Source organism: Carex rostrata, chromosome 21, assembly GCF_964058835.1.
Source record: "Carex rostrata chromosome 21, lpCarRost1.2, whole genome shotgun sequence".
In the NCBI taxonomy this organism is placed as follows: domain Eukaryota; kingdom Viridiplantae; phylum Streptophyta; class Magnoliopsida; order Poales; family Cyperaceae; genus Carex; species Carex rostrata.
This window is the reverse complement of record NC_135938.1, coordinates 4,598,557-4,740,869: the sequence shown is the minus strand read 5'-3', so window position 1 is coordinate 4,740,869 and position 142,313 is coordinate 4,598,557. Positions and strand designations below refer to the sequence as shown.

Sequence of the window (142,313 nt, the reverse complement as noted above, 5' to 3'; positions counted from 1 at the left end):
TTATCTGTTGTGGTTGGTGTTTGGCAAAATGCATGTAATAAATACAGGTCGAGTTGTATATATTTTCTATCGAGGATCAAATTGGGGCACAAATTATATTAATGCATGTTTGATTGAGGAATAAGTGACCGATTTAATGGATTTAGTCAAAGAAAAAATAATTATATTGATCTACGATAGTATAAGTCTAATTTTAGGTTGGTTTTATTTAAACCATATATTTAGACGGTTTAAATTATTCTCCGTGTGACATTTATTGTCAATGAAATATATCTTCTTTATTCTTTTTGAAAAGAAATATGTCTTTTTCTCTTTAATTTCCGCTTAACTTTCTTTCTCATGCAATTCTTTTTAACCGATTTCAATGCTCCAACTCGACAAGTCGATCACATTTCAAGCTGCGTTACTGGACCCATGACCAATGATGTTCACGCACATCGCCCGCCTTAATAAGCTCGTGTCGTCGACCCGAAACAAAACTAACAATGTCGTTCAAGAAACTCGTCAGAAAACTGCCAAGGTGCATATGTAGTTTAGTTGTTTAAATAAAAGAGAATTAAGGATGAATTTAAAACATACATATGCTGGTTTGTACGTAAGTATGAATATATATTTGAATTGAAAAAATGATCTCCTTTTCTAATCCGAATAAATTGGATTAATTTCACACTTAAATATATCATATTTTTAACTGTTGATGTTAATCTATTATTCAGTTGGTCTTGATCTCAATCTATTTTAAAATGTTGTGTACTTATTAAATTACATATAGTTTTATCAATATGGAAATGTTTTGTTTCAACTTTTATAAATATCAACAAATTGAAAAAACACTCTTAAGAAGAATGTACCAAAATATGAAGAAGCAGAAGCAGAAGCAGAAGCAGAAGCAAGATGTTCTTAAGTTCACCAAGTTTTTAATTTTGTGAACTCAACTCTAATATTTACCGGATTAGTTAACATTCACAAATTCAAACTGTAGAAATTCATCTACTTTAATTACAAGTGATGCATCTAGCTACATGAAAAAAAAATTTAAAATTTTTGAACTAATCTTGTATGAAATCAAGATGTAAAAAATTGTTGAAAGAAAAAATGCATTAAAATTAATTTATAAAATTTTTAATTTTGACTAGAAAGAATTTTTTGTACCATATTTCTGTATTATAATGATAATTTAGTTTAAATTTATTTTTTATTGTGTTTCCAATGGATTTGTAAAATGTGAGATAGTATTAATTTTTTATTTTGATTTACTCCTTCCGAAATGGAGATATCCTTTTTTATTTCCAAACGGGGAGATCTCTTGAGAAAAAGAAATTTCTTGTTTCTTCCCCCTTCTTTACTTCCCACTCTCACTCTCCTGGTGTCATATCTTCTCCTTCCTCCTACCGCGCACTGCTCGAATGGCAGTGGTGCGAGCATCATCGTCTGAGCCCACTCGAGCGTCACCATTAGAAAGAAATGCACCATCGTCTGAGACCACTCGAGCGTCAGCACCGATCGATTTGAAAGGAAAGGCATCATCCGAGCGCCCTTTGTCTGCTCGAATGGAAACGATGCGAGCATCATCGTCTGAGTCCCTTGTGCCTCGAGCGTCAGCACAGATAGATTTGGAAAGGAATGTGTCATCCGAGCGCCCTTTGTCTCTCCTTGCTCGATTAGCAGAGATGCTAGCATCATCGCTTAAGCCCCCTGTGCCTCGATTCCTTCCAACGTCAGGAACAAGTTCTAGTACAGACCCCCTGACTACCCCCGCTGAGCAGCTCAAAACAACGTCAACACCCATCCGTTTTAGTACAGACCGCCTGGCAGCTGGCTCCTCTGGGTCTTGGTCCCCTCCAACGTTAGTATTTTTTCCTTGCTTGTTTTTCTTTTGGTGTTGATTGATTGTATTAGCAAACAATGTTAGCTCGGTTGTTTGGGTGGCTGATTTCAACACTTTGTGTTTTCTGGTACTGATATTATGGAGTTATTGATTAATTCTTTGTATAAGCTAACAATGTTAGTCGGTTGTCCTAATCGGTTCTTTGGGTGACTGATTTCAGCACTTTGAGTTTTCTGATACTGGTATTATTGAGCTATTGGCTTGCTTGTTGTGTTAGTTGGCTTGTTTAGAGGGATTCATACATGTTGATTTTATGAACTGAGGAGAAAATATATTTCTATTGTATTTTTTTATTTCTCAACAGTGTTAGCCTCTGCATCAACATGATTGATGTCAACAACCCTGATACCATACTACCTACCACTCCTTACGAAAACAATTGCCTTCACATAGCTGCAATGCTTGGCCATCGTGAGTTTGCACAAAAAGTCTGGTCCAGAGACCCTTCTCTCTTCTCTGGTACTAACATTGATGGCGAGACCCCACTAATAGCAGCTTTGATGGCGGCTAACCCTTCGTTGGCTTCTGACTACATCACTGCTGCAGAACAGCATATGCAGCATGCTGATTTGAAGGAAGGGAGGCCCTTCAACCGCATGCTGTTGATGGTTGATACGCAAAGAGAAAATGCATTACACCATGCTATACGCAATGGCTTTCAAAGTTTGGCATTGGAGCTCTTGGATAAAGAACCACGATTATCCGAGCAAGTTAGCAACACAATTGAGTCACCAATGTATATGGTCGCACGCAGAGGATATTCTAGAGTTGTGGATCGATTGCTAGAAATTCCGTCTTCCGTAGAATATGGCCCAGAAAATGGATCCGCAATGCATGCTGCAGTGAAATTCAACCATACAGGTCCATTACTTATAATCTCAATTCTGTGCATGTAATTATATTTCATATTAATTACACAGTTCTTAAGCAAGTTGTAGAGTGATTCCTACAAATTGTACTGTCAGGTGTAGTTGCTAGAACCTGTACAAAGTAATAGTGGAATTCTAACAATAACAAATACACATTTACCTAAAACTAGTTAATTTGGAATATTGACCATATAATTGACAATATAAAATACAAAATTCATTTTACATATAATGCTAATATTGGATTAAAAATTACTAAATTTATTTTATTGAATAATGTACTGTCAGGTGTAGTTGAGCAATTGTTGCAAAGACGGCTGGAACTAGCATCATGTCGAAAGAAAAATGGGAATACTCCGTTGATGGAAGCTGTAATTCTCAACATACTCGAGCTGGTTAAGATGTTCTTAAAATACAATTCTGATTTAGGGTATATTCCTAATGAAACAACAAAAGATACCCCATTTATCGTGACAGCATGAACAGGACACGTATTGATTGCCAAAGCGATCGTGAGCTCTTGCCCCGACACCGTTTATACACCCAACAGAGATGGGTACAGTGCACTTCATGTAGCTATTATGTGTGTAGCTATTATGTGTGAGCAATATGATTTTGTTGATTAAAATACACATATATATTACATGAAGATACAGAGACATATAAACTAAATTTGTTACTGCTCATTCTGTGAATATAGTTTTGTACCATAATGTTAATTGAATCTTTGTTATATTTTATTAAATGTGAGCTCCAAAGTTTGTTTCCTGATATTATGAATTTTTATATTATCATGAATAATATTTTTTTTTTAGTTTTCACCAATATCTCAGAAAAATAAATTTGTACAAAAATTTTATATGTAAAATATATATACCAAAACAAATAACACCAACTTAAAATTGAACTTCTAATGATTTTTTTTTCTATATATATTAGTTGAAGTTTCACATAAAATTAAAGTATTTTCCCCAATAGTAAATCATATCATTTAAATGACATGAGCATGCATATTGAAAGAGTGTTAGCACCTAACAAATGACTATGTGCAAAATATTTTTTCATTCTTTAAATTCACTTTTAAAAATCTCTTGCATGCAATATGAAACCAAACAAGCTAGCACGCATGCAATGCCCACACCTAACATGTGATCCCATACAAAATATTATTCACTATTTTGATTCACATTAATTTCATTATCATCTTCCATGCGCAATGAAATTAATTTCTAAGACTAATTTTCTCTTATAAGAAATATATTAACTGAGACGATATAAAATGTTTGTGAATATGTTAAAAAAATATATATAAGGGACTTAGAATGACATCTACTAGACCACATATTTTTTTTTAGGAAAGAGAGGGGCCACGCCCCTATTTCTACTAGCTAGCTACCACACATTAGTTAGGTTATATATTAGCTTACCACACACATGATATTTAAAGTAGAAGTTGAAGAGTATTATATTTCATTAATTAAGTAAAAATACACAAGTTATAAATAATTAGTGGTACATGTACACAAGGCAACGTCCTTCATTAATTATTTATATACGCTTGTGTTTTGTATATATTTATATAGCTTGTGTTTATAAGTCAGGTGTACGTATATATGTACGCTTGTGTTTGTAAGACACATGCTAGTGTGTACCAGTAAAGCTTTAAAGCACATAAGAGGAAATCCTATGATAAAGGACGTTGCCTTGATGACCTATAAATTCGGGTAGATAATCAAAAGGAACTCATCAGATAACTGTTGTTAGGCAAAGGAATACCGAACAAACACGAGAAGTTCTGCTCATTATAAATTTCGTAATTTGGTGAAAAAGTTGCGAAAGAATTTGCAATATTCACTCCAAAACTCAAGCAACACTGCTAGTAGAATTACATAATGGTGCTATTTGTTCTTCAATTATTTTGCTCAGTTTTCTTTTGATTTGTATGTTCTGTTTGCATATCTACTGAGCAATTTCCCCTATTTGTAAAACATGTATTACTTCAAAATCTGAACTCCTTCCATCTTTAATTAATATAACAAATGAGGACTCGGATCCTCATTTTTCTTCAAAAGAAAAAAAAAAACATATCGGATCCATTAACTAGCCTATCAAACCGTGATTGGATAACCCAATCAAGGAATCATTTTTTTTTTTTTAGTAAAGGTTGGAGGTCAAGCCACCAAAACTATTTAATATCCACAAATGATATAACCCATTTCGAGTTTCGAACCTGTGACCTCCCACACGAAGAGTATTGGATTTGTCACTAGACCAAAGACTAGTTCTCAATCAAGGAATCAGTTTTAATAACTAAATTCTTTTTTAGCAATAATAAGGATCAAGCTATTTATATATTGATTTGATAAATTTTAATTTAACTAAATTTTTTGCTTCTTTTTTTGACCATACAATAAAGTCACCTTTCACTTTTAGACATGTTATTTTTATCATTTTACTTTATATAAAGCAGTATTGTCAACATCTATATTTAAAGCTTCCTTCTGCTTTGTATTTTCATACCATCCTGTCCCATACAAATCATTATTTGGTTTATGCTCCCAATCGCTGATAGAAGCTCTTCCCCTTTGTTTCGTCAATTAATTCAGGTGTGCACTTGTCTCATATATCTGTTTCGGAATTCCAATCTCCTATTTGCAATATGTTAGTAATTTGTTTGATACAAATTCAGGTGTGCATGTCTAAAGTCTACTTGGGCCATATCTTTTTTTGTTTTAATTTTTCTTCCTTTACGAATTCAGATTGGCAGATAAATTATGACAGCAAAACTATTTAAGTATTTAACAACCATGCCAATCGGTAAAATATGATTATCAACATCAAAGTTAAGATTGCAGGTACATTTGCTATGATTGAATTACGTACTTTTGTATCAAATTTAAATTGTACTAATTTCGATAAATGATCTGTCTAATGTGAAATATTTCTCCAATTTCAATTTTTGGATGAATTTTTTTGACAATCGTCTTTCATGTCCTACAAAACTTTATTTGTCGTTAGACGTTCAATTTCCAAAAGTTGACAATACTATCTGAAATCCACTAAAACAGACTTATACAATTTTACACTCATTGTATGCTGTTTATAAACAAGGAAATTAGAAATGACTGTTACCGTCTCTGAGATAAGACTTATTAAGGAGGAAGAAGGAAGAAGCACTAAAAAAAGAAAAGAAGAAATATCAGCAACAGTAGAAGCTGCAGCGACGGCGGCGACAGAAGAAGAAGAAGAAGATCATGACCATGGTAATGATAAATTTGATGGCTACCATGATGATGATGAAAAGCGACCATGGCCAGAACTATTGCCTGATGATATTGTATTCTCCATAATAAAAAAACTTCCTTTTCTAGACCAACGGAATGTTAAGTTTGCATTTCCTGGATGGAGTTCCACAATCAATGCGGATCCTTATGGGCCATTCCACTTGATGACTAGGTATGTGGGTCCTGTTCAGATGATAAGGGTTCTTGATCCAATAGATAGATATAGTTATGTTCTCACGCACATTGGTCTGACTCATATAATGTTAATCTGCTCAACAAAACATGGCTGGCTATTACTAAGCCGTCAATTTTGGAGTTCGTTTTTCTTTTACAACCCTTTCTCCCAGGCTCTAATTGAACTCCCTAATAATGAACAATTTTTCGGGACCATCTGCTTCTCAACCGTACCAACATCTTCTCAATGCATTGTCTTGGTGGAAGAATTCAAGAAAGACCATGTTAAAATCATCTTTTGCTGTCGCGGAGACAGTAAATGGAAGGAGCTATGCTTTCCACTAGAAAACAATCATAGTTTCAGTGCTGAGAATGGGAATTCAGTATTTTACCAAGGAAAGGCCTACCAGATGGCAGAAAACGGGAAGCTCGGTGTTTTTGATCCAACCACAAAATCATGGTTTGTTCATAACAATCCAAATGCAGGGGTCTCTGAACCTCAGGATGGGATCAATTTTCTTGTGGAGTCAGGCAATGATCTCTTTAGGGTATGGATTGATGAGCTTCTTCTATATTCTGTTTGTGTATACAAACTAGACCATGCTGGACACAAGTGGAAGGAAACCAGGAGCTTAGGTGGCCGATGCTTCTTTGTTTCATTCAATCCTCTTTGCATTGAGACTACTGAGCAATTTAGAGGAGAACGAGACAAGATATATTTTTCTGGACAAACAATATTGGAAGGGAGTTTTATATACTATGATGTATGTCAGGCACGTATGAGTTATCCACTAGGTGCCATTGTTGAGGGTAGTTTCTATGAAAATACTTGCTGGATACTGCCAAATTGGGATCGTCCTTCACCTGAGGAGCAACGTTGGTTCTAATTTATAATATCACATTTCTTGAATGTCTTATATTTTGACACTTTTATAAAAGACATCAATAAATGTATATACACATCTGAAACAGAGTTTCTTGTATTAAAATTGGATCGTCCGGTCTAGTGTTACAGGTTTAGATTATACACGTAAATATATACGGAGAGAAAATGATATGATATTCTGCTCTCTTATTTATCAAGAGTACATGTCGAGTTGTCGACTGGTCAACCTTTCTACTAAATCATTCATAAATATTATTATTATTTTTATTTTTATCATATGCATAAATATTATCACAATAATATTTATCACATAGAGACCAACGTATTCGTCCAAATTGCAATAACATACGTAGCAATGCATGATACAAATAATATCTTCTCCCAAGTAATCAATACAACACAATACTTTCATCACCATAATCATGTATATATATAGCGAGCGAGCGAGAGAGAGAGAGAGATCTGGTCATGCGAAATCAAATTGCATTATGAGCCTAACCGATGACAACAGATCTCCCTTTTGGTCACAGAGACGAACAGCCCGAATGCCACTCCGTAGTTCCCAGACTGGCAAGCATACTTGACCGCCAAAATCATCTTTGTCAGACATGTCGTACTCGTGCACTTCAATTCGGAGTACTGCCAACTCAGGAACCCTGAGTTTAAATTCAAACTCTTTGTCCCACATGGGAGTCCAATTGTCTTCTATTGGTTGTGTGTTCTCCATTTTAGAATCAGCCGGCACTCCCGCAATCCCCACCTGTTAAAGGAGAAGAAAGAATGAGGAAGCATTACCCAAGTTTCCTGAAATGTTAAAATTCAACGTGTTTTGATTGATCAAATTTACTCTTGTATAGAAGTCCGGCGGCGAATATTGATCAAAATGATGTTTGGTGAAGTCAAATCGCCATCCATCTCCCATGTACACCTTCACCTTCACACATCAAGATTTTCACAGTTACTACTTAAATATATGCTGAAATTAACCTAGAGAACTTAACTAAAAGAACTAATTTTGTTATGTTTTTACTTTCAAGGTTGTCTTCACGGGTAATTCAGCTTTAGGGTCGAATATATGATCTTCTCTTGTATCCAGAAGAAAATCTGGTTTTTTAACATAACCACAGCCTCCATTCGCACGAAACATGCCATGCATTACCCAGAGTGATCTAGCATAGCCCTAAACAAAAAAATATGTTACTTATAAATGTTCTAATTGAATTAAACTTGCAGATAGTTGCATAGAGATAATTACTTGCATGTTAAGTGCAACCATTTGGGCTCCATACATCCAACCATGCATTGGGTTGTAATTAGAGGATTGAAAGCGGGTCCCTCTTGGGTAAATTCTCAGCAGGTTCTTCTGAGTAAACCTAGAGAATCACACAATATTTCACTGATGCAATTCAAATGTTTTATTTCATCGAATTGGGCACTAATTTTGAAATTACCTGATGATTTCACTTCCATGATGAACCGTTGATTTCTCGAATACTTGCTCACTCAAGCTTAGACGCCCGACTTGATTCGAGTCAGATTGCAAGGTATCTTTCAATTTACCTTTTTTCTTTCTAGCTGGAATGGATATGAGATGCATATAATCAGGTGCCTCATGGGGCCTTTGCTCAGCCTCATCATCATGCTCTTCTTCATCTGGATAGTGCTCGCTATGCTCATGCTCAAGAACCTAAAATAATGGCAAAGTAAATCTGTTCATGGATTGTATTTATTCCTAACTACTTTTAACTAAGAAGCTATATACATTTAATCGACATGGTCTATATATACAAAGCAATATGCTTGAAATAAATGAGTATGGTTCTCAAAGGTTCCTACAAAACAAAAGTTTACTTTTTCCTATATTGTACTTTTTGTTCACTTAAACAATTAACATATATACAATTATTTAATACTTTAGAATTAACAATAATTTTTGGATTATTGATTGTTAATGCCCGTAGGTTCACAAAAGTTAAAATTTGTTCTGCAAATAAGTAACAAAGTATTATTTGTTAGTATAGAAAAAATAAGTCAAATGAATCTTTGACTGTACTTTATCGTCAGCCGCTTGAGGTTTTTGTTGTAAGATCTCTGCACCCCAAGTTTCATCTTCATTATGGCCTTGTGGTTCATTCTCTTTACCTTTAGGGATCTTAGTCTCATCAAGGTACTCCATCGGTGGTTTTGTTGAAATGAGTATTTTCATTTTTAAATCTTCAGGTGAAGGAAAAATTTCAATGTGCTCTCTATTTGGAACATATAGCAAGTCTCCAAAAATCTCATTCATCATCTGCATTATCAGAGCAAATTATTCATGTTCTTTAGTGACATTTTGGTACCCTTTTAAGTTGAAAAATTGATGGAAAGATGACGAACCGAAGTTAGTTTTGCACGAAGAGCAGTGTTCAGGTGGTCTTCGAGGGTGATGATGACTGGATATTGAGAAGAAGCAAAAGCATATTCCCCAATAGTTCTCAAACAATCTATTAGTTTTACTGGTGTGGTCAATGTCCTGATCATAGGTAATTAGGCACAAACTAGCTTGAGTTGTAAGCATATGTGGTTTCCATTTGGAAAAATAAAAGAACAAAAGAAAAGTTGGTCTAAGTCTAGCTTTCCCATTACTCTATCACAAATGTGTTGCAGTTAAGATTCCTCCAGTGGAGTTCAAAGTACCGGTACTTAAAAAAGAAAGAAGAAAGAAGGAAAGAAACTTAAAGTACCAGTCAGGTCAGTATTGATTCTGCTAAATCTCCTTCCAGAGGTTGTACTTGTACCACAAGCAAAATTTTTGGATAAATTAATTATTACCCCAATAAAACTACTGAAGTAATAAACATGTTGAAATATTTAGTAATCATGTGCTCACATCAGTTTGACTGGGTCTCTACTTAAATATATCAGTGACAAAACTTGTGCCTTATACTGCAGTATCAGAAACATAAGAGTAACAGCTGATAAACTTGAGTTATTTATCTACCTCCCATGCAAGACATTTATGTCATCATTGTTGCTGTTTGGCCAGACATCAAGCTCTATTCCTCTCACTCCTTTTAGCAGAGCTTTTCTTATTGGCTCGTCACTGCAGTCACTCGTAAGTTGATTCCCGGTAAGGTACGAGTTGTGACCAGTAAATATGAAGTAGTGTGATAATGGTGCCGTCATGTCTTGGTTAACCTGATAAATGGGTGCCCTAGCGTTATTTAATTTTGTGCAAATGCAAAAAACAAAACAGAATGGAAAGACGATTAGATTGACAAAAATGCAGTAGTTAGTTTCTTCCTACTTTACCGAAAGTAAAACTTGTTGAGGAGGGTTCAAATGCCTTCATGTTTTTGTGTCTCCATCATGCCTCCATCTCTCTCCATCATGCCTCCATGCTTGGAGACCAAATTTTATATTTTTAGAAATTTTTTTACTATTTTTGTAGATAGGTACAAAAATACTGTTTTTAGATGGTTTAGAATTACTGATTTTGTATCTATCTAAAAAAATAGTAAAAAAATTCCTAAAAATATAAAATTTGGTCTCCAAACATATTTTTAGTATGGAGGTTAGGTTGAGCGGTTCGGATCGACTGTTTGAACTTTGAAAATGATAGAGAGAGATGAAGACATGATGGAGGCACAAAAACATGGAGGCATTTGAACCCTCCTCAAACTTGTTTTATTATAACTTGTTTTAATTCTCCTGGAACTTAGTCTATTTCTTTAGTTAATTATAACTTGTTTTAATTCTCCCGGAACTTGTCTTAATTTGTCATAAAATTAGAAACAATGTAAATTCGTGGTAGAAAAAATGGTAGAAAAAAGAGGGGATATTTCCAAACTTACCGGTAGTAAAGGGGAGTTTTCATTACTTGATAGGTACCGAAAGAAGGCGTCAAGTGAGATGCCCTTCCTTTTGATCAATCTAAAATCTCTTGATTTATCTAATACCGCTTGTGCCACCTCCACTGCATTCTCTTCTCCTTGAACTTCTTTCATAAATTTTTGCAATTGCTCCAACCCCATCAACCCATCCTCACCGGCATAATACTTAAAAACTTTCTTTAAACCCTCAGATGGGTCGTTTGAGGCCGGCCTATACCGGAGCCTGATACAACAACATATACTATAAGTGTACATTGGTGCTTACTCTGTATCAAAGTAATGCTGAAATAAAGAAAAGTGTGGCTTTGAATGGCTTTTTATACAAAGATCAGGGGAATCAGAGAATAGAGTGGGTTGGGGTTTATTTTTAAGCTGATACTTTCCCCCAATTTTGTCTGACAAGGAATGATCGCATTCTTTTGCTTTTTGTTTATGCATCCAATTGTTCCAATTATTATTGACATGTGTATATAAGGGTATTTTGTACGTATATATATATTATTTTTTGGACGCACAAGTAGTCAATAGTGATAGGTCACATTTTAACAATTGAAAATACCTATACCAGATAAAATAGTTTGCCTGCTCTTAACTTCCGATAATTAGTTATATATTAGGGACTTGTCATCTGAAGCGATGAAAAGTTCACAGAGGCCACATTGTATTTGGTTTTGGTTCGAAAACAGAACTTAATTTTGTTAAAAAAAAAGCAAGTGTCAGTTTTTTTTTTTTTTTTTTTATTCTTTTGGGGTTGAGAACAAAAAAGACTATACCGGATGACAGAGGCGGACTTAGGATTTTCGTTAGGGGGTCAAAAAAATATAGAATCGAATTTAAATAGCTTATCGGATTTAAATCCATTAACTAATTGGGTACTCGATAAAAAAACAATATTTTGACTTATATTTTTCAATGCTCTTACTTATAATTTCTGATCATTTAACTTATAATTCTAATTACCAATCATAATTCAAGAAATTTATTTTGATTTTAACACTAAATTTAACATGAATTACAAATCAAATATTTAGAGAGGGGCAAAAAAAATTTCAGAGAGAGGCAGAGTCGATCGGTACCGATAGATCACCACTAAAAATTGAAATCCAGGAAACGGGGGGGGGGGGGGCGGCTGTCCCCTGGGTTACTCTGGGTTCGCCCCTGCGGGATGAAAAATGTTTTTTTACTCTAAATGACAAAGGTATATGTACGGAGTGAAAAAATATATTATTTATTGACAAACAAATGATATTTTGTCGATGTATGGCCCTTTAATTAAATTAAGTAACAGAGAAGATAGAAATGCAAACATGCTGTAAAATATCATATTCAAGGTAATTAGTAGAAAATTTTTCCTATTTTGCATTTTTATTGTTCTCTGCCGCGAATCTTTTGCATGCAATTTCAATGTGTGCTCCAACAAGCTTATATAGCCCATCATTTTTTTTTTTTTTTTGCGAAAAAAGATGCTAGTATATATTTTTTTGAGAAAACTAAATACTAATGGATACATGTACAAATAAAAAATAATAATAGTTGCCTCAATATTGCTAACAGGCTGAGTGTGACAAAATGAGAAATGAATATAAAATTTAGAAATATAACAGAGTTATTTTGGGCCTGAAGGAGTTCTTATGAAGAATTGTCTCAGACACAATTAATTTGAAGTTAATTTTTTAAGCAAATCACTCATCTACCATCCAATTAACCAAAATACCATTTGTTGTCATTCCTATATTACTACAAGTTAGAATTATATACAAGTTTTGATAAGACAATTCTATTATTTATTGTTTTTCTTAGGATTTCCTCTAATTCCTCAGGATAGTATCTAAATATGCTCTTTTGTTCCATAAAATGCTCATGTAGCATTTATCGAAATTGATTAGGATATCAAAATTAATTGTATTTGTATCAGTATATAAGCCTTAAGTACCTAAATCCCTGTATAAATTAAAATCCCTCTCATGATCCTGCAAGTGTGAACTTTGATAATGTTATAGAATTCTTGAGGATTGACCCAAATTACCTTGAATGCCTAGAGAATGATGTCAAATTTATACAGGAGTCCCTCATGCCATATCAGCATTAAACCCAACAAGTGGTCACGCCAAAAATAATTTCACAATAATAATGTCATGTTCACTTCATGCATTTTAGCTGACTAGAGTGTAGGGCTGCACAAAAAATTTGTAGTTCGTGATTCGCTTCAAGTTTGATTTGAAAAAGTTCGTAAAAAAATCGATTGGAAATAGTTCGAAATTAATTCAAATCAAATTCAAACTGGATCTGGTTCGTTCGAAATTCAAAGTAACGTGAACCGTTGATTTCCGCTGTTGACTTATGTTCGTTGATGACTTAAGAATTAAAACATAAAACTGTCCAGCCATAAGTCATTACATTAACACAGAAAATAATGTTTAATTAAACCCAGCCCAAACAAAAAACCCATTAATGCTCAACCAAAGAACACAGACCCGCAACCAAACAAAAATTCAACAAGCTCTGTAGTCCTCTAGCCCAAACCTAAGTTGCCATGTTCTAACTACAAAAAATTTGTGGTCCGGATTGACTTCAAACGGACGGAACAAATATGCAAAATTGCGAATTCATATTATCTGATAAGGTAACAGATCCGCATCGTTCAATCAGAATCTTCACCAATAATAAAAAAGTTCTCACTACTACAAAAAAAACATTTTTACCATCGCCCTTTTACCATCGGATGTACTTCCGCACAGATGATATACATCACGAGTGGCAGTGTTGCAATTATTTTAAACTTTTTACCGTCTGTTCGGAAAAAAAACCAATGGCGTTGATAGACCCCCTTCTTTATCATCGGTTAAATTTAATGAACAGTTAGTACTGGGCGACTCTTCTACATCTGTTTGGTTAAACGGAAAACGGCACTGAGGGGATTACTTTTACCATCTGGTCTGTTACATGATCCGTTGGTGTTGGATTGATCAACACTGACTGATATCCTTATTGGAATGATGGAGATATTTTTTAGTGGCAATGGTGGTAAATAATTATAACCTAGGTCATGTATGTACATTAGTTTAACCAATGGTGTTTCTCTAGAAATAAAAAGGGCGAGTCCTGGGTAATTTTATCTCACAGCCGTCTAGCTAGCTCCCTGTGAGCGAATTTAAAGCGAGCAGCAAATTTAAGGCGATATATATATCCGACCATCGATGATCAGCATGCCACATTAATTTCTCAGTCATTTGAATTTAAGGCGCCACTCCCCTTCACATTAATTATTCTCTCAAAGTTAAATATTATTTATTTTTATGTTATTTTAATTTGTGTTATTAATTTAATTTTATGTCTATAATTAGTTTGACCAGATTATTAATTATATTGTATATGAGGAAGGTTACAATTAATACCTCATGTCTTTCATTCCTCATCGTACCTCATATTGTATATCTTTGTTTTCAAAGTCCAAATTGTCGATCCGAACCATTCAACATCATTTCCATACTAAAATATGCTTGAAAAATAAAATTTTATAATTTTTGCAAATTTTTTACTATTTTTTAAGATAGATACAAAATCACTATATTTGGACCGTTCAAAAGCAGTGATTTTCTATCTGTCTAAAAAATAGTAAAAATTTTACAAAAATTACAAAATTTCATCGTTAAGCATATTTTTGTATGAATATCATACTAAGCGGTTCGAATCAACATATATTCATACTAAGCGGTTCGGATCGACATATTAGACTTTAAAAATAAAGATACAAAATATGAGATATGATGCCATTGAAACCTATGTTACTCGGATATTTCATATATAGCTCCATACCCATATCGGACACGCGTACGATACCTCATATATAGCTCCGTACCCAAATATAGATCCGTACCCAATATCGGACACATATTCGATCAATACCACATTGTATATCAGACACATATCTGATACCGACATACGTATCGGATATGCCACTCTCAGAACAAGCAATACGGTCCGGTCTCCCACATGACGTACGATACCGGTCCTAATACATATCGGATATGCCACTCTCAGAACAAGCAATACGGTCCGGTCTCCCACATGGAGAGATAAGGCCCGTTGGGATCAGCCTGGGGATACGTTTCCGATGCGTGAAGTATTTTTTTGAACTCCGCTAAAAATTCGAAACCTCCAAAATTTTCCTCTCCACTATCCAACTTCATCAATTTGGTATTATACGGAAGGCTTTATATACCGCTCCCTCTAACGTTTTCTATCGAATGTGGGACTAAGAACAAGAACAGCTCAGACATCCCGGGAATTTAAAAATTAAGTTTAATATTTTTAAATGAGGAGGGTTCAAATGCCTCCATGTTTTTGTGCCTCCATCATGCCTCCATCTCTCTTCATCATTTTCAAAGTTCAAACAGTCGATCCGAACCGCTCAACCTAGCCTCCATACTAAAATATGTTTGGAGACCAAATTTTATATTTTTAGAAATTTTTTTACTATTTTTTTAGATAGGTACAAAAATACTGTTTTTAGATGGTTCAGATTTACTGATTTTGTACCTATATAAAAAAATAGTAAAAAAATTCCTAAAAATATAAAATTTGGTCTCCAGACATATTTTAGTATGGAGGTTAGGTTGAACGGTTCGGATCGACTGTTTGAACTTTGAAAATGATGGAAAGAGATGGAGGCACAAAAACATGGAGGCATTTGAACCCTCCTCTTTTTAAATTTATATCTGCTATCCAACATCTAAGAACAAGTGGTCTAGTGGTAGATGATTTTGGTTGATATTCATTGGCTCAAGTATTCTCTTCCTTTTATTTTTTATGATTTTTAAAGTCTGCAATTTATGTTTTATTTTCTTAATAGCTCAAGTAATGATCGCGATTTAATATGAAAACTTATAAAAAAATGGAAAATAAATCCTGTATCCTAGATTTGTATACCTTGTAATGGTATTAATTTTTTTTTCTTAATAGCGCAAGTAGTGATCACAGTTTCACTATAATTAAAAATAATATGTATAATAGGCGTATTGTATCTTTGACTTTTAAAAATAGCCGTATCGCCATACCCGTATCCATGCAACAGAGGTTGGCTACACTCTACCTCCATAAGCATATGAGGGCATATGCTTATAAGTCATTTTTGCGTTTTCGATATCCAAATGATTGATCTGAAGCACTCAACATGTTCTCCATATTAATGTGTTTGGAGACTAAATTTTACATTTTTTGAAATTTTTTTACTATTTTTTCAGAATTTTTTAAAACAGGGTTTTTCATATTTTTTTTATTACTATTTTTAATATTTTTTATGATTCTTTTGAAAAATTCTAAAAAAATAGTAAAAAAATTCCAAAAAATATAAAATTTGGTCTCCAAACACATTAATATAGAGAACATGTTGAGCGCTTAAGATTAACTATTTGGACATCAAAAACACAAAAATGACTTATAAGCATATGCCCTCATATGCTTATGGAAGTAGAGTAGCCAGGGCATATGCTTATAAGTTATTTTTTCGTTTTCAAAATCCAAAAAGTCGATCTGAACCGTTAGATGTGATCTCTATATTGAAATGTTCTTGGAGACTAAATTTTACATTTTTCTGAATTTTTTTTACTATTTATTAAGCCACTTTGAAAATCGCTGATCCAACGGTGGCTTCTGACTTTACTGTTTTGTTAAGCCACCGTTGGATCAACGATTTTCAAAGTGGCTTAATAAATAGTAAAAAAAATAAAAAAAAATGTAAAATTTGGTCTCCAAGCACATTTCAATATAGAGATCACATCTAACGGTTCAGATCGACTTTTTAAATTTTGAAAACAAAAAAAATAACTTATAAGCATATACCCTCATATACTTATGTAAGTAGAGTAGCCAACCTCTCTCTCTCTCTCTATATATATATATAGGACAAGGCTACGGTGTTATGGGTAGCTAAGAGGCCTCCCGTGCTACGGCTCAATATTTGACTTTTCAAAATCCTAACGGTCGATCCGAACCGTTCATCTTTTTCTCCATATTAATATGTGCTTGGAGACCAAATTTTACATTTTTTGAAAATTGTTTACTATTTTTTTAGATTTATTGAAAATCGCTGTTTTTCAGACAAATCTGGACCATAAAAAACAGCGATATTCAATAAATCTAAAAAAATAGTAAAAAATTTCCAAAAAATGTAAAATTTGGTCTCCAAACACATATTAATATGGAGAACAAGATGAACGGTTTGGATCGACCGTTATAATTTTGAAAAATTGAATATTGAGCCGTAGCACGGGAGGCCTCTTAGCTACCCATAACATATTAGCCAAATCCTATATATATATATATATATATGGCTACATTGCTACCGGTAGTACTTCGACCTAAGTGCTTATGGGATCAAATTTTAGTATTTGTTGTTCAAACAACAAATCAAAATCGTTAGATGTTCAATCTATATTAAAATGTGCTTGGAGACCAAATTTTACATTTTTTGGAATTTTTTTACTATTTATTAAGCTGGTTTGAAAACTGTTGTTTTTCAATGCTGCAGAAATTTAATAAAAACAGTGGTTTTCAAACCAGCTTAATAAATAGTAAAAAAATTTCAAAAATGTAAAATTTGATCTCCAAGCACATTTTAATATAGATTGAACATCTAACGGTTTGGATTTGTTGTTTGAACATCAAATACTAAAATTTGACTCCGTAAGCACTTAGGTCGAAGTGCTACCGGTAGCAATTTAGCCATACTCATATATATATATATATAGAGATAGGCTAATGTGCTTCCATAAGCACTTGGCCCGAAGTGCTGCCACCCCATTTTCGAATTTTCAAAATCCAAACAGTCGATCCGAACCGTTCATCTTGTTCTCCATATTAATATCTGCTTGGAGACCAAATTTTACATTTTTTGAAATTTTTTTGCTATTTATTAAGCCACTTTGAAAATCGCTGATCCAACGGTGAACCCCTGATTTTACTGTTTGGCAAGCCACCATTGGATCAGCGATTTTCAAAGTGGCTTAATAAATAGCAAAAAAATTCCAAAAAATGTAAAATTTGGTCTCCAAGCAGATATTAATATGGAGAACAAGATGAACGGTTCGGATCGACTGTTTGGATTTTGAAAAATCGAAAATGGGGTGGCAGCACTTCGGGCCAAGTGCTTATGGAAGCACATTAGCCTATCTCTCTCTCTCTCTCTCTCTCTATATATATATATATAGAGAGAGAGAGAGAGAGAGAGAGGGGTTGGCTATTCTACTTCCATAAGCATATGTGGGCATATGCTTATAACTCATTTTTTACGTTTCCAATGTCCAAATAGTTGATCTGAAGTGCTCAACATGTTCTCCATACTAATATGTGCTTGGAGACCAAATTTTATATTTTTTTGAAATTTTTTTACTATTTTTTCAGAATTTTTCAATACAGCCATAAAAAATATTAAAAATAAAAAAAATATGAAAAACCTTGTTTTGAAAAATTTTGAAAAAAATGTAAAAGTTGGTCTCCAAACACATATTAATATGGAGAACATGTTGAGCACTTCAGATCGACCATTTGAACATTGAAAACACAAAAACGAGTTATAAGCATATGCTCTCATATGCTTATGAAAGTAGAATAGCCAACCTCTCTCTCTCTCTCTCTCTCTCTATATATATATATATATATATATATATATTGTATGGTGATTCATATTGTCCAGAACATCATGAATTAGGTTGCCTTATAGGTTGATGCCCATTCAAAATGAATCCGATAGGGATTAATTTTGAATAGTCTACGTTTTGAGACTGCTCTTTGAATGTTGTTGTCTCATCTAGGATGTGAACTAATTAATGTAAGCAAATTTAACATTTAAGAAAGATTCGGTTGCATTTCTCCTTATTGTTCTCACAAGTACGTATTGTTCATTTTTGTGTCTAAACGGCCGGAGATGGTTCTTACGTGTACTTGGGGAGCATAGGGAAAATGCTGCTGAATTTTTCTTACATGGTAAATCTGCTTACATTTGTTCACTAATGAGACGTATAGCATTCAAAGAGTGGCTTAGGATTGTACACCAACCCTATATATAAGCCATGAATGGAAATGCTGCAAGACATTAATTAATCTTGTTATTGTTTTATATCTTTAATTACATATATGGATCCCGAGATAGAAAGAATTCCACGGGAAATTTGAATGTACGACCGAGAGCATAATAGTCCTGAGTTTAGGCATCATCAAAAATAAAATTTGATACCGAAATGTGGAGATATATACCAATAACCTTTATATCACAGGAGAACCTCAACCATCAGACTCTTGATCTTTGAATAACCAACAATTTTATAATTTTCCCTCTAACCAACTGTACTGCCTTCTATTTCACTAAAGAAACTCTTTTGGAGGACCAAACTTGACTAAAGCATTTGGTTTTGCCATGTTTACTACATCCTTTTAAATCATATTAGCCCAAAGAAATAAAATATTATAAGAGTGAGGTAATGTATCTTTTAATGATCAAATAGACATATACTATGCAGTTATAATTTTGATTCTATGATAAGACAGTCAGAACATAAAACGACTTTCGGAGCATCAAATTTATAATTTGGATTAGTAATTCTGTATAGAAATTTTTAGTTATGAGTGGGTACTGCATGTAGGGGTGTAAACGGATTGGATATTATCCGAATTTATTCGGATCCGAAACTGAAAAATAATGAATTCGGATATTCGGATCCAGATGATTTTTTGACGGATACGGATGCGGATACAGTTTTGTCTTTGACGTCGGATACGGATTCAGATACGGATAGTATCCGACAATTCACTCAAACCAGATTATCCAAATAGAACCCACAAAATTAGAACCCGCTCTGCTAGTAATTGGGCTTTGGGCCGGCTGAAGACAAAGTTTAGTTGTGCTTCTGACAAGCTTTTACTATATACATATCTCACTATTATCAATGATTCCCTCGTGAGACTATCTGAAATACAGAGATCTTTTTTGTTTTTTTATATCCGGTCTTTTTTATTATTGGTTCGCTATCCAGCACACAGAACCTGACAACCATTAGATTTATATTTCTTCCATCCCATATCAAGCCATCACCCGTCTAACTAATTTGAAGTTGCGTGACGAGACAACGCGCTGAACACTCTGGAAATTAACGTACCACCTAAAAGAACAAAAACCTTCAATAATATCAATGCATTTTGCTACTGTTGTAAATTAAAGTACCAACATATATATCTGTCATAAAATAAAAAAATCAACATTATTTATCCGACCGATATTTTCATTTTCATGAAACAATTTAAATTATCAATATTGTTTTTAATTATCCGAATTATATCCATATCTGTATCCGTATCCGTCCGATATCCGATCCGTATCCGGTATCCGTTTAATATCCGAGACTATCCGTATTTGTATCCGTATCCAAAAAAATTATAACGGATAAGGATATGGTATGATCACTATTTATTTTCAAAATTTATGTATGTATTGTGATTTTTTGTATAATTTAGATCAAAATGTTATGAATATCATCAAATTGACCATCATTTATAGTATAAAAATTATATATGATTGATTTTTATTCACGTTTGACACCATAGTTCATAGATCTGGCTCCGCCCCTGTCTGGAAGCAATTACTCTTTAAAAAAATATAATAAATAAAATAATAAAACGTGGCACTGTATTATGAAGATAAAATTATAGAATGATGTCCGGGCTCCACGTATTTTTTCCTGACATTTTTCTGGGTGTTGTTTTAAATTTCTTTCACATGTTCTATATATGAAGGTGTGGCCGTGGCCCGTGGGGATGGCATGCGCTGGCAGTGTACACAAATGTTGCATGCCATTACTTTGGAATTCACATCCTCTCAATTATCTCACAAGGGAATCTTTTATAATTACTATATCCGGACCGTTCTTTTAAACTTGGCATGAATCTTAAAACCCAATAATACTGCCCCTGCACTAGTTCGAATCCTAGACCGATTTGAGATCAGTACTAGGGAGGATAAGAATTCATTGCTTTGTGGGACTTCTTCTTAGTGCTTTCTTGCGCTTAATTAGACTTCGAGTAAAAGTATTATATATGGAAGTGGGGTGCGATCGATGGACATCAAACGCAAATTGATTCAATGCTCATTCAAAACTATTTGATTGATATCAGACTCAAATCGATTCAATGCTCATTCAAAATTATTTGATTGGTTTCATATTCAATTGAAAAAGAAACTAAGAAAGATGATCGTAATCTTTGCTACAGAAGTGGTATTCACAAAGATTAAATGACTAAATTTTTTTAATAAAAAAAAATAATAAGGAGGCTTATCCTGACACCCATCCAGTGACTAAAAGCAATATTAATTTGTGGATAAGGCTACGATGCTATGGGTTGCATAGAGGACTACGTTGCTACGGCTCAATATTCAAGTTTTCAAAATTCTAACGGTCGATCCAAATCGTTCATCTTGTTCTCCATATTTAATATGTGTTTGGAGACCAAATTTTACATTTTTTTGAAAATATTTTACTATTTTTTTAGATAGATAGAAAAACAAATATCTGAATGGTGCAGAATTTTTTAGATCAACTGATTTTCTACCTATCTAAAAAAATAGTAATTTTTTTTTCAAAAAGTATAAAATTTGGTCTCCAAACACATATTAATATGGAGAACAAGATGAACGATTCGGATCGACCGTTAGAATTTTAAAAACTCGAATATTGAGCCGTAGCACCGTAGACTTCTATACAATCCATAGCACTGTAGCCTTACCCTTAGGGCCTGTTCGGACGAATCACTGTTTATGTGGAAAAAAAAAATTCAATTCAAATAAATTTTTTTTTCTCACGAAAACAATGTTTTTCAGTTCAATTTCCGTGCCCATACCCATTCCCATTTGTCGGCCGAACAGACCCTTAATTTGTTGGGACATGTAGAGATGGGAATCGTGAAATATTGGGTCCAACCCACTCTCCGATGTCTCTGTTTCAAAGAACGATAAGGCCAGATGGGTCCCACTCTGATTGAAACTAAAAAGTATCAAAATAATGATTTTAATAGGAACCAATTAGAATTGAAATTTTAATATTTTCACTGACATGATTTTATTTGATGAAACAAAAAAAAGGACAGCTAATTCTCATAATTTACTATCTATGCCATTTGATTTTTTCGTTTTAGCAAAAATAACAAAATATAAATTAAAGAAAAGTCATTAAAGGCGCGCTAAGATGTCCTTATATGAGTTAATGCAGAGGATACGAATTCGGATTGGTCATCGGCTTCTCTCCACCTCTCGTTCTTCTACTAGAAGTTTATTCATTTTTCACCAGAACGAGGAGAAATAATCTAGTCGATTGTCGGAGTTTTACGTAAAACGATGGAAAGGCACTAGAGAAGAAGAAAAGGAGAAGCGGTGAAGAAGAGGACTTTTCAGTCCTATCACTTTCATCCGTGCAATTCTTGTTAAATCTCATCGTTTTGAGAAGAAATCAGGGGCGGAAGGCAGTGCTTAGCTAAGTAAACTCCAAGGCTTTCAATTTTTGTTGACAGGTAAAATGAAATTTTACGAAAATTGTTATTTTATATATACTTGCAATCCCTGTAATAATACAAAAAAATTTAAGGACATGTATGAAAGTAACATATCTTTTCTTTTGCTTTGGTTTGGTTTACCAATTTATAAAATCACGTGAACAACTGACTTGAAAAGATGTTAAATATAGAAAGAGTTTGTCTATGGTACTATGCATATTCTGATTTGACACCATGCTACGGCTCTATATTTGAGTTTTCAAATCCTAACGGTTGATCCGAACCGTTCATCTTGTTCTCCATATTAATATGTGTTTGGAGACCAAATTTTACATTTTTTGAAATTTTTTTACTATTTTTTTAGATTAATTGAAAATCACTGTTTTTAGATGGTCCAGAATTTTCAGATCAAGTGATTTTCTAAATATCTAAAAAAATAGTAAAAAAATTTCAAAAAAAGTAAAATTTGGTTTCCAAACACATATTAATATGGAGAACAAGATGAACGGTTCGGATCGATCGTTAGGATTTGAAAACTCGAATATAGAGCCGTAGCACGGTAACAACCCGTGATATGCATAGTACCATAGACTCACTCATATAGAAATGTACCAAATAAATTAAAAAAATAATAGCGGTGTGCTTACCTAATAGAAGTAAATTAAAGTTATTGAAATTTTGGATGCACGGTTAGAGAAAATAAATTTTTTTTTTCCAATTATACTCTTCAGCTTCCTTTTTTAAAGAAGAAACTTCTAAATTTAAAATAAAGAAAGAAAAAAAAAAAGCTAAAAAACACTCTTTTCTTTTGCTATTGAAAATTTAGAAATTTAAAATAAGGAAGTCACAGATTCTCTTACCGTGCATTCTAAATTTATGAAAAGAAAATCTTTTCTTTGCTTTCTAATAACCGTGCATTCTAAATTTGAAAAAACTTTTTTTTTCTGTTAACTTTTTAAGTTTAGAAATTTAAAGCAGAGAAAAGAAAAGGGAAGCCACAGATTAAAAAATAGAAATAGAGAACTATAGAAAAAATTAAAATAAGTAAGGTATATGAATATGTTACGGGTTTATTTTTTTTTATAAACATGTCATTTTTTATATGAATATGTTTGGTTCAATATGGTAATGTCAATTAATACTGCAACTTTTATAAAATCAAATAGTGAAAAATCATATTTATCTCGTGTTATATAGATTTTGATTTTTATATAATGTTTTTTAAATATATAATGTCTAGCCAGTTAGCTCTCCCTATACTCAAAGTCAAGTTCCGCCCATGAAAAAAATTTTCAGCGCGATTTGGCCTCTCTGAAATCCCATAGACTGAAATCATTAATTTCTCGTAGCTTCTCCGGTTCCGATCAGTGGTACGACACGAATTCCATTTCCAATTCTTATTTCTTTGTTTCTTCACGCGTTCCAATCAGATATGAGTGTTGTTTTTTACTGTTGTAAATTGTAATGTGGATTTATTATGGCTGACAAATTTGAAGACTAGTCGATAATATAAATAAAATTTTGTGAAAAATAAATGAACTTTTTCAACAATTCTTATCCAAAAACATTAAAAAGAAGGTATATTACAAAAATTTACCCTCAGCATTCAATCTTATAACGTATAGTTTGACAGATTCAGTACGGAATAAAAAAATTACTTCATCTTTGACTCCACAATCAAATATGACCATAAACGATGTGCCTAGATATAAACTATGTCTGGAGAATTAACTTTTAATCAGCTGGTGGCAAAGACATATGACTCTTATGTGGGAGGTTATGAATTCGAAACTCATAAATTAAAAAAATCCTCTATAATATAAAATAGAGGTTAAAAAAAAAACTTAGTATATATGTTGGCAAAAAATTATGAGGTCAACAAAAAACAAATTTAATTCATATATAAACTTTAGGCATTCTTATTTTGTGAAGGCAACATATTCTGTATAGGATTCTGTCTGGAGGCTTAAAATAATATTTTATTAATTCAACTTTCACTGTAACGAATCCATCCTGTAAATGGCTTATATGACAGTGTATATATGCATATATTATATACAGCCAGAGTAGTATATAAACAATGCTTACTAGAGTTCAGAACAGCTAGCTAGCCTCCCAATGAACTTTATTTTTTTTTAATTCTCCGCAAAAAAAAAGGACTATATATACCCTTGATCTATTGTACGAAGAGACCTCTTAACTACTAAGGTTAGGCGTATTAACTTAATATAAGATCTTTCATTTATTGCTTAAAGTAAATATTTGTTGGGTGTTTAATTGCTCAAGATATTTAGTACCTTGGAAAGCAACTGCCATTAGAGGAGAGGGAGATTCACTGCCAAAGGCTATATATATAGCAAGTGTCAATTCAATTGGTTGTTCTCTTTTCTTCTTCTTCTTTTTTTTCTGCAACCAATTCAATTGGTTAAATAACAATAAAACTTGTGACCATTTTTTATACTTTATAAAAAACAAAACTAATTGGTTCATTATTTCTATAAATAAAATATACACACTTTTGTGTCACCGAAAAGTATTAATTTATCATATCAAGTTTATTTTATATATAAATTTTGCAAAGATGGTCCTTGGTGCAGATTAGGTACCAAATGTGGAAGCTTAAAATTGGAGAAGGTGGGCCCTGGGTGAAAACTGGTAACGGATATCTCGGAAGAGAAACATGGGTGTTCGATGAACGGCTAGGATCAAGTGAAGATCGAGCTGCCGTAGAAAGAGCACGAAAAGAATTTTACTTGAATAGGCATAACCAGAAGCAAAACTCTGATCTACTTGTGAGGATGCAGGTTAGATTTAATATATCATTGGCACACAAATCAAAATTACATACATTTTAGTTACCTTGCGTATATATTGGATAACAAATTATTTTGATAATATTGACAAATGTTCATAATCAAATAAAAAATAATTTTAACGAATTGTTCGCATACAATACTACTAAAAAAAACACGACTATACATTATCTGAAAAAAAAAGTTAATGACACAGTTCCACGAGCGTCGTGTATGAAAATTTCGAGACATTGTACACATTTGTAGAACCATGTTTATATAGTATTAACATATGTGGTTCCTACAAGTGAATCATGTTAGATCTACAAAAAAAAAAAAAAAAAAAAAACGATGCCAAAATTGGTGATTAATACACGGTTCCTACAATGTAACCGTTTATGAGTTTTGGAAACCATAGATGGTCAGTAAATACAAACAGTGTATATTATTCTTTGTGCTTGATTTTTTAAAGAACAGTGTATATTAATATCTCATTTTTTAATGATCTATTTATAATTAGTTAGAATCTATATTTGTTAGTCATTAAACTACAATATTAAACATCCATAATTCAAGAAATATTTACAACATACAACAAACAACATTTCAATATTTCAACAAATAGAAAACAACATTCAAGTAACAACTAGCAAAACTGACACAAAGACTTGTATACATTGAAACTAGTACAACGGTAAATTAAGTCTTAACGTTGAACTAATTTCTAAAATTTGTACAATGATAGTCTAGACCTATAAATAGTTTAACATCATAACTCTCGTCCTTGAACTTGTAAAAAACTGACGACTTAAACCCTTGATGGACAAACCAAATTGTACTATTTTTTTTTTTAATTCCCATGTACCAAGCATAAAAAATGTACCAATCGCCAAATTGTACTATTTCTTTTTTTAATTCCCATGTACCAAGGCATCAAAGAATGTACCAATCGTTATACCTTGGGATCATACCTCCAAAACTTGAACTCAACCATCTGAGTTTTCTTCTTAGAGATGTTGAGGAAGGGTATTATTGAGTTCTAGAAGATGAAATTTTAAATTTTCTAACCTACACAAAAACAGAGCCGGATTATTCGACGGATATCCGCTCCGAATCAGGAAATTATCCGAATCCGAATTAAACGGATCCAGATAATTCCGGATACGGATTCAAATAATTTTTAAAAAGTTGCAACAGTATTCGAATACGGATACGAATTTGAATAAAAATATATAAACGTCTCGGATATCCGCATGTATCCGAATCAGTTTTTTTAAAATTGGGAACCCAATACACTCATCCGGATATACATCCAGTCAAGTGAAATCTTCTCTACACCATGCGACTTGTTTTATAGGCTTCAAAAAAAATTCTTTCTTTTGATTTTAAGTGTTGGGACTAAAGAGAAGCACAGAACCGGACGGACTCCAAGGGATTCACGTGATTGCAGCTAGCTTTTATATTAGTTTATTATTAAACTTCACGTGAATAGCTCTAGCAGACTAGCACTCACATGCTATTATGGGCTATTATGGGCTATGGCCCATTACTCTCTGTTGGTGCCTATTCGAGATAGCACAGGAGACCAATATTATTTGTGTTTTGAGACCCGTGCCGAGTTAGAAGGCTGAAAATAAATGTTCTCCAAAAATAAACTAAAACTTTACATCTGTTCTAATCTACTTTAAAACAATTATAATTTTTGTTTTAGTTAGTTTTTTTCATAGATTTAAATTCTAAACTTAAATAAATTAATATACATTATTTATTTTCATATTAAAATTTTGTTAATTAGTATTTGTATTTTAAAGTTCAATTATCTGATTATTATTTGTTTTATATCTGTATTCGAATCCGTATCTGTGAACTATTCGTTCCGTATCCGTTTAAGGCGGATTTGATTTTGAATTTTGATATCCGTTTACTATCCGTATCCGTATTCGAATCCGTATCCGTGAACTATCCGTTCCGTATCCGTTTAAGGCGGATTTGATTTTGAATTTTGATATTCGTTTACTATCCGTATCCGTATTCGTATCCGCTCATTATCCGACAGATGCAGATATGGTATCAGCATTATCCGCTCCGTTTTCACCCCTAGGAATGAGGGATGAGAGAAAAGAGACATAAGAAAAAGCTTATAAAGTGAGGGAGCCTCATCTAGTATGAATTTACCATTCTATTTTTCTAATGGATGCATGAGATGAGCCATTAAAAAACTATTATCGTAATAGAACACTTCATTGGTCCAATGAACCAATGGTGTATACAAATAAGCTCATATGCCATCGCATTGACCAAGTCAACTAACTCATTCCTCAAGAAAAATTTTGTCAACGAACTCCCTCCTCACAATCTGTTGACCACTCAACATTTAGTCCCACTTCAACCCATCCACATTTCACTTTTGTTGACCATAGTCAACACTCTTAATTTTGGCCATAAAATCTAACCTTAAGTCTGATTTTATGCGTTCCACATATCCATATGACCATTGATTCAAGCTCTATCCACTGGTTTAATGATATTAACCAGAAATAGGTATAATCAACACCTTAATCATATTAAACATTTTCTCAATTAATTTGAATATCACATGTAATAAATTAATTCGGCCAATGATCACCAATTTTTGTGTTGATTAAATGCCCTATGCGATGTCTAATATCATTTGATACATTCTTGAATTTGACCTTGTGTTATCATATATTACACAATGTAGTATCATCTCTCTATATGACATCTCAATCAGGGACCTTTTAGTTATGACCATTTCGAATCTATATTTATGTTGGCAATGGAATTATATTCCATTGATCATAAGTGACACCTAGTATAATGCATTATGATTATCAAATTCATACATATAATATGTCGCATACAGTATCATTAATTCAAATATAGACAATATCATATACTGTCACATAGTGTCCAATATCGCATGATATCTTTAATGACAAGCATCAGTTAAGAACATGTCATCTTACTTGCTTATCCATTACTCAAAAGTAGCAAGCATAATAAAATTTCATCAAGATTTACTTTCAAGGACTTCAATGAGCTGCAATCGAGTTGAATTCACCCATATACGTTCTCATTGATATGTCATTCTTCATTTTGAAGATAAATAACATCTTCGTAGCATTTATCTTGTTTACACCCGACGGTTGCTCATACGAATCCTCCAATGTACTCCAAATCTCACAAAACAGTCTTACATTAGTAGATATCAAACAAAATCATTGGTGAAACATATGTTGCGCACTTCCACCAATTAATGGTAAATACAACTCCTTCACCACCAATTAGTCCTCCATCAGTATTTTCAAATTGCCCAATTGCTACCATTCAAATTCTCAAATTTCATCACATTCTCCATTCTATATCACACGTGTATGATCAATGAACACAACCTCAAATTAAACCAATTCAAGCTTCAATCACAACTATGTCATTGTCCACCGTGCTTTGATAACAGTTGCTCGTGAAAGTGTTGAAGGAGTAATTTTGGACATACACCAATACCGACAAAATGGAGAAATATGAAAAGTCACACAGGAAGACAATATAACATGCAATCAAGAACGAAGAAAATAAAAAAGAGACACAAGATTTCATAGAGAAACCATTTCGGAAAAAAACCACAGGAGTACATGGTGCAAAATAACTATCACAATGAGTCTTTGTAATGCAAGGAGATAATCAATATTAAACACTCTCATTATTTTCATACACTAACTAATATATGAGATTATAAGTGTATTCGCTTGTTTTGAACAAAATAGCAAAACCCTAGAGCAATGCTTGGAGCTTCTATTCTAAGACACTCTAAGAACAGGTCACAGTATGACTCTTTATAAAACAGCAAGGACAGTGGTGGTTTTAAAGAGGAATGCGCTACTAAAGCCAATAACAGTGGCGGTTTTTGCTTTGGAATCAGCCACTAAAACTGTCATGGTCTGCAGCTCATTATATTTTGACTTCATATTGTAACAATTTTGCCATGATTCAATTTTTTTCCCTTTCTATTTTTTATCTTGAAGCCGATCGATGATAATCAATCAAAATATATGGTGGATTAAACATATCTATAATTAACAAATTCAGTGAAATTAACAAAGCTAATTGAACATTTAAATATAAAAATGTATACTTTCGACTGTTAATATAACACACTATGGTATTTAAACATAATATTCAAGTGAAAATAATTTCCTCTATTTATTCCACCTGCAGCTAGCAAAAGACAATAACTTTGATTATTTCAAAAAAACATGTCCTGAAGAAAAAACAGCTTCAGCAGCTGTGCAGAGAGCAATATGTTATTTCTCAGGGATTCAGGCAAAGGATGGGCATTGGCCTGGAGATTTTGATGGACCGTTGTTCACCACACCACTTCTGGTACTTATTTATTAGTTTCTAGTTTCTAATTTTATCACGTATTGTATAGTTCATTGTAGTAAATTAATTCATATTAATTAATCTCAGCCATTTCTTAACAAAAAATTATAAATCTCTGCCAATAATTAATTTTGTACTTTCCGTCTTTCTCATATTTTTTTTTTTCTAATTTACTACCTGATTTACTTCCGATTACCAAATCTCCATGGGAAATGTTTGCTGCTCCATATATCATATATGATATATGACAATTTCTTGACGAGAAAAGGCGGTATTACTAATGATAGAGAAAACATGAATTGCTTAATTACTAATGATTGTTTTTGACATATTAGCTAACCAATTAATTTCTTGTTTAATTAGCTTTGAACATATATTTTTCCTACTTTATCAGATTATTGTCCTCTACGCAATGGAAATGTTACAAATACTATCGTGTGAGCATAAAAAGGAATTACGACGATACATGTACAACCATCAAGTAAGAACAGTACATATATATTGCACTTTTTTTTGGCTAATCCATAAATTGCTCCATACAAGACTTCATATTAGAGATCTTATTTGAGACAAACATATATAGTTTTATCAAACAAAAAGAGAACCACCCTTTATCTAGTGGTTAAGATATTGCTCTTCATAAATGAGAGATTTTAGGTCTGAAATATAAATAGAAAATCCTGGTAGATACCCTTAGTCTTTCTCAAATTTTTCGGCCAATAATAGCGAGCTGGGTATGGATCTGTCCAAAAAAAAAAAAAATCTTACTCTTGGGACGGGACAATTTATACCGTCCCCTTTTCTTTTCTTTTTTTGTTGTCGGACTAGAGGTGAAAACGGAGCGGATAATGCTGATACCATATCTGCATCCGTCGGATAATGAGCGGATACGAATACGGATACGGATAGCAAACGCGGATATCAAAATTCAAAATCAAATCCGCCTTAAATGGATACGGATACGGAACGGATAATATACGAGTACGGATTCGAATACGGATATGAAACGGATAATTATTGGATAATTGAGTTATATAAACTTTTAGATACAAATTAACAAAAATTAAAAGGTTTAAAAATCATTAAAATATATGTTGTAGTTTAGTAAAAAGAAATGTCTTGTATGAATAAAATTTATTGGACTTTTAGGAAACTATATGATATATTTGTAAAGAAAGAAAAGTATTAAGATTTAGGAAACTGCTCAGGGCCTCAGGCCCATTGCTTTGCTTTGGCCCAATTCATATTCAAATACCATAAAGATTGGTATCCGGAATTCGGATGAAATGGGAAAAGTTTTAGTCCCACGAGTGACACAGATAAATAATGAAGTAATTTATAACTACTTAAGTTGCTTTCTCAAGTATTTGAAGACAGCGCAGAGGAAAGAAAAGAGAACAGCACTAAGAATTACTGGGTCCTAAATAAATTGAATTCGGATATTCAATCCGTTTACACCCTCAGAAAACGAATCCGAATCCGGACATTATTCAAATTGCTCCATAAGTATCCGAATTTGGAAATTATCCGCTCTGGATTAATCGGATTCGGATTATAATCGAATACTTAGCGGATAATTCGGATCCGTTTTCACCCCCTCTTTCTTCTTCAGTAAGTATTTTTTATAATGACCTATATATCTGTGTATTGCACTATTTAAATGTTTATTTGCATGGGTGGATATTAATGGGCCTATAATGTATTCGTTGGCCTCTCTGCAATCATATACAAAATGACAGAATGAAGACGGAGGTTGGGGTTTACATACTGAGACGCCTAGTTGCATGATTTGCACTGCTCTAAACTACACTGCTTTAAGACTACTCGGAGAAGAGGCCTTTAGTGAAGAAGATGAGGCAATGAGTCTGGGACGGAAATGGATCCATGACCATGGCGGAGTTACTATGATGCCATCATGGGGAAAGCTTATTCTCTCGGTAAGAAAATATGGGGGAATTTCATGTATATATCCTTCAAAAACCTTGAATTACGTATTTCACACTCTAGAATTCATTATATCATATTTATCCTTCTAAATTTTAAAAACTCACCAATTTTTCCTAATTTATTGACTTTTCTATTGAATTCATTTTAAATTGATGAAGTAACATTTTCCCCTTTATTAAAAATAAAAATATATGTAGTCTATATAAGAAAAATGTTTTGTCTGCTACTGATCGGTATCCGAGGACTATTTGCTCTTAAAACTAACCAATTAGAAGATTAATATTTCTCTTAAACATGGTATATATTTTATTTTATTTTAATAAAGGGAAAATGGTTCTTTATAAATGTAAAAATATTTTTATAGAAAATTCAATAAATTTGGTAAATTTTTTAATTTTTTTAATTTTTTAATTTTTAAAAATTAAAAAAAAAATTAATTTAAAATGATTAATATGATTTCATAAATTTTAAAGGGGAATATATGTAATTTGGAGGTTTTTCAAGGGTACAAATTAAACTGCCCCGAAAAATAATATCTTCATTTGTTTCACTAGATGCTGGAACCAAAACTTGTATTATTTACTATGCTAAAATAAAAAAATATATAATTTTTAAATACTACAATTTCTTACAGATCCTTGGAGTATATGAATGGTCGGGTGTAAACCCAGTGCCACCGGAGCTTTTTCTTCTGCCTTCCTGTTTACCTATTCATCCAAGTAATCTTTATTACATGTTGTATATATATATGTACTACCTAGTGTTTTAAGGCGATTTGTTTTTAATCTGACATTAGATTGAAATTCAGGCAAATTTTGGTGCTTTTTAAGATTGACATTTTTGTCAATGTCATATATATATGGAAAGAGGTTCGTTGGTCCGATTACAAAAACGATTATATCGTTAAGACAGGAGTTGCACATTCAACAGTACAATACAATCAATTGGAATGAAGCACGCACAACATGCTCCGAGGTACCGTACGTAGTTTATTTTTATCAAATGTAGTGATGGTAAATTTAACAACAGCTGTCCAAAAAAAAAAAATTGGACGTATTGGTGCATTTTTGTTACACTTAAATTACAAAATTGGATCAATGTAGGAAGATTGTCGAACTAGCAACTCAAGATTTCGCAAATTATTGAAGGATTGCCTATATAAATTTGAATATCCACTTACAATTTGGCCAATTTCATTATTGAGAAAAAGAGCACTAGATACAGTGGAGAAGCATATGAAATATGAAGATACAAGCTCGAGATACATACTTCTGGGAGCAATTGAAAAGGCAAGTATATATTGCTTTAAGTCTTGTACTAATATCTTAATTAGTTAATTTGAAGTAATTAAGCGGACTTGTAAAATTCAGCAATTCAATATTCCTCTTATGTGATCTTATTTGACAACTTCAGTAGTCCAAGCTAGCGATAATTCACATTATGTAAACCATGAAAATGAGCCTAAACCATTATGGAAAATGTAATTCCAAACAAGAAAATGAACCCAAAATATTTTGAACCGAAGCAGAATGTTATTATTTGGCAGTTAATTATAGCAAGAATTCAAACTACATCCTTTAATCATAGTTTGAATTTGTTGTCTCCTAGAAATATGAGCCAATCATAGTTAATTGACTTAATTCTACAAAAAAAAAAAGTACCACAAAAAGTTACTGGTATTTGGGATAAACACTGGGGTGAATTGATCTCATAGGTGTGCCCGTCTCTGTTTCCAAAAGGTTCAAGCCGAGTAAACTGAGTATTTGGTCAACAGGAATATCCTTCTCCTAGTAATAGTAATTTTGGTTACACGAACGATCTCATAAAATATAAGAGCTTTGGAAGTGTATCCATGAAAAAGTGAACTGAATTAGGATTTAATTTAACAGTCGACACGGATGCTCTGTTCTTTTATGAGGGATCCAAATGGCGAGGAATTGAAGTGCCATCTTGCAAGAATACCTGATTATCTTTGGATTGGTGAAGATGGCATGAAAATGAGGGTAAATAGTCTACAAATTTGTACTCATTCCGAAAGAATGACACACACGCACACACACAAACACCTTTCAGAATTCATCCTTACAATACAAAGGTATATCTACCATGAAAATTAAGAAAACCAAAGAAATTAGCAAGGGTGAAATCAAAATTGCAAGAACTTTGTTGTCAATTCCATGAGGCATGAGATGATGAAGTACATAGCATTTTTTTCTATATTAACTATCTACCATTATGGTCATGTTAATTAAGCAACAAGGGGCAGAATTTAGATAGGGTTATACAAATAATTAGTATAGTACAACAAGTTGAACTAGCATTATCTTGTATAGTTAGCACCAAATTGGTCTTCTTAGTGTTTGATTACATTGCACTCACCTGCTTGGATCATACGCAATCTAGATTAATTCTGATTTGTAGTACTGCTTGTTGGTTAGGTGGACATTTGTTCAAGGTTATAGCAGTGGTCCATTCACAACATATCTCTCTTCTTAAGTACCACAATACAATGTAAACTCTTTTTCGTTTCCTTCTTTATAACTAGGCAATAATAGGTAGTGCGGTGTGGGATACAGCTTTTGGTATCCAAGCCATTTTGGCATGTGATGTGGCAAAGGAGCATGCAAGTACACTAAAAAAAGCACATGATTTTCTAAAAGCCTCACAGGTAATTAATTATAATCTTGTATTAAAATAGTGGCCTTGATTTTTGTCAATCTCATTTGTTGTTAGATACCATCAGCAACAAATTTGCATCAGTATAATTAGAGCATTCAAAAGTTCAAAACTAAGCGTTTGAAAAACCTATGTTAGCAAGTGATGCCCACAATGCAAGGTACTTCAAATATTTACAAGGATTTGGTAAAATGAAATTTGTTAAATTGAAACGAAAATTTACAAATGAGAAGTTCATTGCTATTTCTATTACCTTGTTTTCTCCAGATCATGGACAATCCTCCTGGTGATTTTAAATCACATTTTCGTAGTTTTACCAAAGGTGGTTGGAGCTTCCCAACTGCCGACGATGGATGGACCGTGTCTGACTGCACAGCAATGGCTTTGAAGGTCACTTAACACATATAACGAAAATAATCGCTTGTTGGACTGTGACAATTATGTAGAACAGTCATACTAGTTGATATAAATAAAAATAAATGTTATCATACATTTATTTTTCTATTGTGTAGGCATTGCTACTTTTGTCAAGCCAATCACAGATTATTGTTGGTGATCATGTCCCAAGTGAAAGAATATATGATGCTGTTAATCTCATGCTATCTTTACAGGTTCATTTATTTATTTTTAATGTTTTTTTATTGTTCTCCCATCCAACTTCAAATTAGAATGAGAAGTCAATTTATTTGTTGCGTCAAAAACCAACGATATAATTTGTGGCGCAGAATCCTGATGGTGGTTTCTCGGCATGGGAATTGACCCGATCATATCCATGGGTTGAGGTATATTTTTCTGCAAGATTTATCCTTCTTTTTCTTGTTTGGAATGATGTTTGTAAGTTTATGAGCTATTTGAGAAAACAAAAGCAAATAATTAAGTCTAAGAAGTCAATGATTTGATATCTACCATATTATAACCTGAAGTCAAATGATTTGAAGTTGTGAATTCATGTTTCTTCTTATTTTAATGTTAGGTTTTTAACATAACAGAGGTTTATGAGGACGTCATGCTGGATTACTCGTAAGAATTAAAAACCACACATGAAGTTTGTTATACCATTAATTATTCAAAACAATCTAGAAGAAATTGTAAAATTACATAATCGCAGATACGTAGAGTGCACATCATCTGTAATACAGGCATTGATGCTGTTTAAAGAGAGATATCCCAAGCATCGCATGAGAGAAATAGAGAAGTGCATCAATGAGGGAAAAGAATACATCAAGAAAATGCAAAATGATGATGGATCATGGTTAGAATCTATTCTTCCGTTGTATGAAATATGTTTATTTCCGCTTCCTATTTCTACATACTTTATTATCATTTTATCCCTTTTCTTTGTCGCTTAATTAGCTCGTGGCAATGGTTTATGCAGTTTGTATCAATTCGGGCTGAAGTATAGTATTATATTTCTATATAATTTGTAACAAATGCACACAATTTATGCATTTACAGGTATGGGTCATGGGGAATATGCTACACATACGGCACATTGTTTGGCATTGAAGGGCTCCTAGCAACTGGAGAAACATATGCAAACTGTGAGGCCATTCGCAAAGCATGTGCCTTCCTCCTCTCAAAACAGATTAGCGATGGTGGCTGGGGAGAAAGTCACCTTTCTTCCACCAGAAAGGCAAGACTAACTTGTATTTAATTAATTAACATATGTTAGAGTTGGATTAGTACTAAGCTAGTTATATATTGTTGAATCTTGATATTAATTAGTTTTTCCAATATGAAGAATAACACTAGAATGATGATTTTTAAAGCAACACTTCTGCAACAAATTTCAGGACTTGTACCTGTCATGGCCAATCAACTAGAAATCATACATGATACTTAGTTATAGAATAATTTTACTATAATCAAGAACTCTGATAAAAGCCTGTGAGTATTTATCATGCCAAATATTAATTTATTTTTTATTTGCAACAGGAATATACAAATATAGAAGGAAATAAATCAAATGTTGTGCACACAGCTTGGGCAATGCTTGCACTTCTTAAGGCAGGCCAGGTAACTGTATTTGTTTTTTGTTTTTTTTTTCCTTTTTCGGTGTTGTGTATTTAGAATTATATTTTAGAGGGGATTTTTCAAGTTTAATTACCAGAACAGATATTAGGGGATCACGTACGTTATCATGAATGACAGACAATTAGCAAACAAGTTTGTAGACTGAAACTAATTATCATGAATAACTGATAATGCAACACATGACTGACCATATTCATGTCTTCTTTTGTACATAAATTAACATTCTACCTAGTACTTGCCTACTTAATTTCCAGGTTGAAAGAGATCCAGTTCCTGTGCATCGTGCGGCTAGAAACCTAATTGACATTCAGTTAGACAATGGAGATTTCCCACAACAGGTACTGAGTCAAAGAGGTTCCCTTTTGTCAAAGCAGTTGCTGTTAGTTAACATTAAAATGACAACAAAAAACTATATTAGATAAATGAGGAATAAAATATTGTAAAACAGTAACTGGGAATAATTAATGTACTGATTTGCCCGACACCCTTCTATACTTTAATGATCTATTTTATCCGTGAGGATAAAAATAACTAAGCCGAGGGTAAACGCAAAAAATATATATATATATATTCCCGAGAGTATCACTATTACTGACGGGACTATCTGTGCAGGTACAAAAAGCATAAAACAGTTTCTTTCAGCTAGTAAATCTAGGTGCAATATAGCAGTTATGAGATGTTGAACAGTTGGGCTTTCACAATTAACACGACCTGAAATGAATTTCAGGAAATGACCATGAGCTTTTTAAAAAGCGGATTAATCAACTGTGTGGCCTATCGTAACATCTTCCCAATTTGGGCTCTTGGAGAATATCACAAAAGGGAAGCCTTCTTCAAAAGAAATATTTGAATAATGACTTTACATTACCATTATAATGTTTTCATAATTAATTAAATAAAGCTGTATACACGTCAATTGCATATGTCAATTGCATATGTAAGGTTGTCAAAGAACTGAGACAGATGCTCTTTCTGTAAGTTATAATTGTAAGAGGAATGATATTTTTTTCTTCCTAGAGAGTGCTCGCCAGCACTATCTCTAGCATTATTAAAATACTCACTATATTTGAAGAGAGACCTGAATATTGTAAGAGAGCAATCAGTACGTACCAGGGTAACAGTTCGAGTGTACACGAGGGACAACCATTTGAATCGTCACATTTCATATATCATATATGTGGTAAATATCAAGATCCTGGTGATGAGCTTAGAAACTTTGGTAGGTTTGACCCAAGAAGTTGAGCTCAAGAAGGCTATTTAGGCTGATATATCTCGGCCTGCTAATGAGTGAGTTTCGATTCAGCCCAAACTCGACCCGGCACAAATTATGAAATGTGAAAAAACCAGCTCGTATTCCTTCCTTGAGAAAATAATGTTGGAAGCTGTGGTGGTATTCCTTATTAGCTCGTATTCAGTTCTTATTATTCCCTTAATATTCTCCAATACACAATATCAAATTTACGTCTATTTTATAACCTCAAAACATCAGATAACAACTCTAGAAGTTCATAAATAAAGAAAAGGGCCCTGATAATTGTTCCCACTCTCATTCCCCCATTATTCCCCCCAATTTTATTTGTTCAATCTCATTCATATTTCTCATGATTTATAAGGAATTTTGTGAATCTAAAACCATAAACGTCTTCTACGCAATTTTATCTTTCAAATGATATCCATGATGACATACTTTTGAGCTCGTCATCACGCAAGTATTTATACCTCGTTATTTAAGTATTTATACCTAGTATTTTACATATATGACACTGCTGACATTTAAAAGTATTAACATCAAGTATTACAAGTATTTATACCTATGCACTGAAGTATTTATATCTATGTGGTCAACTATTTTTGTTAGAGAAAGGTTGATGCAGTGACGATTGGAGAAGGTTGATGCGGAGATGCGGGGTCCACGATTGGGGATAAATACTTACAAGTATATGTATAAATACTTGCACGATGAGGTATAAATACTTGTGTGACGATGAGCCCGAAAGTATGTCATCATGGATCTCATTTGAAAGATAAAATTGCGTAGAATACGCTCGTGGTTTTAGATTCACAAAATTCCTCATAAATCATGAGAAATGTGAACGACATTGAAAAAAAAAATCACCTCTAAAACATGTATGATTATTCTCCCCATGTAGTTTGAGTGGTCCCCCCATATAGTCATATCAAGTTAGACATACAAGTATTAATTTATTATCTTCCAAGTATTTATACCTATGAATTTAATTAAACTTGGAAGACCACAATGTTTTGAATAAATTTAATTAAACTAGTTTGTTAAGTTAGTTTATGGAAGTTAAACACGATTGGAGATAAATACTTACAAGTATAGAAATAAATACTTACAAGTATAGGTATAAATACTTGCACGATGAGGTATAAATACTTGTGTGATAATATGCCCGAAAGTAAGTCATCATGGATCTCATTTGAAAGAAAAAATTGCGTAGAATGCGTTCGTGATTTTAGATTCACAAAACTCCTCATAGATTGTGAGAAATGTGGACGACATTGAAAAAAGAAAAAAAGAATTCACCTCTAAAAAGGTGTATGGGGGGTTTAAGAAATGGGAGGATGATAGGGGGATTCATGTAATTATTCTAAAGAAAATAATTAAAAAACGATGAAAGGCTAACGAGTTATATTCGTGTTTAACTGGGTGATTTTAAAATTTAGGTGTCACCGAATCATCAGATCAAGAATTAACGGTTAAGATTATCAGATATCATCCAAAGTCATTGAAGATAGCCTATAATTCAGTGACCTCACGATGTTGTAAAAAAAGACTCGTAGTTGCTAAGGGGTAGTTATCTACTGCAGTTATAGTTGCAATAAAAGTGGACATGTACTTGAAAATTATATGAATATTCTTTTTTCTCCGTTCATCAAATATGATGAATTATATACTAATAAAGCAGGCAGCAATGAAATTTAATTATCTGCAAAGATAAAAATACTAATTAACTTTTCGGTATGGATAAGAACAATTTTGTACTTATTATTCTTGTAGTAATTTGTAAGTACAAAATCGTATTTGATAATTATGAATCATTCATTTAATGAAGTCTTCCATTTTGTAGTAATTTCGGTATTTGATTTTTGTTTTACATTTTGAATTGTCAGCCGTGTTGCTCTCCACTGTGCAATGAAGTCTTTCATACTAGGTCTGCTCCTGAATATAATGGCATATAATGGTCAGACAGCTAGTCCACCTGTGTCCTGATTTTATGAGAATTCACTTCTTATACTTTTATCACTTATTTTACTCTGGTTATGTTTGATTATGGAGTAAAGTTAATGAGAATTAAATTGATTACTCTATCTTACTCCTCATATTTGACACCTTGTTTGGTGATTCAAGTCATGGATTAAATTAAATCATATGAAGAAGTAAGAGGTTAGAAAATGAATTTTGGTTTATGATAATGGATTTTATAGATGATGTAAGTGTGAAGTTAAAGATAATATACCCGAAGAGGTGGAGTAACTTATTCCGAATTAACTCGCATTTTATTTTACCTTACTATTTCTATTTTACTTCTCGTTTAACTCTTAAGTATGAAGTAATAGATTTACTCCGCCCCTTATTCCACAATCAAACATGACTCATACGAACAAGATTAACCAGAAACCCGCTAAAGCGCATGTCTTTAGTTGATGGTGTTGACAGTACACATGAACTGGTCCAATTGGAGGGAAGTTAGGAATCCAACTCCCTGGTTCGTACCAGGTCACAAGTCATGATGAGAAAAGCCCGTAAAGCCCACTCGTCGGTGACTTACTATAGCCCGTAAAGCCCATTCGTCGGTTACTTATTTTAGGTATGTACCAGAGACGAGTTAGTAACAAAGAACCAGAAGATTTCTCTTGTAAGAGACCCCCAAATTGCACGTCTTGATCTTACTCGGCTACTCCATCTCCGATCGTGGTTGAAAAATTTGGGAGAGCGTGGGAGAGAGAGAGAGAGAGAGAGAGAGATGGGATCCCGTGCCGCTGCTTGTGTCGTTTCGTGTGTCTTAGTTCTGAGCATGTCGTTCCTCGCTTCAAGTAGAGTGCTTATTGGAGAAAGAGAGGGGAAACAGCGTCGAGATTTGGTGATTTTGGGTGGGTGGCACGATTCAGAGAGGGGAAACAGCGTCGAGATCGAAGAACTCGCTCGTTTTTCCGTAGAGGAGCACAACAAAAAGGAGGTTAGTCGATTTCCCCTTGCGTTCTTAGAAATTTTTCTTTTTTCTTTTTTCTTTTGCTTTATTTGGTACTACCTAATATTTCAATCAAGTGCTGCCATTTTCCAGGAATGTGCTGTTCAATCATAATATAATTATGCAGAGCTTTAGGCTTATTCGAATCTTTTACCTATGGTTTGTTGAAATGATATTTAAAATTGAAGAGCTTTTAAGAAGTTTCTGGTTATTTATCCTGAAGAAAGAAAATTGAATTAGGTCTATTGTGTGTATATTGTGAATAATGTTTGAGTTGCTATGAAAGATGGTGCAGATGATGAGATGAGTATATGACAAGTTGACCGAAGCAAATTATCAGTTGTTGGCAAGTTTATATAGAACTTAAAATAACCTTTATAATAGAGTTGGTTAAAATCCAGAGTAAAGAATTTCAATTTCAAGTTATTGTGTCATTAGTATTAATTAAAGAACAACCTGGAATTTCCGTTTCTGTTCTAATCCTACTAATTAATCTAATTGATACTTTTACATTACTCCTTGTTTGCGAACTGAAATTCTTCAATTATTTCTGGATCATCAAAGTGTGGTCAATTACCTTAGAAGAACTACACAAAAGTTTAGCTGACTATACTGGTACTGATATTATATTGTTGTGAACTTGTAGCAGCAATGCAGCATGCATCAGTCAAAGAATTTTAGCTTACCAGATTTATTTTAAATTTCTCAAAGTTTGTCCTATTATTTTAAGGTTTATAGAAGAATAATGGATTTCTCTATGATCTCACTGAATGAAGTTTTATATTGTGTTGTAGAATACACTTCTCAAGTTTGTGCGTGTGGTGAAAGCAAAGGAGCAAGTGGTTGCTGGTACTCTGCACCACTTTACACTAGAGGTGATTGAGGCAGGAAATAAGAAACTTTATGAGGCCAAGGTGTGGGTCAAGCCATGGCTCCATTTTAAACAACTCCAAGAGTTTAAGCATGTGACTCCCTCCTCATGTTTCGCTTCTTCTGATCTTGGCACCAGGCATGGTAATATATCTATATATGCATTGTACTCTGGGCAATGGAAATATGTAGTTTGTATTTATTATATAGGGTGCAACCTATCTCAGTGCCGTTTAAATTGGGATCTTTTTGCAAAATTACCACAACTCTTTGTCAGAGCAAGGGTGTGAACTGAAGTTATGCCCTTGCCTAATGAGAAAATTTTGCTCGGGTAGATTGCACATTTCTAGTTGCTCTTGTTGTTTGGGTCTTCAAAAAAGCTCAAATGAAGGTTTGGTGGAATTCCACTGCCTTAACTATTTAATTTTCAAAAGAAAATGAGTTTTTTCATGTTTCAAATAGGTTACTACAGTAGGACTAAACGTTAGCAAAGTTTGTCCTTGACCTAATTCCATTCAGACCAGAAACACTATGTTAGAGACCTTTACCATTCAGTTTCAAGCTAAATTTTTAAATATGTGTTGACACTTGTACCATTCAGTTTCAGGTTAAAGTTTGAAACTGGTTCAACTTTTTCTTTTCGCAGGTGCTAGGATGCTTGCCTAGGTTTGATTATCTTCTGAAGCCAGAGAGAGAAAATGCATAGTACAAATTCAGAGTTTAATCGAATAGAAATATGAAGCATTTAATATACTGTAACTAGATACGTAATTAGAGCTTGAACCTTGTGTTTGTTATATATATGTATATAAAACTGTGTGCAGCCTACGACTGCTGGCTTGTAAAATTGATTTGTGTGTATGTTGTTGACTTGTTGTATATATAAAAGCTTATGTGGTTGTAAATTGATGTTGCTGGACAAATCATTTACTGTATGAAAGCTTTTAGAGGCGTCGGAGTTTATTTCTGTGGTACCTTTATATTCAGGAAAACATTTCTCTTTGCATACTCACTGCAGGTGTGTGAAAATTGTATTGGGTGACAAATTTTTCTACTGACGAGCAAAAGGAACATTTTTTAACCAGTAGGAACGTTACAAGGCACATTTGGTAACTAATTTCTAGTCTTCTTAACAGGCCAAAGCCCAAAGGTTACACGAAAATAAACAAGCAATGACTACTACGCCCTTTAAATTATTTGTAAACCTTCATTTACAAGAAATAACTCTGCTGTTATTCCGATCCCAACCGTTGATTTTCGTTGAGATTCGCACATGAAAAAAAAAATTGTTGAGATTCACACACAGAAAAATTGAACAGTTGGGATCTGTTATTACAGGTTCCTGTTATTCCTTTGGAATAACCAGTGTTTTAAAATGCGGCTACATGGGCCGCATATGCATATGCGGTCGGCAGCCGTGCTCAGAATGCCCATGTGGTTTTTTCATGCGGTTTTTCCATGCGGCCGCATATGCGGTCATGCAGATTAAAAATGCGGCCATGCGGTCTGAATATGCGGTCATGCAGTTTTTCCATGCGGTTTTGATAATTTGATTATATTTTAATTAAAATTTATATTAAAAAAATCAAAAAATTATTGTTGGTTATGTTAATATGTGAAAATAAATTCAAATATATGAATATGAATATATATATATACGTGAATTTTTATTTTAAAATTCGCATATATAAATCCGCATGAAAATCCGCATATGCGGTATGCAATGGCCTTCCGCATGCATGAACAAAACCGCATTTTAAAACACTGGAATAACAGCAGATTTATTTCCTCATTTACAAAGGTGACAATAAACAAAAGCACGGGAGACTAATTTTAGTGTATAAAAAATTTACGTCTTCAACCAAGTGCAAATGACAGGTATTTGCTTTTTTATAAGAAAATGACAATAGAGAATTGAGTGCAAAAAAAATAAATTAAAGTTCATTTCATTTTATAGAGGTGCTGATGGAACAAATTTGTGATCCAGTCTAATGAGAAAAGAACGATCTTATATTTGCGCACAGAAGACATAGAAAACAGCTTGCAATACAGCTACCGTGCATACAATTGATGAACTTGATGAAAAAACTAACATTAGTACCAATACTGTTTTTACCAGTTTTGTATCTCTTTCTCATAGATTTATTGGCCACAATTTTCTCTTCTGGTAAACCATATTAGTTTGCAGAAGATTGGTTAACGCAACCTTCCGAATTGAGTGCTTGTGAAATTGTGATAGCCAAAACAATGAATAGTATTTTACAAATGGGAAAAATAACATGAATCAATGAACTTTCTTCACTCTATGCCTTAACAGTGTACAAATAAAATAGTAAAATAGATACCTCTTTCCAGGAAAAATGCTACCCTATCTATTCTAAATTACAACCCCCATACCTTCTGTTAGGGGTCATGTGTATCCCACACTCAAGCAATGTATCGCCCTTCCATTTCTTGCTAAACTTTTGAGCAATTCGAACTTAACAAAAAATGGGAAAAATACATCAGAAGTTAAAACCCAAAACCTCCAGGAAAACCACCTCCATGGAAACCACCTCCAGGGAAACCACCTTCAAAATGGAAAGTGAACTGTTGTTCACCAAAGGGATTACCGCCTCCACCTCCCATTCCCATCTCATCTAAATCCTCCCCTCGGTCGTATTTGACACGCTTATCTTCATCCCCAAGAACCTTCCATTACAATATTGAAATCAATTGGTTACTTGCAATCAATGTTCAAAGAGAAAGCAAGCACTTATGTTACCTATCTTGTAGCAATGTTAAAATTAATTAACATTTTACTGTACTTGCAGGTAAATACCTAATTTGTACTATTTGCAAATCAGCACAAAGTGATAGACTAATGTCAGACTTGACAAATTGGCCCCTTTCTCCTAAATGAAGCTTTATCCTTTTTGAGCTTATCCAAAATGACCCATAAATCAAGTGGCTTACTTCGAGCAAGATACAAAAGGCTCATGCACCAGCCAGGGATCTTTCTATTGATAATTTAGGGTCACTCTGGTCACTGAATTAATCAACTTCACAAATAACTAACACTATTGGGTTGCACTAAATATATCAGGCCAATTTTGCACAAATCCACAATTTGAAGCGAAGTTAAAGTACCTCATAAGCAGCTGCAATCTCTTGAAATTTGGCCTCAGCCTCCACTCTGTTGTCCTGATTCTTATCTGGATGCCATTGTAGTGCCAGCTTTTTATATGCACGCTTTATCTCAGCAACAGAAGCAGATTTTGATACACCAAGAATCTTGTACCAGTCTTTCCTTTGGCTCATTTTTAATGCCTTCTCTGCTCTCATCAATGCTTCCCTTATGTTCATATCCTAACATTTAAATTCCAACTATCAGTTAGTCAAACAAAATGGGAAGTAACCCCATACATGCCCTAGGATCCTGTAAAAAGATCATATTCTTGCATCCCCTCGTAATATTATCAAAAACTCCCAAGATACCAATCATTTCTTTCATGTTGATAAAGAAAGGCATGTGAAAGGAAGAGTAGCTAAGGTCCGAAAAACTGGAAACTGAGGGGTAATAAGATCATCATATTTCAACCAATTATTTGTTTCTGGAAGGTAGCATTCATGGCATTTCTCATATTGCAATGTACCAATGAATGATGATTTGTTTCTTACAACACATTAAGCTGAAATACCTGAGGTGATTTCTGTGCAGCTTCTTTCAAATCTTGAACAGCTCCCTCCCAATCTTCTATTAGTAGTTTAGCTTCACCTCTCTGTAAATTGATCAAATGACCATGAGAAGCAGCATTATTTTTTTTTTTTTCGAAAAGCCAGTTGAGGTTGTATCAAACCTGAGACAGAGCCTCTATAAGCTCTCCATCAATTTCAAGTGCATCATTGCAACTAGTAATAGCTTCCTTTCCTCTGCCAAGTTTAACTAAAACTTTACATAATCCAAGATACAGATTCACATTATAGGACGTATGATTCGGATCCAGTGCTAGGGCAGATTTGTAATCTTCGGCTGCCAGTCGTAGCTTCCCCTTCGCCAAATTATCTTCGGCCTAAACATAGTTATATTATATTATTAATTAATAGAAAAAAAGAGTAAAAAAAGGACCAAAATTATTTTTTTACAAATCTTACACTCTTGGTTTTTCTTAGGAGATTTTTTAAACCAAAGTAAGCTTTCTTTAGTTCACCATGCTCAGGATCTAGCCTTAGACCCTTCTGATAGTGTCTGAAAAAAAATTAAGTGCATTTTACTTGAATTAGTTTTTCAGGCTGAGTAGAAAGAAAAGCATGAATGAAGAAATTACAATGTGTTTAAAGACAAAAAATAAAAAAGATGAACCTCATAGCAATATCATGATCAGAGAGGTAGTAATAGGCACGTCCACGAAGTAATAATGCCTCTAAATTATCTTCATCTTGCTTCAAAATATAACCGGTTTCTGAAATTATACTTGAATATTCCTTTAATGCCAGCAGTGCCCTCATTTTGAGAAGCTTAGCCTGTATGTTGACAAGCTTTAGCACTATAGAATTGGCTCAGAAATGACCAAATTAAAACAACAGAATGTGGCAAAAGCACATACCTTTGTGCAACCAGGAGAGAATACTAGGACAATTTTGTCAATATAGTCTAACACCTTTGCAAAATCAGCCGAGTCAAAATGAGAATAAGCTGATTCCAGTGCACTTTTTGCTTGTCCCAATTGGGACAATTCCTTCTCCGCAGAAGAAGATTTTGGTTTTAGTTCTAAATACTTCTTGTAATCTCTTTCAGATTCATCGAATCTGGAATTATCAGTATAACATCATCATCGCAATTTTATTAAATTAAACTTAACTCAACAACTGTATTAAAATTTACTATAAAACCTGCATTTGTGCCGAAGAACAAAAGCACGCTGTCTGTAGGACTCGGAATGGTTTGGATCTATTTCAAGCGCAGCACCAAGAACTCCTAGTGCTTCATCATATTGTTTTAAATTGATCATTTCAGAGGCTCGTTTAGACAAAGCTGACGGATCACCATTTTGGCTTTCTGTAAAAAATAAAAAATAAAAAAAGAGATACTTTAAATCCTCATGTTAACACCAATTTTTCTTTGATTGATCCTCAAATGAGCAACTAATTCGACCTACTCAGTAGTCCATTTATAACAAATAATACTAGAGCAAAACAACATTAGTAAACTACCAAGCATAATGTTAATTGCTTATAATTAACTGATCTACCACAGAATTAATTACTTCGCACAGCAATCCTTTCACTTGACCAACGCATTTTTTTATCGTTGAGAAAGAAAAGAAAATCAAGGAAACGTCGTACCTATGGCAAAAACTAGAGGAGTTAGAAAACAAGAGCACCAATGGTAGAAGAGAAGGGGCATCACTAACGTCCCCATAGCAGAGAATTGGACCGCCATGGCTCCTCTCCCAGATTCAGAAAAGGAAGAATAATTCCTCGGGTATCTCTCGATTTGTATCAATCTTTCCTCTCAGACTTCCAATTTTGTTTGATTTTTCCCGGCAGATTTGGAAGAGAAACCTAGTTTTTCTCCGTTAGTGTCTTCTTTTTAATTGCATTTGTTCAATTTTAATTTTAGTACGGTAGGAGTCGCTAGTGACAACAATACACGTCGCTTAGCCAACGGGACGCTGACACGTGGTTTCCAGCTCAGATTAAATGGGCTAGACGGCTGAACCGAGCTCATGTTACTTTAGAGGGGCTGCTATTAACAAAATAAATCTTAGCTATTCTCAACTCTGGACCGTCCGATCATAAACCGGACTATCTAGTTCTTCGGTCAAAGCAGATCAGACGGTACGGATCTAAATTCAAATATTCTATTACCTCAGGTGATATGAATTCGTATGGACGAGTATAAAATCTTTCTACTATGAGAAATTACTTTCGTCTGCTTTTTATATTAGAGTATCTCCATCTCAAAATTTAAAATTGGTTTCTAAAACTGTCAACGGAAAAAGTTTAAAAATTAAACAATTGATTCCTACATCAGTTATCAGTACAATCAATTAATTTTTTTTACATGTCTCTTGCAAGAAAAGAGAGAGCAAACAATTTTAACTAAATTAAATACTTAACAAACTCATCTTTAGAAAAAAATTTCTTATTAAATAATTATTCCCAACAATTGCAAACAATCGTTGTACAATCCAGCAACTAAATTAGAAAGTACCACGTAAGATCTAGCAATCCCAAAAAAACAAACGATGCAGATGCTCTTAAAGTTTTCTTTAAAAAATGAAAAATAAAGTAAGGAGGATCCACTTACAAGTGTAACTTTTTTGCAACAACCATGATAATTCAATTTTCGCTATTTTAATAATTTGATATAAAATTTTACGCGATAGAAGTAAACCATTAATCTTTAAGCAATGCACATACATAAATCAATTATAGAATTAATTAAATTTAGTACAACAAAAACATATTGAAAAATAATTTTAGTTGCAATTAATTATGTGTGTTAATTTTATAACTTAGTTGATGATCAAATAAGATAAATGGTTGGGATTTATTTAGATTTTAAAATTTAAATTGTCTGTGCAACAAAAAAAGGTTGCCTTGACGCATCAAAAAGATTAATTGATCCCTTCTCGAATAAAATTGTCTCGTAGATAATATTTATTTATCAATATCCCCGCCATGTTTAGATGGACCGAAAATAAACTCTCTTTCAAAGGCAATTGGAGGTGAAGGGAGCATCTTTAACATGACTTACAATCTATTGACGACAATGACGAGTTACCTTAAATTTTGATAATATTTTTTCAATAATGTAAAAATATTGTTAACAATAAAAAAGTTATATGAAATGTATTGACGAGTTGTGTATCAATTTTCACAGAACTTAAATATCATGTTAAGTTTCATGAAATGTAAGTTTCATATAATTTGACGAATAATAAAACTTACATCAAATTTGATCATTTCATACATATGAGGTGTACGAAGTACCTGATTGCATTTTACTTGTCAGATTTCAAACTAATCGTTGTTAAAGTTAACAAAGTAATTTGTTATTAATGAATCCCCACCCTTTAAAGATTTATGTTATGGTCATGGTAAACATGTATGTTCCATTAGAGACGGATCTATAATTTTTTAAATTTTGATCGTATATATTAGAGTTTAATTGATATTTATATTTTTCACATTTATTGGACTCCTATTTCAGCATGTTTAGTCTATAAAAAATACTATTGCTGTCTAAAGTAATTTTCAATTTAATTTAAACAATAAAATAAAACTAGAAAAAAGAAAAAAGTAATATAACATAGAGGAGGGTTCAAATACTTTTATTTTCATGTCTTCATCATGCCTCTAATTTTAAACGTTAATAACTCAAAATTTAAAAAACAAACATCAAAATAAAACCGTTAGATGTAATCTATGTTATTTTTTCTATTTGCTCATAAAAAATTATCACATTTCAATTTTGTTTCATGTGAACCAATAAGTTGAAAAATCAATATCTATAAATTATCCACATTAGTATATTTTTATAAGCTCTTGGTGAGCCCAAACAAAGTAAAAATGTTATAATTTTGTATATGTGCATAGATAAAATTCAAACCAAGAGCTTATAAGGATAGTTCAAATTCTGTGCCCATGCCATAGATAAAAATCCTGAATTTTTATCTCTACCGTAAGGATTGAGTCATGCCATCTATAAACTGATTTTTGAGTCATGCCATCTATGAACTATTCCCTTGAGGATTCAAAATGGTTCTAATGGGTTCGCTAACCGTCGGATCTGCTTTAGAATTTGCGTCCGCAATTTCACGTCTGCTTTAAAATCCGTACACACGAATCTTAAAGCAGATCTGATGGTTATCAAACCCATTGAAACCACTTTGGGTCCAATGGGCATCGGACTCAAGCAGAACTCCCCTTTGAGAGCCTAATTCTTTTGAGTCGTATTCAGATATGCTATGCCTGTGTCATTGGACTGACAGTCCGACTCCGAATTCCTCAGAGATGATATGTAGTCCCCAAAAACGCATTATAAGGATACCTTCTAACCCGCTTTATGGATGTATACTCGAACGAACGCCGTAGTGGATCTACCCAGTTGAAGCGCGCTCTTCTCTTCTCCGCCTATTTCTCTTCCTTTTCTTTGATTCTTGACAGTAGTCTCGCAATCGTAAAACACTCAACTCAAAGCTCCATTCGATAACTTATACAACCACCTCTCTCTCTCTCTCTCTCTCTCTCTCTCTCTCTCTCGATCTCTGGACAACTCTCCTGTTCCCCTATCGATGGCAGTAGAAAGCACACTGGTGTTAGCACAGAAATACCCCACTTTGAGTGAACTCGAGCACAGCGACTGGAGATATGAGTTCCCCCAAATGACTCGCCAGCGCATTCGCAATCATATGTAACTCATTGCTCGATCGCATTCAGTACTTCTTCATCTTGTTTTTCCTTGGTTAAACTGAATTGAATTTCTAATCTTTGTTTGTTTAACATGTTCTTCAGAGAGGATCTGTTTAGGAGATATTTCACGGGCAGTTTACTTCTAAATGCTCTTCCTGTAATCGCGAAAGAATTTGAGGCGAGGATCTTCTACTCTATGGCCAAGAGCGAGGTTAATGTCTTCCAAAAAAAAATTTCATTCTTTCTGGATTCTTGATTTTGATTCTTTATTATCTTGAATTTTCTTCTGATTTTCCAACACTGTCCTTAATTTTGATTTATCAGTCTGATTACCTTGGAAAAATCATCTTCAAGTTATTTTCTATCATTGGCTATCTAAAACCAACTTCCAAGGATGGCCAGATGGAAAGCTCTTCTTCTACTCAGAGTGCAAGTCACACAAATCCAGGTATAGAAATGGAAAAATGTTTTTTTTTTATCTTTTTACTGTCTTCTGATTCTTGGTCTTACCGTGGCTGTCACGAGTAAAAAGTTTGATCCAACTGGTTAATTGTTTGTTGCATTTATGTTACTTTATTATATATCATTTATTTATTTCTTTCATTCAAATAAGATATTGTTTTTCTAAACTACTTGTACCATTTGTGATTTGTTATTCCAAAACAGAGCTCAGAATACCTCCAACTACAGGACAAGGATCGATGCCCCAAACCTCCCACTGTAATGCTGTACCACCAGATGTCCATAGAAATCCTGCCATGTCAGCACTCCATCATGATGAAAATGGTACCTTCTGTTAAAGATTTATGATTTTTCCTTGTTCCATTTCCTGAAACCCATAACAGTATAAATTCAAGCTACAAGGATATAGATGTTAAGTACATTTAGATCGGTTTACCTTATATAGGAAATGAGCACATTAGCCAAACTTTGGCTTGACCAAAAATATTAAGACCTGGTTTTCTTGCATTATATGAAGTCGTAGTTAAAAATTTAAAGAAGTTAATGCATAATTGTAGTAACTATCTGTTCTGGATTTTACTGATACTTATCCTGATTAATTAATGGAGGAGTTTATCTATACCGAATGCCAGAGAACTCAGCAACTCGCACTGGTTCTCATATTAAGGGTCAAGATTGGCAAGAAGAGACACTAAAAAAGGTACAATTCTCTATGTATCCTCCTTTTCTCGTGAAGATTTCATAGAGAAAATTGCATTGCAATTTTTATTTAGCATTAGGCTGTCCCTTAATGTTGATTTAGTAGGTCGCACAAAGGGTATTAAACAAGAAATAAAAGGTATGTTTGCACAATAACAGAGAAAAGAGTAATGGTGTACAACAGGGATCGACCATCATCAATTTTTTTTTTCAGCTTATTCCAACAATAGAATCATTGAATGATTTCTTGCTAGTGCATTTTGTTGTTCTTTTTGTATTTTTAGTGGCCTAAATTCTGAGTAGATTCATTTCAAGTACCTGGCAGGTTAATTTTGTCCAGTTTGTTTGGGACACTGGTCGCTACTTCATATATTCTCTTGTTTAAAACATAATTGAAAGAATTGCACAAACAAAATTGAGACCTTTTGGTACCAACCAGTGCTTTATTTGTCGATCTTTGTCAATTCTTTTTTAAGAAAAATTCTTTTAATTAACTTATTTTTATCTTTTCTTTTGTTAATCCTGCACTATCAGATCAACTATTTGGTGAAAACTTATGGTAAAAGGTTCCGAGATGTCTACTTCTGGGCTAAGGATGGTCCAAAGGTTCAGCTCTCCACATTTCCACTCTGTTTTTTTTTTATAATTTTTTATAATTTTTCATTATTTTTATAATTTTTATAACTAGAAAGAGGCTGTCTAGTGCTTGTATTAAACAAGTTATGCATCCATATACATTGTATTCATCTATCTATCTTTTCATTTTCCTATATGATTACATTCATATATGCCTATTTGTCAACATGTAACCAACTCTAGCACTTTTCCTCTTTAAACTCATATTATCACACATTATTCCAACTGGTATGCATTTCTAAACTGCCTTAATATATCCATAATGGACAGCACATTTGATGTGCTGCCTTCAATTTTCCTTTGACACTCTTGTCTTACCTTGTGCTAAGGTCAATCTGAAATTGTACTGTATGCTAGTTATAGAACTCTCTTTTTCACTAACTTCTTATAGTGTTTTTTTTTTTTTCCAACTTCGTTCTTTGTAGAATAAAGGAAGAAGCATCCTAGGACCAGGTCTATTGGAGGATTTAGCCGAATTGAATTTGATTGCAAGAGTTTTTCTAATCACACAAAAAGAGTCAATTTCATTCGAGCTGAAAGAATACGTCCAATATATCGAGAAGCGGATCGTTTTTTATATAGATCTGAAAGTGGCATCTGATTCTTCAGAGGAAATCTATTCAAAGGTATTTATTTACATAGGCAAGAGCTCTGCTTATATATTTTCGAAAGATTCCAAGTTGTTATGTGAAAAACCTCATGCTGGGGTTGTTTGCTATAAAAAAGTTGGGTGTTATTTGTAAAACACTTGGAAAAGAAAGGATGCAATGTAGCACACAAGGGTACTTTACTGGTTTACTGCTAGAAATTTAGGTAATACAGGTTATTCACCACTATAATTCTGACTTTCTTTGATATTGTGCAGCTGGAGGCTTCAAGTCCAGATAAAAGTCAGAAGTCCATCCTCAACGAACTAATAAAAGCATTTCTTATGGATAAAGCGAAAAAACTTGGCGTGTATATTCACCTAGTCGATGATGAAGGCATTATATCATACACTATGCAGAGAGAGATTTATGAAATTATTAATGATTGGTGTGATAATAAAATAAGGATTCTGACTGATCAGTCATGGCCAACAATGCGAGATAAAGAAAACGAGCTCTTCATATGGCAAATGCCGGGAAGCAAACTGCAGCAGTGGTGCTTGTTGAAGCATCTACCAATGAAGGTGGGCCCTGCACGACAACGTCCTGATCCCTTGTTAGAAAAGGTTCGCTCCATATGGAAAATGATGGATAATAAACTGCAGCAGCCCAGCCCATCTCAACAGCGTTTACAGCAACAGTTGAACCCTGCACGGCAACCCTCTGTCCCGGTTCCTCAACAAGTAGGCCCCACAAAGAAATGTCCATATGCCACACTGCACAAAGGAAGGCTGATTCCGCAGTCCCGGAGAATGCGTCCTTGTTTTCCACAACTGCAGCATTACCCGGTTGGCTCACCTTTGCAATGGACAGGTGCTGTACAAAGGCAACCAGTGGTGGTCCCCATGCAACAAACAGGCACCCTGTGGGGCAGGTCCAAGAAAAGCCTGACAGCTGTTAGATAAAATATTTATTTTGGCATTTTGTTTATTTTTGTAGTCAATTTCTGCTTTTTTCCTGTTACTTATTCACTTGGTTAGCTGGGGACTAAGATGCAAGTTACAGTTAAGTTCTTTTTTTTTTTTTTTTTCACTTTTTGTAATGGGAAATGTAAATAATTATTTTTCATTATAATGTAGAGATATGTATTGGTCGCTTCCTATTAAGATTGTTTCTGTAAACAATAGTTTGATTTCTGTTTCTGTAAACAGTAGTTTGATTTCTCTTTTTCCTTGTATCATTAAACTACTATACTTTAGCTTTTTACTCATTAATTTATTGACAAGAGATATGGAAGGCATGATGATTGTAGTCAAGGGTTTGAACTAACACTAACATTGTCACCCAAATTAACGATCCAGCATACTAATTAAACTTCTCATTAAAATGTAAAAGAAATAAAAATGATGATAATGAGAAATTAAGATTACATATAATAATTAGTTATATTAGACGACTTCTGTTCAAATTAAACCGGTTTTCTAAGTTACACCCTAGAGATATCTGAGACAATTGACATGCTCTCGCCTTGGCTAGCCAACACTCCTACGGTCGCACTGGTGCTTGCACTGGAGTTGCAGAGAGCTTCTTGGCTGTTGGGTTCTCTCATCTGCTGCTCCTTCCTCCTGCTGCTGCAACAGGAACTTTTTACTGACAATATAGGATAAGAAGGAAGATCCGCTAGGATCAACATGCAGGCCAAATATATTTTTCATTTTTTTCGAAAAGGCAGGCGATACCCTACCTAAATAATTTATTAAAATCAAGAAAATTTACAAGAGAGATTACAGGGGTTACATGTTTAAATCAGTTTTAAAGTAAAATAATACAATGCATATCCTCAACACAGAAGATATCTAATTGCTAATTTCTTGTTGGAATTGGTTTTTGTCAAGAGGACTTTAGACAAACCATCTGATTTGTATTGAGATTTGTGCAAACAGACTTAGAACTTAATAAATTTAATTGTTCCATAAATCTAAACCATCCGTCCAAATTTTTGCATGGATCAAACAGTTTAGAGCCGCCTTTGAGTAAGACTTTGTCCAAAGTCCTTTGGACAAAACCTCCCACCCTTTATTGTCATAGTCTAGCTCAAAATAAATACTGTAAAGTGGAAAAGCACAAGATATCCTAATTGCTAAACAAAACAATTTTGAACAGAGCTCAAAATTTCACAAACAAAACAATTTATTTTTGGACAATTAGTTCATCTTTCGCCATATTCTGGAATTTTTTTGTTCTTATAGATTAAATCAAAAGTTCACTTCTTGCCTTTGTTTATGATTATTTTGTTTATTTTACTGTGTATTCAATTAAAACGAGAAGAACTTCATGTTTTTTGCTTAAAATATATTCCCTGATTTCTAAATTGCTGTGCCGAGCTATACAGAAAATTCAAAAGATTCAAGTATCACGGTTGGGAAATTAAGAACATAATGTAAGCAAATAAAATATCATAAAATTACCTTAATTGTTAGCCCGTCAATGGGACTGCAAACTTGATTTTCATTGAGGTTTGAGTCTTCATTTAAATCGAGTTTTGATTCATTTTTCAAATAATTCTTGAAACTGGGGGACCTCGACAACTCCCTGTCAATGAGATTGGCCATCCTAGTCGATAATGCCGATGATCTCATTGCCCGCTTTAGCACCAGAAAATGAAATATGCTTCTAATTAGTATGGATTGAAACATGTCATCATGAACAGATTTCAATAATTTAGGATTTGTATACCTATAGCATTTCTTTTTCTGTTTAGTCTTCTGTTGAAAGATAAACAACACAAACTCTTTTTTTATGATGATTAATCATCAAGGAAAGAACATGAGAAGTGTACCGATTCTAGTGAATTATCAAACTGGGATTCGTCTTTGCGTTTTCCAGTGTCAGATCCTTTGGTATTGCCCAGATGGCGGATGGCATTGTGATAGATATCGTCAAGCCGATGAATTGGGGCGGAGTGCAACCGGCGCCGCTGTTTGGCTAATGGCACCTCATCTTTTGGGACCTCTGCAATTCTCCCTTGGGCAGTTGATCTTCTGAGATATGTCCAGCCAATGAAGCACAGCTGCATTTTAACCAAGGAAGAAGGATTGATGGCGATAAGAGATAAATTGTAAGTTGCAGATCCGCAATGGAAGAATGTGAAACAAATGATGTGCCAAATAAGGAACAGTAGAGCCGGTGGTGATGAGTAGTAACTATGTATATATAGGTTCTATTAAGAAAAAGTTTAAAGTATGCAAGGGTTGATTTGGAAGAATTAATATTAGCTTTTCTAATCTTGTCACTCGTGATATTACAAATAATTAAAATCTTTTGTAGTGCTATTTAGGCGCACTATTGTTTGTTTATATAATAAAAAAAAAAGTTTCACAGTGACTGCGAAGTGATCATAAGAGGAAATTGAACTTTTCATCTTTGAATATCCAATAGGACTCTTTTTCTAGCCAGCTAAGCTACCGCCCCATCCTCGCCTGTTCATATATTTCATCCGATGAACAATCAATTGAAAGGAAGTTAGAAACCAGATGCCTAATACATATATGACGTATTTGATTGAGACTTGACTTCATTTGTTTGGTTTGAGTTTGTAGCTTAAGTTATTGTCAAATCAAATTTATTTTTTTCGCCTTTGCATGCATATTAAAATTAATTTAACATAAAAGAACCTAACTGAAAATAATATTATACAATAATAACAAATAGTGTCATCCTAATTAAAATCTAAAAAATATCAATACATAAATTATAAATAAATTTACAACTAAATTGAAAATAAAAATAACAGCACATAATTTAGAAGTATCAGAAAATGGTATAGATGTATCAAATTATAGACAACGTAATTCCACTTCCATTTTTTTATTTGAAAAAATGGTATAGATGTGTCATTCTTAGAGATCGTTAAATTAAGCCAAAAAATATTTAATTGGTGTCCTTTTATTACATTATATTGACTAGACTGAATAATGCTAAATGTATTTGTCCTACAACTTTTAATATGTGATTCGTGAAGACAAACTTAAAATTGTTGAACTGAATCGGCCTTTTTATCTAAATCTTTAAAAAAAAAATGTTATTTAAAAGGAAGAGTTTAGCTTTCAATTTCAATTTCAGCCCTTAACTTTGGATCCTAGACTATCATACCAAGATCTCTCAATTTGGAAGATCGAATGACTATTTTATACCAAGCTTTGTAAGCGACCTAAAAAAGTAACTTATTCACATATTGCAGTCCATATTCATTGCAGTTCTAAAAGTAATAATATCAAATTCTAAATCCCTCTCTGCATTCTTGTTACTATAAGAGCTATCAGGTTAACTACTGGGGTCCTCGAGATTGTCCCTCGTTGCATAGAAACCGATTGCAATGTTAGAACCACATAATTCATTCATGTCATACCATACAAAGTCTATTGTCTTACACTTGTACAGCACCGCATCTTTCTGCATAAGTTTTTATAACAAGATTCATGAGAATATGCACTTCATTGAGAAACACAATTATGAATTGAGAATTTAACTTATGTATACCTTTTTCAGCTCCTCCCAGTTAACATTCATCGGAGCGACAAGTACATGCTTGTCGAGATCTCAACCTCATCCTTTTTTATTGACCCAATGCTTATAATCATAGAAGTCAGCTTTTATGGTTTTCCAATGAACATTGTAGTTTGTCGAGGTGGCTCAGACCGTCAATTCAGAATAGGAGCCAACCTATTCCAAAAATGTCTCGTAAATGTTCTAGGATTGGCAAATTTCTAAGCCACGTGTTCTTCCCTTGCTAGATTCAACATAAGTGTGGTTTGTTCCACGCTCCAATTTTACAGCCGGTTCCTTTGTGCCAACAACAACTTCACCTTTCTTCTTTTTACCCTTACTATGTTGGCTTTCAAATAGCTCGCCGAGGGATCCATATCTAATGTCATGCACATCCAGAATAGTTACAATAAAGAGTACATCAAGCTAACCTAATTTGGTAACAAGTACAATAGATTTGCTTGACAGAGATTGGTATCTGCATTTGATGCACATGTTTACAAACACAGATATTTAACTTATGTATACCTTTTTCAGCTCCTCCCAGTTAACTTTCATCGGAGCGACAAGTACATGCTTGTTGAGATCTCAACCTCATCCTTTTTTATTGACCCAATGCTTATAATCATAGAAGTCAGCTTTTATGGTTTTCCAATGAACATTGTAGTTTGTCGAGGTGGCTCAGACCGTCAATTCAGAATAGGAGCCAACCTATTCCAAAAATGTCTCGTAAATGTTCTAGGATTGGCAAATTTCTAAGCCACGTGTTCTTCCCTTGCTAGATTCAACATAAGTGTGGTTTGTTCCACGCTCCAATTTTACAGCCGGTTCCTTTGTGCCAACAACAACTTCACCTTTCTTCTTTTTACCCTTACTATGTTGGCTTTCAAATAGCTCGCCGAGGGATCCATATCTAATGTCATGCACATCCAGAATAGTTACAATAAAGAGTACATCAAGCTAACCTAATTTGGTAACAAGTACAATAGATTTGCTTGACAGAGATTGGTATCTGCGTTTGATGCACATGTTTACAAACACAGATATTTTTCTGTGTCTGTTCTTTCTGAACTGGAAACACAACAAACTCAGTCTATTCAGTATATATCTGGTACAGTTACATCCATATATGCAATCATACCATAAATATTCAAAATGTTGCATAAATTACCCCCAATTGTGAAATACAGCCTCAAATAAGATTGAATCCAAACTTAATCTCCCATTCTTTTGCCCTTAATTGTGACACTATGCATAACATAATATGCTACCATAACTTTATCAAATGTAACATGACGATAGCCAAACTAGAAACATTATCTATTCATACTATTCAGAAGTTACCTTGCAATAAAATTGCAATTATTTAAGCTTGGCATATACCTTTCTTGCAAAAAACAATGATAATGCAAGCACCGCTTAGATCTCCTGTTTGAATAAATAATAACCAATTAGAAAAACATATGAAAATTAAATATAACAACAAAGAATGTGAACCAAGTTCAGTTCAATTCAGAACAAAATTCATTCAGTTTCCTTGTGCAAAACTGAAGGTACCTTGCAATTTAAGTTTCCTTATTTAGACATTCTTAGTAGTGTTTTGTCACTCCATGAACACTTCACTTCTAGAACAATGCTGATGTGGAATGTGTAAAGGGCATTTGGTTAAAAAGTTTCTTATAGCTAGATTTTGTGTATTATATATTACTGCTCTTGATTTGTAATGCTTACAAACTAACTAATTTGTTCGGATTTTCAATAAACAAGATTTTCATACATATCAAATTGGACCAAACAAAGCAAAAGCTGACATAAGTTTTCAGCTTGCTTCTGTACTGAGCTACTTAATTAAAACTGTTTCAATTTAGTCCTTGAATAACTGAACAAGCCACTGTTTTATGCCTAGGAAAAACAAGATGATTAATTCTTATGCAATTGTACGTGTTGTATTTGGGCATGTTTCCCTCTGTGTTGCTCACTGTTTTCATGCGTAGGAAAACTTCTACTTTTTTTAATTTTTTTTTTCCTCTTTCATTGCAATAAGTTAAAAGCAAAGATAGTATAGGGGTCCTAATGGTTAGATTTTGACTAGTATTGAATAAACAGGATTACCTACATATCAAATTGGACCAAACTAAGCAAAAACTGGGTTATTATTTAAGCCTGCTTCTGTATTGAGGTACTGAATTACTTGTTTCAATTTTGTACTTATTTCATGAACATAACCTTGGTTTTTTTTCTTTGTAAACATGTGCGTCAAACACGTATACCAATCTCTGCGAAGCAAATCTGTCTAAATCAATATTTAATTAGATTTAGTTTGATGTACTCTTTATTGTAAACAAATCTAGATGTGCATGACAATAGGCATATAGATCCATCGGCGAGTTATTCGAAAATCCAATATAGTAAGGGTAAAAAGAAAAAAGTGATCAGCACAAAGGATTTGACCTCAAAATTGGAGCGTGGAACAAGCCACCCTTATGTTAAATCCAGCAAGGGAAGAACAAGTGGCTCCGAGAGTTGCCAATCCTGGAACATTAACGAAACATCTTTGGAATAGGTTGGCACCTATTCTGAACTCACAATAAAAGCCACCACGACAAGGTAATGAATTACAATGTCGTTGGAAAACCATGAAATTTGATTTCTATCATTATAACCATTATATCAATAAATTGGGATGTAGTTGGAATCCCGACAAGCGTGTAGTTGTCACTTCCGATAAAAGTTGCTGGGAGGAGCTGAAAAAGATATAAATAAGTTAAAATCTCAATTCAAAATTTTGTTTTCCTTGATGAAGTGCAAATTCTAATGAATATTCTTATAAAATACTAAGGCAGCACCATGCGAGTGCTAGAGGAAAGCCGTCTTTGGTATGATGTAATGACTGACTAATGCAGTTCTAATATTGCACACGCTTTCAATCAATTCTCTGATAGCTCTTTCAGTTAACAATGACAACTCAACAATTCTTTTGGAAAATTGAAAAGATCATCAATCATGTTCAAATTAAGTTGTTTGAACCGAGTTGGAACCATCTATTCTACCACCAGGAGAAACTCTAATACCCTGATCTCTCTCAATTCCTTCCAAAAATCAGGAAAAAGAAAAAAAAAAATAGAGAAGCAATCTGTTGCAATGACCACAATTCAGAGGAAAACGAAAGTAAAAGGATAACAAAACTTACTGTAGAGGAAAGGAGAGACAGCAGTTAAGAGAGAATGGCAGACAGGAGCAAGATGCGACTGGTTGGAGTTCCTTGTTTAACTAAGGTGGATAAGCATGTTCAGTTGGCCTAAAAAAGCAAGAATTGGGAGGCATCGAGAGAGAAAATCGGGAGGCATTGAGAAGAGAAAGAGAGAGAAATCCTAACATAGAAGGCGGCGATGGAGAGCGAGGAGACCTAGATTAGTGAAACGCTATCCTCTGCGGAGGTTTTAGCTGCGGCGGTGATTTTGATATGGTCCGTTCGTTTCGGATCGAACGGGGCTGTATTAAGGGTTCACTCAATTTTGAGTTTTTTTAAAATTCGGGCAAGATCTGATCTAGTCCGTCCGATTCGAAACGAACGGATCAGATCAAAACCACCGCACAGCACCGCAGGTAAATCCTCTCCAGAGGATACGCTTCCGAGATTAGTAACCTAGATTAGTGGTTTGCTAACGGGTTACCCGTGACCCGTTCCGGGTAACCCGTTAGGGGTAACGGGTAGGGCGGGTAGACGGGTAGGACGGGTACGGGTACAACCCGCAACGGGTAGACGGGTAGTTTTCTCAAAACCACTACTCTACCCGTTTATTACCCGTACCCGTTGCGGGTTGACAGGTACGGGTATCCCGGGTACGGATCCGGGTATCCGGGTACGGGTCCGGTCCGCCCGATTTTTTTTTTTTTTTTCTGTTTTTTTCAAAAAAATTCAAATTTTTTTAAAGTGAAACGGGTCGGGTACGGGTAACGGGTACGGGTATGCGGGTAGATGGGTACGGGTATGCGGGTAGATGGGTACGGGTAGGCGGGTACGGGTAGACGGGTACGGGTATAACGGGTTTTTTTTCAAATTAGGTTGTCCGGTCCGTTTATTATCCGTACCCGTCTACCCGTTTGTACCCGGGCAACGGGTACGGATACCACAGGTAACGGGTAACGGGTACGGGCCGGGCAAAACGGGTTCTACCCGTTCCGGGTTTAGCAAATGCCTAACCTAGATCAAACGGAGAGATTTTACTAGTAATATGGGTTTTGATCGAGCTAAACTTTTAAGTTTTAACACTAAGTATGAAATGACAAATTTATCCGACACAACTGTACAAGTGTGCCTGTACTGTAGCTGTAGGCGTCTAATTGGGCCGAAAGCCCATAAGGTACTTCAACCTGTTAAGGAGAAAAAATAAACTTAACTAGAGGCCCAAATATTGTAGTGATCAGTACGTTTAAACAATGTCATACCTAGAGCTGGAAAAATGGCACGACGGAGCCGGTTCTGTCATGGAATGATACGGTAATGGTATGAAATAATACGGAACGGTACGATACGAGAGTCGATTACGTGCCGTGACTCGCGTGTTCCGTACCGTGACTAGTTACGTGTAGTAACCATCTTTAGAAAATTTGACACGGCACATCACGCGAAAGATCTAGTCACAGCACGGCACGTAGTCACGCAAGTCACGTGTAATTAAGACCATTTAATCTTTACTAAATGGTGAATCTTAAATAAACTAACCTAAATTATAATTAAATGGTTACGTAAGTCACGCGAGTCACGTTTAGGCATGGCGTGACTCCCGTGACGTGACCATTTGTGTTCCGTGACCATCACTTAATATTTTGATCATGACATAACACGGCACGTAAAAAATTAACTTGATCACGGCATAGTACAAAACTAAATTCACAGCGTATTAATCAAGGTACGGCACGTTTTCCACTCTAGTCATACCATGCTACCATACGAAAACAGACCTTACCTGAACGACACACTAGTGGAAAAACTGAAATCAGGATCGGCTATAAGAAACAACAGATACTAATACCTATCTGGATCATTTTTATTAATAAAACCGATCCTAAAAACTAATAAGATCGGATTTTTTGGTCAACCGATCCTAATTTATGAACTTTTAGTATCGGTTCTTATTAAAAATCGATCCTGATAGTATCAGGATTGATTCTAACAAACAACCGATCCTAATTAGCATATATTAGAATCGGTTGTTTATAAAAAACCGATCCTTATACTATTAGGATCGGTTATTTGAAACAACCGATCCTAATACTTTTTTTTTTTCAAAGTTGGTTCTGCAAAGCAAAAAAAAAGAAAAAAATAGTATTAGGATCGGTTGTTTATAAACAACCGATCCTAATAGTATCAGGATCGGTTTTTTATAAACAACCGAACCTAATAACAACCGATCCTAATATTTTTTTTTTCAAAGTTGGTTCTGCAAAGCAAAAAAAAAAATAGTATTAGGATCGGTTGTTTATAAACAACCGATCCTCATAGTATCAGGATCGGTTTTTTATAAACAACCGAACCTAATACTTTTTTTTTCAAAGTTGGTTCTGCAAAAAAAAAAAAAATTATATCAGGATCGGTCTTGATACTAATTTTTTTTTTTTTTTTTTTTTGCAGAACCAACTTTGAAAAAAAAAATAGTACTAGAATCAGTTGTTTCAAATAACCAATCCTAATACTATTTTTTTTTTTTTGCAGAACCAACTTTGTGTGGTGTGCTGTATGTAGTCTATATTCTTTTTTTTTTGCAGAACCAATCAGTTGTTACATTAATTTTTTTTGATGAAAATTAATGTAATTTATATTATTAAAATTTATGTGATAATATAATTAATTATTTGACATTGATATTTCATTTTGAAGTCATTTTGACTATTGAATTTTTTTATACAATCATGCATGATGCATCAATGACTTGTGCCATATAATAATATACATAAGACTTGAACCCTTGTTGTGTGGGGTTGTGAATGAACAAATACGAACATCAGCATTTGGTCGATCGGAACCGTTAAAATGAAATAATGTCATATTAATTTCACCATTATAAACTTTGATACAATTCGGGATTCGTTTACTAGTTCATCAAAGCAAAACAATATAGCAACATCGCACGGCCGTAAATAGTTTACGTTGGATCAAGACTTACAGTTGTCGGGCCTTTGGCACTTTTACGTTATTAATGTTCCATGTTATATCTTGATCATTTTAAAAATTATTACATGTCATTTAATTACAGACCCACCGTTGGATGATCATGCAGAAATGAACGGTCTGCATTCCATTTAACAATTTGATGCCATTAATAATAATAAAATTGTACAAAATTGATCATAGTAGAGTTGATTTGGCCATACAAACACAAATAAATAATTTTTATATTTTTCATATTTTTCTTAATATTTATCCGTGTACATGCATTACCAAACAGAAAAGAAAATAAATGGTAGCCGTTTGATGGTGGATAGACCATCAATATGAGTGGGGTTTACCTCAGTGATTTTTCTTATATATAGTATCAGGATCGGTTTTTTATAAAAAAACCGATCCTGATACTAATTTTTTTTTTTGGCAGAACTAACTTTGAAAAAAAAAATAGTATCAAGATCGGTTTTTTATAAACAACCGATCCTAATGATAACTCCCTATATAACCTGCTTAGGGTTCTTCTTATTTTCATTTCGTGCCTCTCATTTTCAACTTAGCGTCTCTCTCTCTGTGTCTCCGTATCTCCCTCTCAAATCCTCAGTACTCTTTGTCTCTCTCTCTGTCTCCGTCTCTCCCTCTCCTCCATGTCTCTCTCTCTCTTTCTCTCCGTCTCTTCCTCTCAAAGCCGAGCCTCTCGCACCTCCGGCTCAATTGTGTCAGTTTTTAATTTTTTTTATTGTTTCAAAAATTAATTAATGGTGTTAGTATATTGTTTTACAGTCTTGAGGACATCTCGCTCAAGTTACTTAATCATCCGGCCGATCAACTATCATGGTATTAGCTTTATCTAATTTTCTCATTATTATACTTTTAAAACACATTTTTTTGTATTTTTTATTGGAAAATGTTTTTCGATCTAATTGTTACCTTTGTTTTTATTTTTAGGGTCTTTTTTAATCTCAAGTGATGTGATTGCAAAAGAGGTAATTATTGATTTTTTTATTGTTGTGCTTTACATTAATTGCATAAATGTGTGTTAATTGAAGAAATAGCCCAATTAGTCACTTGTATGTTTGTTAATTAATTTATTTTTGGATTTAAATTTCTTGTTATAATATGTAATGCTTCACAAAATGTTGGTTCTTGAAAAAAAAAAAAAGGAATTAGGATCGGTTGTTTCAAAGAACCGATCCTAATAGTACTATTAGGATCGGTTTTTTGAAACAACCGATCCTAATACTTTTTTTTTTCAAAGATGGTTCTGCAAAAAAAAAAAAAAGTATCAGGATCGGTTGTTTATAAAAAACCGATCCTGATACTTTTTTTTTTTGCAGAACCATCTTTGAAAAAAAAAGTATTAGGATCGGTTGTTTCAAACAACCGATCCTGATAGTTTTTATTTGGATCGGTTATTTAACCGATCCAGATTATTGTAGTATCAGTATCGCCTTCATCAGGATCGGTTGTATTCCGATACTAATATGCGTATATAACCGATCCTGATTCCATATTTTCCACTAGTGACAATATTTTCCGTTATGACTAAATTAACCTCATTCCTCTTTTATTGCTAACAATTTTCATTATTTAATTAGTCTAACATTGTTTATAGTTTATACTCCCAGTATGCAATATTTTTAGCAACTATTGTGTGAGGCAGGGCGTAACTCCTATTTTTCCTCAAACAAAACTATTGTGTGAGGCAGAATTTGAATGCGAGAAAAATTATGATTAGACAACTCACATATTAAGCATGAATAATGCCAAGGATGATATGAAATTTGAAAAATGATGATGTTGTCTATCGTAACTTTTGCAGTATAAAAGCTAATTACACAAAAACTCTTGTATATATCTTCTTCTTTTTTTAAATAGGCATAAATGCCCTTCCATTATATTTGTATATATTCATATACTTTGAATAAGCTTAGCTTACAGTTAAATTGATATATTAAAGGGTAATTTCATGTAGCCAAGATATTAGAGGAAACTAACTAAAGACAAATATAAATAATTTCTAAATGTGAGTAATTTAAAATACTTGTTAACCTTTTTCCTTCTGTTTATTACTTTTAACTTGTTTAATTGATAATATCAACATGGAAGGTTATTTTATCACAGGGCTCATTTTAATTGCAGTATTAATTTAAACGAGAGTTTAATATATCATTTTAAATAATTGGGATGTTTCAATCTGACATATGTCTAAGTGACGATTGTTTGCTATGAACTGTCAATTTAAAGAGTTTACAAATTATTAGTATTTGCCTACAATTTTTATGTGGTAGTATAAAAGTTATTGATTTTTTTTTTCTCTCAAAAAAAAGTCATTGATTTTTTTTTTCTTTTCTGGAAGGCGAGTTGCAACAGAATATTTCAGGAAAAAGAATGCGATCTAAGAGAAACAATAAAGGCGACCAAAAATCAGGAACAGCTGCAACAGCTAGGTGCCCGCCTACACTCGGGTAAACAAACACAAAGTACACCACCTCAACGCACTCCTAATCATGAAGATGGAGGGAGAGGGTACACGGCATGGATCGATGGATCTTATGATCACTTTGACAGAGGTGGGGTGGCCTTTATCATGAGCAAAGATGGTAAACTAATCAAGTATGAGATCAAAGGATTCCACAATGGCATATCACCTTTCTAGCTATATGGACACATGCGTACTCCTTCTAGCTATCAAGACAGCGGAAGATCTAAGACTTGAGAACTGCACCTTTTACACAGATTGCAAGCTCCTGGCAGATAGTGAACCAGGAAGGAAGTCTCAACCTTTGCTTACGGCGGACTGGCGTTCTTTTAACCAGCTGCTAATGATTGAACACATCATGAGTCATGACAGCAAAAGAAAATTACAGGTGCATTTTCATTCCCAGAGAAGAAAACATGAAGGCCCACAAACTGACAAATAGGACGCAAACACAACAGTTCGCCTTCTCCGGATCCACCTATCCACTATTCCCAATCGCAGCACATTAGGAAATTGGGTCATGCCTAGGATGTCTAGTTTACAATTTATTCCAAGAATCTACCATGTAAATTAGACGAATAGGAACCAATGTAATTGCTCTCATGAAATAATATCGCCTACGGGCTTTGAATAAATTAAAAAAAAAACAAAAAAAAAACAACAACAACAACATTTGCATGTTGTGCATTTCTACTGCCAGTGGGTTGTGAGAGACTTGCTCACGGATAGATTGAAAATGATAAATGACACCATGTCACATTGGGAAATTTTATAAATTACCCTAATATCTAAAACTCACAAACAAAATACCCCTCCTTCAAACTTTTTGACAAAATGCCCTTGCGGACCCCATATTTTCACTTCCTTCTAATTTTCTCCCTCCCTCCCATTTACTCCCACTAAAATAGAATTAATAATTGCATTTAATATAAGAGGTGGGCTACGGTGAGTTGCGAAGTAAAACGCGTTTCTACTTCACGCTGTATTTTTATTTTGAAAGTCCAAACGACCGATCCAAACCGTTAGATGTTTAATCCATATTGAAATGTGCTTGGAGACCAAATTTTATATTTTTTGGAATTTTTTTACTATTTATTAAGCATTTTTGAAAATTGCTGTTTTGCTGTGAACAGTAAAAACAGTAAAATTTTCTAGACCATCAGATTAGCGACTTTCAAAATTGCTTAATAAATAGTAAAAAAATTTCAAAAAATGTAAAATTTGGTCTCCAAGCACATTTCAATATGGAGAACAAGATGAACGGTTCGGATTGACATTTTGAACTTTAAAATTGCAAAATATGAGCGTGAAGTAAAATAGTCGCTTTACTTCGCAACTCACCGTAGCCCATCTCTCTATATATATATATATATATATATATATATATATTATGGGGTTTAGCTCCGCTTCCATTAATTTTCTAGTTCTATTAAAATTATTGATTGATTGTTTGTGTATTAAAGAGATTTGAAAAAGAAGAAGAAGACAAATCCACAAGGGGATTTAAAAAGATGACAGATTTTGGTTTATATTAAAGAGATGGGCTACGGTGAGTTGCGAAGTAAAACGCGTTTCTACTTCACGCCGTATTTTTATTTTGAAAGTCCAAACGACCGATCCGAACCGTTAGATGTTTAATCCATATTTAAATGTGCTTGGAGACCAAATTTTACATTTTTAAAAAAAAATTTACTATTTATTAAGCATTTTTGAAAATTGCTGTTTTGCTGTGAACAGTAAAAAACAGTGAAATTTTCTGGACCATCAGATCAGCAACTTTCAAAATTGCTTAATAAATAGTAAAAAAATTCCAAAAAATGTAAAATTTGGTCTCCGAGCACATTTCAATATGGAGAACAAGATGAACGGTTCGGATCGACGTTTTGACGGATCGACGTTTTGAACTTTAAAATCGCAAAATATGAGCGTGAAGTAAAATAGTCGTTTTACTTCGCAACTCACCGTAGCTCATCTCTCTCTCTCTATATATATATATATATATAGAGAGAGAGAGAGAGATGGGCTATGGTGCATTGCAATGCATAGGCCATGGTGTGCATTGGACCATAAATCACCGATTCAAAGTCCAAATGACCGATCCAAACCGTTCATCTTGTTCTCCATATTAATATGTGCTTGGAGACCAAATTTTATATTTTTTGGAATTTGTTTACTATTTATTAAGCCACTTTGAAAATCGCTGATCCAACGGTGGCTTCTGATTTTACTGTTCCAAACAGTCACCGTTGGATCAGCGATTTTCAAAGTGGCTTAATAAATAGTAAAAAAATTCCAAAAAATGTAAAATTTGGTCTCCAAGCACATATTAAAATGGAGAATAATATGAACGGTTTGGATCGGTCATTTGGACTTTGAATCGGTGATTTATGGTCCAATGCACACCATGGCCTATGCATTGCAATGCACCATAGCCCATCTCTCTCTCTATATATATATATATATTGAGATAAATTATCCGTAGCCCTCTGATTAAATTTGTAAAGTGTTACATAGAAAAACAGGATCAAGTCAAGGCCAGAGTCCAATATACAAGCCATGCACAAAGCTAACAAACAACAGTCATAAGACATACACATATACAACTAAAAGTCAAGCATAGTGCCTGCAAACTCAAAGACTTAGGAAAAGTATATATACCGAACTAACAAAGTTGAATCTGTGATCTCCCCATAATATTATATATAGCAATTGCCAATAATACGAACATTATGAAAGTACTATTTGTGACATTACTAATTTGATATATAAAATTTCACATGACAAAAAATAAATCATTAGTTTTTTTAATATTACCATCAAAATTATAAATTTTAAAATTCTATAAAAACACATTAAAGTGTCGACTGAATTTGGTTCTATTTCTCTGTATGTTGATTTTTCATCTCTTAAAATCAAACGGACTACAAATTTTATAATGTCAATAAACAAATATTTCTCATGACATAAAACAAAATCAACTATTCTAATTTATTTTCTAGAGAAAGATGAACAACAGTGTCGCATATGTCTATGCACAGAGCAAAATGTAAGGAAAATAATTTAGTTGGTATTTCTTAATTAATAAGGTGAAATCAGTGTTGTTTTCCTACACACAGCATTGTTCTACGAATACGCAAATGACCTGTAAATAACTATATATGTCTAAACTAGCATCATGTTTTATATATTTTAATACGAATAATGGACAAAAAATTTACTTCAATTGAAAAAAATATCTTCAAGGTATTGAAAAGATCTCTAGGTCCTTTGAAGTAGTGCTAATTTTAAGCATGGAAAACAATGGCTATAACGGAATTTGGAAGAGAAAGAAAATGAAACATTAATAAGAGAATTTTTTTTTGAAAGAGAAACATGAGGATCTAGCCCTCAAATTCCATATATGATCATACCAGTGGTATGATGAAAAAGTTATTTACAAGATAGCACATCAGCTTGGCACGAATCTCAAAGCCCAATAATACTACCTCTGCGCTAGCCCGAATTCCAAACTGACTAAGATTTAATCTCAAACCGTAAAGTGAGGGTAATCTACAATACCTGAGAATATACATTTGCTAATACCCGTTCGGGTACTACCCGTTTTACCCGGCCCGTACCCGTTACCCGAGGTACCCGTGCCCGGGTATAGGCGGGTACACGGGTACGGGTTTGAGACGGGTAGGGTACCAATATTTGAGAAAAAAAACCCGCCCAACCCGTACCCGCCTTATCCGTACCCGAAACCCGCCTACCCGAACCCCTTGTACCCGTACCCGCACCCATTTACCCAAACCTGAACCCGCATACTTTACCCGTTCTACCCGCACCCTTTACCCGTTTAACCCATACCCATTAACCTGTTTAATTTTAAAATTCAAATTTAAAAAAAAAATTCCCGCTGGTTTATAAAAAAAAACAGAAAAAATAAAAACAGAAAAAAAAAACAGTAAAAAAAACACACACAAAACACACACAAAAAACACACAAAAACACAAAAAAAACACAAAAAACAGTAAAAAAAAAAACAGAAAAAAACCAGAAAAAAAAAAAAAAAACCCGTACCCTACCCGAGGTACCCGTTACCCGACACGGGCACGGGTTTGAAACGGGTAGGGTACACTTTTTTAAAAACTTACCCGACCTACCCGTACCCGTTCTACCCGACTACCCATCCTACCCGTACCCGCCCTACCCGACTACTCGTCCCGGGTATACCCGAGGTACCCGTACCCTACCCGAGAGCAAATGTCTACCTAAGAGGATACGAATTCATTAAAGCTTTACTGTTCCATTCCCAATTTTTATGTAATAAGTAAATAATTTAATTATCCCGGACTGTCAGGAATCTCGACAGTCCACCTTTCTTTCTAGACTATCAAGTCCTGGCGATTTTGAAAAAAAAATAAACAAACGAGAATATTGACAGTTTGGACATTTAAAGAAAAACAAAAACAAAAACATGATTTTTTGTGTAATTTTTTATTTAATGTTGGATATTAATAAAAAAATCACTCCATTAACTCATACAAATCATTCAGCCAATAAATAATACCCCACAAGGATAATAGTTTCTCGTCCTGCAAAGAGAACCTGAACTGTGTTGTATAAATATTTTTGTGTAATTTAATGCGAAAAATAATCTACGTTGTATTAAATTTGTTTTGTGAAATTTCACCTTCTAGAAAGGAAGTTCCATTCCGAACTCATTCCGTTTAGAAATGACAGGATATTGAGTCCGTTTAGAAATTTTTCCAATAGCATGTTCGGCTGTATTTTTTAGGAGATGAGATTGGCTATGAATTTCCGTTTTCATTTCCATTTCTTTGTTATTTTGTGAGAAAAAAAATATTTGATCAGACTCAATTTATTTTTTCCCATATTCCCATAGTATAACCGAATACATATTTTAGCACATTTCTATAACTTTTTCCGTGCATATCCATGAGATAACAGAAAAGGGCCTCCAAGAGCTGGAAGCAAATCTGCTGCGATCCTACAGGATCGCAGGGTCCTGCGATTCCAATTTCAACCCTTCATTTGTTATAGTGTATGAATCTTAAAAATAAAAAGTTTTTGTGCACGGATCTCAAAATATATAAACGGTTGAGATTAGAATCGCAGGGACATCCTGTAGGATTGCAGGAGATTTATTTCCTCCAAGAGCTAGGGCTCATCCCGACCTCACTTTTTTTTTGTCAGAAAAAATAGGTAGAGTCGTAGGGATGGGTTTGGCAAATTTATCATTTCCCATTTCTCGAAAAAAAATTTACAATTTTTTAAATTTATTTTGAATATAATTTTGTAATTGGATTTACTGTCAAAGAAAAAATTTGGGTACTTTTTATCTCAAATCACCAATGCAAAATGTTGTGTTCGATGGATGTAATACGTTGTTTTAGTTTATTGAGAATTTTTTGGTGTCCCTGTTTTTCTTGTAATTGTCAGCTCTTGGAGTCAAGGTGGAATTCGCATTATGAGATATCTCAAACTTTATGAGTTAATTAATATGTAGAAAATTCGGACTGTTCAAATCCTTTATGCACGGATCTCGAAGTACAATAATACGGATCTCAAATTTTTATTTTTGACATTCTACTGGGTGAAGGCCATTCCTGCATTCCATCAACTCATGGGGACTAGGGGGGCCATTCCTGCATTCCATCAACTCAAAGTCTCCAACTCTCCATCCATTTTATAAGATAAAAATAAAAACAAGTGCTCCATTTTAGAAGATAAAACAAAATTTTCATTCTTTTATAAAGTAATGATAATGATAAATTAAAGATAAAAACAAGTGCTCCATTTTAGAAGATGGTTCTTTTCAATGAAGAAATAATATATTTTGATATTCAGATGGAAACTAAAAATTTGAAAGTTTTGATGAATATGCCAGCAAATACCTCAATATTTTCTTTTATAAATTTTACTTTTTACAAAAGATCATGTATGCTTGAAACTATTATTATGCAAAACCCCACAAAACATATTCAATATCACATGCATCCATCATGAAATAATTAAAATGTATTATTCTCAGGGTTGAACGCCTGAAAACTTCAACAGTGTTTAGAGGAGCAGTTTGCTCAATTATCTAGTTCTAGGTTGGATCCGGTAAATGACCCTTGTTTATACACAAATTGATAAATGCAATGGGATCCTCCTGGTTCAGCATAACATTTAGACAGGAAAGGGGGACCACTGTAAACATCTTAAATTTGAAAACTTAAATAGTTGTTCTATAAAGATAACGCTCGGATCAAGCCGGTCATCTCAATTTTTGTAACAAAAGCCATGGATCCGTGGATGAATCAATTCACCTGATACAATCAACAAGCGTGATCATCCTTGCAATTTAGAACACTAAATAACAATACACTAAAACAAATCTCTTCCATACAATTCTTGGTACCACTAACAAAAAACTTAATTTAACTGTTAACAAATTCAATTCATACATCCAATAACCTAATTACAAGCAAAGTAATAAACTAAACTGGTTTCAACATCACAGATATGGACAACTATAGGATCACCCTATAAAGAATATTATACCACAATGTATACAAAAATAAAAAAGCGTGGCTCCTGAAGAGTTAAAAGATAACTAGAAGAGAGAAGAGCAAGTAAACAAGCCAACACGCATACCCAACAAGACCACTATGTTCATCCCCACATGAAGCCAGCTGAACCAAGAGACTGGTACAGACCCGAGTTGACCACAAGACGAAAACCATTCCGATTGCAAAAATTAACGTACCTCCACGTGGTAAGAACAAGGATATGGCCGAAAATATTACCAGTGGCAGCATGCAGTAGCCAATAAGACTGAAGCAACGGTAGAGGTCAAGGCAACCATTTCGGCCCGCAATCATGTTGAAAGTTGAGTAAAGGAAGAGCGATGCTATTATGACCCAACCTAGCAATTATTCAAATAGAAAAAAATATTAATACAGGGTTCTATCGTGGTAATGTTCTCATGCAGAGAGGTCTATAAGATACACAGTCATCAGGCACCGGTAGAGCAATATTAATTCAGACTAGATACTTTCTATTCTCATATAGTACTTGAGTACTTCTCATCCAAGGTATCATAAATTGGCTCGGTGTTCAGAAGTTCCCAATATTAAACCGTAACATCTATTTCTATTTTGTACCAATATCTCCAATCCTTCATTTCCTGCTTTACTAGCCGAAGTCAGGCACTTTCTTACTGGAGCATACATAAGGGACAAGGACTGATAAGATTTTTCTTAGCCTGTTACTGCTTAGAAAATTTCTAATGAATAAAGAGTAAAACTAGGGTGTTCTTAAGCCCACCAAGTTCTTTGTGAGCTTTATTTCAAAGCCTATCAGATTGACTTCAAACGACGAATCCAAACTGTTGAAACCAATCTACTTCATGAGTGATGCGTTTACATGTCAAATTTATATATTAAAATGTAAACGCATCACTCGTGAAGTAGCTTGGTTTCAACGGTTTGAATTCGTCGTTTGAAATCACCAGAGGGCTTGATGAGCTTTAGAGCACCCTAGTTTTACTCATGAATAAAATCTCATAAATTGAATCTTGTTGAAGTTGAGTAAGATAAAGTTATGACATTGTTGATGCAATATTCATGCATGAATGTCAGGATGGAATGTAACACTGTCCCAAATTGATACTAAAAAACAATGTTTATAACCCAAATACTAACTTCTAGACTTCAGGGGCAAAAATATGCAACCATTGATACCCTACGGATCACTTGGATAACTTAAAATCCTTCTGTTTCTTTTGGTTATGTATGTGTGCAGAGCTAAGATTAAGGCTCGGATATTAAGTTTTAGAAATAAAGATCCAAAAAAGTGATTGTATCAAATCAATACTAATCCAGTAATGTACCAAACCACGATTCTGGTACTGGAACATAAGAGGCACTGGTCAGCAAAACTAAGACACGATCTTGATGTCTACCTTCAGAAAACTGATTTTACCAGATGGAAAATAAATAATATTACATAATAAATTCAATTCATTGGAAAAAAAACATACACTTCTTTATGTTTCATTCCAGAGATTACAATGTCGCATAGATAGCACATTAGCACAGATAACAATCCCAGCCTTATTCCTTAATCAACTCCATTTTCACTTGAATTACGTCACTCAACCACACAACGGATTTTACCATAAGACGCACATCGGACAAAACAATTGAATTTAAATCATGTAACAAAATATTTTTACCTAGTACAATACCAAAGTAGAACTTCCCGGCTAGTAGCTGAAAGAGACCGAACGAGAGAAGAAACATAAATGGGCCCGATAGATCCCCATCCTCATGCAAATTCGGATCCGATCGAATCGGATTGAGGATTGAGACCGTTTTGCGCCAGATATGTCGCGTGTTGATCCCGAGCTCCTCTAGCAAGGGCGGCTCGTCTTCAAAGTAGCCAGAGGAGGAAGAGGTCATGGTGCCTCCGGAGTAGAGAAGCGGAGGGGCGGAAGAGGTGGAGGGGATGTCGAAGGGAACGAACATGAGAGGGTTGGAGGAGCGCGGGGCTTGTTGGAATGGAGGCGGTGGGGAGGAGGATCCGGGACGGCGGTAGTAAGGCGTCGATGGGGTGGAAGAGGGGAAGATCACTGGCCGCACGGTGAACTCTTTCGCCATGGCTGGAGCCTGAAGGGAACCGATGTCACTTCGCTTTTCGATTTTTTCTTTGCTTTTCTGTTCTCATTACCCTGTTTGCTGTTTTAAACGAAGACAGAGATGAGAGAGTTTGTGAGGTAAGGAATCTGGAAGTGACCGCCTAGAATTCCAGTGGCCTAAATAAGTAGTTTTAAATGTGGCGGGTGCACTATGGACCTCACTACTCACTATTAGTGGTTTGCAACTCGGGCGGGTACGGGTACCCCGGGTATACCCGTCTCGGGTACGGGTACGTCTCGGGTACGGGTATACTCGGGTACAAGGGTATTCGGGTACGGGTATGGCGGGTATAATTTTCAAAACCCATACCCTACCCGTCCTATACCCTTACCCGTGTACTCTTGACGGGTAAGGCGGGTACGGGTAGGGCGGGTACGGGTATTTTTTTTTTTTTTTTTTTTTTTTGCTTTTTTTTTTCTGGTTTTTTCTGGTTTTTTCTGGTTTTTTCTGATTTTTTCTGGTTTTTTGGTTTTTCCTGATTTTTTCTGGTTTTTTTCTGATTTTTTTGGAGGGAAAAATCAAATTTTTTGAATTTTGAACTGTGATGAACAGTACTCGGGTATACGGGTATGGGTACTCGGGTAGTCGGGTACGGGTTTAGTCGGGTACGGGTTAACTCGGGTAGGGTAAACTCGGGTATTGGTCTAAAATAACGGGTCCGGTCCGGTTTTTGCCCGTACCCGCGTACCCGAGTACCCGATCCATACCCGGGCTCGGGCACGGGTACCCTAGCTGGCGGGTACGGGCGGGTACGGGCGGGTATACCCGTTAAGGGTATTATTCAACCTCTACTCACTATTCAGTACTCACCAGAGAATAGAGAGAGAAAATTAATAAATGCTAAGCAAGATATGCATGTTGCTGTATTTTTTTTTTCTTTAATACAAGCCCGTAGGTAATTTTAAAACCCTTGAAAATTGTGAAAACTTGTCAATATATAGTTCTCGCATCATCCAAAAGAATCTACAAGACTACAAGTTGGTTCAGCATACACATTGTTGCTGTATTGTTGCATAAAGGATCTGGTGCTGATGTGAGAAGCTGGAGTGCGTATCCTCTGAGATATCTCAACTTTTGCGTGACCAACGTGTCCATTGTCTATTCAGGGGGTGATGTAGGCGTCCGTATTATGTGTGCTTTGAGATTCGTGCAGAACGTATTTAAATGTTTGGGATTTTCCATAAAATCACGCAAAGTTTGAGATATCTCAGAGATACGAATTCGAGAAGCTGGCGGTCGGGACTCGGCAGTCGGCACAGAAGATTCCTGGATGTCGCTTGATACATTACTTCTTTGCTATTTTGATTCGATATTCCTGACTTTTTCAACAGGTGGGAATATTGTGTGCTTACGTGGCGCTCAATTAGCTGTACATAATATTTCCCTGGTACACCATTGTTGGGTTGACATTTAATTTCACAGTGATGTTTGGCATTCAAATTTTCTCAATTTCTAAAGGAGTAACTAAAAAAACACAACAACACAGTTTATCCGTCCGATATTCCGATCCCTCTTACTGGTAACCGGTTACCAGTACGAGTGCGTATCCTCTGAGATATCTCAACTTTTGCGTGACCGACGTGTCTGGTGCCTATTCGGGGTGATGTAGGGTGTCAGTATTATATGTGCTTTGAGATTCGTGCAGAACGTATTCAAACGGTTGGGATTTTCAATAATGTCACGCAAAGTTTGAGATATCTCAGAGGATACTAATTCTTACCAGTACAGCGTTGCAGCCACATATTTGCATGCTGCGAAGCCCTAAGCACATACCCTTGGTACTTTATATTCGATGGTCATTTTTTTTATCCGCTGATATTTTCGTTTGAAAGTAAGATCTTACGTTTGGATCCCACCAAGCGATCTAAAATTGCCCAGATCCGATCGACCCGTTAACATTACTAGAAGGATGGGAGGGAGGAAAAGTTTTTTTTTTTAAAATATGAGTTGGATTCAAGTCATCCAACGCATATCAAATTTCTATGTATTAATATAATAGATTTCAAATTCATAACTTTTCACATAAGAGACATATATCTTTGTCACTAGATCAAGAAAAAGATTTATTGTTGATCCAATTCGTCAATTTTAAATTGGACGGTCTTGATATGAAAATAAATAAATAAGCTATCACATTTGCAATTAAGATTAATTAATAAAGATACGCGGGAGACCCATCCAAAATAAAAATATTTGGACTTTCCTTATATGTAAACAACTAGGTAGATCTTGTAAATATTATATTAGCAGAATAAAAGTAACTTTAGGACCTTGTATATAAAAATTTTTTCTTTATCAATACATTTGTTGACATATTTTATGCCAACCATAAAAAAAAAACAACTAGGTAGATTTTGAGTTAATTAACACCAATAATATTATTTATTGTAATAGAACTCTTGATTTATATGAAAAGTTATAGGGTTAAAATTTGAATAAAAATAATATGTTATTATAATAACAGAGATTAAAAAAAAAATTTGATAGTTTGACTTTCAACCTTCTCATAAGAAAAAATATAAAAACATTCGATGAGGTTTGGGATGCTGATATGCACGATGGACAAGGAATGTTCTAAAAAGGGAAATAAATCTGCTGTTATTCTTAAGGAATAATAGGAACCTGATATTCCAATCCCATCCATTGATATTGATTAAGATTCGCGCATGAAAAAGCTTTTTAATTGAGATTCGCACTTAAAAAGATGTGAACGGATGGAATTGGAATTGCAGGTTCCTGTTAAGAATAACAGCAGATTTATTTCCTCTAAAAAGAACCCAAATAGAAGCCCACATGTCCTTGATTTTAAAAAATAAAATAATATCTGAATATTCCTAATCAAGAGTAGTATAAAACTATGTCTACAAATTCTGTATCTTGTGCACCACCATGGGACCGGTACTGTCACGTCTATGTATACAATGAAAATCAGAGGCACAGTATTTATACTTCTTTATTTTATTTTCAACAATTCCTTGCGTGTTTTTTGTGAAGAAAATCAATTCAAATGACCTCATATTTAATGCATCATATATAATTCTATACATGACCAACATGCCACATCAGATAAAATATAAAAAAAGAAGCCCAACAATTACCTTTATAAAAAGCAGGTGTGTGCCTCTGCTCTCTACTGTGATCTGCTTGCTGCTACCTGATCTTATCTCGTCAGTAAAGCAAGCTTTTTCTGGTCTTAATTATTGCATTGTTTATATTATAGAGCCTTCTAATAACCCACAAAGTAATCCCCTTTAATTGATATCGAAAAAGACGCGTCTATCACTCCCCACCGTATTTTACTTCATCACTAAGAATTAAAGGGGAAACTAACCGAAGCAAACAATATAATAAAAGCTGCTAAGGTTTTCCAAAAAGCAATTCAACATTATTAAAGCAATAAGGTGATAAAACAATATTGCATCCCACACCAGGAAAGGTAACACCAATACCGAGGATAAGCGTTTTTCGTCTGTTGTACACCTTTTTTGAATCTTCAATATTTTTTATGTTTGTAATTTTTATGCTAAACCCCCAAAAGTTTATGAAAATAGGTCATTGTTCTTAAAATTGCATATTTAAATTGGTGGTATGTGCCACCAATTTTAAAACTTTTGGATATACTTCAAACGATGAATCCAAAACGTTCATATCGATCTACTTTATGAGTGATGTGTTTACATGTAAAATTGATAATTTTTCAAATTATTTTAGTATCAAGTCAAGCGGTTAAAAAAATGATGAAAAATAAATGTATTGAAATTAACTTTAAAATCTCTCACATTTGACCGCTTAACTTGCATATTAGATAAATTTAAAAAGTTATAAATTTTATATGTAAACGCATTATTTATGAAGTAGCTAGATCGGTTTGAAATTATCGTTTAAAAACGATTTGATTGGTTTTTGAGCGGGTGGTATTTAAGCTAAAAAATTGCACTTATGTCTACAGTAGCCGGGCTCCTGTTATAAACTTATTATTCCAAACATCTTTTTTATCAAAAAATTGTCATAATACTGATTTTGTTTTACTATAGAGGAAGGCATGACATGGCAACTATTCATTTATAAATTTATAATAATGCATATAGGCTATAGCAGTGGACAGTGGTAGAAGCTTTTACACTGCGCGATAATGGTTATGAAAAGTTAAAGAAAAATTAAGAGAGGGTGTCAATAATATCTTTTTATCTGACCCGTATCTTTTTATCTGTTTATTAAATTTTTATAATAAAATTAATTTTATTTGTTATTATTTTTTTATTTTTTTATTTTGAAAAATATTTTATCAAAAACACAAATCGAAATGTCAATAACATTTTTTTATTCATTGAAAAACCGAATAAAAGTAAATATTTTTTTCGTTATCATACCAGTTGACACCGCTATCGCCAAAGATTTGGATTTTGGAATGTTTAAGGTGTAAGAGTTATCTATATTCTTAAAAAAAAATTGAAAAAAAATTACTATACGGATAAGCTAGAGACTTCAAACTCAACGAGCCAAATTTCTCAAATTGAAATGTTACCATCACCATGACACCATGTCGCTGTATAAAAAGGCATCCAAAAATGAAAATGACACTCTATTTCTTCAAATCACCCCCTTCATAATTTGTATGTAAAGTACAACGACTAATATCTAGTGAGGTTCGAGAAGGACATGTAGGTGATTAATTCTTTCTTAGAGGGCACATTGGCAAAATGGAAGTCCATAAATAAAGGCACTACTGAACTCGCAAGCAAGAAATCAAACAAAATAAGGAGGGAAAAAGCAAACGCCACTGCCGCTAACTAAAGCAGCTCAGCTCAGCAACAAAGAAAGAAAGGTATAATAAATTATCAAAGAAGCAAAAAACAATTTAACAAGCCCCATATACACAAAGCCATCAACCAGAGAGAAAGAGAGAGAGAGAGAGAACTCAAGAGGGATGTACCACCAAAGATTGAGTAACACTGTTATAGGCTACCTCAATCTAATAACACTTCTAGCATCAGTCCCACTGATCGGCGGTGGCCTCTGGTTGGCCCACAGCTCGAGCTCGTGTCAGTCAGCGCTTCAGACGCCGCTTTTGGCGCTCGGTTTTATCGTGTTGCTTGTTTCCCTAGCCGGGTTCGTCGGGGCGTGTTTCGGAGTGGCGTGGGCCCTCTGGCTGTACCTCCTTTCAATATTAATTCTCATTGTTGCGCTGCTCGGCTTCACTGCCTTCGGGTTAGTTAATTTCCGTTCTTCAAGTTTAATTTCTATTATTTCTGGTTTTCTTATTTTAGTGAATCAAAAGAAAAGTGTAATCAGAAAATTCCTGTGACAATTTACATGTATACATGGCAGCTGCCAACTAAACACCATTAATCTTACCCACTTGGTACCATTAGTCATGTATGAAACCACCTTTTTTTTTTTTTTTTGTGAATATTACAGGTTTGTCGTCACGGCAGGTGGAGGGGGGCAACCAGTGCCGGGTAGAGTATACCGAGAATATAAACTAGGCATATACTCGTCCTGGTTAAAAAAGCATATCACTGATGACAAAAACTGGCACACAGCGCTTGTTTGCGTGGTCGGGTCCAAGGCTTGTAACAAGATCGCCACCTATACACCGCTAGATTACCTACAACGTGATCTGTCGCCGATCCAGGTACGCTTTGCGGATTGCCACATTTTGCAAAACAAACTCATCTGGTTCTAGAAAACTCTGAAATTGAACATCATAGAACATAATTATTAGCTTTCAGGGAAGTCTGATATACCTATTAAAGATTGAATTGGAGTAAATATCCGTCATGATCAACTCCATATAGTTTATCGGGTTAACAGAGCTCCTAGTTCTATTTGCACTTGAATTACAGTAATGGAGTTCTTTTTCCAAACTTTTAACTCATTCATTCTTTCATTCAATCACAGTTCAAATTCATACATAAATATCAGCTTAATATCATTATAATCAAGGACGGATGTAAGTAATATGAATGGGGTCAATTGACCTCCGTTTTTTTTTAAAAAGAAAATTGTATTTACATATCATTTTTTATATAATTTAGAATAAAATGTAATAGGTACTGTAAATTGATCCTCATACTCAGCATGAAAAATTTATATGATTGATAACCAATATGTATTTAACTCCATAATTTGAAAGTCTAACTCCGCCCCTGATTATAACCATATACATTGATTTAAAGTATCCATAAGCTAGTTTGAACTGAATGCATAATTCCCTTGGTAAAACAAAAACAAAAAAACAATTATGCCAAAATTTTTGCAGTCTGGGTGTTGCAAACCACCGACTTCATGCATGTACAGTGGTGGCATGGCGGTTGCTGCACAGGATAACGACTGCTATAGGTGGAACAATGCACCTGACATACTATGCTATGGGTGCGAATCGTGCAAGGCCGGAGTGCTGGAGCAGGTTAGGAGGAACTGGCACAAGATATCAGTGCTCAATGTGATTGTCCTTATTGTCCTCATTGCTGTTTATGCCATGGGCTGTTGTGCATTTCGCAATGCACGCCGTTTTGACTCTGGCCATCCTTACGGCGTCAACCATATGTCGAAAACAACCCCCGGGTGGGACTATTACTGGTACTTGCTAATCATGAATTTCCTTTTGAACTTGATATTATATTTAAAAGAATTGAATTGAGAATGTTTTTTGGGTTAATTTAATGCAGGTGGAGGTGGTGGCGAGACAGAAGAGAACAGCTTTATTGAAAAACTTTGATGTGGTTATTATTTGCTTTTCATTATCTGGCCATTTTGCACTCATAATCTACTTTTTGTGTATTTCTATTAAGACATCCTTCAGTATGTTTGTGGGGCTTTTTGTACAGTGAGCAAGAAATAGGATTGGTTACATGTTTAGTACAAAGGATTGTCATTTGCAAAATAGCTTTTGCCTTAAATTTCAGAATATTTGTAGACAAATATATAGTTAGCTTGAGAGGGCACAAATAGATTATATTTCAGAAAAGCATATTTTAGTTCCACATAGTTTACAAGTATTTCAAGTTGTTCACTCCTAAGTTGGGCCAGAAAAATAAACAAATAAAGAACGAAAGAAAAAGGGAAGATAAATTACACAATCACAAAGGATGATTCAACAGCTAAAAATTACATAAGAAAACAAATTTATAAAAGCAAAAATTGGAAACTCATTAAAGGAAATCTTATTCTGTAAAAACCAAAAATAATAATTCAAATGTGTTCACAAGGATTGGCCGGTGGAAGAGAGAAATAGTAAAATAAGATTCACATTCAATAAAAAAAAAACACTCCGATAGTTGATAGTTATATTAAGAAAAAGGAATTGGTTGGTTACAACAGTAGCATTACAAAAATGTCAACAAGCTTGATCCTTCACAATGCTATTGTAAGAAGATGGTGGAGAGAAATTGTCAAGTGAATTAAAAAAGAAAGAATCCAAAATCTCCTCTTATTCTGTAAAGAAGGGCATTTTCGTAAACCTACTAACAGCACCACAGAGCAAAATCAACATCGAGATCTGAAGTGCAACTATATCTTTTTCCCTGGAGCTTCCAAATACTGCAAAATGAAGTCAAGTATGAAAACAAGAGCATGTGTAAACTCATGTGAGGAAAAGGAGAAACTTTTCTAAAGCCAATACCCAAACGAGGTACACACTTTAGTCCAATGTGTTCACTATGTCAGTTGGAACCATTAAAAAATTTACATAACATGGTATCGTCCACCATAACACTCAGTTAATTGATTTGCTGATGACCTCAGCACTTTGGATTAAATCTGATTATGCGGATCAGATCTGACAAGAAGTTGAAGTTTTGGATTATTTTGTAAGACTCTTTTGCTAATAAGCTTGATTTTACACCACTTTCAAACATACTTCAACCTAGTAAACACATAGCCTAGATGATTCCGTGGTTTGTTGACAGCAATTCAGTGGAATGTTATCACAATTTACTTACTGGTTGTTCTGACAAATGTTTATCATATGTCAAAAAACAAAATCATGAATAAACTATATTACATATCAACTCCCAAAGTATCACTTGTTTTCCTAATTTTCAAAGTTTTAATTTTTTATCCTCAACATCCAGTGAGCAAATTAATGGTGCAACTTACTGTAGTGCTCTCATTTTCTATACTTAATAAGAAAGGCAAAAGATCCTTCAATGTTACTTTGGTTCAACTTATTTTTATGAAAAACCATTAAACAACAAATTGACTCCACATCAATGCTATGAGAACTTTCCTTCCACATTTTGACTGAAAATTGCCATCTGGAAAAATCTAGAGACAAAAATTGGAGCTCTGAGAATCAACCAAAAATGGCCATTTGGTAATCCCCTTAGGAACCAAGGTCAAAGGTTATTTGCAAAATTTAATCTACAATTTACAACAATAAAAAAAAAAACAAATAACTGGTTAAACAGGAAAACACTAAATCACAATTCACTGAGCTTGACAATAGCACCCAGCCACAAGCACACAAAAAATGCCATACAAACAGGTGACTAATATAAAAGGCAAGGAAATTCAAAGAACATAAGATGAAAATATCGCAACCTAATGCAACTTAAGCTATTGAAGCAGCTTCCTTTTTGGCTAGTTCAAGTTGTTGAAGTTCTACCAATCGCTCGGCCCAGGCCTTCTCTCTCGCCACCTGTGCCATCTTCCTCTCTATCTTGTCTGCATCCTTCCTCTTCCTCGCCTCAGCCCACTGTGCCTTCCTTTTCTTCTTCTCAGACTACACACATATGAATTCCAACTTTAAAATTAGTTTTCTTTTTTTGGAGGAATACATTAACTGTTTGGCACTAAAGGCTTGGTTGTTGTTGTTGTTGGAGGAATACATTAACTATCATGGCTGCACTATTTTCTAAAGAAAAATTATTATGCGACAAAATGAAGTTTCACAACAACCACAAACTTAATTTTTGCTATCACCATTAAGCAAATTTGTGTATGGTAGCGCCAATTATAAGCTACGCAAGTTGCAACAAGGCAACTAAAATCTAATGAATGGGAGAGATCAATATCAATATTAGGATTTATTTTTATAATTAACATGCATATGTGTGTGTGCATGAGAGAGAGAGAGAGAGTACCAAGACGAATAACTTGTGTTGTTTGATGCGCTTCTTTTCATTCCTTCGCCTGGCGTTAATACTCCCTTCATTAGGTTGACTTGGTTGTATTGGTTCTCCCGGGACATGCTTCACCCAAGCATATGGTCCTATTTTCAAGCAAACAAATATCGTTGTAGTATAAAAACAAAAAACTACCTAAACAAACATCACTGGAAGTTCCACAAGTTCAAGGTAAATTCCGAAAAGATGCTTCTTTAGATGCAAGTCCTTATAGTTAGTTTGAGCTTCCAGTCCATTTGTGTTCTTCCGCATAGTGAGAATAATAACGCAATAGTCAAAGGTGAAATATATAAATCATAGCTAAAAGTACTGACACACTCTGCACTCAATGCTTATCACAAAGAAAGGTGAAATATAAATCATGGCTGAAAATACCGGCACACTTCAACTCAATGCTAATAGCCAATATAGTTGTCAGCTGATGTTAAATTTACTCTATAAAACCTTCGTATTAAAGCTGAATCTATTCAAATTGACTATATATACAACTAAAATTCTCAATACTGAACAAAACTGCAACAGTTAATTGCTTCATTAACATATAGCTCTTGGATATAATTACACAATGGCAACATCTTAGCTTCTGATACATCAGAAAGTTTTATACTACTATACATTGGCATGATAAATCAAGAATAGTAAATAAGAAAAAAATTAAAAAGAAGAAAACCTGGAGGTCTGAGGCTAGCTCTCTTCTTCCGATTCTTAAATCCGGGCCTCCGTTTGGGGAACCTCGATTCGGTTAATCTGCTGAAATCGGCGCTGATTAAAGTGGAAGTGGAGCAAAATCTCGCGAGGATCGAACTACTTTCCAATCCGAAACTAGAGGTCGCAGGAAATCGACCAGGCGAATGTTGCGACAGTAGAGACGGACGAGAGAGAGAGTACGCGTGCGCAAGAGGTCGAGTGATGCTTCTAAGAGCTCGTTGGAGAGACATTGTAAAATCTGTTTGATCGGAGATGCACTCAAAAACCCCCTTTGAGGAGAGTAACACGGTGCACGGTGTGAGGGAGGAAGGTAGGGTTCAGGAAGGAATCAACTGGGCCTCGTTATTTAGGATTTCTAGGCCTTTTGGCCCAATAAGATCTTTCATGCCCATTTGTTGGTTGTAGCTAGTTTTGGACGCGAATCAATTGCAGCCGATATATCTCTGTTTATGCAATACATAGTTTTTAGATTATTTCTATATTTATTTTTCCTATACAATAGTAAACAAATCTCTCCTAGTATAATCGGCTCAGATTAATTGGGCCTCGTTATTTATATGAAGAATGAGGTAGCACATTAAAACAATGAAAGCCAGAAGATCTAGACATGATCCCCATTCAATGTGTAGCACTAGCACCTGTGAGTGAACTGTCTCAAGAAGACAGACAGGAGGAAGAAGTGGTACCAAACTACCAATGATACCACTGTTACAGTTGAGAGATGCATGAAAGTGTTACAGTATACAAACATTCTATGTGGTTTTCAAATTTGTAAAAAAGTGGACTGTTTCTTAGGGCTGTTTTGGTTAAGTAAAAAATTCAGGTTGCATTTTGATTAATCTAGGATTTTGTGTTTGGGTGCTCTGCCAATGAGGGTTAAGGGTTAACTGAAACCTTGCTACTGCCTAATTAATGGGTCAATTAGCTAGGTTCAGTAGCTAATTAATTAATAAAGATGGGTGTGTACCTGAGGCAGTAAGGGCACCCTTGAGATTTTTTTAGATGGGTTTTGAGCTGTAAAAAGTAGATAGCTAAATGATGTATAAAAATAAAACAATACAATAGTTAATAGAAGTACCGGGCTATTTTAGCCTCTTTTAAAAAAAAAAAACAAATTAAGAGATGAAATACATTGTTAAATTAGGAGGATTCACTCTATTTTTGTCTCCACTACGCCACCAATTTTAGAAGCATGATAACATAAAATATAATTTAAGTCTGAAGATAAAAATAAAAATTTCAGTGATCTTTATCACTTAAATTAATTTCACGTGCAAACTAAAAAACTAACACACTTGACTTTTTTTTTTTAATAGATATTAACAGCTTATAGAAATTTAATAATGCGTCCCCAATAAACCAGAGCGAAAATGTGGCAATTTTACATGTTCATGTAAATTGTAAAGCAGTGATATTTAATCACAATTATTTTGTGATATGTCGAAATTTTAGGATTCCTTCTGGAAAAGATGTGTCGGGGGAAGCATAATGAAAACATAAAAGATAAAGAAATTTGAATCATCTTCTTTTGAAATGATTTGACATCCAAAGAACCAATATAAAAGGCAATTTAATAAATCTGTTTAGTCACCGATGAAAAATCAACAAATATGAATTTTTTTAATTCAAAATCATCTTATAAACTATTAACCAACTAGCCAAGCATAATTTAAAACATGACAGAAGTGATAAAAACTACATACAATTTTAACTTTTAATTTTGAAGAACTTTTATCTCGATTGTAGTGCTGCCGTACTGGTGCTGGTGCTTGTAGCAATTGCTTTTTCATACAGAGGGAGGCATACAAAGAAAAAGAGAAAAACAGAGAATTAAAGATATAAAATGATAAATTAGAAAAACAAAAGAGAACTCCTAAAATAAAAACCTTCCTTGCGGTTTATCCAAATTACACAGAATTAAAATATTAAATAATAAAACATTCAAATTATATTACATTAGGCCGCAATAAGCGAAACCCTATTTTTATCACTAACCTGCATCTGTCAGAAAAATCTTACAAAACAGCCCATCTCAAAACTGTACAAGTCAAAAAAACCTCCCTGTCAAAGGCTCGTCAAACTACACCCTGCTGACCCACTGTCAGAAAGAAAAGTCACACATAAACCATTTCTCGTGTTATAGGAGAAAAAAAAGGAACAAAAATCCCATCACAACCATAACCATCCACCTACACCCCCCTCGCTCCCTTTCCCCAGAAAGGAAAAGAAAGAAAAATAAAGAGAAGGACCAGATGGTTAGTTCCAAAAGAATTCTGACTGACAGGTGGGGCCAGCAAGATAGTTTCCATTAATTATTTTGCTGCAGGGCTAGGTTGGCTTATTTGAGTTCGGAGCAAGGATCATTTTGCAAAACTTCCCTACTATGTCTATGTCAAACTAATCTAACTCTTCTCCAGATCCTCCACAGGATCTGAGACTGGCAAAATTTCCATCCAGGCCTCCTTACTCTAGTTATTTATGTAAGGCCTCTAACCTGGTGCACCTCTCCTAAGAGAGATACAATAAACCTATAAATTATTCCCATCTACCCCCAGCCCCACATTTCCCAAACTACCCTTTATTTCATTTTCAAAGCGTTCTGCAGCACAGCTGCTCAGTTGTATTAGTTTCCCAAAAACAATGACATCACCAACCTTGTCAGAAGTCATTTCTGGGATTTCCTCCCTTTTTTGAACTCGAGTCACATCTTCGCCTTTAGTCTGGGCTTCAAGAAAACCATCACCTTCCTGCTTTGAACAAGACTGAGAACTGCATGTGCCCGACTCAGTCTCAGCCACACATACCTCATCAGAGACAGCTTTGCCTACTTTTGCATCATCCATCAAATAGCCATTTACAGTATTATTATTTCTAGGAAAGCCACCTTCCAGATTGAGAACCTTCCATGACTTGGAGAAGAAAGTCTTGCACTGGTCACGAGTTCTAGACCCCACAAGTGTTGATATTCTCTCGAAATCATTTCCATACAAACCCCGGCCCTGAACAAACAAAGACGTCTCATTGTCTGTCCAGGCAGGCCCCACATCCTGCCACCCGTCATCGGAGCAATCATCCTCATCATCCTCAAAGCTCTTCTCTTTATCACCAGGGGAAGCAGTGATGCACGAACTCATGCCCTCTAATGAGTGGGTCCAGGGAATGCCACTAGGCATATCAACACTCTTTGCTTTGTCTAAACAGCCTATATTAACTTTCTGAAAGCCAACCATCGGCAAATCAACACCTTTCTTATCTAAGAAACTCAAATTTTTTATTTGACGGTCAGCCACCACCAGGGAATCAAGAGTTCTCTTTTTGTTTGAAGAACTGTATTTGTTGTTGGAACCAGGATTTTTCACCTTTTTTGCAGAGGTGGTCTTGTTCTTCGGGCGGTTAGGGTTTTGTACTGCCAAAACAGATGGTGAACCAAGCTTATCCAGTGAGACCGCATTACACTCTCTTTTTCGTTTTTTACCCGTCCTAGACCCAAGATAGTTACCAGGTGTCACTGCCTTTCTAGCACTCAGGTGCTTTCTGACCTCAGCAAAGCTCTCTGATTTGTGGCTCTTATAGTAAAACTCAACACAATCAGCAGTTGTCTTGTGGGGTAAGAAAGAGGAGATCTTTGCAAAATCCTTGCCAAAGAGGCATAACATTTCCATGAACTTCTCCTTCTCCTTTTGGGTCCATGGATTTATCAGAGCTCGCTCCTTTTCAATCACAACCGGGTTATCAATTAACCCATTGTGGGAGACAAATATAGAATGTGTTCTCTCTGCTTCATCCAGGATTTGTGCCGGCATTTTCAAATGTGATCGGTACAGCTTGGTGTGAGAGTCTGACATGAGCTTGTGTGCAAAATAAGATGCCTTTCTGGTTGCAAATGGAGGTAAGCTGCCAGCTGCAAGGACAAGATACAAAAAGGTCAGATTTATAAGCAAATGTTTTGAAATTGAGTGGAGAAAGAAAAAGTTGAAACTTCTACATGTGCTTTTATGTCTAAAAATAAGTATTCTCCAAGTTCTACAAGCACGCAGTTTGTATATCTAAAAATTGTAAAGAAACGGCAAGACAACACTACAAAACCAAGGATTCTATTTTTATTAGGGCAAGAATAGAAATACACAAGTCAAGCATATTTATGTTGGACATGTGTAAAGCACTAAATTGAAAAATTAACCTCCACGCTCCCCCACACCCAGCAGAAAAATAAAAGCAAAGAGAAAAACACTTGAAGAATAAATAGAAAGGAAATTTCCAGTTTATTTTCACTATAGTAGTATCTTCATCGCCTGGCAGATTATTTGCAAAATTGAATTACATCTTGTATACTTATAAAGAAGAACTGTTTCTTCTAAAAGATTGAAAAATACAAAACAACCTAATTACAATTATTGTGAAGAAATCTGTTGTGCAAAGGAAAATAAGAGGATAAATCTCCCAAAAGACCCAAGATTTTGGACGTAATTAAAAGATGACCTGTGATAGTGGGGACATAAAACCAGAAACTCTAGGGTCTTTACAATAACAAGGTATTTCTGTTCAACTTTAAAATAATTACAGTCAATAACATCAAATTGATACTGCATATCAGACTATTACAACAGCAAACAGATGCAGCAATGATAATTATTTTAGAATTCACGTGAAGGACAATAAGCAGGAAGAATGTAGAGAATGTTGAAATCTGTCATTTATACTACAAAGGAACTACTTTGCTCAAAAGTAAAAGGGAGGAGTGCTTAACTAGCTTCTGTTGAAGAAACAGGAAAATTTCATCCTCAAATACTTGATTAGATCTGTCTGTTAAAAACAGGCATGGAAAGAAAGAGAGAGATTTACCTCCTTTGGTAAAGTCCTCTATAGAAGACAGGCCCATAGGAATGATTACTTGTGGAAAGTAAGCGCATTAACCTTGATAGACCTATCAATTCTTTATTATTTGCAAACACGTGGCTTCCCTTCTTTAATTTATGTTTAAAAATGCACAGGTGCAATGATACAGGCAAAATATGAAAAAGGAAAACAAAAAAAGTAGATTGTAGAAAATTTACCATCTGAAATAAGCCGAGAACGTGGAGTCTTTGTACGACTTTTTTTACAAGAGGGATTCATCTTGAGCTCATCTCTCCACATATCACGAAGTAATCTATATTTACGTGCAAGCGCTTGTTCTTTGAATTTTAGCGCACCCTTTTTCAGACAAAGCTTCTCTTTGATTTTTGATTCTTTCTTCTCCTTTTGAGAGGTAATGGCACCAACCAACACTTCCAGGTCTGGAGGGTCAGTTAAATGCAAACAATTGTCAAGCAATGAATTTGCTCTCCTAGAGGCATCCCGGTTAGCAGCTAGGATGGTTGATATTAAACTTGCATTTGTATTGTCCTCTTGGATTTCAATGGTTTTATTCTCACTGATATGCTGCACGGGACCAAGAGTTTGAACAAGTGTTGTGTTTGTTTCTGCAGAATTGGGATCTGGAAGTACCGAGGTGAGTTCTGTTTCGAACAAGTCAATTTCTGCTTCAGTTGTTTCCAGATGTTTCGAAATAACCTCCTTCAATTGTGACAGTTCATTCAATGAAGCTTGCCTCGTCAGGGAAAGATCACCAGTGTGTGCATCATCAGGTCGTAGAATGTCTGTCAGAAGAGTGGAAATGGAGTTTTCATGTAAGAGATCAATCGTTGGTAAGAGCACAATCTCGCAATTTGTGTTAGCGGCACTTGCACAAGGCTTGGCATCAGTTTCTGGTAAGAGAAATCAAAAAAGAAAAGTGTAACAATAGTAAAAGCACACAAGGGGACATATAAGGAAGAACTCTACTAAATTGTTGAGGTCACAATAAACGCTGCTTTTCTGTTGCCATCAAATTTATTTATTTAAAGCGATAAATGTTTTCAGTGCAAAGAGAAGTGCCTATTTAATAATTGACATGGTAAGAACCTTTCATAATCTCCTGTAGGGAAATTAAAGAAATCTAAAAAGATGCTCTGAGTACAAAGAAATAAATAAAAACCAGTTTGCATTTACAAAATATAAATGATCTGGTAAATCAGACCTACAATTGCATATAACAATTGGAGATGTCATACAAAAATGCAGTTTGGGTCGCACTAAATCCCAATCCATTATATTGGGACAGCATTCCAAAAAATTTGTGTGTTGAAATAACTTTCCCCAAGCTGTACCAAATAGATCTAAAACCTAAAACTCTGATAGCCACGTGGCTTCTAGAAACAAGATAACCACATACATGTCGGCCTATAACATGTTACAAAATTTATGCAATAACATGGTATTAATTATAATCACAGCAGTGACCATTAGAGGGGGACATGCAGGACAACTTGCCAATATAACCAAATACAATATCCTAACATGGGAAGTTACAACTCAACATTTTTAAATGAGCATCAAATTAAAATTCATTATCACACTACGGCAAATCTTGCAATTATGTAAAATCAAACTGGCAGTGAAGCAAATAATTTTGACATGTCTTGACCTCGACAAAAGGAAACTTACAAAACTAATACCCAAGGTAAAATTACCATATTGTTGCTCGTCTGCAGGCAAATCTGACTTAACGGCAAAGGAAGGTTCCTGAATGAAGTCTCTTGGTGAACCAAATGAAGTCTCCTCGCCAATACAAGTCTCCGAATCAAACTCTTTCTCATGATTAATAGCATCTTTTGCCGCATCAACTGTATTCTCTTTGAACATATCAGGAACAACACTTTCTTGCTTTGAGTCGTCAGAGGGGCCAACCTTTAGCATTTCGTACTTAGCCAGACCCTGGCCCCACCCTAGACGTGCCATCTTTGAGGGTGAATCCTCTGGACTCCCCTCAGGATTAACAGTCACCTCCCTATCCCTGCTCCTCCTCTTCCGAGGACTCTCTGATGCCTCTTTGCTACCCTCTCTAGGAACACTATTACTCCGAGACCACTTCATTGGATAGGGCTTCCTATCCCGATTTCTGTTCCGATCCCTGTTCCAGTCAGGTTTTTTCTCCCAGAATGATCTCCTGTAATACTCGGCCCTGTGGTCAGGAATAACACGAGTGGAGGAGGAGATCGGGACAGCCACCGATCTGGGACCTGGATGGTGCCTTGGATTGTAATCTGTCGGGTATGGGTAAGGGTACGGGTATGGATAAGGGTCATATTGGGGCGGCGACCTTCTGTAATCAGGATGGTAGGGTTCATATTGGGGAGATCGCCGGTACGAGTACTGCCCACCTCGTACGTCTCTTGTCCCACTGGCCCGGCCTCGATCGTACCGGCCAGAGTAAGAGCGGTAGTAGTTCTGCTCCTCATGCCAGAACCTATCGGAGCGAGACGGTGTACCTCCTCTTGGTCCAGCGTCTTCTACATAACCACGGTGATAACCTTCGCAAATTCATAGAGATCACAAATTAGGGAACAAAGAAAAACAACAGATTTATGATTCAAATCCAATCAAGATTGAATAAAGAAGGGTTACCTGGAGGCGGTTGTCGTCGAGGGTAGTCCCTTGAAGAAGGGTAGTACGGGTCTCGCCACCGGGACGGGTCGGAGTTGCCTGGTCCAGGCCCACGGTCGTGCCTCCTATCCTGGTACAAGTCCCGGCGTTCGAGCGGAGGCGTTTGGGGAGGCATCGCAATCCCTCAGTCGGTTCTAAACCCACGAGCGAGGCGCGAGGCGCATGGATCTGATGAAGGAGGTCGGGTTCACCGGAGAAAGAAGGAGGAGAGAGGACTGAGATGTCGCCTGGTGGGAGAGGATAGGCGCAAAAGGGCTCGGTAAAGCGAGGTTTTATAAATTACATGCGGCGAGAACCGAGAGGAGTAAGAGAGACGATTGTGTGGAGAAGGCGGAGAACGTGAGCGGAGGGAAGGAGACAAAAGCCGAGGGTCCGGATTTCAAGCCGCTCGATGGGGCGCCATAAACTAGATTGTATCGGGGCTTTTAGGTCCGCTGAAAATATTTCCCGGTTAGCAATTATGCAAAATTAATAATACAATATTATGCAAGGGTAGCGTTGGTATTGTCCCAAAAATCTTGAAATCTTGTAGTATACGCAGCGCTGACATGTGGGGAACGGTTGTCATAATTCTTTTTTTTTTGGGGTTGGGGAATTTTATGTATACCCCTCCAAACTTCAAAATTATCTTTGACCCCTCTAAATTTTGAAATTTACGTATTTCTCCCTCTAAACTTCTAAAATTTACAAATTTACTTATTCTTCTTTTATATTAAAACTAATTTTAAATTTATAAAATACTCATTTTATCCTTTATTAAAAACATAAAACTGTAGCTTGTTTAAGAAAAATGCCGATTTTATATTTTATCGTTTTTTGAGGGCAAAATGGATATTTTATAAAGGGTAAAATGTATAATGGGTATTCAATTTTCGAGGGCAAAATAAGTATTTTATAAAGAGTTAATGGTATAATAGGTATCTTATAAGACCGACATTTTTCTTAAACATGCTGCAATTTTTTTATACTTTTAATGAAGGGTAAAATAGGTACTTTATAGATTTAAAATTAGTTTTAATATAAAAGACAATAACATGGGTAAATTTGTGAGTTTTGTAAGTTTAGAGGGGAAAATACATAATTTTGATGTTTAGAGAGGGGAGAACGTAATTTGAAGTTTTTAAGGGGTGTGCATGAAATTCCCTTTTTTTAAAATTACGGTTCTCATACTAACTAGTGAGAGTTTGAGCAAAATAATTATTGCAATTTTTAATGAATCCGCTAGGAATCAACACTGCAGTCTTGTTACAACACTTCATTTATGATAATGAAATAATTTATTTATGAGACAAATATAGTGGTTCACATCTTCAAATAACTGCAACTCGATATGGGGGAACAGGGATGACATGGTCAATTGGTCAGACAACAAAATATTGTTGGAAACAGAAGTAATTGAAGATGGTAAGGAAAATAGTTTTCTGATAAAGATTTAAAATGTTGGGAGTTCCGATTTTCCGATGTTAGGTTAGGTCCGTTGATGTTTGATGTTGATTGGCGCTATATATAGTTTTATGATAATACTGAACCATTTAGAAGACGGGGAGGGGGAGGGTTTTAATATAAGGTATTTTTCATATCTCATCATACTTTATATTTTTTATTTTTATTTTTAAAATTCAAATTGTTGATCTGAACCTCTCAACATGATATTCATACTAAAATATGATTGGAATGAAATTTTATAATTTTTGAAGATTTTTTACTATTTTTTAAAATAGATGCAAAATCACTGTTTTTGGTCCATTTAAAAAAATAGTTATTTTCTACTCATCTGAAAAAATAGTAATTTTTTTAAAAAAATTATAAAATTTCATACCCAAACATATTTGAGTATGAATATCATGTTGAGCGGTTTGGGTAAATTCGGATTTTGAAAATAAAGATATAAAATATGATGTACGATGAGATATGAAAAGTATGAGGTATTGGAACCCTCCTCTTAAAAGACATAGTAGAACTGGGTGATTTTAAGCTCATCAAACTTTTTGGTGAGGTTAACTCTAAAATTGATTGAAATAAATTCAAACAACGAAATATGATCTACTTCACGAGTGATATGTTTACATGTTAAATTTTTAAAATTTTAACTTGATTTAGTATAAAATCAAGCGATCAAAACAAAGAAGATTTATAAGTTAATTTTAATACATTCATTATTATTTTTCTACTGTTTGATTTTAAACAAAATTAATTCAAAAATATATAAATTTGACATGTTGAACGCATTAGTAGATCGATTTCAACAATTTGAATTCGTCATTTGAAGTCAATTCAATAAATTTTAAAATTGAAGTGACAAAAAAATTGATGAGCCTAGAAACACACTAATTTTACTCTAAGGAGAGATTTATTTGCACATAACTAATATGGTATTTTATGCACCAGTTGGATATAAGATGATAAACTTAGAGGTGCTATCAGATCAGGTCGGGTCCGGATATTATTATATTTGGACTCATACTCTAAAAGTGTTCGGGTCCGAATTTCGATCCATGTACTTATTTGTTTCAAATCGGGTTGGGTCCGGATCCGGACACCTATCTATCTGTAGATATTTCAGATCCAGTCTTTCAGTTCCGGGTAGATAGATACCCATAACTTATTTATAGATTATTGGGTCCAGTTCGGATACGGAACGGTTCCGGATCTGGAGTGGGTATATGTCACAACTCCAAAGCATTTGAAAAATCATTTACATTTAAATATAATAATTTCTTAAATATCTCATATCATAAATCATTATAATATAAATTAAAAACTACTGCAAAATAAAAATTATACTATTGATCTTGTTCATAAATAATAAAATATATCATACTATAACACAATAAAAATAATAAACTCTAAATTATTAGTTATCTATCTAAATTAAAAAAAATACTATCCTATTGATTCAGCATTTGCAAGTACTCCTTCCATACTACAGATTGCCTTTTTTTTTCTCAATAGATCGAGTCTTCAATAATATTTTGTGGAACTTGGGTAGTATTATTTTCAGAATTTGATTGTTGATTGTTTGGAGTACTCATGGTATAACAAAAAATATTGAAAAGTTTTTTTGTTTTTTGTTAATAGCTTTTGAATTCAGGAGGATGGAGAGAAATAATTTTTTTAAATAATAAATATTGAAGAATAGATATAATTTTTAGAAAGTAAGATATTGGAGATGACGATTTCCTTTTCTATAGTTCAAAAAAATCTATGAATAGAATACTAGTAGAAAGGACATATCAATGAGAGCAATAAATTTTCATTATTATGCAGAGGATATTAAGGCAAATATTGAAGGATGTATTCATAGCAATAAATTTTATTTAAAAAATTAATGTGGTTGTTATGGAAGGAATAAATTTGGCATCCATCTGTGTGTATAAACATAACAAATATGTGACTGCATTATATTTTCTCACATTCAAGTTATGAAAAAGTAATGGGCTCACCACGGCTTATGTAAAAATTAATATGCAAAGTTGTATTTTTATATATTAATAGTCATTAATATATGTTTTATCGGGTATATATAAGGGTATCGGGTCGGGTTCAGTTATGGGTCGGATAATTAAATGAAACCCATATCTAACAATTACAGTATCGGTTCCGGTTCGGATATTAAATTATTAATTTTGTAACTGTACCCATAATTTAACCGGTTATATTTTTTAAATCATACCCTATCCAAATTAATTAGATCCGGATCGGTTCTAGATCAGATCTGGTTCAATTCCGAATTAGTTCCGGGTCAAATCCGGTTCGGTTCCGAATCAGATCCAGGTAATCGGGTAAAAGTAGCACCTCTAGATAAACTACAAATAAAAGTTCTAATAAATGAAAAAGTGATGAGTAGAATTAGGATATTCTTAAGCTCACCAACTGTTTTGGTAAATTTTATTGATATAGAAAGGTGGAAGTCTAAGCTTACTAATTTTCATTTAATTGTTCATCTCTCTATTTGGGTTTGAAATTTCAGATCTCCCATACGGAATGCATTGCCCTCTAGACCTTTACCACTAGATCAAAGGCTGATTCTTAAGTGTCTTGATAGGCTTAACTCCAAAACTTATTGGATTGAACGACAAATCTAAACTATAAAAGTCGATCTACATCACGACTCACGAATGATGTGTTAATATATCATTATAAAATTTTGAATTAATTTAGTATAAAATCAAGTGGTCAAAAAGTAATGAAAAATTAATACATTAAAATTATCTCATAAATATTTTTTTTACAGCTTGACTTAATACTAAATTAATTTGAAATTTTTAAAAACTGACATGTTGTATGGATTCTTCATTTGAAGTCAATCTAATAAGTTTTGAAATTAAGATTATCAAAAAACTTGATAAAATTAAGACACTCTGGTTTTACTTAAAAATAATGATTATATTTACATAATGAGGCCAGCCAATAATCATTTGTCATATCCAATATAACTCATACTTCTACATTTTTTTCATGGTGATGTCTTTGGTATTAAATCTGGCATAAAAGATTTTTTTTTTTTTTCTTAAGATAGCGGCATGTCTACAAAACTAATTCTCATATTTAGATGATGAGGCCAGCTAATAATAATTTGTCACATCTAATGTAACTCGTCGTACTTCTATATTTATTTACATGATGACATATTTGATATTTGTCACGGATTCAAATCGGACGGTCACGATTTAAAATCCAAAAATTGAGTTACTTCACTGAATCTGAATTCATTATGAGTAAATCTCTACGAATTTGTTCGACAAAGTAGTATATTAGAGAAAAAGTAAAGAAAAATAAAATTTAGAATCAATTTATATTTCACACTATTTCTTTCGGATAAAGATGGAATAACAAAATAGTGAAAAAGTATCAGTAAATAAGCTAATTACATCTCTTGAAAGGCCAATTTTTCTATTCCACTATCTCATGAAATAGTGAATTGGTTCACATAGAAATATAAGAGGAATCTACTTATAAAAAGCAGAAGTTTGATTGCAAAAATTCAAATTCAATTCCACTTTTTCCTTTTCGCCATTTCAATCAATTTTTTTCTTATTCGGATACAACATAGTCTTTATTCCAACATATTCCCCTTTCATAACGAAACTTTGATTAAACCGAATTAGCTACTCAGCATTACTTTGTCAAATGTTAGAAATTGAATATTCATATTAAATTTGAATCAAACCCCATATTAAATTCAAAATTGCACAAGAATATTAACTTAATTCTTAAAATAATGAGCTTCAAAAATTATAATTAACGTAAAGTTCAAAAATGAAGCAAATGATCTCATATAGTTATTGTGATTATGCAGTCTCGATTCAATAAAAGTTTTCAAAATTTCAAAAGCCATTTACTTGAGGCAAATTATACTTTCTCAAAATGTAAGAGACTTACTTTGGCGTATGTTTGATAATTGAGGGCATTTTTTTTTTTTTTAGTAAAGCTTCGAGGTCAAGTCTGGTGACTCCTTTTCACAAAGAATTATTCTTTTTGGATTTTGAACATGCAACCTCTCACACAGAGAATATTGTTTTTGCTACTAAATTAAATGCTAGTTCTCAATAATTGAGTGCATTTAATTGTTTGATAAATTATATATTAAATAAATTCGATGACCAAAATAGAAGAATGAAAAACAATATAATATAAACTTGAGCAATCTCTTGCAAAATCTATCTTATTTTCATGAAAGAGATACTACCTTAAGATCTACAAAAATAATTAAGGTTCAAATTCAATTAAGAAAATATGATATGTTTCCTCCGAATATCAGTGTGTTTGCATTGCTTCTAGCAAGTTTATATGATGGATCATTAGTAAATATTTTATATACTAAAATAAAAGGTTGCCACGCAGAACATCAATAAAAATAATATTTTCCTACTAAGTAGGTGATATTGTGGCTCTCTAATTTCGATATCCTATTAAGGTAGGACATTTAGATTTTTTTTTTCTCGTTAAATAACCTTATTTCATGCTCATCTTTTTCATTTTTTTTTTCTCTTTAAATTTGATGACTCTGGGAACTACTGATACGGTAAAGAGAAGTCACAACGCCACATATTCAATAAATAACAAATATCGATTTATTAAAATTTACATTTATTCAGATATAAATAAAAAAGAATCTAACTCGAGCAATTGATACGCCCAAAATTAGAGTACTAGCATAATGAATGTTCTTATTTTAGGTTGAAGTTTTAAAAATTGACTTATTTAGAAGGAAGAATTGAAAATTCTTTTTTTTTTAATAAAAGAAAAAAGCCATATGCATCATCCCAAATTTAGCGAAGGTAAAAATTCACACCGGTACCAGATAAAGCATTTTGTATTGGTTGGGTACCGACCTCTCTGTCCCAACTCATCCGAATTCGTATCAGCTAAGGTAACAGAATATTTCTGTTTGGATCCAGACCGTCCAAACAAAATCTGCACGAATATTAAAGTAGACCCGTGCTTTTCACCTCGGGTTAGATTGGCCTGAATTCCAATCAAACAGTTCAAATCTAAACAGAAAGCAACATTTCATTGATATCTACCAGTACGAAGCCGATTCTATTCACAATTCTACCTCTCTATTCTATCTTTATTTTATTGTTTTTGTGAGAAATCTCTATTTAATCTATAGTGCTTCTATACTCAGAAGAACTACCAGAAAAGTACCTATAGAAATTAGCAAGTTCTGTAGCCTTCAAATCCTACGGCTTGATAACAATGGCAATGTCTCAATATAAGACGCTAAGTGAAATTTGTACAACTTATGGGTTATGAATCTGACATTTTTCAGTCTGACAAGTATGTAAGACCCCCCCGACTCGAAAAATTGGTACAACTCAACTACCTCAATTTCATGGCAAACCCAACTAATAAAACCATTATTCCCAATTAATTCTCTCCCCAATTTGAGGTTTCTTGAATTCCAACTGCTTTTCTCTATTGACCCAAGTATTATCCCAAGTAATAACTGCATACTGATTAATTAATTGGAAAAAATAGAATCAGTATCGGTTATATACAGATATCAGTATCGGTTCACAACCGATCCTGATGAGGGCGACACAGATACCAAACAAATCTGTATCGGTTGTTACAACCGATGCAGATAGGTACTAATCTGCATCGGTTCTAATTAAAAACCGATGCAGATAGGTACTAATCTGCATCGGTTCTAATTAACAACCGATGCAGATAGGTACTAATCTGCATCGGTTCTAATTAACAACTGATGCAGATAGGTACTAATCTGCATCGGTTCTAATTAACAACCGATGCAGTTCTATTTTGTAAATAGAATTTTTAAAATTCAGGAAAAACTATCAGCATCGGTTGTACTGTACATCCGATACAGATGTATATTTCAAATTATATTTTTTAAATTCAGAAAATAGAGTATCAGCATCGGTTCTGACTGAAAAACCGATACTGATTTGTATTTTAATTCAGAAAATCACTATCAGCATCGGTTCTTAAGTAAGAACCGATGCTGATACTCAATTGAATTTTTAAAAAATATTTTTTATTAAATGGCCAGCTTCCATATTTATTTAGCTGGCCGAAATTTGAAATTATCACAAATCCTAAATTATCAATAAAACACATTCTAAATTAATTTTCAATAAAACACATCCTAAATTAATTATCAATAAAACACATCATAAATTAATTATATATCGTACACATCCTAACTTATTACAAAAAATTCATGTTCCTAACTTCCTCTCGTCTTAATTTCTTTCAGCAAGGCTTTGGCCCACATTTGGCGAAAGTCGGCCAAGCGTTGTAACGTATATTTAGCGGGAATATCCTGCATTTTTAAAATTTGTGAAGAGCATATATATACAATTAAATTGTGTATTTTATTATATTTGAAACAACAATTCTTATTTTTGAAAAATTTATAAATGCATATATACCTTCAATTGCGGAAAAACATCGAGACAGTGGTTTATTATGTCTTGCATGAGCAACATGGTATAATATGCACATTCTCAGCCGGCTGGTTGTTGTGGGCACTACATAACAAGTTTCAAAAAAAAAAATGTTTGTATTACGAGCATACAAATGGCTTATATGTATATTCATTATAATTATATCGCAATATGAATTTTTACCTTGCAATCGTTACGAACCGTTAAAGAAGCACCCATTTCCTTTATGAAGACGCTGTTGAAATATGAAAACATTGAACAATCAGTACTTACGATACATTTTTGAAATGATAATATAATAATAAAATCATTAGTATTCTAAAAAAACGTAAAATTTAGGAAAGACACTTACTCCTCGATAGCAGCACTGATCATCAGCATTCTTTTACCTTTCTTATCGGAATCGTACACGTACAATGCACGTTCTCTTGGCATAAGCACGACCAATATCCAATGATTTCTGCATGTTAGGTTTGTAGCATGTCATATTATTCAATTTATATGAATTGAAAGAAATATAATAAAATTAGAATATATATATATGTAACACTAACATCTGATGGTATGGTATGAAGATTAATCTCTTGTCCTGATTTTCTCGGAGTGCTTTCCCTATGTATTGAAGAACACGTCCTCGGTCATCATTCAACAGGGTGGCATTCGTTTGACTGGGGTCCATGAAACCAACCTGCTCATCAGGATATTCCTCCTTGAGGTATTTGTGCCAATACCTACAAAATAAAGACACAAAGGTGATCTCAATTTTGTGAAATTTGAATTACAAGTACTAAACATCTGCAATTATTACAAATATTAACTCACAGCATCCAGATCTGAACAACTGGTACAGTGAGCCACTCCCGTGGAGTAAGCAAGGCCGCATAATCATCTGCATAGACGCATATGGAGTCATCTGAACATAAAAGATCAGCTGGGGAATCGATTTCGATTGGGCTGCCATCTAGCTCCGAAAACCGATCACGAATATGCTTGAATGTCTGTCCCAGCTTGTCAAAATTGATACCATCAAATGCCTTGCAGTGACTCGTTGCTTTCGGACCTCCAGGAATAATCATTTCTTTGCGTGGTTCCTGCAAAATTTCATAATAAATTGAAGTAAAATCCAAAATCATCTATAACTCTATCACATAGATACTAATTCGGAAGTATAAGAACTTGTAATAATCATATACCTCAGCTGAACCTATCGCTATCATGGACATCGGCCATGCAGTGAAACTGCCGAGGGCATCCTTTAGGGTTTCCTGCTCGCCATTTGGTACAGGTAATGGGTGATTTATGAAGTCCGCATCGAAAATACCATCCACCATCACTCTTGCATGGTCGAGCGGCATCGGTCTGCCGTGAATTGTTCCACCGGGTGCAACTGGAACATGAATTGTCCCCACGGCTACTATAACAGTGTTCCCATTGACAGCTGCCTGGAGTTTGCAGCTTATTTCTGCCTCCTGTTCAGATATATGTATTTACTCGAATAAACTAAAACGTATGAACAGTACAACATGTAATGGAAAATAAATGGTGAAATTTGAATATTATTGAATTTGAATTTGCATTACCTCAGTATACCCGGAAAGATCTGCAATTGGTTTGACTGACTGGCTGCTGCTCTGAAGGACTGTTGGGGTAAACGTCTGAACTTGTTGGCCCATTGACTGCTGAACCAAAAGTGCAAGTTGAGACTTCATTTCTTCCCTCATTTTTGCTTCTAGTCTCACCTCTATTTCTCTTACTTTGTCCTCCATTTCTTCCCTCAGTTCTTCCCTCATTTTTGCTTCGGAACTCGAGGGAGCGCGTCTCCTCCTTATTGAGCTCTTCTCGTATGTTTTCCTGATAGGAACCAAACCTCCCACTCCTCTCACCCTCCCAGGATGTTCCGGATTTGGCAGAGATTTTCCAAGAACATCGTCGTATCGTTCGACGGCCAACAAGCCTTTTTTCAGAGCCGCCTCTTGGTCTTCCTGGAATGACAACATGTTATAAACTAATAAATTAACGTAGAGGTTTCAATGAATGACAATATCTAAAATTCTTACAATAAACTAATAAAGTAAAGTAGAGGTTTCAATGAATGACAATATCTAAAATTCTTACAATCTTCTCGATGACCGGTACGTATGTTTCTGGATAAAAGCGTTCCTTGGTCTCCTTATCGAGCTTTTGTCTTCCTAGTCTCCAGGTGACGTGCCTATGCTCAATCGACATATCAAGGACCTCTTCTGGTTTCAATGCACTTGTTGAGCCTTGGGAAGACGGATCACTAGATGTTTTCTCGTCTGCAATCGTCTGCATAGCATCTGTAAGCCTACTCCGAAAACCCTCGCTCATGTAACCTCTAGATCCTAAGAAATGCGGATACTCGTTTTTGGCCTGATTCTCCTTTCCAATTTTGCTAGCAGTCTACAATTAATATGTCAAGACAATCATTGTAGGCCTTAATTATAAGAGTATTTGAATTCTTACTTAGAGATAAGGTAGGTGATCCGCAGAAATAAACATACCTCAAACTCCTCCGTCTCTCGATACTTGACAAATACCTCCCAGTCTTTTTCTTCCATATTTTGCTTGGCAAAATCGGGAGTCTCACCCGCGCGCCACACTTTAGTCATCTCAGTTCGCCACCTCCGGTGATAAGTAGCCATCTTCTGATAATAATAGTTCCTCACTTTTTCTTCCTCTTTTATACCCCATCTCAGCTGCCAAACAAATAGAAATCAAAATTTAGAGTTATTTAATATCAAATGAAAGCTTGTGAACTTAGTACTACGTTATTTACCTTCAGTGTTTCCCATATTTTCAGCTTGTTCTCTTCTGGAACATCTTTCCACAATACGAAACTTATAGGAATATTCATTCTCACCAATATACTGAATTCCGTTGGAAAAGACGTTGTTTCCGTAGTAACAACTGGCCTGTGAAACTTGTCAAGTTCCAGCTTTTTCCCTTTCTCGTTAAACTTCTCCTTAATTGCATTAGGCCCTCTTCCTCGTTTCTTAGCCGAGGCTGTCTCACTATTGCTTTCCATATCTGAATTTGCAAGTCCAAATAAATCCAAGTCCAAATAAATTCAAAGTCCAAATAAATCCAAACTAACTTCAAACCAATTCAAATTAAATCAACAAATAAATCCACACCAATTATTTTGGTTTGGTAACTAAACCAATTATTAACCCAAATTCTAATGTACCAACAACAATTTCCAAATGTCTAACAATTATTTTGGTTCTTAAGCTAGGTACCAACAATTATTCTAATTAATGTACCAACAATTAGTAATGTACCAACAACATTTATTTTGGTTCTTAAGCTAAGTACCAACAACAACCAAAATTATAATATACCAACAAAAAGAATTAGCAACAAGAATTTTCTAAATTCAATTGGTACCCGAATTAAATTGGTACCCGAATTATTTCTCAAATTGGTACCTCTTAAATTGGTACCCTAATCTATCAAATTTGTAACAAATTACTAACAAGTATATTCTTAAAATACTTGGTACCCGAATTAAACAAATTATTTCTAACAAATTTCTAACAAATTTCTCTCAAATGTCAAACAAATCTCTAAAACAATTTCTAAATTCGGTTTGGTACCCGAATTGTAAACAATTTATAAATTCGGTTTGGTTGATTTGAAACCGAATTGATTTGATTTGATAATTTGGAACTACTTAAAATAGCAAAACTAAAATAGCAAACTTACCTAAAATGAGAGGCGAGAGGACTGAGAGGAGAGGGCCGAGCAATGGAGCCGGCGGAGGATAAGACAGGACCGGGCCACCGGAACGGCGGAGGAGAAGAGCAATGGAAACTCAAAATGCACGGCTAGGTCACGGCTAGGTCACGGCGGAGAAGAGAACACAGAACCGGGTTTTGAGGTTTCAAATCAGGGCTAGGTCACGGCGGAGGAGAGGGTTTTGAGGTTATGAGGTTTTGGGTTTTTGAAAAATTTGTAAGTTTTAAAGAATATAGATGCGCCGGTTGGAGAGGGAAGCCGATCAGCATCGGTTCCTAGCTTAAGAACCGATGCTGATGGTACTATATATTTAAAATAATGCGGTTTTTTATCAGCATCGGTTCTTAAGTTAGGAACCGATGCTGATAGTGCTATTTATTTATGAATGTGTATGTTATTTTAAAATATTAAAAAAAGGAAGTTTATGTGTTATTTTATATTTTTTTATTTTAAAATATAAAAAAAGGATTTTTATGTGTTATTTTATATTTTTGAATATGTATATCATTTTAAAATATAAAAAAAAATGTTTATGTGTTATTTTGAATATGTATATCATTTTAAATATAAAATATTACTATCAGCATCGGTTCTTAAGTTAGGAACCGATGCTGATGGTACTATATATTTAAAATAATGCGGTTTTTTATCAGCATCGGTTCTTAAGTTAGGAACCGATGCTGATAGTGTTATTTATTTATGAATGTGCTTTTTATTTTTGAATGTGTATGTTATTTTAAAATATAAAAAAAGCATGTTTATGTGTTATTTAATATTTTTGTATTTTAAAAATTACTTATAAAATAAAATAAAATAAGCTACTAAAATAAAAACATTAGAAATTTAAAAATAAGCTAATAAATTACATTTAACATGAAAAAAAATAAGCTACAAGAAGTGTTGAAGAATAACTTGCATGCTTCTCATCGTCGGGTGTTTCAGTGCATTCTGAAAAAAAAAATCGTACCTTTTTGTCAGCAATATTAAATATTATTAACTCACATTTTAATATTTTTTGACATACCAATATTAAATATATGACATACCAATATTATGACTTGCCAATGGAAACTTCTTCAACCCATTCTCCTTCATCATGATCGATGCGCATGTGACCTGTTTCATTATCCTCAGCGCCCGGTAGAGATGCCATGCCAGTAGAAAACGGTGGTATCTCATCAAAATGATCGTACGCTTCTTCGTCTTCCACATTATCAATCCCGATTATACGTCTTTTACCAGGAAGGACAACATGTCTTGAACGATCGGCGGGATCAGTTACGTAGAACACTTGCGTGGCTTGTCTTGCAAGTATAAATGGATCATCCTTATATCCAGCTTTACTGAAATCCACCAGAATAAAACCATCTTCGTCGACTTTAACCCCCCTACGGTTATCGACCCATTTACACATAAATAACGGGATATTAAATCTTATGTAATCGAGCTCCCAAATTTCTTCAATAAACCCGTAATATGACATCGATGCATGCGATGGTCCGGCACCTTTAGGATCTGACAAATCACTCGAAACAGCTACTAACGTCACTCCACTGTTTTGCACGGTACTCTTTGCATCTTGATTTCTTGTGTAAAATGTGTACCCGTTGATGTCATATCCTTGGAAGGTCCTCACGACATGAACTGGACCAAGAGCCAACAATTTGACAATTTCTTTAATGTTTTCTCCCTCCGGAGCTTGCATGACTCTACGTGTAAACCATCTTTCAAAAGTTTTATTGTGTTCGCCGATTAACCACTTGTTAGATTTCTTAGGATTCTGTTGCCGCAAGAGAGTCATATGCTCGTCCCAAAAAGGATGAACGTCAGTGAGGTGTTGCAAAACATGAAAATGTGCTAGTGACATTGTTGTACTATCAGGCACGAATAATTTCGCACCGATTGTTCCTACCCCGTGAAGTCTACCCTCGTGCCGAGATTTAGGGATGCCGATGGCTTTGACATCATCCATATAATTAGTACAAAACTCAATAACCTCTTCGGCAGTGTAAGCTCTTACAATGCTGCCCTCAGGCCGATATCGGTTCCTGACATATCCCTTTAACAATCCCATGTATCTCTCGAACGGATACATGTACCGCAAGAAAACAGGTTCACACATCTTAATTTCTCTAATTAGGTGAACGATTAAATGAACCATGATGTCAAAAAAAGACGGCGGAAAATACATTTCAAGATGACAAAGAGTGACAACAACCTCCTTCTGCAGAGCATCTAGCGTATCAGGATCATTTACTTTGCAACAGATGGCGTTAAAGAAAAAGCAAAGCTTCGTAATGGTCTGCCTAACACACTTTGGCAATATGCCCCGAATTGCAACAGGAAGAAGCTGTGTCATTAAAACATGACAGTCGTGAGACTTCATTCCTGTCAATTTTAAATCATCCAGTGAAACTAGGTTTTTAAAATTCGAAGAATATCCAGATGGAACTTTGACACCATGAAGGCATTCCAGTAAGCTTTTTTTCTCTGCTTTCGATAGCGTATGCATTGCGGGTTTTAGATATGTACAAGTTTTTCCTTTTTCTCTTTCCTTCTCTGCTGGTTGTAGATCTGGCCTTATGTTCAAGAATTGCATGTCTTTCCGAGCATTGATACCGTCCTTAGTTTTACCCGGAATATTCAATAATGTTCCAACTATGCTATCACACACGTTTTTAACCACATGCATCACATCGAGACAGTGTCGAACCTCTAAGTGCTCCCAGTATGGTAAATCCCAGAATATTGACCTCTTCTTCCAACATATTTTCGGAGCCCCTTTCTTTCTCACCACCTTCTTTTTAAATTTACCCAATTGAACTTTCAAATCTTTTACTCGCGAATAAACTTGCTTACCGGTCAACGGGTAATTTGCTCTGGTATTCTCGGTCTTTCCATTGAATTCTTTTTTTCTCTTTCGGTGTGCGTGGTTGGCAGGAAGAAATCTACGATGACCTATGTACACATTTTTAGAGGAGTTGGGTAGCCACACATCGACTGTATTATCCAGGCAAACAGGGCACGCTTTCTCTCATTTGACACTATAACCCGACAAATTTCCATAAGCCGGAAAATCATTAATGGTGCAGAAAAGCATGGCCCGTAAAGTAAATTTCTCCTTGCTGTATGCATCATACATTTGCACTCCGGGTTGCCATAATTCTTTTAAATCCTCAATCAATGGCGCTAGATATACATCTATGTCGTTCCCGTGCTGTTTGGGTCCTGATATGAGCAAGGTCAACATGATGTATTTGCGCTTCATACATAACCAAGGCGGAAGATTATAAATGCACAATAAAACCGGCCAACTGCTATGCTTGTTGCTCATGCTACTGTGCGGATTTATTCCATCTGCACTCAGCCCAAGCTTTAGATTTCTAGGGTCACGTCCGAATTCAGAAAACTCTCTGTCAATATTCCTCCACTGGGGAGAATCAGCGGGGTGCCGTAATTTCCCGTCTTTCTTCCGGTTTTCGGCATGCCAACGCAGTAATTTTGCATATTTAGCATTTGAGAACAAACGTTTGAATCTCGGTTTTACGGGGAGGTACCACAATGCTTTTGCAGGAGGTCCTTTATTCGGTTTACAATCATCACTTTTATCACTGGCAATCTGCTTTGGTTTGTAACGTGATGCACCACATTTTGGACACTCGTGAAGGTCTTCATACTCATTTCGATATAATATACAATCATTTGGGCACGCGTGTATTCTTTGAACTCCCAAATCAACTGGGCACAATATTTTCTTCGCTTCGTAAATATTGGGTGGTATCTCATTTCCTTCCGGAAGCATTTCTTTTAAAGTTTGTAATAGCTCAGTAAAACTTCTATCACTCCAACCGTTAGATGCTTTAAGGTTATACAATTTTAATACACCTTTCAATTTTGAAAATTTAGAACAACCAGGATACAATTCCTTATTAGAGTCTTCGTACAAATTCTCAAACAAACAATACTGCTTATCATTATCAAAATCCTCTTCTATATCACGTAACATTTGATCAAAATTATCACATTTATCTACCACTATATCATCATTTTCTTCGGTATGATACTCCTGTTGCTCAGTACGAGTACCTACGTCGGTTTCCAATCCCCGTAAGTCATTCCCCTCATCCCCAACGGTATGGTATTCCTGATGCTCAGTACCAGTACCTATGTCGGTTGGAAAACTCTCACCATGCCATATCCAACACTTATATCCTTGCTTGAATCCACGACGGATTAAATGGCTCCTCACTTGGTTCGAGTTGGAAAATTTTTTACCATTGTTACAATCACGACAAGGACACGACATCATTGTACTCCCCTTATTCGCCATATCTTCCATAGCAACTCTGATAAATTCCTCGACACCTGTCGTATATTCATCCGATAGACGTGATGCTTCGTACATCCAACTGCGGTCCATCTGCAATTATAGTAGAACACGATTAATTTAGAACAAGCTTGGGGTACTAAATTATATTCACAGTAAGGCTTACATGGGGCCTGGTTACCATCCTATCCCACTCTTTGAATACTTCGTCTCAGTAGTGACCACTTGGTAGTCGTGTTTTAGTATTTAAGAAAATTTCGGCAGCATTTCCCCTTAGTTCCCCGAGTATTCGGGGAACTAATAAGGAGAAATGCTGCCGAAATTTTCTTAAATACTAAAACACGACTAACAAGTGGTCACATCCTAATTGAGACAAAGTATTCAAAGAGCAGTCCCAAAACGGGGACTATTCAAAATTAATCTCTAATGGATTAATTTTGAACGGGTATCATGACTTAAAGGCATTAATCATGCGGTTTTGGCTCTCAAGACAATACTCTAGCTACATACTTACTACAAATCTATTTAGTCTAGCTATCGAAATACACATTTATGCACAAAACTAATTAAACATGAGTTTTATGTGGTACTTACAACTTTTTTAGATGCCGTACCGAGTGAGATGAAGATCGCTGCACCAAATCTCTCAATAATAGCCAAACTACAAAATTAAACCATCGGAACCTAAATAAGAGATGTATATATATATATAACATGGACTTGGCTACGATGCTATATATGGGTTGCATAGAGGCCTCCCGTGCTACGGCTCAATATTTGAGTTTTCAAAATACTCACGGTCGATCCGAACCGTTTATCTTGTTCTCCGTATTAATATGTGTTTGGAGACCAAATTTTACATTTTTTGGAAATTTTTAACTATTTTTTTAGATTTATTGAAAATCGTTGTTTTTCAGACAAATATGGACCATAAAAAAATAGTAAACAATTTCCAAAAAATGTCAAATTTGGTCTCCAAACACATATTAATACGGAGAACAAGATAAACGGTTCGGATCGACCGTGAGTATTTTGAAAACTCAAATATTGAGCCGTAGCACGGGAGGCCTCTATGCAACCCATAGCATATTAGCCAAATACTATATAACATATATATGATGCATGCTAGGGTATATATGGGTATATATCAAAAGCTCAAATATAGCATGCATGTGCAAATATAGTTATATCAAAAATTCATATATATCATGAATTTGCTCATCTTCACATATAAAGAAAATCTTAAAATATAAAAATGTATTAAAACCTAAAAGATAGATTAGGGTTTATAAAATGGGCCGAATTAGAACCTAAATTGTGCTAGATCTAACATCAAACTTGAGAAAAGAGATGATTAATCAATTAATGAACCTGAGAACGAAGAGTGAGATAGCTGATCAATGCCCAGTAAGATAGCTGCTGCGCCAAGCAATGGAGGAAGAAGAAAGAAAAATGATTCTGTGAAGAATCAGACTTCGGGATAAAGCTAAATAAGAACTATCAGCATCGGTTCTAAGCTTAGAACCAATGCTGATACTTTACAATCAGAATCGGTTCTAAACTTAGAACCGATGCTGATAGTGCATGTGCTGTGCTTTCATTAGCTTTTAGTATCGGTTTTAGTGATAGAACCGATTCAGGTAGGTATTAGTATCGGTTGGTCAGTACACCCGATCCAGATAAGCCGATCCTGATTTCTGTTTTTCCACTAGTATAAGCTATACATGTAGACATGTAGTACGTAGCTTACGGTATAATAGCATCTGCAAACTACAAAAACATCATACTAGAATTACTTGGCTTCATCTCTTTGCAAGCAAAGCTCCATGTCTTGTTAAGTTAAAATTATTTTAAATTGGAGAGGACATACATGGGGGAACCAATGTTTTTATGATGCATATATATGGAAGGAGTACGTGTGCAGCCGCAGATGTATTTTAAGTCCCTTAATATTATATATACTTGTATTTTTTATATGGCATGGCTGCATGGGTCTGCACGAACATATGCGGTATATATACGGCCCCCATGCGGTCAATTAATACATGCATGTGGTATATATAGGGGTGCAAACGGGTTGGATATTATCTGACTGTATTCGCATCCGTATCCGAAAATTAGATACGGATATCCAATATCTGAATATCCGTGCGGATACGGATATAGTTTTGAATTTTAATTATCCGTATCCGAATAGTAGATATATACCATATAGTTACCAATAATTATGAAAATATTTATATATATATATATATATATGAGTAAGGCTACGCTACTTCGCGAATTAAACAGGTTGTTTTAATTCGCGCTCATATCTCTAGTTTCGAAGTCCAAATAGCCGATCCAAACCGTTAGATGTTTAATCTATATTAAAATGTGCTTGGAGACCAAATTTTACATTTTTTGAAATTTTTTTACTATTTATTAAGATGGTTTGAAAATCGCTGTTTTTTAATGGTGCAGAATTTTAATAAAAACAACAATTTTCAAACCATCTTAATAAATAGTAAACAAATTCCAAAAAATGTAAAATTTGGTCTCCAAGCACATTTTAATATAGATTAAACATCTAACGGTTTGGATCGGCTATTTGGCCTTCAAAACTAGAGATATGAGCGCGAATTAAAACAACACTTTTAATTCGCGAAGTAGCGTAGCATTACTCTATATATATATATATATATATAGAGTATGGCTAACATGCTTCCTCTAGAACTTCAGCAATATGCTTCTAACTGTCTGGATCGTTGGATTTCCTTTTAGATTCACTTTTTCATCAAGCGCTGATCAAATTTGATATAACGGAGGAAATTAAAAAGTCGCTCCGTTAGATAAACTAGGTTTGGTTCAGTGAATTGACTCCCTCCTCCCGCCTTGTCTTTTCGTTCGACTCTCCCTGTCGTTCGAAATCTCTCTCTCTCTCGTTCAAACTGGTGACCTTGCCCTGGAATCTTGCCGCACACAGCCTCAGCATCACTTCGCACTACTCTCGTCGATCCTCTTCCTCGCGCCTCAATCGCTCACAGCCCGCCTCCTGTCTGCCGTCTCTTCCTCAAATCGCACCTCTGAATCAAAATCAAGGTAACCTTTTTTTGGAAATTCTTCAAATTATTAACGCCTCTTTAAGAATCGCACCTCAATTTTGTTTAGAAAAATCTGAATAAAGCCATAATTTTACAAAAATCGAAATGCCTCTTTTAGAGTCGCACCTCTTATTATAAATGTCTCTAATTCATTTTTATTCAATCAGTCAGAGAACTATGTTATTGATGGAAAAATTGATCCAAAAAAAAAAACTAACTTAGCAGTACAATCCTACCAAAAAAAAATCTATTTCAGTTAAATTATCTTTTCTTTATTAAAATTAATTTCCATGTGTTATGAGATTTCGTGGCTGTAGCTTTCTGATATGCTAATTTGGTTAAGTTTGATCTTCAATTAAAATTTAAAATTGATATGTACCATATGCATTGAAATTGGAACCATTAACCAATTCACGATATTATTTTCCTCATGTGCTGAACCTTTGATTAATTGAAAATTCACTTGTTGCTCTCCCAAAATTTGAACAGATTTATTTGTATGTTTTTATGCTTGCTGTTTACAAACAGATTTGTATTCTTTCTATTTAAATTGGTCCAATTTTTCATATTTTTTTCCAATTTCTGGTGTTCTTTTTGCAGCAATTAAATAATTGTTTAATTATGCTTATTAGATCATTTCTTTTGTAGATAAATGGATGCTTTAGAGGTAGATGAGATGACTGATTTGGAAGAACATTTAATGGACACATTAGAATCTGTCGTACCTGAAGCGGATGAGTGGGGAGACCGAGAAGTGTGTAACCTTATGGAATCTGTCGTTCCTTTAGAAGAGGGAAGCATGGAACCTTATGTAGGCATGGAATTCTCTAGTAAACAAATGGCTTATGATTTTTACAACACATATGGCTTCATAACTGGATTTAGTATCCGTATGAATACCTTCAACAAGAATGTGAAAGGGGTAATAACTTCAGTTAGGCTGGTTTGTTCCAAACAAGGGTTTGCTAAAGGAAAAAAGAGGCAAATGGAAGAGCCATTGGAGTCGGTTAGTGATACAATTGTGAAAACACCTGAAAAGCAAACATCTCTTCATCGATGTGGTTGCAAGGCTTCGTGCACCGTGAGGTTGCATGAGGATGGGAAATGGAGGGTATCAACTTTCTACAAGGAACATAACCATGCATTTGTTCAAAACACTCCTTCGAAGAAGCGACACCTTCGTTCGCACAAACAAATTTCTATGAAAGAGAGGGTAGATATTGAGTTACTAAATGAGCAAAATGTTGGAACTGCCAAAATTAGGGAGTATCTAGCAGCGAAGGCAGGAGGCAGAGAGAACCTTCATTACAGTAAAAAAGATGTGAACAACCAAATTGGGAAGGCGAAGAAAAAATTGGTAGGGGTGGATGCGAATGCGTTGATTGACTACTTCAGGCGAAGGCAACAAGATGATCCCGATTTTTTATTCGATATAGAGCCCGATGAGGATAAGGCTGTGAGAAACATATTCTGGGTAGATGGTCGGTCGAGAAGGGCATATCAAGAGTTCGGTGATGTTATCGTGTTTGATACAACCTACCAGACCAACAAGTATAGTATGCCCATGGGACCTTTCATTGGTGTTAACCATCACCGGCAATCAATATTTTTTGGTTGTGCCTTAATTAGAGATGAGAAGAAGACAACTTTTTATTGGTTGTTTACTACATGGTTGCAAGCGATGGGTGGTAGGAAGCCAAAGTCCATATTCACAGACCAATGCCCATCGATGAAGGCAGCGATAGAGAAAGTGTTTGGTGTTGACACTATTCATAGGTGTTGTTTGTGGCATGTGATGATTAAGGCTAAGGAGCACTTGGGGGTGATCTATGGGGTGGTAAATGGCTTCAAAGATGAATTTTCTGATCTCATTACTTATAGCTGGTCGATTGAAGACTTTGAAGCAAATTGGATTGCTTTTGTTAAGAAATATAAAATGGAGGGTAACAAGCACCTAAAAGTGATGTTCGACAAACGTGCCGAATGGGCCCCTGCTTATTTTCGTGAGACTTTTTGTGCTGGGATGTCAACTACACAACGAAGTGAGAGCATTAATGCCGTAACAAAGATCTGGATGGACTCCAATACTTCTTTGTACGATTTTGCAACAAAGTTTGAAAAGATGGTTCAAGGTGTCTACGAGAGAGAGAGTGATGAGGACATTCGAACATTGAATGAGGTCCCACAATTGTCGACTACCGATCCAATAGAGGCTGAAGCGCGACGAGTGTACACTCGCAACATGTTCTCTCATTTTAAGGCAGAATTAAAGAAATGTGGAGGGTTGCGGATTCATGAGGTGGAGAAGGACAAGCTATATGAAGTACGTCCAGCAAAGGCAAAGGCAAAATACAAATGGTATAAACCGAATCGCATGGTTTGCATAGACAAAGCAAATGGCAAGGCTGATTGCGATTGCAAAATGTTTCTATTTAAGGGTGTTTTATGTTCACATGCACTAGAGGTGATGCGATTAACATCAATGGAGCCATTCCTTCCTAAACACTACATCTTAAAAAGATGGACCCGTGATGCTAATGCAAGCATAAAGAGAGGTACAAATGATAGAAGCATAGAAGGCATAAACCTAGATTCTGTCATGCTTAATGCCCTAACCCAACGATGGCAAATACTTTCTAAGGAGGCACTCAAAGATCATGCGACGTATGAAATGGTTTGTACAAAATTGGATGAGCTCGTAGGTGATGCAACAAAAAGCAATCAAAGAATTTCCCGAGATACTCCTACACAAAGAAAAGAATTGTCTAGCTGTGAAGCATCACAATCTCTTAAGTTTCATGATCCACCGGTCTCACATTGTAAAGGCAAAAGAAGACCAGAAAGATTCAAACGTCCGATTGAAGTAAAAGATGCCAAGAAAATGCGCACTTGTAGCTACTGTCATAGAAAGGAAGGCCACAACATGAGAAATTGTCCAAAGGTATAATAATTTAACAAAAAACTTCAATTTCAGCTTATGCCAATTATGTTTGCTTTTTGTAACATGCATTACTGTCTTCTTTTTTGGTAGAAAAAAAATGATGAGAAATTAGGGTTGGGTCAAGCACAAGAACTGTCTGCGAGTGAAGAAGAAGATTACAATGAGGACGACAATGCAGATTACATTGAAGGCGATAATTCATATGATAGTGAAGAATGAAGAAGATGATCGATGATTTAGGATTTTGTTTAATGTAGTAACTAGTGCTTACTTTTTGTCAAGGATATTAAATATAATATGTTTTGAGACTATTTTGAGACATAGTAGTGTGCTGTTATGGAAATTTATGATGCAAATTTATGTTGGAAATGTATTGTTTTGTTCAATTTATGTTGAAATTGTTGAATGTGAGACTTTGTATGCATATACCTTGTGCTGAAATGGCTTTACGTTACTTGCTCATTTATACTGTCTGGTGTCCGTTTAAACTAGTTTGAATGAAATTGGGTTAAATTGAAATGTGCTTTGCTGAAAAATTAGGTGATCTCGTATAGGTAAGTGTAATAAGAATCAAGGCGAGCTCGTTTGTTATATATATATGAAATTTATGTTGGAAATTTATGTGAGCACTCATTCTTTGATCAAGTAAGAGTACAAATATCGGCTTTCATAATTGTGTATTTTGATTTGTTGTATCAGAATACATAATGTCTTTTAATATTTTGAAATAATGGAATTGATGCATAATTGGTACTTTTGTTGTTTTGCTATTGTAATTTTCAATGGTGTTGTTCTGCAGAATTAGTACCATGTATAAAAATTACAATTGAAGAGAAACATACTGTCAAAAGCATTTATTATTTCATCTTTGCTTCCAGTTGTACATATAGCCATTGCATAAATTAATTTACAAGTTTTTGTACAAATAAATTACAAGATGTTCTAATAAGCTCTGCCTCTTCCTTGTGCCTCTCATCTCCTCTTCCTAGCGCCTCTTCTAACAAGCATCCATTTGATTTTTCTTTGCATAAACAACAAGCAGCAAGAGTTGAAACAACAAACACCAATTTCTTTTTTCATCAAGCATAACAACAATACATGAAAAACATACACCACAATAACCTGTTTCTATTTCTTTGCATAAACAATATAAAAAATTACAACCCTAGTCTCATTATAAAAAGGAAAAGAAACAAAAAAAAGAGTAAAAAAATACAGTTACACATATCAGCAGCATCCAATTTCCCATAGCAAAATTTTCATATAACCAATTTTACTCGAAACTATACAAATAACTTTAGCTATACCTCTTAATTTTCAGAATAAGCATCTATTTACTAAAAAGTAATTAAAAAAAAGCAATGCAAAAAATGCAATAAATACCCTTGCACTAGGAATATGATTGCCCATTTTAACCAGCATTTTAACACAAAATTAAAGTATTCAAACGCACAAAATTGGCATAGAGAGAGAGACGCTAACCCATTTTGTGCAAATCTGTCACACAGCAGTGAGTAAAATTCGAATAGAGAGTAAAACTGAGCTCCCAATTTTTCAATAATAACCAAGTTCCCTATATTTCAAATAATTAAAGAAAGAACCAAAACTGAGATAAAGGCCAAAATACTCTTAATTTGGCTGTGAGGTGCGAACCAATTTTGTAGATAGAGACCAAATTGGTCTTAATTTTGCAATAATAAATGAGCTCTCAATTATGCACATAATTATTACTATTTTCAACTAATCTGGCTTGCAATTGAATTAAAGAGGAAAATCATATCTAGGTTTTCACATTTCAGTAGATTACTCAGATAGAGAGAGAGAGAGAGACGACGACCTTACCAAGGGATGGAGAGAGAGGACAGCGAGGGCTACGCGAGTCCACGGACTGGAATCGGTCGAACGCTCGCGAGACGAAATATACCTTCAGTGGTTCAAGAGCAGAGGAGATGGGTGCGCGCACAGAGAGAGATGGAGCCGTGCAGGTGGGAGCACGAGCAAAGAGAGCCGCGGAGGGAGAGCAAGAGCGGCAGCTGGAGTAGAAGAGAGAGAAACCCAAGGGAGAAAAACAGAAGCGGAGAAACCTAAAAGACCATTTTGGATTTTGCTGCAAAGATAACGGGGTCCGTTAGCGCTCTCCGTTCCGCACATTTTCAGATCATCCAGCACGAATCTAATAACGAATCCGACGGTTTAAAGTGTTAGAAGCATATTGCTGAAGTTCTAGAGGAAGCATGTTAGCCATACTCTATATATATATATATATATATATCTATGGATATCCGATCTGTATTTGTATGTATCCATCTAATATCCGATCCGTATCCGAAAATTAAAAAGGATGCGGATATGATTTTACCACTATCCGATCCTTGCACCCCTAGGTATATATGCGGCATGCGGTCAAGCATGTATATATATGTGTGTGTGTGTGTGGTGTGCGGTATATACGTTAAACTGTCTTTTTTTTTTCTTTTTTATTATAGTCCATAGACAACACACATTTTTTCCTGCTTTTAGCAGGGTTCGAACTCACGTTCTCCCGTAGAAGAGTAGGTGTTCTAATCAGCTGCACTAGGCAGCTGTAACTATATATATGTTAACTGTCAATTGTCCTGTACGTAAGCTATTCGATCAGCTGCAATAAAAAAACAAAAAAAAAACATAATTATTTCCTATTTCAAGTTATAAATTAACTTATAATTACATATTGTTTACTATTTGATTTCTGATAAACTTTTTTGATGGTGGATATTTTAAATTTGAAATAATTTTCATATATATTAGTATATTACATGCTTTTCTAAAAGAAAGAAATATTTGAACCATTCAGAAACATCCAGAAATAACTGATAATTTTTGCAGCATTAAAGAAATCAATGTGTATTCGCATTTAAATAAAATGCTATTGTTAGTCTCTCTCTTTTAATTAAATATTAAAAATTAAGTCATCAAACTATTTAATGTCTACAAAAAATTCTCTATTTGAATTTTAAACATGTCTCACACATGATCGTTAATTACTTTTATTTTCTTTTTTCCCATCTTATGCTATTTTCATATTCTTTTGTAAAATTGTAGTACTCCCTCTCTGTTCTAATTATAAAATCATGAAAAAAAAAATCTCTATTTATTGTTATCGATTTTTTTATTGTAAGATATATATTTTCTAACAAATAGCTATTATAAGTTTTTTTTTCTATGTTTATATTTCAACATATTAATTAAGATTATATCCATATCTTTAAACTTAGGCACCTGATTATGGTATTACGATTTGTCTATTTTGGTTACTTAATTAAGATATCTAAAAATAGTTAATCTTTTATTTTATGATTGTAAATGCATTCTCGATAATTTGTATCAGCAAAATTTCATAACTATATTATTTAACATAATAAACTAAATAATATTATTGAAACTATTTATGTATTTTTTGGTGATTATATGATGTCAAATAAAGCACGCATTGATTAAAATTATAAAGTGACATACACAACAGGTTTTAAATTTGTTCTAGTGTGTTTAATATTTGACATATCATTTTTATTTAGTGCAAAAAAGTAACAAGAATGTAATTGATCATATAGAGAGAGAATCTATGTTAGTTTTGATGGCTATATAATTTGAAATTGAGCCCCCACTGATTATTGTAAATGCAACTAATTTAGCAGTTAAGCATCGTTTTGACATGTAAATGTAGAATAAGAGGAGGGATCGGATCACATCTTTTTTGGTGACATCAGATGACATCGTGCATTTTCAAAGTTCAAACAGTTAACTTAAACCGTTTAATATGATGGATATATTAAAATATGCTTGCAAATCAAATTTTACATTTTTTTTTACTATTTATTAAGATGGGTACAAAAATTCAATGATCTGAAAAAAAACGATTTTGTAAAAAAATTCAAAAAAATGTAAAAAATTTGATTTGCAGGCACATTTTAATATATTCATCATATTGAATGGTTTGGATCGACTTTTTAGACTTTGAAAACTTTGAAAATGCACGATATCACCAAAAAAGAGTGTCATCCGATCGCTCCTCGTAGAATAAATGCATATATCTAACACCTCATCAACTCGAATAATTAACCTGCCAGAGAAGTCAATTAATAATTCTAGAGAGCAAGAGCATATTAAATTTTCTGATAACTTAAAAGTTAAACCAAAAATTATATATCTCCATATTTTGTTGTTTGCAGAAAACAACAACCAAAATGAATTTGATTGAAATATACAAAAAAGATAATGACAATCTGAATAGAAGATTGGCATGCAATCAACCTCTATTTGTTGAGGAAATAGTTAACTTTTTACTTGCGCTTTTCCTTTTTTTTGTTTGCTTGTCATTCCAATAGACTTATGCATGGATTGGCTTTTTCTATAAGCATAATCACAAAGAAATAATGAAACCACAGTCAATATAAAAAATATGAAGGATGAAGAAAATATGAATGAGAATAGAATACAATCTTACTTGTTTTCCGGTATTCTTTACTCCGGAATGGTTCGGCATAGAACCTGAATAATAAAAATGGAAAGTGAAAAATAAAAAAAGAACTTCAGATTAGAGTCTAATGAAAGCATATCTCAGCAACTAATTAGCTTTATGTGTTTAAGTACGGATAAAAAAAAGACATCTCTTGTTGTAAACCAGTAAAGGTCTAGCTTTAACCAACTTATAAAATCACATGAGCTTCCGAAATTTGTATTAATAGGAAATTATTTAAATAAATATCGATAATGGAGAACGGATTTGAGTTTTTTTGAAATATAGGGAAAACGTGATAGTTTATAACGTCATCTGAACGTTATAGACGATCACAACCAGGAACAACCCGTTTCGGCTTCAGTTTCTTTCAGGAACAAACCCTGTTTTGGCATGAACTGACACTGTTTTGGCTATAAACTGGCACTGTTTTGGCAGGAACTGGCACTGTTCCATGCCGTGATAGTCTATAACGTCCCACGCTTTTCCTAAATCTCGAAAAAACTCAAATTCGTTCTCCATTATCGATATTTAATTAATTAATTTTTTATTAATAAAAATTTCGGCATGAGCTTGGATCTGGCAAGATTCCTGATAAATGTGTGAAATCAATGGCAGAAACCAGTATCATCAGGCAATAGGTTTGTTGGAGCTAATGTTCAACTGTTTGCGCATTGAATTGTGTTTTTCTTTTTCGTTTAGTTTTGCTTCAACCAAATATATCAACGTAAAATAAATAAAAGTAAATTTCCATTGAAATATTGGTGTAACAGTGGGACTGAATTCCTACTGTAAAATATGATCTACTTCAATGTATCAGCCTTTTATTTTGAGCTAGTATTTTAATTAATTTGGCAAAAGATAATCATATTAGCATTCAGGGGCGGACCCAGGATTTTCATCGGGGAGCAAAAAAATATCGAATCGGATTTAAACCTGTTAACTAATTATGTACTCTAAAAAACAATGCTTTAACTTATACTTTCCAATACTCTGACTTGTAATTTTTTATTTTCTAACCTATAATTCTAATTACCAATTATAATTCAAGAAATTTATTTTAATTTTAACTATAAATTTAACCCGAATTACAAATCAAACATTGAGAGGCAAAAAAAATTTCACATTCAAAGTCGGTCAAAACGTTCAGATCTCCACTAAAACTAAAAAAAAAATTCACATTCAAAGTCGATCGAAACGCCCTTTTATAACCTTTTCTTTTGTAATACTGTTACCGGTAACAAATGGAGAAATTTTAAGAAAATGTATGTGTTACCACAAAACCAAGGATGCAAACTTCTTTATTGCATTGAGGAGTATCTACTGATACTTGAACATTTGAACTGATGACTAAGATGTGTACAGTACTGAACAGGTTTGATTGCATTCTTCACTTTTTCATTAAAAAATTCACAGTAGTGACCACCATTACTCAAAATTTATATTGATTTTCATTGGTTCCAGCACCGAAGCGGTACGTTGGTACGTTATGGTAAATACCATGACCAGATCAAACTACACAGTACCAAAATTGAACAATTTGTTGGTACCTTTACCGACGGTTGATCCTGGTGGCGGCAGAGCATGTGTCTGTGGCCCGTTGTAATCTATTTGATATATATTTGGCTCTGAAACATCTTCTCTCGTTGCTGATAATACAAAACACTGATTAGTAAAAATATCAAGCTCAACTATTTGTACCTTAATTGTTCTGGTTCAATAAAAATGAAATCCTAAGAGGTAGTACACATAAGCAACAGTAACAAATGAAAGAAACAGAGAGATTAAAACCCAACCAATACACATCAATGGCATAGCTATTGCAAGAACAAAGAAGAGAATGAGAGCTTTGCCACCAATAGACCTCATCTCCAGATTTATTTTTCCCCTCTTTATTGGTTTGTAATTGTTTTCTCCAAAACAAGCAAAAATAGCATGTAGTAGATGAGCTATCCCTTCATTGCAAAAACAAACCTTTCGCCATAATGACATAATAATAACAGCAATATATTATGACCCCAGAATGGGACCTGATACTGACAGAAATCAGAAGCTGTGTGCTATAGTAACAGAAAGAAATGTGGCGTTTGACAACACTATGCAACAACACAGTACAGAAACCATGTGAAGTGCAGTTGGTAGATTGGGCCTATCCTCTTTTGGTTAAAGAGACATACCGGGACCGGGTAGGCTTGTGGGGACCACCCAACAGTATCTTGCGTCTTTAGAAAAAGCTGATAACAACCGCACTTAGATAGTGTGTTTGGATCAGAAAATTGTTGCTATGCGAAAAAACAAAAAGAAAAAAGAATTAATATAAAAAGTATTAAATTTGTAGTCACTGGCTCACTGCGAAGGATTTCAAAAAAAAAAAAAAATATATATATATATATATATATATATATATATAGATAGAGAGAGGGGGTTGGCTAATATTAAATCAATTGTTCCTGAAGTCCGGTGTAACTAAGTCATTTTTCAATTTTCAAAGTCCAAAAAGTCGATCCAAACCATTAGATGTGATTTCTATATTAAAATATGCTTGGAGGCCAAATTTTACATTTTTTTTGAATTTTTTACTATTTATTATGCCACTTTGAAAATCGCTAATCTAATGGTGGCTTAACAAAACAGTAAAACTAGACTAGATCATCGGATCAGCGATTTTCAATGTGTCTTAATAAATAGTAAAAAAATTCAAAAAAATATAAAATTTAGTCTCCAAATACATTTTAATATAGAGATCATATCTATGCTATGGTTGAAATAGTTTCTCCATTACTATTTTACAAGAGTGTTGAAACAGAGGGTAAGATTAAGGATTAGAAATGGATCAATAGCTGAATTAAGAGGAAAAAGAGAAAGAATATTGCTTGTTCTCGTTGCAATTGAAAATTATTTTAAGTTACTTATCTCTCATAAATCAAAATCATCTCTGTTAGAGATTCCTGGCAGGCTGGCATCATATCATTCCTATTACAAATTAGTAAATTACTGATGATTTCACCTGCTAGCGCTCATAAAGCGGTAAATTTCGCTGATGACTTGGTCACATCAATTCTTGATATGGCGGAGTATGTTATAAAGAATTTTGTATTCTGCTCTAAATAAAGAGGCATAAGATACAACGAGTCAAAACATTATAAAATGGGAAAAAAAGAAGCAGCTAATTTTGGAAATCCAAATGGAGTACTCTCTACCCATTTACAGTACCAATGCTCAGAAATTTCACACGGTGGCTGCGCCTCTAGGTGCCACAGAAAATCTGTACAGTGGCATATGCTAAGATGTGACAAAGCCCAAATCCCTTCCGGTCCCCTAAAGTAACCCAACTTTTGGATTTTAGATCGGGACCGTTCGATTCGAATCCGTCGCTCGAGATTGCTTCAGGATTCGGATTTGTTGCTCGGGATGTGTGCGCTCCACTTTGGATGAATTATCATGGATTCGAATTGGACAGTCCCGATCTAAAATCCAACTTTTGAGTTACTTCACTGGATCTGAACTCGCCCAAATCTAGGGGAGTTCGTATCCTCTGAGATATCTCAACTTTTGCGTGACCGACGTGTCCGGTGCCTATTCGGGGGTGATGTAGGGGGTCAGTATTATTTGTGCTTTGAGATTCGTGCATAGCGTATTTAAACAGTTGGGATTTTACATAAAGTCACGCAAAGTTTGAGATATCTCAGAGGATACGAATTCAATCTAGGGCCTCTCTTTAGCTCAGAGATGATTTATATTTCTTTTGGATATGATGGACCCGAGGTCTATGTAGACCAACGAAAGCCCAAATTAAAATAATGGATGTCTCCATTGTTGTGATGGAGAAGGAAAATACTGAAATACTGATATTATCTACAAGACTCCAAATGCAAAGGAGCAGATGTTTTGTTTATTCAAATAAAAGATAATTTAGAATATAATTTTTATTGTTTTGAAAAAAGGGCTTGTAAGCTCATTGCGTTACTAACAAGGAAAAATACAGAAGTACCTAAATACACTAAACTACCCCAAAAAACCCAGATAAAACCCAAATAGCCGAAATAAGGTCTCAGACTCTAAAATTTAAATTTCGGCCAGATTTGATGACACTAAAAAGCACCGCTCTAAATTTAATCAAAATTAAACTAATACGAGTGGAAATTTTTTATCTATAAAATTATGAGAATTGATAATAGTACCCGTACTGTACCCGTAGGGGGACCACCTTAAATTAAATGTTAAAATATAACTTCTCGTGGGGATTGCAAAAACTACACAATTCGAATTTTTTTTCCTAAAGTCTTAATACCTATGAACGGAAGTATTTATACTTATGATGTGAACAATTATTTATTGCGTAGATTATGTAGCGCCAAGATAACAATAACCGCGCTATAGTACCCGCACAGTACCCGGGGACCACCGAAAATTAAATGCATAAATATAACTTCCTACGGGAACTACAAAAACTCCATAATTTGAATTTTTTTCTAAAGTATTAATATTTATGCAATTTTCTCTTTCAAATGAGATCCATGATGATGTACTTTTAGGTTCGTCGTCACGCAAGTGTTAATACCTCGCCGTACAAGTATTTATACCTACACTTGCAAGTATTTTTTTACATATGAGACTGAAAGTATTAATATCTAAATATTGAAAGTATTTATACTTATACATTGAAGCGTTTATACCTATGATATCAACTATGTTTGTTAGAGGAAAGTTGACGCGAGAATGATTGGAGAACTCGAAAAGAGATTATCATAACAAGTTACGCATCAAAGTATTAATATCTTATTTTTCTAAGTACTAATATCTTATATTCTAAGTATTTATATCTACGAAAGTATAAATATCTAAGTATTTTTTACATATGATACTAAAAGTATTAATTTCTAGGCATTGAAAGTATTTATATCTATGCACTAAAGTATTTATTTTTATGAGATCAACTATTTTTGTTAGATAAAGGCTGATGCGGAATTAGTGCCGGAACTTTGAAAGGGGACCATATAATTAGTGGGGACCATAGAAAAATGATGTTGCTGGGATTTTAGAATAATAATTAGTTGAGACTATATAATATCTTTTTAGAATAATAATTAGTTGACACAATATAATTAGTGGGGACCATAATACATTATTCCTCTAATTCCGGGTATAGCGCGGGTACATAAATAATTATTCTAAAATTATTAAATTCAGTGATACGAAAATAAAAAGAGTGTTTTGTTTCCAACAAATACAAAAAAAATAGTCATATTCTTTGAGTCTAATCTAATATTATAAATATGATTCAATGGTTTCTAACTTCCTATTCAAATCTAACATGATCAAATGTGACAGTAGAATTGTTTTTTTATCCATTTTTTAATCGATCTCAACGTAATTGCCACATTTGATCATGTTAGAATTGGATAGGAATCATTGAGTCATATCCATAATATTGAATTGCACTCGATAAATCTGATCTTTCTATATTTGTTAGAAACAAGATACTCTTTCTATTTATGTACATATAAATTTAATTTTTTATAAATAAAATATAAAAAATTTACTCCAAGATTATATACTATAAAATAAATATGTAATTCTTATTTTTCTGGTTCTTAAATAAATAAAAAAAATCGATGTAAAGACTAAAGAGAGATACAGTCCCATACGCTTCCAAATTCCAAACAATTCAATTTCTGATTCCAAGCGGATAATTCTCCTGGTCGCAGAGTGGATTCCTTAACCTTAAGCACGAAACACATGAGTCAGTGACTTGTAACAAGTTATCTTACTTGAAAGATGTAACAGAAAAATCTAGACAACTTTGCCGAGTTTATCATCTCAGGCAAAAAGAGCCCATACGTCTCCAGCTCCAATCCGTATCACCCCAGGTACCTGAGGTGCAAGCCATAAATCTGGACCATTCTTTTCATGTGGAACGAATCTCAAAGCACACACCCTAGTCCCAACTGGCTACGGATTGAGTTCGGCCCAGCTGGGATTAATCTGGACCGTGCATTATTTGTACCTCAGGTACCTGAGGGGACACGGGCTCATCTCCTCCAGCTCAGCCTCGTCAGACCATTGTCAGTCCAACTTCGTCTCTATCTACTCTACTCTCTGCCACTCTGTACTTGCAGTAAATTCCGGGGCCACGTCGAATCAAAATCAAATTCTCTTTCGATTAAACCTATATCGCACGTAACCAAACGGGGAGGAAGCGAAATTGAGAGGATGCAGAGGCTTACATTCCCGGTCCGGCGTGCGGCGTCGTATCTCCAAAGCCAATGGAGTCGTGGCGCGGGCTTCTCCACTTCTCTTCTTTTCGATGATACACAAAAGCAGGTTCGATTCTCTTGTCCGCTCTTTGGTACAGGCTAACAGCTGATTGTGAAATTTATGTGTCCATGCTTGATTTGATTAGTATTTCGATATGCCGATACGTGGGGTTGGGTTCGCGGGGTTGGGTTTCAAGTGTAGAGATCATAAAGGCGCTGTATTATTCATGTCTTCAATGTTTCTTTGAAAAATAATAGGTGCAGATGTCAGGCTAGGTTAACTAAATTTCCCAACACCTGGCCGATTTCATTATGAAAGGGAAACTGATAGATAGAAAACTGAGAGAAACGGGATGCAAATAAAATTAGTAATTCCTCGGGTTCTTCTTAAAATTTTCAAATTTCCTAACTTATGGTGTATTTATAACTTATTCCCTAATAGCATTTTTGTTGATGTTTTTTTTTTTGTTTTGTTTTCTACTATTTCTTTGTAGTTTAAAGAAAGTGTTCATCAGTTTGCACAAGAGCACATAGCTCCTCATGCAGCCAAGATTGATTTGAGCAATTATTTTCCAAAGGTAAAATAATTGGAATCAGATCAGTCGATCTAAGAACTTTTCAAAATGCAAATAGAGTTACATACATGTTGTCAATTTTCCAGGAAGTCAATTTGTGGAAGCTGATGGGAGATTTCAATCTCCATGGGATCACTGCTCCTGGTAAATAAAATATAAAGTTAATTCACTGTATTGTTTGCAAATGTAACTGGCTAAATTTTCTTGTTTTCTCTGAACAAAATAGAGGAGTATGGTGGAATGGGTCTAGGATACATGTACCACTGCATAGCAATGGAGGAAATCTCCCGAGCTTCTGGCTCAGTTGGTCTTTCTTATGGGGCCCATTCAAACCTCTGCATCAATCAATTGGTAAAAGGCTCTTATGAATTTTGTTCACGATTTATCCTTTTGGCGACATTTCTGAGTAAATTGTTACAAACACTTGACAATGTTTTTTTTTTTGTAGGTGCGCAATGCAAACCCTGCTCAGAAGGAAAAATATCTTCCAAAGGTTCGTTGCTGCATATATAATCAGATTTACTGTTGTGTTTTTAATGCTTGATACATACTTTCTTATAACACAAAACATTCTCATATTTACTAGTTTTGTGCAACATGTTGTGATATTTGCAACTGGCATGCATCCATTAGCTTGGTATTATGGTATAGCATTTTGCCCTCATGTCCACTAAGCATTTTTCACTAGGCAATATACAATTTAAAATCTAGTAGAGCATATTGAAATGTTAATTTCCAAAATGACTTGCATATTTTATTAATTGTTGAGTTAATACAAAGAAGCCAGGGCCAATTTAGTCATTCTTTGCTTGAGCCTTGAGGTGACCTTGTTCAGGGGCGGAACTAGGATTTGAGTATAGGGGGGGCTAAACATTATTTTTTTTTTTATAAAATACAAAATAACATAAGTTAATAAGATCTTTCACTATTTGATTTCATAAAAATATACAATAGATAACTAACACCAATAAAGTGTCATGTTTATCAAAATCAAACTAAAAACATAATATTCATATATTTTTCTTTAATTTTGAAATATGATTTTCTAAAAAATAAAATTCGATAATAATCTCATTTGAGTTATAATTAATAATAATTTAACAATTTGCAAATAAACACATATCTAAATCTAAAAAAACGAACTGATATTAAAAGGTGACGATGTAAATTTAGCACTGTTGCAAGTTTGCAACCGAGAGATGAATTTTTCTCAATGAAAATCTTTTTTTATTTTTTATTTGGACACTTGTTTTTTCAGTTTTGCTACTTAATTAGTTGCCTGTTGATTGAACGGTGGAGAACTGGAGAACGAAAATAGAGATTGTCTTTTTATCTATTTCGTTGGACACTCACACACACAGTTACACCTTTATTTTGTTTTCTTTGTATGTTTGCCTTTCCAAGTTGGAAAGTAACATTTTTTTATTTCACATAGCACGACTCGGAAATCAAGGCACACAATTGGAAATGAAGAAGTGAAGCATCCGTGATTTTGACTTCAAAAACTTTCCTTTCAGCCCCCTCTAAGTTTACGATATATATTATATATAGGGGGGGCTATAGTACATATGAAAAAAGGAAAATCAGTTAAAGTTCAATATCCGGTAAAAGAATTTTAAAATGTTGGGGTAGCTTAGCACCCCCCAGCATGAACCAAGTTCCGCCCCTGATCTTGTTCCTAATGAATAGAAAATGTACCAAAAAATTGAGATATGTAATAGAAAACATTTGTTTTAATCTGCAAAAACCAAAATTTAATGTTCTAGTTCATTTCAGTAATGATAATGTAGTTTACTATTATGTGAAGCTCATCAGTGGGGAGCACATAGGGGCATTGGCAATGAGTGAACCAAATGGTAATCAGGACTCATTGAGTTTCATATTTCAATTTATTTCATAGTTCTTAAGACACATTTGTCATTCAGATTTCTTTCTGTTTCTATTTTTCTGAAATATTTCCATGTTTCAGCTGGTTCTGATGTTGTCAGTATGAAATGTAAAGCTGATAAGGTTGATGGTGGGTACATAATTAATGGTAATAAGATGTGGTGCACCAATGGGCCATCTGCTCAGACGCTGGTACTATGCTTTTCTATTATACTAATAATTTTATGTTTGATGCTTAAATTACAAGAGTCTTCTAGTTTTGCCATAAATTTGTCTCCCTGTAAAATCAGGAGGCACGTCTTTCTTTCTAGTATCTTCCCCCATGCTAAAAGTGGTAATGGTTAAAAATGATTACGATCTTTGTTTTCTTTTATTCAAATTTATTTCTATCTGCTTTCTTTTGATGGAGAGTTCTAATGCAAATTGTTTGATGTGCTCTCACCAATTAATTTTCCTTTGAGCAGATTGTGTACGCAAAAACAGATCCTTCTGCTGGGGCTAAAGGAATAACTGCATTCATCATTGAGAAAGGGATGCCAGGGTAAGTTCTCAAAAGAAATATTTCAAACTTCATTTTTTTCTCATAATTTCTTTTTCTCCTTTTTCTCATAAATTTTTTCCCCTTATTTTGAGGTTCATTGAGAAAACACAACATTTGAATTGATATAATTAAAGATGTTGACATGCTTTATCTTGTGATTTATATTATGCAGGTTCAGCACTGCACAGAAGTTAGATAAACTCGGCATGAGGGGAAGTGACACGTGAGTTATCTTTTTCTCTGAAATAGTTATACATCCCTCCATTCCCCTATTATCCTAAAGGATCAAACTTGATCAGATTTTAATTTGTTGCCGGCAACATTTCCAGATGTGAGCTTGTTTTCGAGAACTGTTTTGTGCCTGGAGAGAATGTTTTAGGCGAGGAAGGGAAAGGTTTGCACTCTTTTTAATCAAATTTATAATTTTCTGTGATCCTATTGAGTTTCATTTGTAGCATTACACAAGTTAAATACATCAGGGTGAAATATATTGGATGTCAGTAAAGCATCATTAAAATATCTAATTCTTTCAGTGGCAAGTTGGCAGTGTCATACCTATGCGTCAAAATTTGATACTGAAATTGCATTGTCAAGAAAATTTTGGTCAGAAAAGAAATAATTTTGGGCCAAATATAATCATTTTAGAAAGAACAGAAATGCAAGATTTTGCGATTTTTATATGAGAAGTATATTTATTTATAAGAATGAAAGGTTCTTTTGGATTTAGTAAGTAGGTAAGTAATGACGTTGGTTACCAAAATTTAATCACAATGATTCTGTATCAGTGGTTTGTAGGGGCTAAAATGATATTCCGGTTCTTTTTCAAGGGTTGTCCTCGGTATATCTTATTCTGCTATGCTACAAAACAGAATTTCACCTCCATATATGATATTGATATGAAAGTTATTCACTATTGTTCTCTCTTTGTAGGAGTTTATGTGTTGATGTCAGGGCTTGATCTGGAGAGGCTTGTTCTGGCAGCGGGCCCACTTGGCCTCATGCAGGCTTGCCTTGATGTTACTGTTCCATATGTGCGACAGAGAGAGCAATTTGGCCAACCTATTGGCCAATTTCAGTTTATTCAGGTTCTACACATTTGATCCTTGATTTAGCATTAATCCGCACATAAACAGTATCAACTGAGCATCAATGCAAGAAATTGAAAAGGCAATTAAGTTGTGCATAGCACTAATAATGAGGATTTTGTACCCAAATGGGATACCTAAACAGTCTAATTTGTGGACTGACCTGGGGGGATATAAGAAAGATAAATTTACATTATTTATTGTGCAATTTCAGGGGAAGTTAGCAGATATGTACACCTCTTTGCAATCTTCAAGGTTAGCTTATATTTGATTCATTTCAACTTTTCTTACAAAATTAGATGATTGCATCTTGAACTTCTCTTATGTGTTTGAGCTTTTTTTTTTATCTTTTGCCCTCCAGGGCTTTTGTGTATGCTGTTGCACGAGATTGTGATAACGGAATAGTTGACCGAAAGGTAACTCTTGCCTCTGCCTGTGTTTGTTTCAAAATAATATTTTCTCAATTGAACGTTTCTATTATTGTTTTTTAGAAGGCTGATTTATCTTAACTTTTTTGTTTCCCTTTTAAAGGATTGTGCTGGGGTAATTCTTTTAGCTGCTGAAAAGGCAACACAAGTTGCCCTTCAGGTAATTATTTAAATATATATCAACATGTAGCTTTTTAAAATGAAGCAAGCATTCCTCTGAGAAACAAAGCCTACCTATTGTAACAGGCAATCCAGTGTCTCGGTGGCAATGGGTACATAAATGAGTACCCAACAGGTCGTCTTTTGAGAGATGCGAAGCTCTTTGAAATTGGCGCTGGAACAAGTGAGGTTAGGCGAATTATTATAGGCCGTGAGCTGTTCAAAGAGGATTGAGTAGCCAACTATTGCTTCAATGGCAATTGGAATTATAATGTAAATCATAAACTGCAAAACGGGAGTGCCTTATTGCATGTGCAATCCCAGAACTGTGCTGAATAATAAAATGATCTTAATTCTCTCATGTATAGAAGGGGCAAGATAATAGGTTTGGATCACCTGTTATGATCAGATCAAGTTGAGATCAATTGAGGTTTTACTCATAACCTAAATGCTTATGAATCATGTCAGCCCATTAATAGGTTACGAATTGGGTTTTTTGGGCCTAAGATTTTACCAACCTCAGAAAAACATTTCTCGTTAGTTTTACTTTCAAAAATGGTGCATCCAAGGTGTAAGGTTACCTAGAGCGAACTGTTTCTATTTATCATTTAAACTTTTCGAAAATATTACAAAAGTAAACAGAGCATATACATTTTGCTTAAAAAATGGACAAATTATCACATGACATGATTCTATTTTAATACAAGTATCAGCTTTCGATTTTTGATTCTAAAAATTGTAAAGTTTTCATGTTTTGCCTAGGCTGTAACTCTTTCTTGTACCAAAACAAATATACTTTCATGTTATGTTAAGAAATAGATGTAATCCAGGTCTGTGGAAGTGATATATCCATTTTCCTTCCAATCGTAGTTTAAGGACCAGTAAATGCATACCATCTAGTTTTATACTACATTTATTATTTATTTATTTTCAACCAATCAACAAAAAACAAGCAGATATAATAGCAACAATTATCACTTACACACATTTATATACACTTCGTAATATTCTTGCCATGTCGCATATTGTACATTGCCGATTCACATCCAAAAATGGTGGTGGGAAAAGAAAACTGTTTTCTTGTAATTAAGAATTTAATTTCTTTTATTATTGTTAAACCACATTCTAAAAAATAATGAAGACTACACACCCTTCTCGCAATTTACACCGTAATTCTGGACCTCATGAAGAAAGTTTCTCCTGCTTGCCCATGTACTCACGCCTCGAGTTGCTACCCCATTCCATTGCTTCGGCCACAGCTTTCCGTCGATCAGTTTCGGCCTCATGGATCGCTTCTTCTGATTTATAATTCTCAGGTATTAGTGGTTTCTCTTGCTCAGGACTCGCTGCTGAATGGCTGGAAAAATCAGTTTCTCCATCTGGAGGTTTGGTGAGATAGCTCAAAGCCACAACGACATCTGTCATTAGAGGTCGGGCTGTCGGCTCTTCTTGTAAACACATCATGGCAACTGCCACAGCCTGGTTCAGTCCTTTCTCAGGGTAGTGTCCTCTGAGGAGTGGGTCCACTATGTCCTTGTATCTTTTCTGGTCTCTGAACATTGGTTGTGCCTGCAGTTGACCAGAGTAAGTTAATATCAAATTTTGAATGCTATACACAGATGATTTCAGAGAAGTTATGTTAAACTGGTCTTTGCCATTATTTCCACAAAGCAAGAACTGATATGCCTAATATCAATATGGTGGCTTTTGGTGCTAATTGCAGAATCGATTTTCTATGTTGAAGCTTAATTAAATCTGCAGTAACTTGATACAAATTGGATTAAATTGAGCCGCTAATTCACAAGTCAGGGTTGATTGAGGGCAAAAAATGGATTGACAAACAAAATGTTTATGACTCCTTTTGTTTTAGTTATCCTTAACATCTATCCAGGTTTGCATATAGAAATGACAAATATGTAGTTTAATTCCAATACATAAAAATTCAATGCACACTACGTACCCACATAACTAGACCTTGTTCCTCTAAAGGTCTGGTATTATCAACGGCCCGTCGTCCTGTGATCAACTCGAGCATCAGAACTCCAAAACTGTACACATCCAACTTGACATTAAGTTGGCCGGTGCGTATGTACTCAGGTGCGCAATAGCCATATGTGCCCATAACCCTAGATGAGACAGTCACTTTGTCTCCTATTGGGCCAAGCTTGGCTAGCCCGAAATCGGAAAGCTTTGCATTATAATGATTGTCTAGCAATATGTTGGAGCACTTGAGGTCTCGATATATGATTGGCGGATTTGCCTTTTCATGGAGGTACTCTAGCCCCAAAGCTGAACCCAAGGCTATCTTCATTCGCTGGTACCAGCTCAGTGGTACCTGATCAGGGGGAATATCTGGTAAGCAAAAGTGTTAGTACAATATTGTTCCTCAAATGATCTTAAATGTTAAATAAGATAAGTACCAAGGAGATGGATATCAAGCGAACCCAATGGCATGTATTCATACACCAATAGCCTCTGGTTTCCATCGGCACAGTATCCTACAAGGTGCACCAAATTTGGATGGCTGAGTAGACTCAACACCAAAACCTCCACAAGAAATTCTTTATTCCCTTGCGACCCATTCGTATCCAGTTGTTTCACAGCCACAATCTAACAATAAATAAATAAAAGCATAAAAATATTTTGTTTAGTTGTGAACTAGTTGCCGCACACTGGAATTTTTACACCGTACTGATTTGCAAACAGTGTACTGGCTGATGTGCAAATGCACAATTGTTTGCATTTCCTATTATGCACAACATTTCTCTCTTTAAATTTATACTGTGCATCTAGGAACCTAAAATCACTACAGTTACCAAATGTCGATAATGATGTGAACTAAAGCAGGTACATTAGGCAAATACACATGTTTAAATTAGTACCTGACCAGTATTACTAATTGTCCCTTTGTACACTCTGCCGAAGCCGCCTTCACCTAATAGACTCTCGGGACGAAAGTTCCTAGTGGCAGCTGCTAGCTCGCGAAATGTAAATGATCTTGCGGTTATGTTTCCATTCCCAGTTTCTCTTTTAGTATCTGATCTCAATGGATGTTGTTCTGCACAAAAGTAGCATTCTGAGAGGCTTAAGTCTCATCTTGCCTAGTTTTCAAGAAAGATTTAAAAAAAGAAAAAGAAAATGGAATCTTGTTAGAAGTTTTGGTGCAAGACTCCATGGCATACCTACAAGTACTACAATTTCATTAAAAAAAAAATTATCTAATTCTTCTCTTGATTATTATTTCAATTTATTTGGTTGAACCCAAAAATGTTGGAAGGAAAGAAAAGAGTTCTACAATGTTTTGAATAAACAGGAAAGAGGAGAATGTAACCTTGGTTCGAGAGAAATCGGTACTCGGCTCTTGCGGTCGATAATGGCAAGATCTCTTTTCTCAAAGCATCTTTTTTCTTCTTCGCAGAGAAACAAGAAAAACAGTTCATCATAGGCAATCGTTCATTAAACCCCAATCTGCTTAATTAAGATGCTACCATATGTGCCATATTAAGTCATTTAGAAAACTCTTGAACTAAGAAAAATGAATCTTATCTCAGAAATAGACAAGGAACAGCATGGATGGATGGATGGCATTAATTATATACATGAGGAAAAAAAATGGATAAAAAGGCAGGTGATTTGGGTAGGTTTGCTTGGGGTTTATCAGGAAAACAAGTTACAATAGAGGAAAAAATTGAACAATCTGGGCTTCAAATTTGCAAGTAATACTGTTAGGGATGTTTAATTGGTTCTGTTTTGAAGGATAGTTTTGTTTAAACATGGTCAAATGTCAATAATTTATAAATTAGATAGGAGTTTAGTTTCGGTGACGGGGAAACTTGTATGGATTGCATAATAGGCTAGAGTTTACGAGGAAAATATTCAAACAGGGTGCTGTTTTGTTTGGTATAACAAATTGATTTCAAAAATAGATAATCGGTAGAAAATTAGGGAATACCAAAGTTAGAAATTCAACAGGGAGCTGTTTTACGGATTGCATAAATGTATATTGAGATGTGGCTACTCAATCTAAGAAAATAAATTAACAACAATATTTTTTTTTCATGCTTTTAATCGTTTAAAAGAGTCGACTTTTCTGTGCATGTCAGGCGGACAAGGAAAATTAAGTTTTATTGTTCCATGTGATAGTCACAAGATTTACGAATTAAATCCGAATTAAACTCGAATAATTCATTTTTTTGGTGATGCTGAACCAAATATCGAATTATTCTGTTGACCGAACTTTGACCGAATTAAATCCGAATAATTCGCAAATTTTACGAATTATTCGCGAATTTTTTCCGAATTTTTCCCATAACATTTTTTTTTGCTCTCTTACAGGACTGAGATATCTAATCCGGATCATTCTCGAATCATTCCCGAATTATACCCGAATTATTTCCAAATCACGAATTTTTAACCTCGTTCATTCATTTGTCAACTATGTTCCATGCTGATCAAATGGGTACCGCATGTTATTAGAACTGTTTCATAAAAAAGAACTTAAAGCGAACACATCCGTAATTTTGTCAATCAGCATGGAATTTAAAAAATCAACCTGAACATAAATTAACGCTCCACAGATAAAATTCAAATTTAAATTTCCCTATCTGATTTCAACAAATCAACCTGTCGCTCTGTCCAATTCAAATGAATTTTTTTGGCAGAACTTTACGTATACTTTCGTAAATTTTGAAAATTAGAGAGAATTTCACATGTATCTCTAAAAAAAATTAAATTACGTATTTCTCTTTCTAGAGTTTCTAATATCATATTTACCATTCTAAATTTCAAAAACTAACAAATTTACTTGATTTATTATTATTTTTATTTAAACTCATTTTGAATATATAAAGTGTAGGGTTAAGATGCTTTATAATTTTTGTCCTTCAATCAAACCTCACATCCTTATATTTGTTCTCAAAGTTCACAGATAATTTTTGTGTGCTTCACAATTCTTACCCAAAAAAATATATTAATGTGTCTACTGCAAATTTAGGACCATTTATGTCTATGTTTATTATAAGAGCAATAATGACCTTTTTAAAAAAAGAAGAAGCACTTGAGATATGAAGAAAAAAGAAATTGGGTTTCATTATATTTTCTAAAAATATTTAATACTGAATTGTATAATTTTTAAATAAAAAAGAATTCGACGTATTAACATGTAGAAACTTATGTGGTGGACTCCACCTCCCTGCTGCATGAATTTATAATTTTATATCATCTGAGGTTTTAATTATTCTTTGACTCGAATATCAAATAATATGTGTATTTCATCTTCAATTGGATTAGTCAGAGTACAAAATATTTCTGTTTAGGTCCACACCGTCCAAAATATTTGAATTCAAATATTTCTGTGTAAAGAAATTGGAGCTGTCTGGCAGCTCAACCCAAAAGAATAGTGCCCGGTCAAATCCCAATAATTTTTTACCAAACAAAAACCGAAAAATTTAAAGAAAGAGATTAATAGAGGTTCACCTTCGCTGTGTTTCCTTTCTACACAATTGGAGATTTGGAGTCTAACCTGTCTGATTCGTGTTGAGTTTCGCGTGAACGGTTTAGATTGAGGTACTAAATCCATCTGCACGAATCTCGATGAATCTAATGAATATAACTGAGCTTTTACGAGAAGTCGAGAACTGTCCGAAGAGGCGAAGACCTTTGGACTAAATCCAATTCCTTTTAAATTAGGAAGAACACTGAATTAGCCACCATTCAAGTTTAAATAATATCTTCTTCACTATTCAATAAAATTCACGGAATGCACAGAAATAAAATCAATCTCTCTCCTCAAGATTGGTACGTTTATGATTTAGACCCATAACCAACAAACTAGCAGGGGACTATGGCGACAACCTCATAGTTATAACGGCTACATTGATGGGAAATGCACCAACTGCATTTATTCCCGTTCAATTGTGATTTGTGAGAAAAGAACAAATAGTTCTTCTTAGATGAAGGTGTCACTGTGTCAGCGGATCACAGACAAAGTGGGGCCCGCATTTTTTGCAACATATAGCCGAGGCATTTTGTTGCCTTGTTGGGACTTGGGAGCGGCTGCATTTTTTTTTTTTTTATTTGAGCGAAAGGCCCTTAGGCATTGTTAGGTACTACATAGTCTACATCCATCAATTTAGTCACCACTCACCAGCTCTGATAGTGTGTGTTCTTCTAATTTTGACTTATTTAACCACTAGCATTAATAAAAGTGTTCATAGTAGCCACACAACAGATGGTGTGATCAAAATCAAACGGTTTAAATAGGGTCAAATGAAAAAGGTTGAGATAAGAAAAGAATTGCACTTTTCGAGCTTTTTCGGCTTTAATCGGACGGTCTAAATCAATAAGACTAGTGTACCACTGTAGCAATAGTTAAAGGTATAATTATTGCAGACTAGATAAGCATAATTATTGCATTCCATTGACTTGTACCGATTAAATAACGAGCAGGTAATAGATGTATCTTATATTACAGAAAACAAATTATTTGCTCATCTAGTTCTCATGCTCATTGGATACATTGATAACAGCCCAAAACCGAAACTAGGGCTATTCGGCTCAAACTCGACTCGGCTCGTCAATTGTAGCCCAATAATTCGGCTCTTAACTCGGCTCATTTTTGAAAGAAAAAGCTCGGCTCGACTCGGCTCATGAAAGAAAAAGTTCGACTCGACTCGGCTCATAAAAGTAAAAAATCGACTCAGCTCACGAACTCGCGAGCCGGTTCACGAGCCGACTCATATTTTTAATACATGTATATCTTCATTTGCTATGAGGCCTACCTTCATGCTGATGTTTAATTAATTTACATGTAGAGACGAATTTTTTCAAATTTGTAATATATGTATATCTTCGTTTGTCATGAGGCCTACCTTCAAATTTTTTCCGATTTCAAATTTTTCAGATTTCAAATTTTTTTCAGATTTCAAATTTTTTTCTGATTTCAAATTTTTTCAGATTTCAAATTTTTTTCAGATTTCAAATTTTTTCAGATTTCAAATTTTTCAGATTTCAAAATTTTTCAGATTTCAAATTTTTCAGATTTCAAAATTTTTCAGATTTCAAATTTTTTTCCGATTTCAAATTTTTCTCAAATTCAAATTTTTTCAGATTTCAAATTTTTCAGATTTCAATTTTTTTTCAAATTTCAAAATTTTCAGATTTCAAAATTTTTCCGATTTCAAATTTTTTTCAGATTTCAAATTTTTTCAGATTTCAAATTTTTCAGATTTCAAATTTTTCAGATTTCAAATTTTTTCAGATTTCAAATTTTTCAGATTTCAAATTTTTCAGATTTCAAATTTTTTTCAGATTTCAAAATTTTCAGATTCCAAAATTTTTCAGATTTCAAATTTTTTTCAGATTTCAAATTTTTCAGATTTCAAATTTTTTCAGATTTCAAATTTTTTCAGATTTCAAATTTTTCAGATTTCAAATTTTTCATATTTCAAATTTTTTTCAGATTTCAAATTTCAAATTTTTCTTTTTCAAATTTCAAAGTTTTCAACATGTAATATGAGCCGGCATTTTGAAATTATTTTAAAAAAATGATATTTTTTTCAAATTTCTTTAGATCATTTCTTTAAAAAATAATCAAAGTTTTTCAACATGTAATTTAAAGTCACAAGAATATCTCTATCCCACTTCAATCATTTCTTTAAAATAATTAAATAATTATTTTTTTAACATGTAATATGAGCCGACTCGCGAGTCGAGCCAAGTGTTTACATGAGTCGAGTCGAGCCGAGCCGAGCTTTTTTCTTTCAAAAGTGAGCCGAGTCGAGTTAGGGCATTTTTTAGTTTCAAGTCCGATTCATTATGAAATATTGAGCCGCTCAACTCATTGATTCGCGAGCCGGCTCGACTCATTAGCAGCCCTAATCGAAACATAGAAAATTGGCAACAAAACAAACATCAAAGTTGACATAAAAATTAATCTAAACGGCCCAAATTGCACCTTACCGAAAAAAATACATAAAAATTAGAGTGGCAAAAATAGCACGGGCTTCAGAATATGTGTATTAGTTATGTATCGTGGTCGTTTTTAAAAAATTTGACATGACACACCACGCAAAATATTTAGTCATGACATGACACGACATATAATCACACGAGTCACGTATAATTAGAATTATTATATCTTGATTAAATGATAATTTTTGAATAAATTAATCTAAACTATGAAAAAAATAGTTAAAGATGATCCATCACTATTCATCATTGGACACCGCACGTTTAAGCGTGCCTCTTGTGGCGTTGTCATTTGCGTGTCATGTCTACTCATTATTTTGATCACGGCACGATATAGAATCAAAATCACAGCGAACAGAGCATGAAACCAAAATCACAGTGCGACAATCATGTGAGGACACATTATTTTGCTCTACTTCGATCAACTTTGGTGCGCACATCATTTCCTAATTAATGAATGTCAACAGCAAGCAAAAAGAAGAACAGTAGCAACCTTTTTCTAAAGTGGAGGAAACCTCCTTAACAATTCTACATAGTACCTCAATTTCAAAAGCCTAAAACCCTATGCTGTACCTACTAGTCAAGCATCATTCATTAAAATTATCTAGTTTCCTCCGAAGGAAAAAAGAAAAAAGAAATGCTAGTTACAGAATTTCATAAAACCCCAAATCCTACAAACCCAGAAGAAAACGCACCCAAAATTTCTTTCTTAAATAAACTAATCAATCAATCGATATAACTTAGATAAATTCTACAACCCCCCCTAATTTTATTATAATACCAATCTATATATGTATACATTCTACATTCTATTTATCACTAAAAAAAAAGACAAAAACTCAAAAAGCAAAGCCAAATTCACACAGCAGAATGTCCATCTTGGCACCCGCCGCCGCCGCCGCCGCCTCTTAGAGTACTCCTCAAAGAAGATGATGAAGAGGAGGAGGTAGACAAGTTAAGCCCCACAATCGCATTGTAATCTGAAACACTGTCTTGCAAACTCAGCAACAGCTGGTGATTAACACTGAAACTCATAGAAGGCCGTGACGTTGGCACAAATGGAGGATCCGCTTCCCCGCTCAGCATTTGCACCACAGTTCTCATCCCAGGTCTCAAACCCGGATCTGGGCTCGAGCATGCCAACCCGATTAACAACATCCGTCTCATTTCCCCCTCATCATACTCCCCTTCCAATCTGTTATCGACCGAGTCAAGTAACCGTCCTTCGCCATGAAGCCGCCAAACCCACTCTGCCAAGTTGCCATTTGTTTGACTGTCGATGGGTCTTCGGCCGCATGCTACTTCTAACACGACTGCACCGAAGCTGAAGACGTCGGTTTTATCGGTGGCCCGTCCTGTCAGGAGGTACTCTGGTGCTAGGTAACCCATGGTGCCAGCTGTGACAGTGGCATCTGGCGACTTATCATGTTCAGTCTGGCGTGCCAAGCCAAAGTCGCCAAGTCGGGCATGGTAACCCTCATCAAGCATTACATTGCTCGATTTTACATCCCGATGGATAACCTATTGAATGTAACACAAAACTTCTTGTAACTAAACATGATTTAACAAATTGAAAAGCCTGCTGGTACTAGCATGGCTCAAATTAGTAATTCTTGATAATTGCAAGAAGCCATTAGACTAGTAAAATCATAGAAATTAAGTATTATATAACATAGGCGTATAAGAACCCAAATAGGTATGAAGAGACTATGCCAAAATTTGCAAAATTGCAAATTGAAATATCAGGGTTAATTTTTGGAGATAGAATCCATAATTTTCTTGTTAAGTCATGATCCAAAATGACATGTACACTGGTAAGTTGTAACAGTAATGCACTAATTAATGAGCGTTTGTATTCAATAGTCATGATCCAAAATGACATGTACACTGGTAAGTTGTAACAGTAATGCACTAATTAATGAGCGTTTGTATTGAATGGTCGCAAGAAGCTATCAGACGAGTAAAATCATAGAAATTAAGTGTTTTATAACATAGGCATATAGGAACCCAAATACAGGCATGAGACTATGCTAAAATTTGAAATGTCAGGGTTTTGGGAGATCAAATTTGTAATTCTCTTGTTTTATCATGATTCAAAATGACATATACACTGGTAAGTTGTAAAAGTAATGCACTAATTAGCGAGCCTTTGTATTGAATTGAGCTCGGTAAAATTGGAAGATTGTTGCTTAATAATAAGTGAACCATAAAATCTGAGTTGTTTGTTACATTACCTGTCGCTCGCATTCTCTATGGAGGTAAGCCAGAGCAGAAGCAACACCAATCAAAATCCTCTTACGATGCCGCCACATCAGCGGTGGAACGTCAGGATCAAAAAGCGCCTTGTCGAGGCTGCCATGGAGCATGTAATCATAAACCAAAAGTATCTCCCCTTTCTCACAACTCCAACCTTGAAGCCTCACAAGGTTTCTGTGCCTAAGCCCGGCAATGATGGACAGCTCTGACAAAAACTCAGCTCTCCCTTGCGCACCCCCATTTTCGCCTACAGTACCTCTCGAATTCTGTATGCATCTCTTCACAGCCACAATTGCCCCTGTTTCTGGTATGATGCCTTTGTAAACAGTACCAAATGCACCATGACCGATGATGCGGGAGGAATCGAATCCACGTGTGGCCACACTCAATTCCTTGTACGTGAAAACCCTCGGTGCGCTAACAATCTCCGATGCGGCCACAAGCTCATCTGATTTCTTTCGGTATTTAGCCCGTCTTGCAAATACCCAGAGCGCAAACCCAGCAAACGAGGCAGCCACAAAGGCGCCAGCTGTTGCCACCCCAGCAACTGCTCCATGACCTGATTTACAGAGCCCGTTGCCGTGACAACCTGACGAAGGCAGCCGTTCTGTTGTTGAATTGCTGGGCGCAGAGGCCACTGTGGCAGAACCAGTGGGGCCATGAAATAGTGGTGGTGCCGGTGGAGGTGGGGGAGTGGTAATTTCTGTACCTGTACCAGTGCTAATTGCCGGTGATGGTGGCTGTACTGGTGACTGTGCGGTAATGCTGGTTGCGGGTGTGGGAGACGAGAAGCTCCACCACTCAATACTGTGTACCTCTGTGCTCCCTTGAGTAGAAGCCGAGAAACCGACAAATGCAACGTCATTGACAAATTTTCCGAGATCTACCGGGAAGGACAGAGCAGGTTCGGCCGGCCGCAGAGCAGAGTATGATATAGAAATCTCCAAAACTCCCTTGCTGGTGTATTCAATCCAGGCATTTATCAATCTGCCACTCTTCAAATCAACCCCAGCCGCTTCTAAATCCACGACCTGAGCTGAAACCATGCTTCCCAAATCAACCCCTACATGATTTCCATTAATGTCATCAAATTGAACGTCCATTAACGTGTCAAATTCAACCGCAAAGAAAGAAGCCGACGGGTCAGAGGCACTAAAGAGACCGAGATACGGGCCCGCATCACCAACCGAGAGGTCGTCGGGAGAGAGAATGAATGCAAGGCCGCCGCCTATGGAGGAGGGATTGAGGAGTGCAATTGAGAAGGAGAAGAAGGTGGAGAAGGGAAGAACGTCACCGGTCGTTGGGTGGCGAAGCGGGACTGGCTCAGAGTAGAGCGCCCGACCCGCACTAGATATCGGCACAGGGAGGTCCCGAGTTAAGTGGATGCTCCCGTTTTTCAAATGCGTGTCGCCTAGGAGCTTCAGGCTGCCTAATGTGAGCGTTCCGAAGTCGAATTTGAGAGAGAGAACCCGTACCGGCGAGGTGTGTAGGTGTAGAATCAGTAAAGTATAAAGAATTAATTGAATAGATATCGGGTTAATTCGCGTCGCCATTGTTAAGAGTGTGAAATGCAGATTGCCATGGGTGAGAGAAAGAGAGAGAGTAAGAGAGACGAGAGGTGAATCGGTGTTTTGTGCTTTTTAGTTGTTTTTTCCTTGAGGTGGAAGGTAGGTGAAGTGGGAAGAGAGGAGAAAGAATCCAGAGAAGGGATATGGGGACAAGTACTGAGATGGGCGACACGTGTACAGGTTGTAACGGTAAAATGTACAGAGGATGGATGGCACAGTGTAGCAAGTTGTAAGTGTGAACTGGTGGATGGGAGACGGATGGTTGGAAATAAATCTGCTGTGATTCCAATGGAATAACAGGGTCCTGTTATTTCGATCTCAACCATTCAACTTCGTTGATATTTGTGTATGAAAAAGTTTCTTCATCAAGATTCGCGCATGGAAAACTTTGAATGATTGAGATTGGAATAACAGGACCCTGTTATTCCATTGGTTCCGTAAGTGTGAAATAAAGATGTCCGGTTCTCTCTAATTTTGGACTAACCGCTAATCTCCAATGAAAGTAAACATAAAAATTTGGACTAACTTAAAGACTTTTTTAATCTGATTATTTGCGTTGGTTCAATTTTCTTCTGTAAAATGCTCTTTAGCGGAAGGAGAATTAAGAAGAAAAATGATAAGTCCAAAAAGTAAAAAAAATATGCTCCATATTATAAGTTTAGATAGATTTTATTTTATTGTAACAACTTTTGTGACGTTGTCTTATCTTCAACCTAGTACAAAATTAAATGTTTTTTTTTTTTGAGAGAATTAATTAAATGGTGTTCAGTTGATATGTCGGTCATGTTATAAATCATGATTCGCTTTCATGAATTGAATGAGTAATTTGTACGAGTGAGTCTATGATACTATGCATATCACGGGTTGTTACCGTGCTATGGCTCTATATTGGAGTTTTCAAATCCTAACGGTCGATCCGAACCGTTCATCTTGTTCTCCATATTAATATGAAATTTTACATTTTTTGAAAATTGTTTACTATTTTTTTAGATATTTAGAAAATCACTTGATCTGAAAATTCTGGACCATCCAAAAACAGTGATTTTCAATAAATCTAAAAAAATAGTAAAAAAATTTCAAAAAATGTAAAATTTAGTCTCCAAACACATATTAATATGGAGAATAAGTTGAACAGTTCGGATCGACTGTTAGGATTTGAAAACTCAAATATAGAGCCGTAGCACGGTAACAAATCGTAATATGCATAGTACCATAGACTCGCTCAATTTGTATTACTATTGTCAACTTGTCAATCTATTAGCTGACAGGATCCCTGCAAAATTTATTTGCTACAGACGTAATATGTAGCATCAATTATAATAACTATCCAGTATTGTTTTATTTCTTTTGTTTTGCATATCTTTTATCTCAAAAAAATTGATCATTTAACTTCATTTTTATCTCAAAAAAGAGAACATGAATGATATGTTTTTGTTTTCATATATCTTTGTTCTTTACATACTCATGTTGATTTATATCACTTCTATTGCTGGTGTGTGTATAAAGATTGTAATATATCTTTTGTGAAGTAAAAAAAAAACACTCGTTCTATATATCAACCCCCATTTTGTCTTTGGCAAAAATAAAAAAAAAATTCTTAAA

The 142,313-nt window shown here is 34.6% G+C and overlaps 15 protein-coding genes and 2 long non-coding RNA genes across 22 annotated transcripts; 8 read left to right on the top strand and 9 right to left on the bottom strand.

Annotated features, from left to right (window-relative positions):
- The first annotated feature begins 5,823 nt into the window (after positions 1–5,823).
- On the top strand, positions 5,824–7,155 carry LOC144573388 (F-box/kelch-repeat protein At1g57790-like). Its single transcript, XM_078323171.1, has one exon. It carries the CDS (start codon positions 5,879–5,881, stop codon positions 7,100–7,102), a length of 1,224 nt encoding a protein of 407 aa, XP_078179297.1. The 5' UTR covers positions 5,824–5,878; the 3' UTR covers positions 7,103–7,155.
- A 412-nt stretch (positions 7,156–7,567) lies between these two features.
- LOC144573316 (phosphoinositide phospholipase C 6-like) lies at positions 7,568–10,345 on the bottom strand. The gene is made up of 8 exons (XM_078323063.1): positions 10,082–10,345; positions 9,478–9,613; positions 9,155–9,391; positions 8,553–8,788; positions 8,357–8,474; positions 8,132–8,281; positions 7,949–8,035; positions 7,568–7,861 (listed from the first exon to the last, which is right to left on the bottom strand). Exons 1-8 carry the CDS (start codon positions 10,264–10,266, stop codon positions 7,568–7,570), a joined length of 1,443 nt encoding a protein of 480 aa, XP_078179189.1. The 5' UTR covers positions 10,267–10,345.
- Positions 10,346–22,286: 11,941 nt separating this feature from the next.
- Positions 22,287–37,437, top strand: LOC144572944 (cycloartenol synthase-like). Of its 3 annotated transcripts, none has more exons than XM_078322589.1 (19): positions 22,287–22,526; positions 25,106–25,312; positions 29,537–29,701; positions 30,096–30,182; positions 31,441–31,638; positions 32,283–32,367; positions 32,457–32,623; positions 32,752–32,937; positions 33,538–33,651; positions 34,194–34,316; positions 34,592–34,714; positions 34,837–34,935; positions 35,050–35,106; positions 35,298–35,344; positions 35,433–35,576; positions 35,780–35,957; positions 36,260–36,340; positions 36,613–36,696; positions 37,086–37,437. In XM_078322589.1, exons 2-19 carry the CDS (start codon positions 25,118–25,120, stop codon positions 37,206–37,208), a joined length of 2,256 nt encoding a protein of 751 aa, XP_078178715.1. In that variant the 5' UTR covers positions 22,287–22,526; positions 25,106–25,117; the 3' UTR covers positions 37,209–37,437. The 3 variants fall into 3 exon arrangements, with proteins under 3 accessions (XP_078178715.1, XP_078178717.1, XP_078178718.1); XM_078322591.1 differs by having other exon boundaries at positions 25,090–25,312; XM_078322592.1 differs by lacking the exons at positions 29,537–29,701; positions 30,096–30,182.
- A 2,803-nt stretch (positions 37,438–40,240) lies between these two features.
- On the top strand, positions 40,241–42,347 carry LOC144573288 (cysteine proteinase inhibitor A-like). Its single transcript, XM_078323031.1, has 3 exons — positions 40,241–40,560; positions 41,367–41,586; positions 42,089–42,347. The coding sequence occupies exons 1-3, from the start codon at positions 40,348–40,350 to the stop codon at positions 42,106–42,108; spliced, it is 453 nt and encodes a 150-aa protein (XP_078179157.1). The 5' UTR covers positions 40,241–40,347; the 3' UTR covers positions 42,109–42,347.
- Positions 42,348–43,699: 1,352 nt separating this feature from the next.
- P58IPK (DnaJ P58IPK-like protein) lies at positions 43,700–47,041 on the bottom strand. Its single transcript, XM_078323117.1, has 9 exons — positions 46,768–47,041; positions 46,315–46,480; positions 46,029–46,230; positions 45,785–45,945; positions 45,577–45,670; positions 45,282–45,494; positions 45,123–45,203; positions 44,572–44,790; positions 43,700–44,133 (listed from the first exon to the last, which is right to left on the bottom strand). Exons 1-9 carry the CDS (start codon positions 46,862–46,864, stop codon positions 43,954–43,956), a joined length of 1,413 nt encoding a protein of 470 aa, XP_078179243.1. The 5' UTR covers positions 46,865–47,041; the 3' UTR covers positions 43,700–43,953.
- Positions 47,042–49,585: 2,544 nt separating this feature from the next.
- Positions 49,586–53,552, top strand: LOC144573458 (uncharacterized). Its single transcript, XM_078323240.1, has 8 exons — positions 49,586–49,843; positions 49,945–50,053; positions 50,167–50,290; positions 50,509–50,628; positions 50,913–51,004; positions 51,538–51,609; positions 52,065–52,265; positions 52,505–53,552. Exons 1-8 carry the CDS (start codon positions 49,725–49,727, stop codon positions 53,189–53,191), a joined length of 1,524 nt encoding a protein of 507 aa, XP_078179366.1. The 5' UTR covers positions 49,586–49,724; the 3' UTR covers positions 53,192–53,552.
- A 2,793-nt stretch (positions 53,553–56,345) lies between these two features.
- On the bottom strand, positions 56,346–60,167 carry LOC144573543 (uncharacterized). The gene is made up of 6 exons (XR_013518021.1): positions 59,953–60,167; positions 58,329–59,515; positions 58,155–58,199; positions 57,300–57,684; positions 56,766–57,150; positions 56,346–56,678 (listed from the first exon to the last, which is right to left on the bottom strand). It is a non-coding gene; the product is annotated as an uncharacterized LOC144573543 (long non-coding RNA).
- Positions 60,168–71,818: 11,651 nt separating this feature from the next.
- Positions 71,819–74,134, bottom strand: LOC144573481 (uncharacterized). Its single transcript, XM_078323262.1, has 2 exons — positions 73,644–74,134; positions 71,819–72,332 (listed from the first exon to the last, which is right to left on the bottom strand). The coding sequence occupies exons 1-2, from the start codon at positions 74,065–74,067 to the stop codon at positions 72,010–72,012; spliced, it is 747 nt and encodes a 248-aa protein (XP_078179388.1). The 5' UTR covers positions 74,068–74,134; the 3' UTR covers positions 71,819–72,009.
- Positions 74,135–78,842: 4,708 nt separating this feature from the next.
- Positions 78,843–81,090, top strand: LOC144573361 (tetraspanin-6-like). 2 transcript variants are annotated; one of them, XM_078323124.1, is made up of 4 exons: positions 78,843–79,314; positions 79,525–79,741; positions 80,369–80,673; positions 80,778–81,090. In XM_078323124.1, the coding sequence occupies exons 1-4, from the start codon at positions 79,034–79,036 to the stop codon at positions 80,815–80,817; spliced, it is 843 nt and encodes a 280-aa protein (XP_078179250.1). In that variant the 5' UTR covers positions 78,843–79,033; the 3' UTR covers positions 80,818–81,090. The 2 variants fall into 2 exon arrangements, with proteins under 2 accessions (XP_078179250.1, XP_078179249.1); XM_078323123.1 differs by having other exon boundaries at positions 78,845–79,314; positions 80,369–80,688.
- A 1,314-nt stretch (positions 81,091–82,404) lies between these two features.
- LOC144573521 (protein translocase subunit) lies at positions 82,405–84,258 on the bottom strand. Its single transcript, XM_078323303.1, has 3 exons — positions 83,905–84,258; positions 83,193–83,320; positions 82,405–82,831 (listed from the first exon to the last, which is right to left on the bottom strand). Exons 1-3 carry the CDS (start codon positions 84,170–84,172, stop codon positions 82,661–82,663), a joined length of 567 nt encoding a protein of 188 aa, XP_078179429.1. The 5' UTR covers positions 84,173–84,258; the 3' UTR covers positions 82,405–82,660.
- Positions 83,334–83,640, top strand: LOC144573522 (uncharacterized). The gene is made up of 2 exons (XR_013518015.1): positions 83,334–83,514; positions 83,582–83,640. It is a non-coding gene; the product is annotated as an uncharacterized LOC144573522 (long non-coding RNA).
- Positions 84,259–85,809: 1,551 nt separating the features above from the next.
- LOC144573045 (uncharacterized) lies at positions 85,810–91,806 on the bottom strand. Of its 2 annotated transcripts, XM_078322727.1 has the most exons (5): positions 91,428–91,806; positions 90,494–91,333; positions 88,997–89,689; positions 86,597–87,843; positions 85,810–86,040 (listed from the first exon to the last, which is right to left on the bottom strand). In XM_078322727.1, the coding sequence occupies exons 1-5, from the start codon at positions 91,579–91,581 to the stop codon at positions 86,023–86,025; spliced, it is 2,952 nt and encodes a 983-aa protein (XP_078178853.1). In that variant the 5' UTR covers positions 91,582–91,806; the 3' UTR covers positions 85,810–86,022. The 2 variants fall into 2 exon arrangements, with proteins under 2 accessions (XP_078178853.1, XP_078178852.1); XM_078322726.1 differs by having other exon boundaries at positions 85,810–87,843; positions 91,428–91,799.
- An 18,342-nt stretch (positions 91,807–110,148) lies between these two features.
- Positions 110,149–113,882, top strand: LOC144573287 (protein FAR1-RELATED SEQUENCE 5-like). Its single transcript, XM_078323030.1, has 3 exons — positions 110,149–110,549; positions 111,200–113,492; positions 113,583–113,882. The coding sequence occupies exons 2-3, from the start codon at positions 111,204–111,206 to the stop codon at positions 113,709–113,711; spliced, it is 2,418 nt and encodes an 805-aa protein (XP_078179156.1). The 5' UTR covers positions 110,149–110,549; positions 111,200–111,203; the 3' UTR covers positions 113,712–113,882.
- Positions 113,883–117,548: 3,666 nt separating this feature from the next.
- Positions 117,549–120,079, bottom strand: LOC144573352 (uncharacterized). 2 transcript variants are annotated; one of them, XR_013517934.1, is made up of 5 exons: positions 119,784–120,079; positions 119,538–119,636; positions 117,976–118,019; positions 117,783–117,879; positions 117,549–117,591 (listed from the first exon to the last, which is right to left on the bottom strand). XR_013517934.1 is itself a non-coding variant. In XM_078323113.1 (4 exons), the coding sequence occupies exons 1-4, from the start codon at positions 119,977–119,979 to the stop codon at positions 117,859–117,861; spliced, it is 360 nt and encodes a 119-aa protein (XP_078179239.1). In that variant the 5' UTR covers positions 119,980–120,079; the 3' UTR covers positions 117,656–117,858. The 2 variants fall into 2 exon arrangements, 1 of the variants encoding a protein (XP_078179239.1); XM_078323113.1 differs by lacking the exon at positions 117,549–117,591 and having other exon boundaries at positions 117,656–117,879.
- A 3,947-nt stretch (positions 120,080–124,026) lies between these two features.
- On the top strand, positions 124,027–129,312 carry IVD (isovaleryl-CoA-dehydrogenase). Its single transcript, XM_078322635.1, has 15 exons — positions 124,027–124,311; positions 124,739–124,822; positions 124,906–124,963; positions 125,046–125,170; positions 125,268–125,312; positions 126,627–126,675; positions 126,789–126,898; positions 127,171–127,247; positions 127,420–127,470; positions 127,577–127,641; positions 128,178–128,332; positions 128,547–128,587; positions 128,694–128,748; positions 128,864–128,920; positions 129,007–129,312. Exons 1-15 carry the CDS (start codon positions 124,201–124,203, stop codon positions 129,151–129,153), a joined length of 1,230 nt encoding a protein of 409 aa, XP_078178761.1. The 5' UTR covers positions 124,027–124,200; the 3' UTR covers positions 129,154–129,312.
- A 682-nt stretch (positions 129,313–129,994) lies between these two features.
- On the bottom strand, positions 129,995–132,446 carry LOC144572987 (putative serine/threonine-protein kinase PBL26). Its single transcript, XM_078322636.1, has 5 exons — positions 132,251–132,446; positions 131,802–131,977; positions 131,340–131,529; positions 130,880–131,271; positions 129,995–130,488 (listed from the first exon to the last, which is right to left on the bottom strand). Exons 1-5 carry the CDS (start codon positions 132,360–132,362, stop codon positions 130,102–130,104), a joined length of 1,257 nt encoding a protein of 418 aa, XP_078178762.1. The 5' UTR covers positions 132,363–132,446; the 3' UTR covers positions 129,995–130,101.
- A 5,142-nt stretch (positions 132,447–137,588) lies between these two features.
- Positions 137,589–140,821, bottom strand: LOC144573429 (Concanavalin A-like lectin protein kinase family protein). The gene is made up of 2 exons (XM_078323218.1): positions 139,122–140,821; positions 137,589–138,408 (listed from the first exon to the last, which is right to left on the bottom strand). The coding sequence occupies exons 1-2, from the start codon at positions 140,694–140,696 to the stop codon at positions 137,746–137,748; spliced, it is 2,238 nt and encodes a 745-aa protein (XP_078179344.1). The 5' UTR covers positions 140,697–140,821; the 3' UTR covers positions 137,589–137,745.
- Positions 140,822–142,313: the final 1,492 nt, after the last annotated feature.

Bases quoted from the DNA above. Each gene is read 5' to 3' on its own strand.
- LOC144573287 (XM_078323030.1), top strand. From the start codon at position 111,204: ATGGATGCTTTAGAGGTAGATGAGATGACTGATTTGGAAGAACATTTA. The intron at 113,493-113,582 runs GTATAATAATTT...CTTTTTTGGTAG, and splicing joins ACATGAGAAATTGTCCAAAG to AAAAAAAATGATGAGAAATT.
- LOC144573316 (XM_078323063.1), bottom strand. From the start codon at position 10,266: ATGACGGCACCATTATCACACTACTTCATATTTACTGGTCACAACTCG. The intron at 9,392-9,477 runs GTTCGTCATCTT...CTGATAATGCAG, and splicing joins TTCGTGCAAAACTAACTTCG to ATGATGAATGAGATTTTTGG. The intron at 8,475-8,552 runs GTAATTTCAAAA...GTGATTCTCTAG, and splicing joins CATGGAAGTGAAATCATCAG to GTTTACTCAGAAGAACCTGC.
- P58IPK (XM_078323117.1), bottom strand. From the start codon at position 46,864: ATGGCGGTCCAATTCTCTGCTATGGGGACGTTAGTGATGCCCCTTCTC. The intron at 46,481-46,767 runs GTACGACGTTTC...TATTTTTTACAG, and splicing joins TCCTCTAGTTTTTGCCATAG to AAAGCCAAAATGGTGATCCG. The intron at 46,231-46,314 runs GTTTTATAGTAA...TGATAATTCCAG, and splicing joins GTTCTTCGGCACAAATGCAG to ATTCGATGAATCTGAAAGAG.
- LOC144573045 (XM_078322726.1), bottom strand. From the start codon at position 91,581: ATGCCTCCCCAAACGCCTCCGCTCGAACGCCGGGACTTGTACCAGGAT. The intron at 89,690-90,493 runs GTAATTTTACCT...TTCTCTTACCAG, and splicing joins TGCAGACGAGCAACAATATG to AAACTGATGCCAAGCCTTGT. The intron at 87,844-88,996 runs GTAAATTTTCTA...TTGTCCTTGCAG, and splicing joins TTCTCGGCTTATTTCAGATG to CTGGCAGCTTACCTCCATTT.
- IVD (XM_078322635.1), top strand. From the start codon at position 124,201: ATGCAGAGGCTTACATTCCCGGTCCGGCGTGCGGCGTCGTATCTCCAA. The intron at 125,313-126,626 runs GTTCGTTGCTGC...TATTATGTGAAG, and splicing joins AGGAAAAATATCTTCCAAAG to CTCATCAGTGGGGAGCACAT. The intron at 128,921-129,006 runs GTAATTATTTAA...CTATTGTAACAG, and splicing joins CAACACAAGTTGCCCTTCAG to GCAATCCAGTGTCTCGGTGG.
- LOC144572987 (XM_078322636.1), bottom strand. From the start codon at position 132,362: ATGATGAACTGTTTTTCTTGTTTCTCTGCGAAGAAGAAAAAAGATGCT. The intron at 131,272-131,339 runs GTACTTATCTTA...TTTGCTTACCAG, and splicing joins GCTTGATATCCATCTCCTTG to ATATTCCCCCTGATCAGGTA. The intron at 130,489-130,879 runs GTACGTAGTGTG...GGTCAACTGCAG, and splicing joins AACAAGGTCTAGTTATGTGG to GCACAACCAATGTTCAGAGA.
- LOC144573361 (XM_078323123.1), top strand. From the start codon at position 79,034: ATGTACCACCAAAGATTGAGTAACACTGTTATAGGCTACCTCAATCTA. The intron at 79,742-80,368 runs GTACGCTTTGCG...AAATTTTTGCAG, and splicing joins GTGATCTGTCGCCGATCCAG to TCTGGGTGTTGCAAACCACC. The intron at 80,689-80,777 runs GTACTTGCTAAT...AATTTAATGCAG, and splicing joins CCCGGGTGGGACTATTACTG to GTGGAGGTGGTGGCGAGACA.
- LOC144573429 (XM_078323218.1), bottom strand. From the start codon at position 140,696: ATGGCGACGCGAATTAACCCGATATCTATTCAATTAATTCTTTATACT. The intron at 138,409-139,121 runs GTAATGTAACAA...TACATTCAATAG, and splicing joins ATAGAGAATGCGAGCGACAG to GTTATCCATCGGGATGTAAA.
- LOC144573352 (XM_078323113.1), bottom strand. From the start codon at position 119,979: ATGTCATTATGGCGAAAGGTTTGTTTTTGCAATGAAGGGATAGCTCAT. The intron at 118,020-119,537 runs GTACCAACAAAT...TTTATTATTCAG, and splicing joins AGGATCAACCGTCGGTAAAG to GTTCTATGCCGAACCATTCC. The intron at 117,880-117,975 runs GTAAGATTGTAT...TTATGCTTATAG, and splicing joins TAAAGAATACCGGAAAACAA to AAAAAGCCAATCCATGCATA.
- LOC144573458 (XM_078323240.1), top strand. From the start codon at position 49,725: ATGGCAGTAGAAAGCACACTGGTGTTAGCACAGAAATACCCCACTTTG. The intron at 50,629-50,912 runs GTACCTTCTGTT...TAATTAATGGAG, and splicing joins ACTCCATCATGATGAAAATG to GAGTTTATCTATACCGAATG. The intron at 51,610-52,064 runs GTTCAGCTCTCC...CGTTCTTTGTAG, and splicing joins GGGCTAAGGATGGTCCAAAG to AATAAAGGAAGAAGCATCCT.
- LOC144573521 (XM_078323303.1), bottom strand. From the start codon at position 84,172: ATGTCTCTCCAACGAGCTCTTAGAAGCATCACTCGACCTCTTGCGCAC. The intron at 83,321-83,904 runs GTTTTCTTCTTT...GCTTGAAAATAG, and splicing joins AGCTAGCCTCAGACCTCCAG to GACCATATGCTTGGGTGAAG. The intron at 82,832-83,192 runs GTACTCTCTCTC...ATATGTGTGTAG, and splicing joins AACACAAGTTATTCGTCTTG to TCTGAGAAGAAGAAAAGGAA.
- LOC144572944 (XM_078322589.1), top strand. From the start codon at position 25,118: ATGTGGAAGCTTAAAATTGGAGAAGGTGGGCCCTGGGTGAAAACTGGT. The intron at 34,715-34,836 runs GTCACTTAACAC...TCTATTGTGTAG, and splicing joins GCACAGCAATGGCTTTGAAG to GCATTGCTACTTTTGTCAAG. The intron at 35,958-36,259 runs GCAAGACTAACT...TATTTGCAACAG, and splicing joins ACCTTTCTTCCACCAGAAAG to GAATATACAAATATAGAAGG.
- LOC144573288 (XM_078323031.1), top strand. From the start codon at position 40,348: ATGGGATCCCGTGCCGCTGCTTGTGTCGTTTCGTGTGTCTTAGTTCTG. The intron at 40,561-41,366 runs GTTAGTCGATTT...ATTGTGTTGTAG, and splicing joins AGGAGCACAACAAAAAGGAG to AATACACTTCTCAAGTTTGT. The intron at 41,587-42,088 runs GTAATATATCTA...TTCTTTTCGCAG, and splicing joins TGATCTTGGCACCAGGCATG to GTGCTAGGATGCTTGCCTAG.
- LOC144573481 (XM_078323262.1), bottom strand. From the start codon at position 74,067: ATGGCGAAAGAGTTCACCGTGCGGCCAGTGATCTTCCCCTCTTCCACC. The intron at 72,333-73,643 runs GTAAAAATATTT...AATAATTGCTAG, and splicing joins CTACTTTGGTATTGTACTAG to GTTGGGTCATAATAGCATCG.
- LOC144573388 (XM_078323171.1), top strand. From the start codon at position 5,879: ATGACTGTTACCGTCTCTGAGATAAGACTTATTAAGGAGGAAGAAGGA.